A 105,004-nucleotide genomic window follows, 5' to 3' on the forward strand; every position below is an offset into this window, starting at 1 on the left:
AGACTGGTGTTAATAATCCCATGGATTGTTTCAAATGATCAGTTTGGCTTTTTCACTATGAGAAAAAAAATGCCACTACACCCTTAATATGATGACTGTCTTTTATTTAAAAAAGAAAGAAAGAATTGCATTAGTATAAAATAACTGTATTTGAAGTTATATTAGACGTTCAGAGACTGTGAGGGTTTACTCTGTTCATTTATGAATATTTGTCCATAATGGCAAAGTGGCAATAACAGTGAAAATCCTTTTCGATACTTCAGGGGTCGGCAACTCTAGGCATGCGTGCCACAGTTTGCACGCGAAGGGTTAACTGATGGCACGACCATAGCTGGACTGGCCATCCTGGGCATTTGCTCGGTGGCCCGGTGACTTTTTTTTTCTTTGTAACGGTATAAACAATGAAAGGTGGTGGATTGGCCAGATGTTGGTCGGTGTGTAAAAATAACTCAGTTGTTTGGTGGTGGCTAGATTCAGTAAAATTAGCAAGTGGTGGAGGACAGCAGGTGGATGAGAGAAAGGGGAGGCAGGAGGAGGAGAGCCCTGAGGCCGGTCCGAGTGTCAGGTGAACTGCTCTTCAGGTAAGACGTTATGACCTGCAGTCTATCTGGGTCAGATATAAACCAAGTTTAGGTCCTGCGGTCAAGTGTTTAACTGCAGTTTATTTTCGTTGTGCTGACTTTTTACAGTCAGTTACAATAACTGGTACTGCGTGCTAGCTAGCATGATGGAGTTTCTATACAGCTGGGTGGGTGCTGTGATGTTACTGATGTTGAACTTTATTTAATTCACAAGGTTAGTTAGTAGAGTTGCCAACCATCCCGTAAAAAGACGGAATCGTCCCGCATTCAGAGAAAATATTAGGCGTTTGGTGTTGAAAAGGGACAGTTTGTCCCGGACTTCAGCTAGAATAGAAAAAGACACAAAGCTGGAGTTATTCTGTCTTTAAGCTGCACAGCTGCCTCTTCTTCTCTCATTCTCCCCCCTCTCTCTCCTGTTTCTTCTTCAATCATGAACCTGATCAATGATCAGCTGATCGGCTTTTCTCTCTTGTTTGTTTATCGCCCACTTTGCGCCAGAAAGAGGAAACCAGCACATGTCACGTTAAACAACAGCTGCACGTTTAAGCTTGATCAGCTGTTGTTAGAATGTATTTAATATTACTTTGTAGTATCAGCTGATGTTTGCTGGAGCCACAGCTGTAAAAGCTGCTGTCATGATATCGGTTTGGTTATCTGGTGAGAGGGAAACATGAAGATGAAACCAGGAGATGTCCTTACTGAATCATCAGAGCTGAACAGGTGATGGAGAAACAGGTTTACCTTTAAGGTGACATGAATGAGTTGAAGGGAAGTTCTGAACTGTTTCTGAGAGACAAATAACACCAGGATCCTTTTCTAAGTAGCTGACAGCTGGTAACTGTGCAGGGGCAGATCTAGCAAAGTTTTCCCAGGGGCCCAGGTAGGGCATTAACAGGGAGAGGTGGGCACAAAGAAATACTTTCTTATTCTCATTTAAAATGTCTAGCTGTTATTAAATAATTATCTGAAGCTTACAACCAAAGTTTTTATCTGACGTAAAATGTATAGAAATCATACATATAACATTGAAGCAGCTGGAATCCATAGCTGCGCGTGTTCATGGAGCTTGCATTGTCACCTGCTGGACATCACTACCTGACAAGTTTAACTGTCTTCAGAACATTGCAGAGGCCTTATTGACAGTATTTGGCTCTACATATCTGTGTGAGCAGGTTTTCTCTCACATGAGTGTCCTCAGGTAGCCGTCTGAATGCTGGACACTTGGAGATCTGTGTCTCTGAGTGGGAGACCAGAGATCAGAGTGTATTAACAAACATGCCATATTGGCCCAGTTTATTTTTCTTATCATTGTTGTGAGGAGACCATAAATAGCATTTGCATTTTCTGTTGTACAGTTCATTTGCTGATATGGAGTTCTTGTTATGGATAAAAAGTGTCTTTTTTTTGTTTCAAAATAGCTGATAACTATTCGCTGATAGCTGCCGACATCTGCGAACAAATATAATTCTATAAAGTGGTTCTATGTAGTGTGTAACCGTTGATACAGAGTGTTATTAAATTTATTGCTAATGCAATCATATGGCACACTGACTTCTGAGGAAATTTTAAATGGCACTGCTCATCAGAAAGGTTGCCTACCCCCTGTTCTAGTATCTACGGGACTACAGTTGTTTAGAGTTTAGTAATTATAAAATACAAATAAGCATAAAATTAACTGAATGGGAAGTGCTGCACTCACAGCATAAGAATTTCCCTTTTTCAGCTGTTCACAGATAAAAATGAGACCTCAGGTTTGCCCACAACAGTTTAAGAACCACTCCAGTGAGTCTGAGACAGCAAAAGAAGCTCTTGATTATGAGGATGCGGGCCATGAATTTGTTCAGGTATAGATGCCACAGACTTTACAGTGTAATTTTAAGCAAATCACCAAAACAGAGACTGAAATTGAATGAGCAGGGTTATTGGGTTTCTTTCAGCAGGTAGTAAGAAGCAAAACGTTTAAGACAGCAGTATTATACTACCATCTGCAGGGGAAAGTACAATATTACATCTGCATAATGATGTAGTAGGTGAGAGGAGCAAGGAAGACTAATCAGAATTTCCCCAAAATAACTAAAACCTAATTTCTGTTTTCTCGGTAATTACATTAAAGGCGTATGCCTTGATGTGTACCATGATTTGGTAATCAGGGTGGAATAAATAACAACAAAAAGAAGACAAATGTCACATTGTTCAGCATTCTTCCTGTTTGAAATTATTCATTTCCAGGGAAACTGTTTTGATACAAGTGCAATTTAATGATTAAAACTTTCTTGCAGATGCAATCTTTTCTCTTTGTTTTCTTTTTGGTGGGTGCGGTTAGCTGTTTGACCAACACAGACAGTGTTCACGGGCAGAGCTGATAAACAAAAGAGCTGTGACTGGGCATTATTCTTCAGTACAAATGTATTCAGCTGAGCTAACTGAGAACAGAAAGCACATAATGTAATAAGAAATGTAGCACAAAATATGAATTTGGTTTCCACCCCTGACCTTGCTTTGTGTGTCCTGTGAGGAACTTCTCTATAAATTATTGCAGTTTTGTTAATGTGATCATTCTTTCTTTAAAAGCCACCTCATCATGAAACACTAGAATTGTTTTTTATAGTTCAACATATGAGGGTTGATAAGTAATCATCATTTAATCATCATCACTCATCATCATTCAAATTAAAGTTTGAAGCGGGAAAGGAACCAAATCACTTTTGGACTCATTTTATGCTGTGCGCACACATTTTCTCTTCCTTTAGTAGTTGGTTTAATTATAGAAACCAAGACTATAGAACAAATACCAAGTAGGTCTATGCATTCTTCTTTTTCTTAATTTGAAGAACAGTTTTAACAAACCGATGACTGTATAAAAAGTTTTTCTACATTTATTGTAACAAACGCAGATCGCTTGAATGCACCGTGGCGATTTGACAGATTTTACAAAGAGTACGTGAAAGCAACACGACTCTAGACACCGCACTGTTGAATTGTATCGCTCCGCCTCCTTTAAAGCGTTGACTCGTAAGAAATAGAAAAACTCAGAGACAACATTTTTCTGTTCAAGCGAATGAACGAATTATCAAATGAGGGAAGTTTAAGACGGGGCTCACTCTACTTTCTGTAGTACCAAGCTTTATTTTGATAGAAACGTGAGAGTGAAAGTGAGCTCACTCGGTCCTACGACTGTTGTTTCTGTTAACACGTGGATTCATTCCCACCCAGGAAACGGCCTTTTTAAATTTTTTTTTTACAAAGCTGCTGAAGTTAACGACAAAACGAGGGGAAAAAATAAGAAGGTAGGTAAATGACTATCATATTTTGTGCAATCTTTTGTTGTCAACTACATGAACAAACTGAACTGGCTGCGAGAGGTAGTCCGCCGCATCCACGCATGCGCTCTATCTACAGTCGCTGAATAGGTGGCGAGGGAAGTTTAAGAGTTTGTCACAACATTGAAGTAGCGTCTGTTTGTTGTGTTTATTTGGCGTTGTTTCACTACAGTGTTGCTGTCTGCCAGGTCTATGCACGACCCTGCCAAAAAGTGACTGCAAGTGTTTGTATATGTTATTTTTAATGTCTAATAAACTTGTTTACATTAGTAAATAGGCTGTAGTAAACAGGATTTATGAAGGTGTAATATATAAAATTAAAAAAAACAACAACTATTTTTCAGGTATCGTTTTGACTCTGATTTGTGTTCTGCATTATAATCAGTCCCGTTTTTTCCGAGTTAAAATATTTTTCAAAATATGTAATTCATGAGATTTTGACAGATTACAGGTCAACAAATCAGTCACAACAGTTTGAATACAAGTGTTGTGCCAAAAAGCGATTTCCTGTATTTGCCAAATGATTGTGGGAATTTAAACTTTTGTAAATTACTTGTTTGCCTATAATGTGTCAAAAAAAATATGTCAAACTCAAAAAGTAATGAAATAATTAAAGAAAAAACCTCCAGTAGCTTTTTTTTCTCTCATAAAGATGAGTCACAGTAAAAACAAATCAATTTATTTTACAGTAACCTGGGCAGTCTTAACATTTTGTATTATTTTATGTATTTTATTAGCTGATTAATTTCGCAGCCAATCATTTGGTCTGTAAATTGACAGAAAAAAACCCATGACAATGCTGAAACCACAATGAAATGGAAAAAGCACAGTGAAATGCATCACTGCACTGTAGCAAAAACAGATTTAGCGACACACAAAAGAAGTCTCGTTATAGTCTGACACAGTGTTATGCTACATATTTTTGTCATGCTCCAGAGAATATGGACTACCTGCCAGAAAACAACTCCAGGTACAAAGACGTCGCCTACTGGGATGAAAGATACACGATGGAGCAGTGCTATGACTGGTTGGGGGGTTTCTCCAAATTCCAGCACATTCTGGAAAGATTTGTAAAGAAAGAGGACTCTATATTGATACTGGGTAGGTAGTTTTCTCTATTTTTTGTATTATTTTTTACTTTTAACGTGTCCATTTGTTCGTTATTACCTCAATATGGTGTACATAGAGAAAGAAAAATGCCACATGAAATTTTTTTGTGGGAAGCGGAGCGATCGTCCTGGAGAATTAGAGGTCGGAAATCCTGATCTGAATGGCAGATCTGTGTCACATGTCGGGCCTCATCTCTCGCCCCCGCTTCTTGTCACCTCTCCGCTGTGTGCTGTCACATAAAGGGACAAATCCCTGCCAGCGTTTCTCATCAGGACTGTCGCATATCACCCTCACGGTTGTCATTACTGCCATTATAATCACTGTTATTAATTAAATCCAGCCAGGCAGCCGTTTGCATAGAAATGGAAGTGGCCTGAGTACTCTGACATGAAAAGTATTAATGCAGTTAACATGTGGCTGCATGAGCGGAAGAGAGTTTTTAAATCGGGTCCTTTACTTGGAGCTCAGTATTAACTGAAAATGGCCAATTTTCTTTAAACATCAACAACCATGATAAAACCCAGTACATCAGAAAACTGGCAAATCGTGCGGCGTCTGGGACATTTATTTTAGACAAAAAAAAATCTCCAGTGTTTATAAAACGTTATATCATCACGCTGGTGTCTGTTACTGTGACTCATTTGTTATGTTGACAGAATCCTCGAAAACAATATAAACGAGCACAAACCTTCTTCTAATGGAGTAGATGATCTGATTTGATTTGCATACATTTGCATATTATTGTGCTGTGGTTCCTCACATTTACACCAAAATGTGAGAATCAAAAACGATCTAAATACACATGCTAAATGAGGATTTTCTTCCACCTGCCTTATGTATCGAACAATACAAAATAAATTTTTAATTTATTTTATCAACTTTCCTTCTGACGATGCGCTCGGTGGATCTGCGCTCGACAGTGCAGCCTGGGCGGAGTAGTCGAACGCAGATTCACTGAGCGCAGGGCAAGCTAGCGAGACAGAAGTTAAGCTCTCCTTGCAACATGAACCTCCCCCACCCTCATTCAGATCTGGCGTTTGGAACTATTTTGGTTTTCATGTGACGTATGACCCTGAAGGTAAGCGCGTCATGGACTAAAGTACTAAAGTAAAACAGTATGTTGGATGTGCCACGCAATGCTCAATTACATGGGTGGGAGCTAGTGTGTTAGCACAGTTAGCTCGTTAACGTGTTGGCCGTCCAGCCCCATGCATAGGCGATCTGCGGTAGCTCGTTAATGGAGATTTGCCGTGTTGTGGCGTTAACGTCATTTCAACGAGATTTACGCTGACAGCACTAGTGGGAACACAACAAATATGACTGCACATTTACACCGACATCATCCTAGTGCAAAGACAAGTGGAAGCAGACAAAAACAACAAGCAGGCATGCTACAAACTTTACCCGAGTCATTTAGACAGCCGTTAGCACATGATTATCCTTATGGGGACCTGATATGTTTAATATGCTGCTGAGAATATAGCCCAGAAGAAGCGTGTATTATAGCTTTTATTTTGGAAAGAGCCATTTCTCTGTAATAAACTCTCTTTTCCAAAGATGAGTGATTCCTCAATCAGATATAGGGCTTGCAAAATCACTAGCCTGACGTACCGTGGCTAGCGATTTTTCCAGTCGGGCTACCAAAATCTATCTCTGCCCTGCCCGTCGGCCTATCGTGGGAAGGAAAAATATATGTCAATGCTTTTGCATTCTTTCGGAAATGTAGCTGGGTAATTATGTCATTGGCATCGGTGAGTCACTGTCAATATGTGACATATTGAAATCGCGTTTGAATTTGCGCTTGTTTTTTGCTTTCACTTTGCAATCGCGCGAACTGTGTATAGAGAGCGACAACACTGATTGGTGAGTGATGATAATTTGCGCACCAATTCCTCGACATCATCTTATCAATCGTTAGCTTACTATGCAAACATGACAAGTGAAATCTCCCGCAGCAAGCTTAAACATGTGAGAGGTTGATCGCGCAGAGAATCGCTGAGCAAAAGTTATGTGAGTGCGTGTGTAAAAGCAGCAGGATATATATTGTAGCGGGTCAGGGCTGTTCGGGGTTCTGTTTGTACAGTTATGTTTTGTTTATGTTGCCATAGTGACGGGTGACGCCCTCTCGTTGCGACGGTGTGTCTTTCCGGGGTCAGAGGCGCCCTGTGTGTTGTTGTTGTTGTTGCTGTGCTGTTGGCGTTGAGCAGTTAGCTAGCGGCAGTGACAGGCAGTGTTCTTCTGCAGATGTCAATAAACGGCTGTGCTCCCTGGCTAGCTCACGGGAAGCAAGACCAAACGATACCTCCGTCTCCTCGTTGTCTGAGCTCGCCACATTGGTGTCAGAAGTGGGATGATGGTGGCACCCCATGTTCTGACCCGAGTGACTTTTCTCCCGCCGGTCGTGACCGGCCGGTGCGCCAAAAGAAGGCACCTGGACATTTGCAGGACTTTGTGTGGGATAATGGGGTCGTCGGGGACGACTGACCCCTTAGGTGGGGGCTATGTAGCGGGTCAGGGCTGTTCGGGGGTTCTGTTTGTACAGTTATGTTTTGTTTATGTTGCCATAGTGACGGCGCCCTCTCGCTGCGACGGTGTGTCCTTCCGAGGGCGCCCTGTGTGTTGTTGTTGTTGGGCGATCGTGGCTCAAGAGTTGGGAGTTCGCCTTGTAATCGGAAGGTTGCCGGTTCGAGCCCCGGCTTGGACAGTCTCGGTCGTTGTGTCCTTGGGCAAGACACTTCACCCGTTGCCTACTGGTGGTGGTCAGAGGGCCCGGTGGCGCCAGTGTCCGGCAGCCTCGCCTCTGTCAGTGCGCCCCAGGGCGGCTGTGGCTACAATGTAGCTTGCCATCACCAGTGTGTGAATGTGTGTGTGAATGGGTGGATGACTGGATATGTAAAGCGCTTTGGGGTCCTTAGGGACTAGTAAAGCGCTATATAAATACAGGCCTTTTACCATTTGTTGCTGTGCTGTTTCCGCGCTGAGCAGTTAGCTAGCGGCAGTGTTCTTCTGCAGTCAAAGTTTTGAGATGCTAGCCTGAAATTATGACTTGTGGATGAAAAAAAATGTTTTGTTTTTCTCAGTGGTGGAAGCAAGCTTCCATAATGAACTGAGTGCTAAATTTCAGTACTTGGACTCTTTGGTAAAAGGAAACAGGAGTAACCATCCTTCCTTTGTAAAGATATTTAGTATTTCGTATTATTTAGTGGCGAATAATCCTATCAGGTTGTGTTTAAAAACATTGCTGCAGGTCATACTAAATACTCATCTGAATAAGGTGGATTTTATGCTTTATTTTTAAGAGAAGCAATACTTGATTGTGTGGTTGGTGTGTTAAATGGATTTTGTTGGAGTAGCATTTTTGTAAGTGCCCACAAGATGTCACTGTTGTATCAAGATGAATCTACACCCCCACACCACCTGCAATACAGTTTTGTTTATGGTCCTGCTGCTCTGTCACATAAACATTTGAATAGCGAACACTGTGTTCTGGTTGTTCAGCATACACTTAAGTCAGCATAAAGAATGTGGCTGGAGAACCACTTAGCATCTGGCTATTAGAACAATTATGGTAGTGCTTTCTTGATGTTATGATATTTATTTGAAGCCAGAGAAATAATTTATGTTTGTATATATTATTTGCCCTTTTTACTGACTGAGAATACAGCTGTACGCTTTTAGTTGATGCACTAATGAATCTCTCTTACAAAGAAAGATTTTGGACAGTGTAAATACTGCAGATGAGTTTTGTTTGTTGTCTATCACCAGAATTAGTTTTAGTTAAAGTCCATCATGCTGAAATTGCACCTTTAAAGTTGTTTGTTATCATGCTGTTATTACTTCTGAGAGGCACAGAGGGCTGCTGTAAGCCTGGGTGATGCATGCACAGTGTGTTAGAGGGGTTTGTTGAATGTGTGTCAGGGAGAGACAGGAGCTTTCTGTTGTGTTTTCGGCGGAGCCAAACCTCCTAAAGTTGGGTACTCATTTCTCAGCAAAAGGCTTTGTAGTTTAATGGCCCCTTATTCAGATAAATTTGTTAGGCACGGAGGTTTTAGGTTGGATGCTGATGGCCTGTCGCCCTGCTAGTTAGACACTTCTTTTCTTTTTTTAAGCTATAAGTTAGAACTATAGTATTCAGCCTCATTTTGTTGGTGTGTGTCACAGCACCACCTACAGCAGAGGCGTGAGTGGGCTCTGAGGCTCTAGAGTCTGAGATATAAAATAGGTACTCTTTCCTCTTCTGCATTACACTGCACCAGGTAACACATTCTTCGTGCTGATTTAAACCCAAAGGAGAGCCATTATATCGCTTGGGAGCTCTCATGTCTCCGTGTCTGTTCTCTCGGTCTCATGCATTTTTATGACCCAGCATGTGTAGCGTCTTCTTCAACAGCACACGTGCACAGATGCTTAGCTATACAGGGAAGCCCTCATGTGTGGTAAAGATCTCTTAAATGCTCATACTGCACCGGCCACACTCATTTGTAAAGGCACTAAACCCATAGAGATTATCGGCTTCTGTAAAATGACACAAAAACCAGCGCATAACTTGATGTAGAGGAGGGCAGACTTAAAGAGAGATTCAAAATGCCGCTGTGGTTTTTGTGTGTTAATGAGTGAACAAAGGGAAATGGAAGGAAGGTAAATAACTAATCAGATTGGGGCCACTCATCTGTCTCAGATGGAGAGGTGATTTCCATTAAGATAGTCTGTACAGCACGGGGAGAGAAAGAGAAGAGGCATACAGAGGGAGATGCATGAGAGAGCTCTCGAACATTTTGCTGCATCCTGTTTGGCAGTTTTAATGTCTTTGTCCTTCAATTATCTTAAAAAAAAATGTATTTCACAGTATTTCATATTTATCTGTAGACTGTCTTATCACACCTTGTTGGAAATCTCTCTTTCTCTGTTTACCTGTTTGCTCCTTCTGTAGTTCTTTCACACGTCGCTTCGAAAGGCAGGCTTCCCAGCATCCTCTTTTCTTTTCCCACCTTCTTGGTAACCATAATTCTGCCTTTTGACATTAGTCGAGTTTGTAATAATCTCGTGTTCAGCAGTTCCTCTCATCTGAAAGTAAATGAATTAATATCAACCTGTGTAGTCAGACACTGGTGTGAGAATGCGGTCTACACTACATAAAAAGACATTTCGGGCCACGCCTCTTACTCTTTGAACTCTGATGTCTTGATGCCTGCGCAATCATCCAGGTAATAGCTGTGCAATCTGTGGTGTTTTACTTTTCTACTTAAAAATGTAAGTCTGGTAATATTGTGCATGATGCAGTAAAAAGACAAAAACCTTACCTTGCCGATAAACGTTGGTCAGGTGTGGTGGCATGAACCACAGTTAAGGATGTTTCTGCTTCATCTCATCCTCTTCTAGGCAACTGTCCCAACTCTGGATACCTAACAGTGAGCCGGCTAAACAATAACAACAACTCGTTATAAGCTAACATTAGCCAATGCTAGGGTAGAGTATCCTTAAAATCACACTTCTCTTCTGATAAACAGTTTGAATATATTCTCTTATCTTATGAGAGTTTCTGACTTAAGTTTCCAAGTCCGAAAAAAAGAAAGAAAACAGAATTGGATTGACTGCAATCTACTGACACCTAGTGGTGACATTTTACAAACTGTACCTTTATGAAAACGTTTTTCCTTTCTATCCTTCCGATCATATGCTTTTCTAACATTTTTCTTTCGAGGTGTCATGAACATTTATGTCCTCTAACAGTGTAGATACTGTTTTCCCGCTTTACATAAGAATACTCAAAATACAGTATTGATCCCGTAGTCCCTCATGATCAACAAGGCGGTAAGATCATTTACAATCACACATCCTGCTTGGATGCTGCATTGCCTACTTCAGACACCCACTTCAAGCACATTGACATTGTGTGTTGCTTCTGCTTTAAAATAATACAAGAGTTCAAAAACATCTCTATAAGGATGACCCCCAAGTAATAATGTACTTGCTGTGAAAGCACCGATATTGAAGCATGCTGGATTATGAATAGGGCTACAGTTATGAAATGCTCCTGCGGGGAAAAAACAGAAAAACTAAACTGAACCGCAGGTTCAGTAATTGTTATTTTTAAAGTCGTGTGTGGCCTCGTAATGTGTTATCGCTGCAGTCGACTGGCCTGGGGTGGTCTGTGTTACAGCGCTGCATCAAGCAGTCCCCGACCCCCCCGACTGACCAGTGTGTCACTTAGCAATAATACGAAGCAATGATCAGCTCACACACGCTCCACTTCACACACGGCTCCCTCTTTTACTGCCTGCTCCAGGCTGCTGCCAGTGATGTAATGACCCCACATCTCCTAGTGGTCAGTGTGCTCATGGCTCCTTCCCCAAGGCGAGAGATGATGATGTAATGGCTCTTTCATCCTCAGTGTGAGTGTGTGTGTGTGTATAGTTTAGATGTGTTTGTGGTAGTATCCCAAGAGTATCCATGCACCTACACAGAGGGCATGACATGCGATCTCCCCTCAGACTAAAAGCTGCCTCCGAGGGTCCGAAGGTGTACTTACATACTGAAGGCATGCATGTGTTTAAACATCAGAAGAATGTTAAAATGAAGTGTAGCAGGAGGAAAGCTTTGATGAAAACTTTACTTTTGTAGAATAACACACATACACACACACACACACAACAAAAGATCTGCAGATTTTTGCTTTTACTATAATAAATGATCAATTGTTTCAACCAATTCTTAAGCAGATATGCTTATCACACACACACTCAAGCTTCTTGGTAGTTAGCTATTGTTGTTCTCAGTTGTATTTCATAGTAAACTACATATCTTTGTGTATTGAAGTGATAATGAAACAGCAAAGTTCTTCAAGAGGTCATCTTTGGGTTTTTGACATGTATACCACAAAACTAATCAATAGAAGTTTTGATCATTTATTATTAAATTTTTTCTTGCAAAGGTTTTTTTAAACCTTCTGACTTACTCTTTGTTTATTATCTGCACCTTACCTCATGTTTCATCTCCTTATATGCTCAGTGTTGCACCCCTTTTTTTTAGCCCATCCACTGACATCACTGCTCTATCATTTTTGGGTGCTTTTAGTTCCCAGGGGTGATGTAAGGGGTGTTTACTGACAAAGGAAGTATTGTAAGATTACCCGTGTGACTGTACAGTCAGCTGTTGAGTGACTATCTCTGGCCCCCTGCTTTGACTACAGAGACGCTATGTCTTTATATACAGAACATTACTACACACAATGCAACCTCTTATAGTCTCCTTTCTCTTCTCATATTTTGTTCTACACCAGTGATTCTCAAAGTGTGGGCCCCATGGTGGGCCGCAAAGGTACTGCAGGTGGGCAGCAGTAATAACATACTAAAGTTACCCTCAAGTATGTACTGTTACATATTGATATACATTTATTTGTCTAGATAAAATGTACATCAAAACCGATGATAGGAGGTGGTGAGTTTGTGATGTTATGACTCTGACTTAAATTTACAGCTCATATTCACACTGCAAATATGACTGGGTACCATTAGCAAACACTATTACTTACACTATTTTGTCTTCATTGTCTCACATCACCTTTCTCTACCTACCGTCACCTCACTTGTACTTTCTCTTCCCACCGATGTGCCTGTTTTCCAGTGTTTGCTGTTAGGATGGTCACACATTTGTCAGTCCAGTTCTACATATGGGTGCATGATTTGACTTGCTCATTCCGTGATTTTACTGAGGTGGTGGAAATTAGTCCAAAACCTGTAACCCCTTTGTGCACTATGGATGGGAACATTGTCATCCTGACAGTCAGACACTACGATTAGGATAGACATGTTTCGTTATAGAATAAAGGTGATGTCTAAGATCAGGAGTGACCTACCTCAAAGTTAACAGATGGATGCAAACCATACACAACTGAGCAATGCCAACCTGATATCCTCAGTGTGTAACCCCTGCAGTCCTGTGAAACAATCAGTAAATCTGCTGTTGAAAATACATTCTTCTGTATGGTACCCACACATTCAGAGCTATAAAGTTATAGGTTTTCAGGATTAGATGTCAGTGATTGGAAGCTCCTTACAACGATACAGTTGGCACACGTGCATGCCAAGATTTAAAATGTTCTCTAAGGCCTGATGAAAAAAAGGTTTGTGGAGATTTCTGGCAAATGATCCAAAAAGAAGTTAAAATCATTTTAAAGAAATTTCAAACAACTGCCAATTTGTCCATTACTGAAGGAAAACCATCCTGTAAGGTGACCATCTGATGTAAAAAGAAATCCTGAGCCAACATTATTTTATCGCAGGATATGCAGGTAACTCTGTCTGTTGTTGAGCACATGCAACTAAATTAAGATGCTTGCATATTTGACCATCATAGAAAACATGGGAAAACGCCTTTTATGCCACGTTAGAGTTTTGTGTTTGAGCTATTGTAACAGTCTTCATATTTGGCTCAGATCAAAGATTCTGAAGAAGGTTTTCAGGAGAGTCTTTGATACTTCATTACCATGCTACCTCAGGAACTGGGCAGTCAGTCTTTCTTTGAATTCTGCATCCTGTCTGATCCCAACCCAATGTGATGCCATCTTCTAAGAGTTGAATATCAACTAGAAGTCGACATTTCATCATGTTATTGGTCAACTTAGGTCTAGCAGATGCACTATATTGCCAAAGGTATTTACTCACACATTCAAATCATTGAATTAAGGTGTTCCAATCACTTTCATGGTCACATGTGTATAAAATCAAGCACCTAGGCATGCGGACTGCTTCTACAAACATTTGTGGATGAATTCCAGCATGTTACTGTGCAGCAAATGCAGTCATGAAATTTTCATGAAATTTTCATGAAATTGAAGGCCACACTTCATGTGGCCTTCAGATTAGCTCAAAAACAGTGCACAGAGAGCTTCATATAACAGGTTTCTATGTCCGAGCAGCTGCATCCAAGCCTTACATCACCAAGCACATTGCAGAGTGTTTGATGCAGTGGTGAAAAGCACGCCACTGGACTCAAGAGCAGTGGTGTTCTCTGGAGTGACGTATCACGCTTCTCCTTCTGGCAGTCCAATGGATGTGTCTGTGTTTAGCGGTTGCCAGGACAACGGTTCTGGCAGTGTGAAGTTTGGTGCGGGGGGATTGTGGTGTGGGGTTGTTTTTCAGGGGTTGGGCCCAACTTAGTTCCAGTGAAAGGAACTCCAAATGTTTCAGCATATCAAGGCATTTTGGACAATTTCATGCTCTCAGCTTTGTGGTAACAGTTTGGGAATGGTCCCTTCCTGTTCCAACATGACTGCACCATGTCTGGTCCAAAAAGACACAGACGAGCAAGTTTGGTGTGAAAGAACTTGACCGGCCTGCACAGAGTCCTGACCTTAAACCTACTGAATACCTTTAGGATGAATTAAAGCGCAGCCTGGGAGTCTTCTCTTCCAACATCAGTGTCTTACCTCACAAACACACTTCTTGAAGAATGGTCAAAAAAGTCGATAAACACACTTCCGAAGCTTGTGGAAAAGCCTCCCCAGAAAAGTTGAAGATGTTGCAACTGCAAACGGTGCACCCACATAATAATAAACCATACGGATTTAGGACGTGACGTCACTCAAATATATATGTGGATGAAGGCAGACGAGCAAATATTTTTGGATATGTAGTGTAGGTAAAAGGAAAGGCATTTATTTCTATGGGTATCAACTTATTTTTTCAAATAACTTTATACAGAACCTGTGAGATGTAGGAGCATGTGGAGTAGGCAGCAGGATGTAATTTCAGCAGTAGCAGCGACGCCTTTAGTGAAGGTAATCATAATTTTTCTTCCTGTTGTATTAAAAACAGGCACACATTCAAATGAACAGACTGAAAATGCTGATGGGATGGAAAATCACTGGCATCACAGGGAGTGTGTGGTAGAGTAAGATCTGTGAAGTCAGGAGTTACTGTATGTCTTAGCAGCTGTCAGGAGATTCAGCTCATATCAGATACGCTTGTGCTCACAAGAGGTTCAACCCTCATTTCTCACTTCTTGCAGTTTTTGTATTGTTTGCCTGTTTTTTGGCAGCTGCTCACTTTTCCACTCGTCCTTCTTTCCTTTTTTTATTATTTCCTACCCTTTCTTTTCTCTTATCGCACCGTTTTTTAAAAAAAATGTTTATTTATAAGATTTTAAGTTCAAAGTTACATAACGTCACACCAGACAAAGGACATAATATTCAAAAACAATAACATTTAAGCACAGAAAAAAAAAGAAAAAACAGAAACCAAATAAAAAAAATAAAAAAATAAATAAATAAAAAAAGAAAATACATCAGTTAGCCAGTACAAATCAAAAGTTCAAAAGAAACACCATTGTCCAAAGAAGATGATCTTCTGTGTGAGTTTAGACAGGGCAACAGAGAGTTCACCAAGACCAGAAGATGTGGGAAACATGTCCAGGAAGGAATCAGGGTCCAGCAGAAGTGCAGTTTCACACAAACGCAAAGTGCAGTCAAACGGGTTAAAGTTTATGTTGAATTCCCATTAATATGATTGAGAAAAGTGCCCCAGATTTCGACAAACTTAAAATGTGTGTCAGCCAAATGATAACAAACCTCTTCATTATACAAACAAGCAATCATCTCACGTAGCCAAACCCTGAACAATGGAGGAGATGGTGATTTCCAGGCTCTAAGAATAAGTCTTCTAGCTACAATCATGCCAAACATTAAGGCTTTCTGAAGAGGACGTCTGAGTGCCAATGAGGTTAGGGAGCAGCCTAGCACTGCAAGTACACCACCCGGCTCTAATTTTAAGTCATAAATCCGGTTATATATATTAAATATCTCTGCCCAGAAACTCCGGAGTGTGGGGCAAGATCAGAAAAGGTGACCAAGGGTTCCAACCATTGCTTTGCATCTGTCACACAAAGACGGAATAGACAGAAAAATGCTGCATAGCTTTGTTTTAGAAAAATGCAAACGATGAAGGACCTTGAACTGTATAAGTTGTAGTCTGGCATTAACAGAGCATTCTTTAATCTTCTTCAACCCATTGGCCCACAAAGCATCCGATATTTCCACTTCCAAGTCCTTAACCCAAGCATCCTTGATGTGGTTAGTAGGTGGTATAAGTGTAAAAAGTGTAGTAAATTGGCTGATTAGGTGTTTGGAAGTGGGATTTTTAATCAAATAATCATAAAAGTCACTATGAGCAGGGGGCTTATCCAGATGGGTAAAAGAGTGTTTAACAAAATTCCTAATTTGTAAGTATCTAAATAAATGAGCAGAGGGGAGCATAAATTTTGATTGCAGCTGAGCAAATGAAGCAAAACAATTGTAGATGTAGATTGGACCGTTTTTACATAGACGAGCACATGCGTGTGTGCACACAGCTCCCCCCCACTGTTGGAATAACAACAGCCGCAGAACTGTGAGGAACAGCTAGCTTTCAGAGCAATAACAAAACCCAGAGACAAGCCTCGACCATTTCACGCCTGCCCGTCCTTTTTATTGTTTGCAACCCTTCCTTCCTGTGGCATCTGAAGGTGGCGCTTGCCTGAGACGATAGGCTTGTATCAGCTCAGTCCACCCTGTCCCTTCCTGTCCTTACCTTAGGTTGTATTATCTGCATTTCATGTAATTATTAGTGACCTGATTCTGTGTTGAATGTTTAGTCCCAGAGGCACAGACAAGCTCTGATAAGTTTCATGTTAGTTGGAGCTGCTGAGCAAAGGCAGCAAAGGTTATTTTGTCTGCAGCGTCCTCTGGCCTCGCGCACACAAACACCACTGCAATGTTTTTCTTTAGATCAGCTGAAACATCTTCAGCAGATACAAAAACTGCAGAAGTAGAAGAGCATTCTCTGTGAATGGAAGGTGGTTTAAATGAATGACTGAATGAAAGAACGAAGGGGGAACAGAGGAGGTGAAGGCGAGTGTAGCTTGAGGCGTATAGATTCTTACCCCATCCTCTCTGCTCTCCCACTATCTTCCTCTGCTACCGAACCCTCCCCTCCTCTCTGCTTCTGCATTGGCTGTTTTCAGTTTTCAGGGAGCCCTCGCCATGCAGCAGTCAGTAAGTCAGTAGGGGCAACCCTCCCTCCAATCCACCCTTTCCCCTCCCTTCTTTTTGCTGCTGTAAGGAGTGGTGCTGTTTATGAATGAGCCTCGGAGCCGCAGAGTGTGAATGAAAAATAAGAGAGTGAGCAAGCAGATAGCGGTGCATGTTGAATGAAATGCAGCAAAAGCAAGGGTTAGGAAAATGAAGGAAAGATGCTGAATGAGAATGAGAGGAGTGGGGAGCAGTGAGGAGGTGCTGCGTTGGTGGTAGTAGATGATAGAAATGAAAAGAAGTGAATAGATATCGGAGTGATAGTTGTGCTGTAATTTTGTGTTCCGAAGCTGTCATTGTCCAGCCTCACAGGTATGCAGATCAGGGATGGTGCTAGGATGGAAGACACCTGAAAAAGGGGCTCCTTTGCCTGCGAGCCAATGGGAATCCTCACTACCAAGCAAACACATACATACACACACAAACACACACACACACACATACGCCAGCCTCTCTGCAAGCTGGTTCTCTGTGCTTTGAATAATAACGGGGTTACCCGGGTAACCAGGCAAGGATGATCGATGTGCCTGTGCCTGATAAACAGAGCACAGAGGGAGTCGCTTGTGCGTCTGTCTTTGTGTGCTGCAGATTTTCTTATGTCGCAGCGGCAGTTTTTTGGTTCTGGGAGGATACGAAGATTTTTTTATTATGAAATCAACACCGCCCAATGATATTTTGTGTGTGTGTGTGTGTGTGTGTGTGTGGGAACAGCTCACAGGATGTATGTTTAAAGGTAGTGTGTTTACTGATGTTTAGCACTAAACATCCTTTGCGAGAAATGTGCGGTCACTCCCACAGACCATCCGTGGGGGTGATCACACACGGCGTCCATCCACTATCCTGACTCATTCGCTTACTGTAATAATATGGCTGCTTGAAGTGGAGAGATTTCAAGGCTGTTACTCATGCACATAGAGTGCAAATTATACAGCAAACTAATGAGTCTACTTGATTCAGTCAAATGTGAACTGCATGCAAATATGATTTTACGAGTGCTGCTGTTATGAGCCACGGTCAGCCGGTCTGTTGGGGACGGAGGGTGTAAAAGATGTAAATGTGGTGAAGGTATAAAAGGAAAAGAAAGTGATACGCTCTTTTGGGGTCATATAGCAGAGGTAGTAGTAGTGATGAGGTACTAAAAAGGAACAATTTTTTACTATTTTAGTGCTCTGTTTGTGGCACAAAACCATGTTAGCATTGGTGCCACAGCCACACAATTGAACCAGGAACCTTTTGCTTGCAAAGCGAATTAGTTAACCACTATATTATAGAAGGCACTAACATTTGCATGTGTCAATAATGGTAATACATTGTGATACATCACTAGTTACAAATACCTAAATAATGTTTAGGTAATAAGACAAACACAGATTGTATATTTAGAAAAAGTAGATGTGGTCAAAGTGATGTTGGTGAACATGTTTTGCAGTCGGGTTGGAGACACAAAGCGTATGATCATGACCGCACGGAAGCTGAGATTCCCAATTTTTACACTGGGAGATGCTCCAGCAGCTGGACAAGGTGAGACTTTCTGGAGAAAACAAACTCTGTGATCCCTTTTTCTTACTGCTTAGACTTTGAGCGAATACTGCAGGGAGTCTACAGCAACCATAATGAGCCCTCTTCACAGACACTTGATACTTGATTTTCACTCATCAGTCCTCTGGCCTTGATGTGTTTGAAGTTATGTGATCAACGGCACAAAAATTATATTACTGCTTAAAGTATAATAAATAATAAAGCTTCTAATGTGAACAACGCTTTGAAGCTGACGTTTAGTTGCTAGCGGACATTCCAAGCTCTTGTTGCCTAGGTAACCCTTAAATTTGTTTGCTGGTATTTTGTAATCACTCAAGTCACTTGCCTTAAAATTGACAAAAGTTGACAAAGGTGGGGACAGAGTCACTAAAAGTTGCTGATTGTCATTGACTTTCTGTGGCATCTGGTTGCCACATCACTGTGTAAATGCAGGTTAATACAGTTTAAGTGGGTGAGTTATTTGTAAAAAATCACCTGTATAGTTTAAGGTGGAAATATAGCAGTCAAACCATTTTTTTTGTTCCAGGTTTTAAACATTTCCACATTGAAGTCAAAGTAAAGATTTTTGCAGCCACCCTCAAGTGGCCATTCAGGGAACTGCAGTTGCAGCTGTTGGGAATTATAATATACAAACATGCTGTGTCTGTACTTTTTGCACGTTAAATAAGTAAAGATTTGGTGGCACAATACAATGAGTAATTCGGTCTCTACAGATGACAAACAGTCCTGTATTATTTACCTCTTTTTTTGCTGTCTAATCATGCAGGTAGATTTGCTTTACATGCACAAGCTTTGAGATGTATGTTTTAAGAAGTGCCACCACACAAAAACAATGACAGTGAATAGATTGTTTTTGTGGGGTTGCAGCATTGAAGGAATTGCATGATTTCAGCAGCACCTCTGCTATCTGGAAACAGTGTCCTCAATAAGCTGAGCAAACAGCAGGCTCCTGCAAACACACTCTCTATCTAATTGGTAGTTTTCCACTAAAAACCGTTCCCCACAAGGTCGATGGATTATCCAGAGTAATGGGCGTGCTTATTATAGATGGTTTGCTGTTACAGGAGATTGTTCAAAATGTTATTTTCGGTGCTGTTAAAGCAAAATTCTGTGTAATGCAGAGAGACACACATATGGCAGTTTTAATTCAGCTGCAGCCCTGTATGAGTGCCTGCAGATGTTCTTTGAAGCATTAGTGGATGGTGCTGCGTATTTCTAGGGGTGAATGTGTAAATTAAAGTGCAGGCTTTAATGTGAATTTAAAGAGATGGGCACATTTGCTGGTTTTATAACAAGCTCAAAACTGGAGAAGAATTTATATAAATACAGGTGACTGGGCTTCAAAAACACCTTACCTCTTTCTGCACTGCTCACTCCTGCATTGCTTAAGCCTTTTGTCCTTCCTCCCTCCCTCCCCTCTTGCTCATTTCTTCCTGTCCTCCCTGTCCCCACTCTGCCTCCCCCAACCTGAGCAGAGGAGGAGGAGGAGGTGGAAGGTAGAGTGACTGCTGAGAGGTGTATCTGCAGCTAGAGTCACCTCTCAAGAGCTGATGTGTCATGCCGGAGCTCGCTGTGCGTTGTGCACAAAGACATGATGACCTCACAGAAGGGTCATCTGAGTGCGTTCGTAGTCGTACTGCTCTTTTGTCATGAATACCACGAGGCAAACTTCCCTTGCTGTGACAATCGCTGTATGTTGCAGCACAAAGCGTCACTTCTCTGTGACCTTGTACGCTTACATCTGTGATTACAATGACGGCCTCTGTCTGGAGAACTCAGCACTGAATATTAAAGCAATGGCTTGGACTTGTAGGCACTGATGAAGACTTAGCAGTGCTCATTTTGGGCGTAACAAATGACAAAATGTACAATGCAGATGCGCAGGAGACATTAGAAATGGCACTCAGTGCTGTTCTTGTGGCTGAAAAGCATTAAAATGACTCACTTTAATGGTCACACACATTATTTTTCACTCAAGATAAGCTCTTTGGTGAAGTTAAATGAGGATGTGCTTGGATGTAATAACTCAGGCATATTCAGATGTGGTGATGCAGCACAAAGATCGCAGTTACAGCTGAGTACACTGTCTCCAGCAACCCAGGCTCGGTTTTGAAGTGTTATATCACACAGCCACTGCAGTGACAGCACTACTTACAATGTTACTGCAACAATATTATAAGGCACAAACTTACGTGTATATCCACTGCATGCTCTGAAACCACAAGCATGCATTTAATGGCACTGTTTCTTAGTACAAAAGCTGTACAGATGGAGGAGTAAAACTGATAAGGGTGTTTTGTCTCTGTCACCAAAGGAAGACAGAAAAAAAAGCATTTTGAGAATTTGATTTTGTTACTCGCTGAGAGATGCGCTCATCACTGTGTCTGTGTGAGTCTCGGTGTCACCATTATCCTATCATGACATAGCTCCGAGCAGGGAAAGCCCTATCTGCTAGGTAATAGCACTGCTTTTGCGTCACTGCTGTCCCTCTGGCTGTCACTGGTGACGCACTGCCACTGTGAGCCTGCTGCCGTAATGTTACCGAATTCAATCACCTGTGAGTGGGTGTGCTTTTGGCTACGTGTCTCTGAATTAAAGGACACTTCACAGAGATATTGGCAATGAACTTTATGTTGTTGGGTAATGTGCTCTTAAAGAAACATAAATGTTAAAGAATAATTGATGTGCTTTACAGCACTGTGAGGCCATAAAGCAACCTGATGTCTGTTAAATAGCATTTAGTAGAGCCAGCTAGACCATAGACGTAAGCATTAGTAATAACATACTCCAAGTCTATCTAATGATTTATTGGAATAAAACTAACAAAAAGCGTTACAACTGAGAGATTCTTACAAGTGTGGTGTGCAACACAGAAAATCAGTTAAAGATTTAAAATAATCATGTCATATTTGACCTCTGACCTCTCCTTCAAGGCCAGTAAATTGATCTGAAGGTCAATGTGATAATATTATACAGAGCTATTACTGCCGTTGTTTACATTGACAACATATAAATATATAGGGAATGATATATGGGACGTTACTTTGGACATCTGACCTCTTCTTCAAGGTCAAATAAGTTCAAACATTCATAAAGTCTCTTTTGTCTTTAAAGCTATGCTTAATTTGTGCTGCCGTTGTTTGTATTGGTACTATTTAGGAAATAATACAAGTATATGCGGATTCTAAGGGTGGTTTCACACCTGCTGTGTTTACTCCGTTTAAATTGAACTCAGGTTCCTTTTCCCCCTATGTGCAGTGTGTTTGTGCAGGTGTGTGAACCGCACCTAAACGACCATACCAAGACCCTTTGGAGGAGGTGGTCTCAGTGTGGTTCCACACGAACTACAGAGCGTTTTTTAAAGTTGTGAACATGATCTGACCCCGATTCAAACCCGACTACTGGATCTGCGTTACATCTTTGACCTAAAAAAATTGTTCTGTAGCCACGTATGCTCTGTATTCTCAGTGTGGGACAGTACTATATATGTGCAAAGATCTATACGGGCTAGCAGCTAGCTGCAAAGTTTACAAACTCATCAACTGATTCAGACCAGAGTAAAAGAACTATAGGTGTGAAAACGCCCTAAATGTCACATTATAGTTTTCATCCAAATATCGTGTCATATTTGACCTCTGACCTCAGTTTTACCTTTCACATCTGCCTTATTTTTAAGTTGAACAAAGCAAACAAAATTAATATATACAAAAAAAACCAATGCTACTAGTACAACAGGCACTGGGAAAAAAGTGGACACTTTTCAATGTTTTTAACATTTGTTTTCACTTCAGCTCTTTTTATGCTATAGCTTCTCCTCTTCTGCTGGCTGATGGACCAACAACAGCACAAGCGAGAGCAGTTTTACCACATATAGTTAAGACTGTCCCCATCTGACAACAGATAGTCTCTGCAGGTAAATGGGCAGTCCGTAGCTGCTACCATTGCAGGACCAACATTTCCACATTAACCTCTCACTCCTTCCCTCTAGCATGTCAGCCTATAAGACCAGAACCGGTGCTATATTTTCCACATATGTCTCCAAATCCCCTCGTCATCCTTGTCCGTAAGACCATTAGTGCAACTAAGTCTGTAAATACAGCATTTTTGTTCTCATGTGCTTGTGTGTGTGTCGAACAGGATTTTTAGGAGACTGCTGGCGTTCTGCGATGCAGTCCTCAGCAATCTTACATAATGCTGCTTGTAATGCTGCAAGCACAGACTTAACAGACCTGCACCTCCACCTCTGCATCCTCATGTCAGCCTACATGTCTGTCTGTCTCTCTCTGCCCCTCTGTCCTCCTAGTTTGTGTGATGTGCTTGAATATCCATCAGTATATCTTTTTGTCTGCTAACATTTTTGCCTCTCTGTCATCGTGCGTCCACGAGTCTGTTTGTCATTTGCTAATTCTCAGTCTGCCTTGTTCGTAGACTCGGTGCCAGTCTTCTATCTGTGCTTTTCTTTTCTTTTTTCTCTAAATCTCTCCTCTCCATCTCTTACTTCTGACATACCATGCATAACGGAGTTACTTTAGCTTGGTCGTGATGTTCTTATGTAACTCTCCGTTCGCCTTTGCGGTCTCACTCGTCTCAGATGCACACATAACCGTGCTCTCTCTCACACACACACAAAAGATGGATGATTCTAGATAAAAAAGAAAATTGCCGGTTTTATTCACTTAAAATTGAGATTGCAGTTTCCTCTTAGTGTTTAGTGAAAGTTTTTCTGGGTAATTTCTCATGGCCCTTATAACTCGACCAATTGTTTTTAAGTCTTCAAATTGTTGTTTACGGGGGGGAACTACAGTTTCTCATCAACAGCAGAGTTTTCTTGATTGTTCTGTCTCTTTCTAACACATGCTAGTTCTGTTTCTGTTGCCTCTGACTGTGCACAGGTTATCACACTGTGTAATGAAGGATCGTCAGGGAGCAGATCTAACCTTCTCCTTCAGATGCTGCAGGATGAGGTTACATTGAGGTGTGAAGCATAATTGGCATTTGGATACTTAACTTTTAGCTCTGAAATGCTGTATAAATACATTATAAACCCTATGACCGCTCTTTCTGCTGTCACCATAGTGACACACTATGGAGAGTCTGAGAGAAATGTGAGACCTGCTTTATTAAAAACAGCCGCTCCTTATTTGTCTATGTTTATCTGGGTATGACTTCAGTGTGGTGGGTCTGGAAGTATCGAATAAGTTGTCACAGCCTGGTGAACAAATTCACCTTCACAATGAATTCTTATCACAAGTAACGTCTGTGACCACGCCTACACTTATGTAACTCGATTTCTGATTTTCAGTGAATGTCTTGTTCTCACAGTCGACTGCGTCATGTGTAGGATCTACTTGGTTCTTTTTTTTCTGTTAATGAAATTGTTAGAATGAATCTGAAGTTCACATACAGGTCAGATACGTGATGATAATAATAATAATAATACTAATAGTAATAATGATAATTTTCAGCTCCTCTGAAACGATCCAGTTAATAATTTTACATGAGATATTATGTAGTCGTGGAGATCTGATTATTCCACGCAATAATGTGACCTGTGACCTGCACCATGCTGAATTCCTCTCAAGGACGCGTGCTCTCGGTACCTTTTCTCTGCACTGGCTGTATATATTACTGTGGCTCTCAGTGTTTCGATGAACTGACCAGAAAGTAAATGCGGCTGTTTGTTGAGACAAGTTAAAGAGCAGAGGGAGAGCGAAATGAGATATGTGTGGCGAGAGACTGAATTGATTAATGGTGCAAGCCACTCAGTGTGTGGACTCTGGCCACCTGCACCCTCTGGTCAATCAATGCACATGACTGACTTCAACGAGCCTGAATCTGAGGCGCTCTTTGTGCTGCTCGGCTTGAAGCTTGATGTTTCTGGCATACAAATTGCTTTTAAACCCTTTTCGTTAGAAATGTTCATGCTACTCTTTCTGTCTGAATACTTCAATATCATATTCAGGGATTGAGCTCTTTGCATATTGACATGAGTACTAATTCGGATCATCTTACATATCAGCAGTTTGCTAATGAAATGTTTGGTAACATTACAATATATCTACAGGCTGTGCTATAAAACAATGGCTGAAAACAAATAGCTTTGATGACGTTTATTACACTAATTTCTGTTCCCCCTCTGCTTTATGGAGCTTTGAATTTCAGTTCACTGTTCAGCTGTACAGGCTGTATGTTTGTTGCTTTAGTGCACTCTTACCACTCAAATGACATAATTTTAATCTACAGAATTAAAAAAGCTACCATCAAACTGCAGATAAATATAGTAAGCAGCTAGAACATGAGGAAAAAACCCACAGCTCCATATGAAAGCAACTAAAGTTTCATAACATCAGCCTGTCTGGTTATATGTCACTCTTGTTTTCCTCTTGTTTTCGTAGCCACCTCATGGAAAAATGAGTTCCTTTCAAAGGGAAAACATGTTTCCTACCCTAGCTTAAATTAATAATGAAGATAATAATTACTTGCAGTCCGGTATAATGCATAAAGATTGAAGACTTGGACTCATGGCTCATCTCTATAATTGGATGCCAGAGAGAGACAAATGACACCTAAACAAAAGAATAAATAATTAAACACAAACTGAGCTAGAAATATTGACATTTCCATGTTAGAGTGGAACATAATAATCAAAGGGGTGAGGGTAAAGTGTCACACTGCTTGCTATGTTCAAATTACAATGTACCCTCTCTTATTGTGTTCCATAGCGTTAACTAGAAATAGAAATGCTCAGAGGAATCTCGCACATCGTTAAAGCTTGGCGTCTGTGCTGCGTCTGTAAGTCACGTGGTTTACTTTGGCTCGGTCTAAGTGCTAAAAACTGTAGTGATGAGTGAGCATGTGTTTTAATAGTGCGGCAGATAACTGGAGCAATCGTTCAAATTAGATACAACACGAATGTGTGTGTTTGTTCTACTGAAAACAATGAATTTAAAAGTATCATTAGCCATTTGAAGTCTGAAGTGAACACTGTTTTCAAAGATGGTTTAAACACAAAACATCGGATAGATGCAATGAGCTATTTATTATGATGATGTATGAATACTTAAGAAACTTTAAAGGTCTTTACCTGTTTTATGGACATGAAATTGATAAGTATGTTCATCTACATTAAACATGTCAACTGCCGCATTACACAAATATGGTCATTGGGGTGGCTGTAGCTCAGGAGGTAGGTAGCAGGTCATCTACTGATCAGAAGGTTAGTGGTTTGATCCCTGGCTCCTCCAGTCTGCATGCCAAGTATCCTTGAACAAGATACTAACCCCAAATTGCTCTCCGATACATTCATCAGAGTATGAATGTGTATGAATGGTAGTTAGAAAGCACTAAGAAACTTAGAAGACAGTGCTTGTGTGAATGGGTGTGATTGGGTGAATGTGGCATGTTGTATAGAGCGCTTTGAGTACTCCGGGAGTGTAGAAAAGCGCTATATAAGAATCAGTCCATTTACCATTTTCATCCAGTGAAACTCCTATACAGATTGAGGGATCATCCTGTTATCACCCATGAAATGCACAAGTAAATTTGGACATTAAAGAGAAATTTCTCCTGTCAAATCTGTGGAGGACCTTCTCCTCTTGCTTCAGCTCTTTCATGCTAGCACATTCAGGGTCGCCTGTCTGTGGAAGAAAGAGCTTGTGTTTCTACTCCTACTCTTAGATGGGGCATTTTGGGATTAAGTAAATGGAGGAGAATCGAATCAACCACCTTTATATGTAAGTTGAGCAACAGCTGTCGAGGCTGTGTGGCTGGCAAAGATGGACCCAAAAGCAAGACTCAGAAACAGGAGGGGTAAACTGAAAGGTACAAAGTACAAAATAACGTGAGCCAAAAACAAGGAAAACTGAACTTTGAATCAAAAGGGAAAACACACAGCAAGGGAGGACACAACAATGAGGGAGGACATGGCAATGAGTAAGGGGAAGACTGAGAGAACAGATGCACAGGGGATAATGGGGGAACAGCCGACAGGTGGGAGGACAGCTGACATTTTTATCAGATAACTAGACAGAGGAAGTAGAACTACATACAAAACACAAGAGACAGGATGCCACCAAAATAAAATGGCACACACTGACCTGGACAAAGATACATGAACATTACACATAAAAAAAGTCAAAATACGGGGACAAGATGGGCTAAACACCGAAACAGGACTAGGACACATAAGGGAACTAACATAATAAAATGAGAAACCTTGAACTCGAAATATAGATAATGAAACTCAGAAGCACCAGGTATTACTGAACTCAGAACATGATAGTATAGAGCATGTACTTAGTCATCACTGAAATCCAACAGATAGCACCAATAGTCCACAACAAATGAAACACCAGGTCGAAGACCCAAGAGCATGACAGGCCCTTAAACAGATGGGGTGTACTGTGGACAGGCAGCTGCTGGAAGATATAAGTGATGGGTAAGCAGTGGGAAATGCCAGGAGTCCATCCTGAAGATATGGCGTGACAAAAGTGCTACCTCTGAAGTGCCACCACGTTGGCAAAGTAGTATGAAATGTATATAAATCTGAGGAATTTCACTCCTAAAGTGGATCAAGTATAACTGACTTTATCTTAAAAAATAAAAATAATCTCTTGCTAGCAGTGGTGGCAATCATGAATATGGCTAATGCAGTCTGTCGTGAGAGTGTACTTTTTACTTTGTGCTGCACTATAACGGGTCCCCCATTTGGGGAGATTAACTAGCCCTATTAGCTGTGTGTATATATTGTCCACATTAGCTTATATAGGCAATCAGAGAGCAAATAGTCTGCAGACATAGATTGCAATTCCCTTTTTTTTCATACCCGAGTCTTGAAATACCATTTGCTTTTGCTCACACAATACAAAGAAAGAGACACTTCTGATTAGTGAAGTGAGACTGAGAGCAACAAACCCATGAGATTTGAGTCCACTTATCTTTTTAATGCAACATTGTTTGTCAAGACAATCCTTACCATCCCCACAGTGTTAAATCATGTTGGAGTCAGCGAGAGTACCAAGAGACAAACCCAAATCACCACTGCAGAGTCAATTGCTCTGCCTGTTGCCATGGCTACCTACTCCCCAAGATAATATTTATTTAAAAACACATTGTTACGCATTAATTTGACTGTTCGGCTGTAATTAAAAAAGGTGCTGTTTCTGTGTGTGAGCCTGATGAGTTGGACAACCAACAAGGACCATATCTGTGTCACATACATGTTGGTATTTCTGTGTAGAATGTGACTGAGAAAATAATTACGTGCAGTAGCAACCTCTCACTCGCAAAGTAACACACTTTAAAGCATGACCTGTTGAATAGTTATGACCAGGGGTCTGCAACCTTTAAGAGCCAAAGAGCCATTTGGACCCAGTGTCCATGCAAAAGAAAACACTGGGAGCCGCAAATACTTTTTGACATCTAAAATGAAGATAACACTGTATATATTGTTTTTTACCTTTATGCTTTGTGTGAACAACTAAAGAGTGTTGCTTATGAAATCCATGAGGTGCTACAGAGAAAATTACATTTTATTTATGTAATGAACACATTTTGAAATATAACAAAAAGGAAAGACACCCAGCTGAAAAAAAATGATCCATGTAGCAAAGAAAAACTGTTGTGTACTGCCACCCTTATATTGCCTTTGGGCTTTTGGAGCGTAGCAGAGCCTTGACCTGAATTTTAAGAAATAATTGGAAAAAAGCACTATGCTACTAAAAAACTGCAAAATAAATATTTGCAAAATTCTGCATAAATATTTATATATTTTATCATATATATTTATTTTACATGGTAAATGTATGCGGCGGGGCGTGGTCTGCAGTGCCGCTGCACGGGAGGCGTACACACCTGAGCGGCACCCGCAATCACGCCTCACTGCCCTAAAGTCTGTGCTCTCTTTGCTGTTGTGTTGTCGGGCTGTGAGCTGAAAAGCCGGCTGTATGCGTACAGCAACCGTGTGTGAAAAGTGGTCAATAAAGAGATGCCGAAAAGCATGCTCATGAAAACATCATCAGGTCTGCCGTGATATGTTTACAATGGGACTTCTGCTCCTGAACTTCTGCGCACAGTGAAGTCACTTTCATCTTTACGCAGGACTGTAAGCAGTCATCTGTGCGGCGTGAGCGGTGTTTGTTTTTAACATAGTTCGCGGTGGAGCTGCTGACATAATGTGGATCCGAAGATCCATAATTGGCCTACCTTGGGTTCAAAGTCTCAGTAAATGCACAGCGTTTCAGTGGGTACACCGGCTTCCGCGAGTGTGACTCTTATTTTGAGCGACGAAAATAATAATTTTATTTTTATATTTCAATATCACAATAATCTTCCAATTTAGAACTACAAGTTTAAAAAGAACTTAAAACAGAAAAAATACACTTCAGCTAAATACTTGTAATTTATTTTCCCAAACCACACGGAGCCGCAGTATAAGGACTAAAGAGCCGCATGCGGCTCCGGAGCCGCAGGTTGCCGACCCCTGGTTATGACCATACATATTAAATCAATATTCATTCTCTTAAACGAGACCTGAAACTAGCAAACTATCATCCTGTTGGAACACCCAATTGTGTTTTAACCTTTTGTTGTTCATTTGAGGTGAAGTTGATGAATTTGGAGTTAGTCCTCTTTTTTCAGTATTTCATCCAGTTTGTACAGTGTACCAGTACCACTGAGAGCAAAACAACAGTGCTCTTAGGTTTGAAAATCTCATCTTTACTCCTCCAAACATGTGTCATAGCTCAAACTTTGTCTCAACTCATCATTTGAAGGCATTTGGCTTGTCCATGTGGGTGACTGTAAATGTAAAATTGGACAGTGACACTGGTTTTCCAGCAGTTTCATGACAGGCCTGGCCCTTAGTGGTTCCTGGGCTGTTCCTGAACATGCTAACCAACTTCATCTCATCTGAGGCATACAGTTTGGGTCTTATTCCAGACCTGAGTAAAGTGGTGACACATTCGAATAACTTGTACTTATGAAAAACAGTTTGAAGTGATGATCTTGGAATCTGTGATTGCTTAGAAATGGCTTCAAGAGTCCTTAAGCCTGTAATTTTCTTTGATCTTCGCTGATCTTCCCTTGGGCTTTCTTGTTGTTCTGAGCATTGGACAATCCAGTGTGTGTTGTCAAACAATCATTTCATACTGGCAAAGAGAAACTAACACTTGCAGTCAAGTGTGCTCACTAATGAGGATTTAATAGAACCCGGAGGTGTCAAGTTAAAAGACATTGTAGAACCTTCAGCAGATTTCTGTGAGTATATGCATATACATGCATGCATTTTAACCTGTATGAAGACTTCTGACCCTGTGTGACCCAATTCTTTTTTTCTAAAGTCAGTAAACATGTATGTTGTTCAATCATTCACAGAAAGCATTAAAAGCCTAAAATTACCATCATATTCAGGTTCATGGTGAGTGTATGTAAACTGTAGACACTCTTAGACTTGGAGGAATGGTTTAATGCACTTCCACACTGACTTTACTTTTCACATATGGAGGCTAGGTCCATTTTTATATGCAGTCTGTGTAAAGGTTATACTAATAACATAGTGTCACTTATATGTTTAGTTAGTAGTTAGCTGGGCGTGTTATATCATTATCATTAGAGGTCTAATTGCTTGCAAATAAACACTCTGTTTAACGCATCCTTTGAACATTTGTACATCTGCTTTTAATGCAACTACATATACACTTCTCCAACATATGAAGAAATGCAAAGGTTAGCAGGCCTGTTTTGGCTAATTAAAATGCTATGCTAAGATTGCATGGCCACTAGTAAGAGGGAGGAGCTTTGCATCAGTTATTGGGTTCATGAAAAAAGGTTAAAAATGCAGGATGGAAAGAAGGAAAGGGATGAAGGAAGAAAGATTGGGAGAAAGGAGAGTTGAACTGCAGATTTTCATAAATCCCCTTGTTGGGAGTCTTTCCAGACCGCATGTTCCCATGCAGATTAAATCCAACACACACACGCAGACTACACATATTCAAACTGTGCCACCTCAACCAGGCCAACGGTGCTGTGTTATGCCATAGGCTGTCTCAGTGTGTCTCTCATGGTGGTTTGTCCAGATCTGACTCCGAGGTTTCCTCAGTCCCAGGAACAGGACAGAGCTCTTGGCTTAAAGAGCCCACGTCCCATTTGCCTGTGATGCTTTACACTTGGAGGATAAATGTGTTTCCTGTCACAGTTGCTGCCTGTGAAGCTGATTAGTGCTCAGCCCTTGACTATTTCCTGACGGGAGAATCTGAGAGTTTTGTACCACACACATTTACATTTTTAAAACATTGTCACATCCACTGCAGCATCTCTTTTCCCTCCCGTCTACTTGTCTGGAGTCATTTGCTTTAAATCTTTTCCTTACTTTCACTAAAGCTATTAGTAAAATGTCTTCTGTCTCACAATCTCCCTTATTCCTTACTCTTTAAACAGCCTTTTGACTCTTGTCTCTACCTCTGTCTTTCTCCTTTTCAGTCTGTCCTTCTTAGCTCCTTTATTTCTTTTAAACATCTCATCACGACTCATGGCAACTGCTCTTGAGCGTGACACCTCTGTTTCTTTCTTTCTCCTGTGCATGCTGTGTGTTCTGGTCTGTGTCTATGCCTGTCTGCATGTATCTGTCTCTCTGCCTTTACCTTTGGCACACCGTCTTTTTCCTTTTTATCCCCTGCACCCTCCTCTCCTCAAGAGTCGGTAGCCCAGGTTACATAATACATATTAGATAGAGGTGGAGAGAGGACTGGTGGAAGTATAAAAGTGGAGGGGATGGAGGAGGGGAGGAAGATACTGTGCTTCTCTACTGCTGAGCCTGATGTGGTCATTTGTCTGAGCAATTGATGCGACACAGTCTGGGTCTTAATTTTTCTGGCCAGTGATCAGCTGGTGTTCGGTTTTTGTTTGACCGTGGGCTTTGTGGGTGTACGGACTTTATTCGCTTTTGTTTAGATTTCTCATTTCGCTTTTCAAATTAACCCTGCCCCACCCCCACACCCCTGCTTTACATGGCATGTATTTGTAAATCAGCCTTTGCTGCCGGTCCAGCTCATTTTCATCTTCAGGAGCTGACATCTGGTCTGCCTGTCCTCTCCTCCCCCTTTCCTCCTCCCTCTCTCTCTGTCTCTCATCCCCTCTTCATCTCATCTCTATCGTGATTACTCTTTGCCTCGCTGACCTGCAATGATGTAACTACATTTTGGAAGCAGACTTTTACCCTTGCCAAGCATTATATTGCGCCATCTTTCTGAGTACTCACCCCTCTCAGTCTCTAACCACCAACTCTTTCCACTCGGGCCATTTTTTCAGGTTTTAATCTCGTTCCCAGAGCATTTCCCAGCAGTGATTTGATATGAATGAGGAAAATGAGGTTGAAGGGGGAAGAGAATTTAGAAAAGTTCCCAGATGATTTAGTGTTTCAACTGTATGACAGCAAGAAACACTCCAGTTTAGTCATGAGTAAAGGGATGGTTAATTGCACCCAGCAGTTTCCTGCACCAGCCTTTAGGCATGGAACACCATCTCCACTGCTGTCACATATTGTGAAATTATTTAGGAGCCACTTTCCCAAATATGAATTCTCCAAATCTTAAACTCTAAGCTTTAGAATTAGTGTTAGGCTGTGCTGGCTTCCACTTTTCCATCAGGTGGTGATAGTTAGCTTGTTTAGCATGCATGCCTGCTATTTTTTGCTTCTATCCAACCAACAGACGTCAATAAGCAGAACACCTTTATCAAGAGGCTGCTTTAGACAGAGCGACCTGGCTATATTGGGCACTACCACACAAACATGTCAGCTGTCTATTACTGATATTTTAATAAGAGAAAAGAAGGACTCCAACAAGGCTTGTTGGCTTACAGATCTGCCCCATCTTGCATAAAGCTATTCAAATCAGATGAAGTAGGAGTATAGCTTTACACTATTTAGCAAGGAGCAAGGACAGTTGTCCAACAAGATGAAATATTGTAACCTGCTTTCAGTTTCTATATGGATGATCTCTCTAAAACATCAAACAAGACTACTGGATGTATGATGGGGAAAGACTTATTATTATCTGATGCATGCTGACAATTTAGTTGTTATGTCTCCTTATTGAGGGTTTGTAGACAGATGACAACTAACCACTTGATGTTAACTTGATGTTAATTTTCGATGCATAAAAACCCTACATTGGTGACAATGTGGAGTTAATAAGGCCTCAGTCACACAGGCTAGAGACCGGTCAGCCGTTGGTCATGTGGGGAAAAAAGTGACCGGTTGGGAGATGCCTCGCAAACTAGCATGGAAGAGCCTAACTTGTCTCCAAACACTGGCCAAATAGTTTCTGTTATGAAAATGTGAAAAGCACGATGCAAACTTGGCTTCAGACTAAAAGTTTGACCTTTGTGATGTACTGGCTACAATCTTGAGGCTTAACTTTTAATTTAATGGAAAAGCTTCTCCTTCTCCAGTTTGTGTTGCACTTTATTCAATGTTAAGATAAGATAAGATAAGATAAGATAACCTTTATTAGTCCCACACGTGGGAAATTTGTTTTGTCACAGCAGGAAGTGGACAGTGCAAAAGTTATGAGGCAAAAATTAGAATACAATAAGAATAAATACAGTACACAAATGTTCACAATCGCCTGGCTTAGTGAGTATTAACTCTTTGCGACCAATTTTACCAACTGTTTAGCAAAGTGTGCATGAAGAAGCCTCATTGATTTCCACTTGCAGCAACTGCCCAGTTATGGTTAAGTCATGGTTTGCAGTATGATACTAAATTTATCTTGCTATGTGACGGTGATCACTTCCACAAGGGAGGAATGGAAGCCAAATTTTCCTTCATTATGTTTAGGAGACCAAGTCTCTTTATCAGGAATTGTCTCTGTGATGATTCATAAATGTAGTGCCATGCAAAATCTATGCAAAAGCAAGTATGCTAGCTACAAATACTTTTTTTTAGGTTGCTTGAAAAAATGAAATGATCTATGATTTTTGCCACCTTTGTCCCCATGGTCATTGTTGTGTATTCAAATTAACATCACAAATGAATTTAGAGTTGTATTGGTGACGACATCAATAAATCCATAATGTTTGGGGTTGTCTTTACTTTACCTCTTTTAGGTCACACTCATTCACAGTTTTGCTGAACTTTTCATTAACTCACTCAGAGGTGCTTACATTTCCCAGCTACCCATATCCCATATTCCCAGGTTGATCTGATATCCTCGTGTTGGTGTTGTTCCCAGATCATCATACTAAATGTTGTTCCAGGATCAACATTGCAAGTGACCAATCAGAATGTTGTGACGTCATACTTTTGCGACTTTGGGAAAAACCGGCGTAAAACAAAAAACTGTACTAAAGCTGCGTGAAACCGCCTCTGTCTGCCGATCAACGGACCCTGACCCTAAACCTAACCCTAACCGTAACCCTTTAATAAACAGTAAGCAGAATTGATATTGTCCTTGCAACATTGGAATTTCATAAATGCACGAATGGCTTGGCGCGCAAAAGAATAACGTCACAACAATGTGATTGGTCACTTGCAATGTTGAACCTGGAACAACATTTTCATGATGGTCTGGGAACAACACCAACACGAGGATATCAGATCATCCATATTCCCATATCCCCCTGAGAGGCGATAGCTTCACCGTAGATCATCCTCCTGGGCTAGAAATAAGGACAGCTCAGTCAGAGGACTCCAGTGTGGTAACCTCCAGTAGCATGACATCACCATCTGATACCAACATGCTGGCTCAGACTCCTACGAAGCTTTGAATGTGATTGTCACTGACTCCCTGACAAAAAAAAGTTATGTCCAGGCTGATCCGCTGTTCATCCACAAATACCGATTTTAATCTGCATTCAGCATTATTGTTTCTTTTTTTATGGGTTTTCTCATGGGCATTTTGTGTATTTTGTGTGCATCTTGTGTAATATTAGTATTACTGCTTATTGAGGACGGGAGGGGCTGCTTAGATGCTCTGCTTTTAGGAGGACAGGTTATTATAAAGTAAAGCTTTTTAATCTTTTTAATCTCTAAGACACATGCTTCTCTCTCTCTCTCTCTCTCTCTCTCAGAATACCTTTAATTTAATCTGTTTTATGAAAAAATCCTCCTCTGTTTTTTAATATTAGCAAGACATTCTAATTTATTATGAAGTGAAAATATTTATGTAATGATGAGCAAACAGTGGCAAACAAACTCGAAACGAGGCAAAGCCTTCGAGGCAGTCAGCTCGAGTTTCACTGCATCACGCTCACATAACATGACTCCTGCTCCTCCTGTCTTATACTAAACTCACAATTTGTAATTTGCTGCCGAAAGCAGTGCAGTGCCAGCAATGTACAGACTCTAATCTAACTTTTGTTTTAATTCATTACACTCAGGGCTTTTTAAATGCAAAGCAACAGACAGACAGTGATACCAAGGTGTATTCAGTGTGTATACTTGTGTGCATGTCCATAATAATGTTGCTGCTATATTATTACTACATCCTAAACATCTCCATCACAACAATACAAGATTGTAATAAATCAGTCCAGGCAGTATACATTGACCCTAGGGAGAGGAAATGGGACACAATTTCACCTGGTGTTTGTTTGTTGCATGGCTTCCTGCCACTCCAGCCTCCTCCCCCAGTGACAAACATGCTTGTGAGGTTAATGGGTCACCATAAAATTCACCATAGGTGTAGCTGTGAGCGTGAATTGCTGTGCATCTCTCTGCATCTCGTCCAGCTCAGTTTATCCCTGATAGGCAAATATAAGAAGATGAACAGAGAGATACTGCATGCATTGGTTTTGTATTGTGTTACCCTTGCTTGATTAGTGAGCCAGTCGCTAGCTTCTACAACTGTCATTTGTTCTCTCTCATAACAACAACAGGAGCTGTCTAAGAAGATCGCTGACACAAACACTATCTGTAAGCAGATAGTATATATACTAAGCACACTGACCACTTGCAGCATAAAATGAAATTAGGTATCTTAATGTTAATGCTGATAACTTTTTAAATTCTTTTCCCTTTGGACGCCTGCTAGACAAATAATTCATACAAACTATAGATTACCGTGACAGTCTGCTAGCTACCAAAGCACAATGCACAATCGCAATCGTCTTTGTGACCAATTTCACGCTACAGACTGCCAGCAACCACTCACAACCAGTTGGAGATGACTGGTGTTTTCCACATGGCTGCCAACAACTCTTTAGGCCTGCGTTACTGGTGTCTTAGTTTCATTGGTGATTCCTGATTGGCTGTAGGCGTAGGCCTCTGTTTCTCAGTGTTAGCCCTGCAACAGGTTGGCAACCTGTCCAGCATGTACCACACTTTTTACTCTATGACAGCCAGGATAGGATTAAGCCCCCACAATGAATTGGATAAGTGGAAGATGGATGGATATATTTATTTATGTGCTGTTTAACATTTTTTTTACTGTATTTCTTGTACTTCATGATTTCATATCAGTTATTTTTTGTAGTTTTGGCGTCAGCCCATCCGTCAGCACAGCATCAGTGTTGAAAACATTGAAACTTTCTTGTAACCTACTCTCTGCTGTGTGTTTGTGTGTGGCAGACAGAGTGTGTGTGTGTCATTGGTAGCAGTTCAAGACTGGTGCCAGATTCAGCGCTTAGTCTGGCACTGCCTTGTCAAACAGAGCATGTGTGTGTTGAGACTTGGGACCTGTGCTGGCTTTCTCATCAAGTATGCAGTTGGAGTCAACGCTGCAGCAGAGATGCCTAATAGAGAAAACCAGGGGGGAGAAGAGAGAGTTGGAGAAAGACTCCAGAATACGTCATACCACCCTCTCGCTTCCATCCCCTGCTCTCTCCTCTTTTTATCCTTGCACTTGTCAATTACGCCTTTTCACACTTTTCTATCTAAGCCTGCTCCTCTTCTACATCTCTTCCCTTTCAATCTCTACCCCACCCACTAAATTCCTCCGCTCTTATCCTCATTCATACCCCCAGCCATTCATATCCCTCACTCTCTCATTTCCACTAAAATGAATGTCATTCATAACTATCTCTCGATCCACTGCAGCCTGGAAAGAGCTGTTCAGCAGCCGTCCAGCTATCTGTGACACTCACAGCTCCTCTTGGAGTTCCTGTTCCCCATGCCCATATAAGTACTTCCTCAAGGCTAAGTTAGTGACATCACAACGTTGGCCTGTCATGAGCAGTTTTAGTAAAAGGTCACAGATATTTCTTCAGGGAGATTTTCTGTCATTTGTCCTGTGCGCTATGTATCGTAATGCGCTCTCCAGTCGGGAGATACCAGTGAAATTGATATTGTTTCAACCAAAGTCGGACTTCTCATCGTGTCCTCGTTCTCACCTCCTCCACTTCAAGTTCTTACTTTTCTCATGGACGAAGAACACTCAGTATCTGCCAAACAGGAAGTGGTCATGATTCAGTGAGAACAGATTATCCTGTGTGTTGTGTTGTTTTTGTACGCGTTTGTGTGTGTATCATGTTGTACAGTCCAATTCATGTTTATCGTAGCCACTTGTAGCACTGTCTTGTTTCACCCATCTTCTAATATTCAGAGCTTGAGTTAAATAAATATGGACAGATCTGAATCGCAAAATGATAAATAACAGTTTCCTCATGAAGTATCAGCCAAGCAGCTGGAAGATTTGATGAATCGGTGTGTGTGCGCGTGTGTCTGTCAGAGAGTGATGGAGAGTAGCAATGACGCATTGGCATATTGCATGTAGCAGCAGACCAGAGGAGGGGACGAAGCATCCAGTATTAATTACCATCTTCATCCACCAACCTGTCTCAGAGGCTGACTCATTCTTCATTAGCAACTTCATTGCTGTCAGCTGCTCATTGGTGTCTGCGAACCACACTATCATACCAGAACACACTGCAGTAACCATTCTGGGTAATGCTAAATGCAGCCTAGAGATTTGAAAGGATGGAACTGATGCTAAACAAAGACATTCTTTACGAACCAAAAAGTGTTTTTAATGCCGTGTCATGTTTTTTCTTTACGGCGTCACCACTGTAATACCAAGGCTGAGAATAAGGCTGAGAATACTGGTTTGAATTTGCCTTTTTAAGTAGACATCCAGTGTTCCTGATACACTTAGGACCAGTTGGGTGTAACACACTGTCGTAACACATTACGGTTCTAATTTCAGTAATCAGTGAAGTTTTCTTTGGGTTTGTTTTCAGCTTTGCATTAATAATCCACCCAGTCTAGGCACGTAGCTGCCCCGCCCTGATCCCGGTTCTGCTGAAGGTTTCATTCTTTTAAGAGGTTTTTCTTTCCCATCGACACCTAGTGCTTCCTCATATGGGATCATCTGATCATTGGGAATTTCTCTTACACTGTAGGGTCTTCACCTTACAGTATAAAGTGCCGTTATATAACTGTTGTAGTTATTTGGTGTATAAATAAAACTGAGTTGAAAGTATTATTCAGAATTTCATTAAACTTGCACACAGTGGTCACCTAATAAGTCTTCACCGGTATTGTGCAGACGGTCCGGGTCACACTTGTCTTTGCACGTACTATAACCTGTGAATTGCACCCTGTGATGGATCATAAGCTGGAAGAGTTACGTTACTAGCTACGTTACTTTTCTGGAGCCTCATCTTGAGCTCAGCTGCTTAGGAGGCTCCCTGGAAGCCCAACTCTGCAGATATGTCAACCATATATCAGTGCAATCATCAACTTAGAGCCGAATGATTTAGAGATTTCTAGAAGGGCCTTTGACTTAAATCTCATATTCAGATCAGGCTGTGACACTGTGACACTACAGGGAGACATGCTATTTCCTCCTGCAGCAATCAATATGCTTGGTCAGCCATAAAGCTCCCACGGTGGACTGAAACCTGATCCATACTGCATAATCGCACCAAGGTCAAGCAAGAGAGCCATTTACATATAGACGCAGGCACCTTGAACTGACAAACTTGCGTGCCAACCGGGCAGATAATTAACCAGTCAAGTCAAGTTTCGGCCAGTATGAGTATGTGTAAGTGCAGTTTTGTGTGACAATGGTTTTTGCAGTGGTGTGCGTGTGTGCATACATGCCTGTGTGTTTAAACCTGTGAATACCTGTGCTTTTTTGCCGTTTCATTTTCTCACAGACGCGGCCTTGGTAGGTGGCTAATTGAAAAAGCCTACACTGCTGTTACCTTTTCTTTCCCCTCACACATAATGTCTGCGCGCATGTCTGTGTGTGTATTTGTTATCTTTGTGTTTCCTGTTCACAGCATGTGCCAGACTATTTACCAACTTCACTGGTTTTGGCCTCATTTAAATAAGATTTTTTTTTTTCAAAATGTCATTGAAACGTTTATCTTGTGTCTGTGTTCTCTCTGCTGTACTTCCCTATTTTATAAGTGTGTGCTGTAGGTCACAGTACAGGTGAGCTGGACTAATCTCAGATTAAAGAGGATGAAAAAATTGAGTCCTGCAAACTTGATCCCACACACACACATGCACACCCTCAATTTCTTGCTGAATCACGACCTTCCAGTCTGCTGCAACGCCACTGACTGACAGATTAAAACACTGCCACTCAAGCAGCACAGCTGGGGACACACACAGGCTGAGGCTCTAGTGTAGCCTGATGGAAAAATAAATATTGATATATGTGCAACTGCAATTTAGGTGCACATAAAACCGTCTTGCTTGAATACTTAGTAAAAACAAACCAGATAGTCACCTGTGTTTAAAAAAAAAAAAAAAAAAAAAGTCTAGTATTTGGTTGTATGATTTAGAAAAAATCTATACAAAATATACAAAAATGGTAATGAAATTATATTTGTTAATTAGGTAATTCAATTCATCCATCCATTCTCCTCTTTTCATCCAATTCACAGTCACAAGGGGGTTGGAGCCTATCCCAGCTGGCATAAGGCAAGAGGCGGGGGTACACCCTGGACAGGTTACCAGCCTGTCACAGGGCTAGTAGTATTTTATATTCACAATTAACCTAATCCCACCAAGTGCATTATCTTTGGACAGTAGGATGAAGCTGGATTACCCAGAGAACAGCAATGCAAACTCACATCAGTCTTTATCATTGCTAGTACCTGATTGGACCCTGGTTTGCCTCCAGAATGGCCTGAATTATTTATCCTCAGAGATTTTTGTCCATATTGACATGACAGCTACAGCAGCTCCTTATTACAGTTCTGTTGGCTCGAATGTCTTTGTTTGTAGCTACTATCTAGCTGATTGAGTCACTGCGGAAATCTTATTTCTCTCTCCTTCTTGTTCCTCTCATATTTCCTCCGACAGACTTTTCAGTGCTGTTGTTTTATACCTGCTTCAATTCTGTTGCAAAGACATTGGGAGTTGCTATGATTCCCCATGGCAGCAAAACAGTTCTCTTGAACCAGGCTAACTCAGTGCTTAAGGTGGCAATAACCCTGAAAGACTTAAAACGGACAGGAAATGTGGCCACATTAAGGTTACTTTTCTACCACTCATATCAAAATCACTGCAGTGTCTTTTCTCCCCAGAGCAATAGAAAACCCACAGCGTGGGTCCGCAAAAAATATTGGGTGCTGCATCGATGCCATCCATGGTAGGAAAGACCCGGATCTATTGGAGATGTGATGAGACACGTCCTTTCCCTTCAGAGGACATCCAGAGATCTGAATTTGTCACGCAGCTGTGTTTGTGACAGAGGATGCCATGATGTGATGAAGAGCGTGCTGTGATATGCTGCAGTATGTGGGCTGTTGATGGATCTTATGAAAGTTTCTTTTTTCATTACTTTATTTTGCAGCCACTTCAGTGGGATGAAAACTGGTAGTCAGAGAGAAGTGGACACAATAGACCCGCCGCATGAATAGTAAATTGTCATCGTAGTTATTGATCTACTCGCTTAATTGTGCCATCGTTTATTATGTTGAGGAAGGATCGGCTGTAGTTGTTGTCATTGTTGTCAGCTGATCTGCAGTGATACACCTGACTCATCCTGTGTGTTTGCCCCCCCCACCCCCCCGCTGGCTCTTGAGTTACACAGCGAGGGGAGATCACATTGCATGATTTGGGCTCACATCGTCTCTCTGTCTCACTCTTTTACTCCCACTTTTAGTCTCCCCTAGTGCCGTCTTCTCGCCCACTTTGTCTGACAGCTGCCCACCCTTTACTGTTAGTGCTCTCTCCATTGTTCTTGATCTCCAAACTTTCACCAGCACAGTTGGTTTTTTGGCTCTTATGTGACCCCGTTAAGCACGGAGAGGATTTTTAAATGTAGCCAGTAGAGCTGCAGCTTCCACCAATGAGTGTTTTTCTTGCGCAGGGTTTGGAGTGTAAAGCACTCGCACCTCCAGTTTAAAAAAATAATAATTTAAAAGTGCTTGTTGAAAATGCTTGACTCTTGGTATTGTATGAATTCTGGCAATAAGGCATAAATAGTAATATAAAGATGGAGGTGGGCGGCTATCGATAACTGTTAGTTCTGGCGAAATGAAGCGAGAAAAGATGGCTCTCCCTCCTCTTGTTGCCATTTACTAAGCTCCCCTTTCTGGTGCCTGTTGGTGGTTTTGGATCAGATAGAAGCTTTAGGCGACATGCCACAACAGAGAGGCAGATTCATACAGTGGAGTCCTTCCAAAAGTCCTCCATCACTCATACACACAGGCACATAGACACATGCAGCCATGCACACACGCGCACTCACACTCCATCAAACAGTCACACTATCACGGGCACACACTTAATTATTCAGTCGCTAATTATCTTGTATGCCCGGTTACATAACTGAAGTTGCTTTTGTGAGTGGAGCGAAGAAGACACTCGTGAGGAGAACTTGCCGGAAGAGCCGAGCTTTTGAGAGAATTTTATCTGGCTGCTGATGCAACTTTTCTGAAGCATCTGAAACTGCTTGGAAAAAAAGTAATTTCAGTGAAGAATATCTAAATCTGGGGTTGCTGCAGAGATGGTGTCAGAGATGCCAAATGCAACACACACACGCTGAACCACACAACTGTTTTCAGATTTCCACCTGATGACTTATTTGGCTGTGTGATCGTAAGAACACTGGGTTTGTACTTAGTTTGACATACTGAGACGAGCCTGGTTAGTTCACCCAGTTGTTGTTTTCTCTCCTTTGCTCATCCTCCCGCCTTCATCTCACACTTTCTTTAACATCTTGCTTTATCCATTTTCTCAACCCCCTCTTCTTCCCTTTTTCCTGCCACGTTTCTGTTCTGTTGCTCTTTCATGTTTTCCTTTTTATTGTGACCTGTTTTTCAGACGTCTCTTTTATCGCTGCCTATCCTTTAATTTTATTACTCCACATGTCCCCAGTGTCCTCATCTATTGTTGGCTGAAATTCTGTCCACCTTTATTTCACCTGTTTCCGCTGTTAATCTTCTCCAGTCTCATACTGTCTCGAATTGCAGCTGAACATGCTTTAACAATCTGATGCTGTTGGCAACTGTCCTCTTACCTGTCAGTAAAATATAAATGGACCGGTGCTCAGTGAGGCCGCTTTTGTGCTCTAACTGAGGCAAGGCAAGTTTATTTTTGTATAGCACAATTCAACAACAAGGTGATTCAAAGTGCTTTACAGAGACATTAGAAACAAGAACAAATAAAAAGCATGATTTAAAATTGATTAAAACAAGCAAATAAACTAACTAACTAATTAACTAACAAACAAACAAACAACAGTATATAAAATCAAAACAGATAAAATCAGAACAGTAGATAAAATCAGTAGTTAAATGTAAGTTTTGAAATTTAAGCTTAAAGTGTGGATTTGGTGCTTTATTCAAATGCAGCTGAGAACAGGTGAGTCTTCAACCTGGATTTAAATAAACTGAGTGTTTCAGCTGATCTGAGGCTTTCTGGGAGTTTGTTCCAGATATAAGGAGCATAAAAGCTGAATGCAGCTTCTCCGTGTCTGGTTCTGACTCTGGGAACTGATAAAAGACCGGATCCAGATGACCTGAGGGATCTGGATGGTTCATACTGGGTCAGGAGGTCATTGATGTATTTTGGTCCTAAACCATTCAGAGCTTTATAGGCCAGCATCAGAACTTTAAAGTCTATCCTCTGACGGACAGGCAGCCAGTGTAAAGACCTCAGAGCTGGACTGATGTGGTCCACTTTTTTGGTCTTAGTGAGGACTCGAGCAGCAGAGTTCTGAATGAGCTGTAGTTGTCTGACTGATTTTTTAGGTAGACCTGTAAAGATGCTGTTACAGTAATCAAGCCTACTAAAGATGAATGCATGGACTAGTTTTTCCAGGTCCTGTTGAGACATCAGATCTTTTATCCTTGATATATTCTTGAGGTGATAGTAAGCTGACTTTGTTATTGTCTTAATGTGTTTTTCTAAGTTTAGGTCTGCATCCATCACTACACCCAAATTTCTCGCCTGGTTTGTGGTTTTTAGATGTATAGATTGAAGTTCTCTGGTGACCTGTAATCGTTTTTCTTTGGCGCCAAAGACTATTACCTCAGTTTTGTTTTTGTTTAGCTGGAGAAAATTGTGGCACAACCAGTCATTGATTTCCTCAATGCATTTACCAAGAGCCTGTACAGGGCCTCGGTCTCCTGGTGACATTGTGATATATATTTGTGTGTCATCTGCATAGCTGTGATAGTTTATTTTGTTGTTGTTTATAATCTGTGCCAGTGGGAGCATGTAGATGTTAAACAGAAGGGGTCCCAAGATGGAACCTTGGGGAACTCCACATGTGATACTTGTCTGCTCAGATGTGAAGTTACCTATTGATACAAAGTATTTCCTGTTTTCTACGTATGTTTTGAACCAGTTTAGTACAGTTCCTGAAAGACCTGTCCAGTTCTCCAGTCGTTTGAGTAATATGTTGTGGTCAACTGTATCAAATGCTGCACTGAGATCCTGAGCACACAAAGCACATTTTAACTGCAGGGCACATTCACCCATTCACACATACAGCACTTTATTCTATGCCTTTAAGCGCTTTCCAACTATCACACACACTCAAACTCAAACTGATCGACAGAGCTGGAGAAATTTGTGTTTCAGCATCTTGCCCATGGAATCAAGCCACCAACCTTCATGGTTAGTAGATGGACGACTTTACAGCCACATCCATCATGACATCACCTATTTTGTGGGCTACATTTTTGTGCCTTGATTTTGACATTTGGACTGGTACCATCTTGGTGTTTTGAAGCCTGAAGTGATCGTATCTAAATAAGAAGGTAGAGTACCAAGTTATAAGCTAGCTAGATTGGTAAGGAAGGTGCGTATAATAACTGTAGTCCTGGACAGATATTATGAAAGAAGAAATTGGCTAAAGAGACCATAACTGTGTTTTTATGTGTTTCATTTCTTCTGTAAAAATAGATATATTCATTCAGTTCAGTTCAATTCAGTATTATTTGTACAGCCAATAATCAACAATGGACGATATGTGCGTGCATGCGCAGACTTTTTGATGGGCAGAGCAATGTAATCATGCACAGACTGATTTGCACGTTTACAACACAGAAGAAGTCCAAACATGAACGAACTACTCCCCCCCCCCCCCCCCCCCCCCCCCCCAAAAAAAAAAAAATTAGGGCTGTCAGCGTTAACGCGGTCATCACAATTAATGCGATTACAATTTTTACCACGCTCAATCCATCTGGAGCGCAGAATGAACAAACTTGGTACAAACTGCCCGAAATGCATTGACCGAGCCATTTCAGGGATTTTGAGTCAGTCTGCGCTTCAGATGGGTTAATTGTTAATCGCGTTAGTCGTGATGACGGCGCATTAACGCTGACAGCACTAAAAAAAAACAATGAAGTCGCCAATTTGGGATTTCTTTGGCTTTAAACTAGATGAAAGAGGTAAACCAAAGGATGTAACCAAAGTGGTGTGCCGCTTGTGTAGACGTATAGTGCGAGCAAAGTACTCAAACACGACTAACTTGCATGAGCACGTACGTGTCCACCATCTGGCTGAGTATGCTAGGCTATCACCAGCTTCTGCAGCTCCATCAACAAGCATTTGGGCGCACTCTGAGGAGGGTGCCTTTGCTCGCAGATGAAAGAGGGTGCTGTTAAAACAGCGCTATTATTATTATTATTTTCTGTTGAGTGTTTCTATTAGCACCATCGTTATTAGCAATCTTACTCATGAGCAAATAAATAAATAAATCGCCCTTGCAAAAACGATCGCCCATGGGCTTAGCCTTTCGGCGATAGTCGATATATTCGTCTAATTGCCCAACCCTAATAGAGAGCCTTTAGGGTAGTTTCACAAAAACATTTAGGTGCTGTATAAATCTGTCAGGTGGCAGGGAAATCCCTGATCTATTGGAGATTTGAGGAAAGAGGTGTTTTTCACTCGAGAGGATGCAGAGATTTGACCACAGATCTCACTACTTACCCACAAATAATACCAGTCACTCCCAGGGTTGTGGTTAGCACAGAAGATAACTGAAATACAACCCAAGTCTTTCTGGGCACCACCTCTCTTTGCACTCCTCTGTCAGGAACTGTAGATTTAAGGGAGCCCCCACACTGGATCTTTGCACCAAGCACACTACAGTACACAGGACAGACCAGCCTCTATAAAACTTTATGCACTTCACACTTTTATCTTTAATACTACTACTCCTAGAATATATACTTTTAACTTTTTGAAGGACTTGTAGACATTATATTTTAGAAAGCTGTTGAAGCTGTCTTAAGGGCACTAAAAAATCTTTGGTCTTGTGTCATCTGCAGCTACCTAAAAACTCTATAAAAGCTACAGAAATAAAAGATTAATCTCTCCACATATTTGTGTTTGAGTTTGTGTAAAAATGCTTCATCATATTGGCCTAAGCAGTCATGCATCAGTGAAGAGATAAGAGTAGGTGCTAACTTGGGCTATAGGGAAGATAACAAGAGATAATTGGTTAAAACAAGGTCCCATGTGACTGTCCAAGTTCATTAGTGTTTCAGTGCACACAGAAACCCACACACACGTGCCGGCTTCTCGTGACCCGATGCGACCGCTCAGTGAAAGTTAATCACCAATTATGCGCACAATTGTTAAATTTACAGTTGACTACCTAAGGGAAAGTTCTTCTCTGCTTCCATTTCTCGAGTTTCATTAAACTAGGCTAACGTATAACATGTTGCTTTTGAGTTGCAGCTGAGCTTTGTGAAGTGTCACCGTGGTTTCAGTTTACCTCAGGCTAGCCCACAGCCTGGGCGTGCGGGGGCGGCGGAGCTCGGTGTTGTTGCTCGAGTGAACATCACCTTCTATCAGCACTGGCCACGGTCGCCTTAATGTGTCCAAACCAATCTGGGATATGAATGAATAGTATGCATGCCTCTGACATCATGGAGTTTCCACTGCTGTGCTCGGCTCACCTCAGAGATAGCAGCTTTGATATTTCACACCACTGGCTCGCTTGCAGGGGTTCCCCACCCACCACCCCTCCTTACCATAGATGGACTCTGGAGAGATGCTGTTTTTGTGGATGGCAGTAATCTTAAAGCTCAAAGGTCAAATACCCAACTGCCTGTAAACAAGTTACATATACATTACATATATATATTATAAAAGAGCCATATATTTTTGTTTTAAAACAGGCTCTAAATTTGAGTCTGAATCCATGTTGTTGCAGCATTTGCATTGGGAAAAAATTCTTTTGAGACTTTTTGTAATCAACAAGGTTTAGATTTACCAGTGCACGTTCTGCTGTAACAGCATTATGTGCAGGTTTGCGATAAATGAGGTGCACACCTGTGTAGAAACCTGTGGAAAATAACAGAACTGTTGCCAGGTGTTAATCATGCTTGTAGTCTGGTTCAGAAATGTTATTCCTGGCACTTTTTTCATTTTTGGAAAGCCAACTGTGTACAAGCAGAGGAATTCAGTGTTATTCCAGTGGATTACCTCTGAGGTTTCCTTTCCTGTGGTGTATCTCCACAGCTGTCCAAGTCGCGTGTTATGTTGTTTATTGAATATCAAAGGCTTTGTGAAGTCAAACAGGTGACCTGATACCATTGTTGTCTGATAGAAGGAACCACCTCCATGTTTGGGCAACATTTCTCTCAGTGCTGGCAGCTCGTTTACTTCCTGTCTTATTTAAAAAAAAAAACCACACACACAAACTTGTTTGTGTTGGATTACAGTTTATAAATGGATGCAGAAAAGCAAACAGTGGATGCACTTGAAGCAACAAACTGTTTATATATGTTGCAAACAGATGACTGTTGTACGCCACTGTTTGTTTTTGTATTTTGGATGGAATGGCATGAAACATTTTAAGTGCGGGAGGACTCAGATTTTCCATCACACACATGCACACACAGGAGGAGGTGAAATGACACCTCTAACTTTAGTCTCCCAGCCCGCCACTCTGAATAATCCAGTTAGGATGTACTCTCTGGCTATCAGGAGGTTTTAGCTGCCTCGCTTCCAGCCAGAGGAAAAACAGACTTCAGGCTGCAGACTGACCTAAACTGGCCTGATGTCCTAAATGAACCTTTGTCACATAAACACACATAGTACATGCACTCGCTAACCCCACCAACATCCTAATCTACTATTTCTTAACATTTTCAGGCTTGCCACCCACATCAAGAGAGCCATCATACTTTTTTTTTTTAATGAATGATTCTGCAGTAAGAAGGATTTGAGATGTTTTGTGAAATAAAGTTCTGCAATGTGTTCTTTTAATATTTGCATTTATTAATATGAGAACCAACAGCCTGAACTCTAGTTCAAGCCCGTAACTTTAAATGGTTTATTTACAGCCTCCCTACACACGGAATATAATAAAGTGGCAGTAATCCAGTCAGATTTCTCTTCTTTGGCTGTGTGTCTGCAGGCAGATTGAAGAGTCTGTGTGTTTGTGTAAAGGTCGGAGGTTGCAGGGGGTACCGGCTGATGTCACGGACCCAAAAAGAAAGTAGTGTCTTTGATGACAGCCTGGTAACTATAAATGTCGTGACAACCCGTAGGAATGAGCCGTCATGTGACACCCCATCTTTGGAGCCAAGTGCATGGAAAAAGAAAACATGCACACACGGCTTTGCCTTTGGGGAGACCCCTTTGGAAACAATGTCTGGCTTGCTTGAGGATTTGAGAGGGTGAGCAGAAGTGATTTGATCTACTCAGTAAAACACCAAATGCGGGCATGAAGCGAGGCTTTGTTTTTACTGCATAGTTATTGTGAAATTAGCCGTAATGTTTCCCAAATGTTGAAGCCACTTTTGTTTGTGCCTTCTCCGGCTATGTTTTTTTTATCAGGTTGCTTTTCTTCATGTAGTCTGTTTTCCAAAGTTGTTGCCTGTTGCTCTTGGCAGAGGCAAAGGGAGATTAAACTTATCTAAAATAACCTGTTGAGGCTGCGTAATTCAACTCTGGCACCTCCTCTCTTATTCCAGTCATCCATAAAGAAAGTGTTCAACTATTTGACTCTGACCAGCGGTGTTGACATATTTTCCTCCCTCGTCCTGAAGCCAACTTCTCGGGGAGAGCCATCAGGGACTACATGGTTCCAGCTCTCTGATATCTGGAACACACACTCTCACGTCTTTCCCTGTGAATGCACACTGATCACAGGTCAGGTCTTTGGCAGTAGTTTCCAATCAGGGGTGCAAGTACTTCAGGGCTACTAAGGCAATAGTCAGGCAGCAAGAATAGCTCAACTGGTAGAATGAATTTATTATTAGTACTGAGAAAACTGACTAAAACAGAACAAGCCTTGCAAGAACAAGCTTCTGGACTTTCACTGGGCCATTATATTGACAACACTGATTATTTTCTTTTTTTGCCATTCTGTTGTAGATTTGCTCCTGTTGCATGACCCAGTTTTGACTGAGCTGTCCCAGCTGTCAGACAGACAGCGTCACATTAGACTCTAGAATACTTTGGTATACAGAGGTCTTTATGGGCAACAACTCAATGATTTCAAGGTGCAGTGGCTGCAAATTGTCACCCCTCCACCACTTGGTTTTAGGCGTTTGTGCTGAAATGCTTGTGCTCCACTTTGGTCCAAAGGTCATTGTTCCAGAAATCTTGTGGTTTTGTTCAGACCCAACTTTGTAAACCTGTCTTGTTCTTTTTAGACAGAAGAGGCTTTCTATCCGGGACCCTTCCAAACAAGCCATATTTGTTCAGTCTTTTTCTAATTGTGTTGTTACAAACGTTAACATGCTAACTGAGAGCTCCACGGAGTGAGATGTAGCTTTTGTTTTCTCAGTTTCTCTGAACATTTCACGATCTGACCTTGGGACGAATTTGGTGGGACGTCCTCTCCTGGGAACACTCGCAGCTGTCTTGAATGTTTCCCACTTGCGAATAGTGTTTCTCACTTTATAACCCTTCCCATATTGATGGGCAGCAACAGTTGCTACTCCAAGTTTATTGCTGACGTCTTTCATCCTTGGCATTGTGTTAACACTTACCTGAGTGCAGCCGGTGCTTTCACAGGCTGATGGACAATTAACCAAGTACCCACTTAATTCCTGTGGAAGCAGTACTGATGTAGTTATTTTTTCACCCATTGCTTCGGCGTTAAACAAATAATGCCATGATGTAATATGTCATGTGATTTTGTAGTGTTGAAATTTTATTTGCCTAATTTTAGGGCCTACTTATATCCTGATATTCAAAACCTAAATTGAAAGAGCGTGGACTTTATTACTAAGCAGCAGGACAAGTCTTCTGTTAAAACTTTTAACTAATCACAACTGAATCCTAGTAAGCTGAAAGTTGTCCAAACCCAAACATTTGATCATTTTTTAGTCCATCTTACAGCGCTGAGGGGGACATGAGATGAAAAAGTTTGGGTACTGCTGATTTATATGAGTTTAGCACTTTATTTGGTGCAGGAATTTTCTTTCATTCCTGGGATTTAATGTAATTCAGTATAATATTCTTGCTATTTCAATTCTGACTTTATTGCCTTGGGTTTCACATCTTCTGTCTTCATGTTGTTTGTGGCTGTCAGTGTGTGAAAATGAATTCCAGCTACAAATATACAACATCTGCACATGTACTGCACACATACACACCGAAATAAATGGCAAATGTGTTTTTAGTGTGAGGCTGCAGACACTTGCACACACACTCAGACACACATGGGGTTTTTTCAGGCTGGTAATTAGTAGAAGCAGTAAGGTGATAACAAGCGCCAGCCACACGTTTGCAACCGAGGTGTCGATGCCAACATGCTGCTGGATATCACAGCCCCGCACTTTATCACACTTTCCTCCCTCCCCAGACGGATAACTCTTAAATACAGATGCATGCTCATGCGTGCTTTAAAAAGTGCAAGAAAATATGATCATGCTTGACACATCTTCAGCTTTACAGCAAACAGAACATGTGCATCAACATGGTGTATGTCCCCCACAAGTCCTCCTCCTACTCTTTTCTTTCCCTCCTTTCCTATCATCTCCACCCACTGCTCCTCCTCCGACTGCATGATTTGAGTCATATGATTCAAAAAGGTGAGAATCTACATTCAGCAGATTATTTTCATCTTGTTACCCTTACATTTCTTTTGTCCTCTTTCTTTGGATGCTCTGGTTTCGTGCACGTGGTGCTTGGTGACAAAGTTGAAACCTTGTAGCTGGCGATGATCTCATGAGTCTGACATCACTTCAGCATAAGCTGCACCCTCTGAACGCACATTTACATGACCGCCCTGAAGTGTGAGGTTTCATACTAAATAAGTTTGATGAAACAGAGACTTTGTGTGTGTCTCTTGTGCGGTGCCCTGGAAGGCTTTATGTAATTACATCATGCTATAGTGATCATGTGATTGTATAACTGCAACTTGAAAAATATATGGGTCATTTGAAACATCGGATTCAGACTTATCCTTTTATGTTCCCTTCTCCCCCGTGCCATCATCTCTCCCCTCCTGACCTTTCATCTCTTGTATGTGTCTTGCACTTTTCACTTGGCACTGGCTCACTTTGTTTTATTGCTCTTCCACAGGTTGCGGAAACAGCAGTATGAGTGGTGACATGTACAGCGCTGGCTATCATACTATTGCCAACATAGATTATTCATCTGTGTGCATCAGGACAATGAGCGCCAGGTACAGTCACTGCCCAGGTATGACATGGCATCAGATGGACGTGCGTCAGCTCTCCTTCCCGGATTCCTCCTTTGATGTCATACTAGAGAAGGCCACCCTGGATGCCATCATGGTGAATGAGAAAACGCCTTGGGAGGTTTCATCTCAAACTGCTTGTTCCATTCACCAAGCACTCACAGAGGTATTTTTGAAAAACTTTTCCTTCCAGAGGTTCGATATTTTGTGGGTTGAGGTTCTCTTGTTACGTCGGATTACTCACCAAAAATGTTTCTGCTTTCTGTTTGTGGGAACCTGAGAGTTTTTGTGAAAGCACATTTGTTTTCCCACCTGGTGCCTACTGAGAACTAGGGCTGCCACGATTTGTCGACTAGTCACGATTACGTCGACTATCAAAATCGTCGACGACTGATTTAATAATCGACGCGTCGTTTGAAGCTTTGTAAGATCACAAAAGACGCAGGAATAAGTGGCAGGATTTAAGAGTGTAATAACGGACTGAAACAGAAGATGGCAGCATTGCATGTACAAGGATGTCAGCTACCGTTAAACCCCGAAGAAGAAGAAGAAGCAGCTGTGTCCCAGAATTCATAGCGCGGCCCAGCGCAGTTTCCAACAATGGCGGCAGCTGGTTAGTTTTAATGTTACTCTTATTATTCTTTCTGGGTCACAAAATAAACGTTTAACATATTTTCAGGCGAGAATGTAGCTGTGTAAACCTCAAATATCTGCTCAGTTTATCAGGACACCACATATTTTCAAAAGCGCTCCGACGTTTTCGGAGACGTCTGTTACCCACTAGCTCGTTAGCGAGCCGGGGGCTAGGCTCACTAGCGCCGTGAGAACACCCGACTCCCCGCAAATCGTTTTCAAACCCACCGCCGTCTTTCGCTACTCAGGTTAAATATATATGAGTCACTTAGATAACTTAAAATGTTATTGTTTGGCTTTTTTTTAGTATTTTATTTGTTCCTGAGTAAATCAGTTTGTCTGAGATTAAAGTTATAGTTTTTACACAGCTGAATAAACATCAAGCAGACAGCTGATTATCAGAAGTGTGAGATGCTCCAGAATTTACTCCGGTGTCCTGTTATATTTTAGATAGCAAGGAGTTTATTAAACTTCACCGAAACAATCCACAAATTTCATTAAAATTTAATAAACTATCATCTTGTCTTTATTTTTAGTTAGCACAGACCTTAAACACTTAAAGCTGTAAGCTAATGATAGTTATATAAGAGCAGATGCTGCTGGTGCAATAAGCTGTAGTTTTGCGTCCAATGGATCTGATTAGTCGACTAATCGCAAAAATAATCGGTGACTAGTCGACTATCAAAATAATCGTTTGTGGCAGCCCTACTGAGAACTCACTACCACTCACCACTGCAGCACTAGTTTATGGTACAGTCCAACCATCACGTGGTAATTTGCTTTCAGTTACAGCAGGTTTTTTTCAAACTTTAGAAAACATGATAACAGGAACAAAACAAGGATCTGTAAATGAAAACCATCAACATACTCAGATTTTTCAGATAATTTACAGATTTATTTACAGTTGTAAACAATAACCCATCAGCCTTTTACTGCTGATGGGTTATTGATGGGTGCAATTCAAACCAGAGACGCAAATCCCTTTTGAGGTTAAGTCAGGAAGGGCATCCTGGTTTAAAACTGCCAAATCAGACACATGGAGCTACCCACAGTGGTAATCAATTGTGACAAGGAAGCAGCATTCATTCATTCATTCATTCATTCATTCATTCGAAATATCATGGTTTCAGAAAAATCATCAATTTGAAACAATGTATGTTTTCTCTAAGTTAATTAAGGTCAAAATATTATCATTAGTAGTATTAATGTTGACATTTGTAGCTGATGCATGGCAAAGTTAAAAAATCAAATGTAAATACGTCTAAACTGTATATTTGTCCGTTTTTACAGAGCTGTCCTTTGCCTGTTTTGCAGGCCACTAGTGTCGCTACACACCTATGATGGTTTGAGAGCTGTTTTACGGCGAGCAGCAGTACGGTTTATTTGTAAATGACTTTCTGACAGTGAAATTAGTGGCACTTTACATTTCCACTCCACAGCCCATCAGCGTAGTGGCAAGAAGCTGAGTGCCCTTCAGCTGCTCGCCTAAGCACTAACTGCCACTGTGTCAATGTGACAATGACAATGTTTTGGTCATTTGCTGTGCTTGACCTTCGCATATTAAGACAAGAGAGCTCCACTATTAACTGAAGTAGGAAACTTGTGATTTCTGAATGGGGAAGAATTACTCATGATGTACTTACTGAGCATTTGAAGAACGGCTAAGTAAGGTATAATTCATTATTTATGTTAAAATGACAGGTGTATAGAGTCTTACGTCTAACACACAGCCTATAATTACAGTAAATGTTACAGTGGAAAAGGTCACAGAGTGTGACTCATTTTAATGGAAGCAGCTTGAGAGCACTAAGTAAAAGTGATGTTAATGCAGATTTGAAACATTTGCATTTTCTTGTGCAAAACCTTAAAATTACACACAAATCAACAATTTATAAATGAAAGTAGTATGAAGCTTTTCCGGTGACTATTACCATTAATATTTGCAGTTAATATCAGGGTCATACGTAGGCTGCTGATTTGAATTAAGCAACAATAAACGATAACTATTTTGACCGACATTAAAGTCATGTAGATTTACGTTTTGTAAACTATGATTATTTTACTGGACATAAATCAAATATCTAAGATTAAATGTAAACTCAAGAGTGACTCAGAATGAACTATATTACTGTCTGTAGGTGTGAATATTAAAAAACCAAGTGAGACAACATGGACGCAGGTGACCTCATCACACAGCCACAACCCTTCATGCTCGCTGTTATACCTCCTGAACGATAGCTGCAGCTGCTCAGACAATGCCTCCACATTGCACTGGTACAAAAGGTGAAAGCGTCAAAACCAGAAGCAAAGAAATTGCTTTTTCCCCTGACATATCATTAAAATAGCTGTAGAAACCAACACAGTTGAACAATCGTGTCTTCCACTCTGTTCCAACGGCGCGGCACACCGGGTTTACAAAACCCGAGAGGTGCACAGCATCCAGTAATGGCGGCTTGTAAAAGCGGCTGTGATGTCAGTTTCATCTCAGCTTTGTCGTACAGTGCCGTTTGCATCAGTGATGCTCTACTGTAAAACAATTCAACAACTCCAAAAGTAGCCAAACATTCGAGAGCTTTGCCATGTTGTGTTATGTGATTACTTGCAGCCCGAGTTACAATATGTGCTTAAATGAATTCATTTGAACTTGAAGTTTTTCTCCTAATCATCCATCCTAATAGTTACAGCAACAAGTGAGTGAAGTGCTTTAAATGATACACCAAGAAGAAATGTTATTAGATTAGAAGTATTTAAATGTCAGTTTTTTCAAGTTATCCCAATTTTTAATGCTTAAAGCTTAACCGAGGACAACCCTGACTTGTGAAGTAAACAAGGATATAGACAGTGCTGTCTGTGGGCCCAGTTTGTAGGGACGGTGACTTGGGTGTTTTCCTCTAACAGAAGGAAGTATTAAAGAAGGATCAGTGAGTGTGATTGGTGGACAGATGGGAGGATTTGAATTCCCTTCTAGAGGAGTGAAGCTGAACTCATGAAGACGCCTGTTTAAAAGCCATTTCAATAAGAAGCTCAAGTTCCCAAGCACCCTTTCTCCTTTAATTTTTCTCAGCTGCCTCATGCTCGTGGCTATCCCTCTGCTTCATGTTGGTTTACATGTATCTTTATGAACTTCTCTGTGATCACAAGTACACAGCAGTGTTTTTGTCTTCAGCACTAGTGTACGTTTGCCGTCTCACTCTGGCTTTTATGGGCACAGACAGTCACGATTCTTGTTTATGTGTGAGCGTGTGTTTAGCAGGAATGTGGGTGGCGGCTTCAGAGCCTACTTTCAATTCTTACAGAAAGCATTTTCACAAAGCGGAAAAAGGGGACAGACGGAGGGAGACGCGAGCGAGAAAGAAAGGTGAGAAAGAAAAGAGGGAAGGTGAGAAAATGGTGAGCATAGGAGAGAGTGATGAAAATGAAGGAGATCCCTGAAGAAACTTTTGTTGAAATCACAGAAGAAAAGAAGAATTGGTGGTGGGGAGGGTGGGGGGAGTGGATGACAGCAGAGGAGAAAGGAATTGAGAGAGGGAGAAAAAGAGAAGGAGTGGGAGACAGAAACCAAGACTGACAGAAAGCTAATGAGCAGTGCGCCAGTGTGAGACGGATGAGAAGAAGGTAGCAAAGGAGAGGGAGAAGCTGAGGGGAGGGGAGGAAGAACAGTGCAGAACACTTTAATCTAAAGCCTGCTTTGAAAGAGATTCCCAAAGATTAATCGTGTTGAGTTAAAAAATAAAGAAATATACCAGAGAAAATTGGTGAATCATGTCACTTTACACCAGCGGACTGTTATTTCTCATCAGTATGAGAACAGATCGTATAAACACAAGGCTGAGTGTACAAAAGTTGAGGCAAAGTGCATATTTTGTTAATTATTTCAATAGTTTCTGTGTAACATCCAGAAAACTGGTCATGGACAGCCATCAGCCTCGTCGTGTGTGTGCTTGCACTTTGCGTGAGACCTAGCCCTGGCCAAACATTGATAAGCCAGACACAAGACTGTGCGACACGGAGTTATTAAATTCAGTTTTATTTACATTTTATCTACGAAATCACAGCAAAAGTTGCCTCATTGTGCTTTATATTGTAATTTAAAGACCCTACAGTAATACAAATAAAAATGGGACCTCCTTCGGGCAAGAGCTTTGGCGACAGTAGGAAGGAAAAACTCCTTTTTAACAGGAAGAAAACTCAGTGAGAAGGAGGCTCAGGGAGGAGTGGCCATCTGCCGTGACCAGTCAGGGGTGAGAGGAGTAAGTTTGGCGCTGTTAGCTCACTGGCCAGCTTAGATAAATTTTTAGCTACTCATCGTAGTAAATAGCTGGTTAGCCAATTCTGCTTCTTACTCAGTGTTGACACTGAGAAAGTCCTGTTTAAAGCATGTGCATGACTTCATATTTTTAGTAATTAATGCACTCAATTTCTAAGCAGTGCTATTTAGTTCTGCTTAGAGGTCCATTACACTCGCTGTATTGGTTGTTTCATGCAAACAGTGGCATCTCAACAGCTCTGTACTGTTCATACCAGGGATGAGTACTCGCTATTCTCGTAAATAAAAGATGTCGCCACTTAGATAAAACTTCCACATCACCAGAAGCAAAACTATCATATATTTCTTTCGAAGTTCTTTCCAGAAAGCCTCGTCTTTTCAGTCTATATGATCTCTGAATCTCTGAACTTCTCTGCAGTTATCATTAAAATGGCAGTAAAAACTGACATGATCGTACGCTCATGTAATTGACTTGGCTGTGGGGGCAGCAACAGCACCCTGTGTGACGTTATAAGCCAAAAACATGAAAGCGTACTGTAGCTTGCACCAGGGGATTTGATGTCAGTTTTGAAGTGCAGTGTGAGTATAGTGGGCCCATTGTTGTTGGCGTTAAAGGAAAACAAAGAAGAGGTTTAGCTGCAAGTGCATGTTGGTGAGCATGAAGATCACATCCTTTGGATTTTCATGGAAAATTTGTCCCAAATAGTTTTTATGTTTTGTTTTTGTGTTTTTAAGTCAGTGCATATCCTGTTAGAAGATTAGTGGAGGTTACATTAAAATGGTTTCAAAAAGCTTTATGCAACAAAAAGAATCCCTGAAGGTCAAAAAATACCTGAAAGCCTTGCAGAGAGATTAAATACATTAATATTCTGTAATTGAATGTCCAGTTACATTTTAACATTAAAATATATAACTCTTCTACTGGTACATGTAGAATTTGACTCTTTTACCAAAATCAGAGATCAACTCTTCACGTTAGAAATTGGCCATCCATCCATTAATGTTCCTAACGACTCATCCAGCCAGAGTAACGTGTTATAGGCAGTTTATCTTAGCTGACAGGCTGCCCGTGTGTCATGAGGCTAAGGTGGAGACTCCGTCAACCTTTCATGGTCACATAAGTACCTAATGTCAAGTTAATCTCACACACTTGTCTGTGGACTATGGGAGGAAACCCCAACGAAAAGGTCCAAGCTAAGAACTGTATTGCTCACCACTGTATCACCATGCTGCCCATTTGGGATTGTCAGCTGATCACAATTAAAGATAATCTTGGAGTTTAACACTGTTTGAGATACCTCAGGTAAAGGGAACATTAAAAGCCAAGGTTTAGTTTGGATGTTAAAAAAAGAACCTATCAAAAATAACTGCCCATTATCCAAAGGCCGTAACAAAAAACAGCACAAACACTACATTACTGCAAATGACATGCAAAAATATTTAGTTGACATGAGAATCACTCTTTCTCTGTGCAGCTGAATAGTCAAAGGTGACAGAAGAAACACTGCATGTCAAAAGAAATGAGTTTAAAATGCATATTAGTATATTAATAAACAATTTCTCAAATCAAAGCTGAAACCTGCCCTTTTCATGCAATATTAATTATTTTATGTGAAATTGAAAATAACGATGCATAAGAAGCCTTAAGCCTTGGAGAAATCTGTGAAATCAGTTCCACCAGAAATCCCAGTCAGCAACACTTTCCCACACAGTTATCCGATGTAGGACACACGTACTGTATATAAAGCCATGACACAATACACGTAATAACAATAGAGTTTTATTTTTATTGCCATCATGGTGACACACAAACACAGTAGAAGCTGCAGTTCACTGAAGTGTGAAATTTATTTCACAAGCTGACACGCTCTGTGAATCACTCTAGCTGTTGCTATGGAGACTCTTTCATTAGATATCATCTCAGACTAACACTTTTAATTGCTAACCTTTAGTCCTGTTTAAAGAGGTAAAGACTAGTCCTTGGTTTCAATCAGTGAGGCAAGTTTACTTTAAGACATCTGTTTTGTAGCTGTCTTAAATGCAGTTTGTTTGCTCAAGGCACTGAAGCGGAGATTATGCAATGTCCAGAAGTTTACTCAAGTGCAGCTGAAAATTTGGTAATTCATGAGTTTGTTAATTCTGCACAGAATTGCACACAATAGTGCAAGAGATTTAACCAAAGTGTTTTAGCTTGTGGTTGATTTCAGTTTACAGGTTTAACCAGTCATCTTAAGTATGGATAGGTTTGTATTTGATGTCTAATTATATATGTTCAAAATGAATCATTTACACTTAACCCTTTATAGCCGGTTGGAGCGGGCACGCTCCGTTTTGCATAACTATTTTTAAATCCCGGTAGCACTGCAACCACATAAGCTAGCGCAATAATTGTTTTTGCATATGAAACCGGAGGAGTTGTACTTATCTTATGCCATCAGCTTGTCCTAAGTCACAGTTTCCTGCAAAAGCACTTGCAGCAACAAAAACATAATATTCCAGAAACATGCTTTGCCGATCCGATCAGCTGTTAGTAACACTTCCTACGTCCATCAGCGCGAACTATCGCATGTCCGCCATGTCCTGCCCAAACCAGAAGTGACGTCATTTTACCATCAGGGCCTTATGAGCCTATACTGGAGTTTTTAAAAGTTATGTTTGACTTTATGACTTTCTGTGTCGTTTCTGGGATGCTTAGGACTCAAATTGCACTGCTGGAAATAGTTTATTTTGATGTATATGCTGCTGTTTTTTTTGCAAATTTGCATTATAATATTTATTTTCGTTTTTCCTGCAGTATATAAAAATTGGTGTATTTCAAAAATAAAACTATGAAGACACTTAAAATAAATTTCCTTTGGTGGGAAATTATTTTGTGCAACTTTTTTGTATTTACAGTTTGAGGGATAAGCCTCTTAAATTTCTCTAACTAGAAATATATGTTAAAAAAACAAAAAAAATTTCTAATTTTTTGTAGTTTATTGCACTTTTTTGCAATTTATGTAATTACTATGCATTTAATGCAGACATTAAAATTTGGGCTATACTGGTTGTATTGATGTATATCAACTTGAAATGCTGCCAAAAATGGCACTACAGCATGTAAAAATATAATATAAGCTCTGGCGGACTTGGTTCTATGGTAGGTCTTAAAGGGTTAATGGTATCATAAGTAATTTTTTAGGTAATTTAATGGAAAAAGAAGGTTGTCCTCATAAGTATACATTGATTAATGTGTAAAAAGTGATGTATTTTCATAAACGTAAGAATATGCAGGAGCAGGCACCGGTTTGTGGAAGGCGCCATGTTCACTCGCCATCTTTAAAGTGGCCAACATGGACGTTGCTGTTCCGCCACAAACTTTGAAATTTTGACTTTATTCTCAAAATGAACAATAATATATTTTATTCTTAATGCTGCCCTAATACACCTTCATAGTGAGTACTTTATACTTTCATTTTAAAAAAAATTACAACATTTGCACAATAAAAACGAATGCTAAATGTTTCAAATGGATATATTTTGGACAACGATTCTAACGATTCTACATGTTTCGATGTATACTGTGCATGTGTTGCATGCTCAGTCTGCCTGGTATTGAAGCTGTCACAGATGTAAGTTAACAGTTATAACAGAAATGTGTCCTTCAAAGACTAGTGTGGGCCCTCGCTTATGACAGTAAGTGTTATGGAAAATTCCAGTCATTTCAGAAATGTAGTATCCAGTATGGTGGTTTACTGTGTTATAATTACCTAGACCGCAACACAAGTCTTAACTGAGCATTTGTTGTTAGCTCTTTCTGGCCTCGGCATCTTCACAGTCTCTTCCATCAGTCAAAGAAGTGTGAGTGATATGGTCAGAGCTTTTTCATTGTTGTGCTGCATTATGCGGTGCGTAGGTGTATGGCAAGAGTTAATGACAACTTTATTCAGCTCATCTCACACAGTCGGATGTGGTGTATCTCACATCTGTAGACCCAATTGTTTTAGTATGCAATTAATAATTTTATAAATACGTGTAGCACTTCTCATCTGCTTTTTTTCAGCTTGTTTCTAATCCTCCTTAGTCCGTCTACAAGTCTCTCTCTTAAACTGACAGGAGACGCCTCCTTTTCTTCTTGGTAATCTTACATAATCTAGTAGATTCCTGCATTTTTCATTGCACTTAGCCAGTGTGACAGCACTGATGGTTCACACTGTACACTGGGAAGGAGAGTTCTAAGAAACATGAACCTACATGGGAAACAACTAAATGACCTGTTAAATAGTAATCAAATTACAGTTACTAAGCAAACAATTGCCATTAGCCTCATTACATAAATTGATTTACAGGAAATGTTTGATCTTAAAAAAAAAAAATCAAACATCTGCAATCTGATTTTTACTGCACTACAAACTTCATAAAGTAAGTTTAAAAAGAACAAAGAACAAAAATTAATGATTACAATATCCACTAATATTCAGTTAAAAGGAAATAATGCACAGAGAGTGAGCTGCTATGTGGGAGGTTTGTGATCTTCAGAGTGCTTTTTGTTAGGTCAATGTATAGGACTGTAGGCCAAAGTTCATTTTTATTACATGATATTTAGTTTAAACTTTACTTAGGCGGCTCCAGAAAGTAGTTAAGTAACCTAATGTGTCATTTACAAAACAATGTAGTAAGTCATGCAAATTTGCTTTTTTTAGAATACGCATATACTTATCCTCATGGACTGTATGTATGGTAGAGCTACCATTGGTTTTGTGATCAAACCAATGGTAGCTCGAGGATTAGTACTGTGCCCATCTCAATCCTTTGTTCCAGATTAAAGTGACAACATTTAGATGAAAAATTGGAGTGCTAAGCTATCAGCTACTGCGAGCACGCTTGCTTAGCAAGTCACATGGAGTGTAGAAAGCTTGTTAAAATTAACTTTAAAATCTTCTCTGGCTGCTCCCTTTAGGTGTCGCCACAGCTAATAACACAGTAGTCCTCTGTGTTTCTTCTGTCACTAAATCCATGAACCTCTGAGGTCTTCCTGTTTTCCTCCTGTTTGGTAGCTCCATCGTCAACATCCTGAGTCAACTGTCCCTGCTCCTCCCATGTCCAAACTCAACCTTCCTTTCTAACCACTCAACCTGAGCTGTCCCTCTCATTTCTAATCTTGTCCATTCTTGTCACCCTCAGTGAAAATCTTAGCGTCTTCAGCTTTGTCCCCTCCAGCTCAGCCTCCCGTCTTTGTGTCAGTGCTGCCGTCTCCAAACCATACATCATAGCAGGTCTCGCTACCATCTTGTAAACCTTTCCTTTCAATGATGTGTGTTCATTTCTGCTCTGAACCTCACCAGTTTGTAGGAACTGATGTTTGAGGAGTTTGAGGAGGACCCTAAGGTTGCTTCTTTCATACCTTCCTTTCTAAAATCTGCATATTTTAGCCAAATAGACAATTTTCTTCTACTGGTTTAATGTGGTGGAAAACCTTGCTGTGTGCTCATTATGGCAGACAGGCTGCTGTCATGACATCATCATAAGCTGGCTTAATGCAGAGAGAGAGAGAGAGAGAGAGAGAGAGAGAGAGAGAGAGAGAGAGAGAGAGAGAGAGAGAGAGAGAGAGAGAGAGAGAGAGAGAGAGAGAGAGAGAGAGAGAGAGAGAGAGAGAGAGAGAGAGAGAGAGAGAGAGAGAGAGATGTTCATTGACATTGATTGGTTGTTTCTGGCTCCCGCTGTGGACAGTTCTCCCCAGCTCCATTACCAGGAAGCTTGGACGGCTGCCGGGAAAACAACCCCAAAGGAACATTCGTGTTAGAGCGCACATACAACACACACAGACACACAGGAGCTTTATTCCTCAGTTTTATGTGCATAAATAATGCTGAATGCTCATTGTGTGCGTGCGTCTTTCAGTGCATGTGTTTCGATGTCGACATGTTTTCATTTCAGTTTGAACCTTTTGTGCCAGAGTAAAGTGGATTACACCAATCCACTTTACTCTTTGTCTCTTTCACACTTTGTGTATACCCTCCTGTATTTGTGTGAAAGGCAAAGCTTTAAAACAGACCAGAATGAAGTGCATGAACTGACTTTGGAAACTCAGATTTTAGCATAAATGTAAATATCAGTCCTACAAAGTCATTTTTATATGTGATTTCTGTTGTGCTTGTATCTTGAGTGTTTATTCACAACAAATAAGAAATTACAGTGAATCTAAACTTAGGTTTATCGTTCCTGTGTGTTCACCTTTAAATAAGTTATGACTACAGAGGGGGTTAATGAATTTTGAGCTTGGCTTCTAAGAATTTTTAACTGCTTTTCACTTCATGCAGCATCTTCACCTCACATAATATCGCTCTCTTCTGTCCTTTCAGCTCTCACTCTCACCTGATGCTAATTATTTTGGACTCTGCAGGTCTGTAAAGGTTTGGGAAGTAAAATTCAAAGCTGTGGTGATCAACGACTCACCATGACTCAGTATATTTTAAAAAATGGATTAATGTTGATAGTTAAAGTATATATTAAGTAAGTCACTGCTTGTATGTCTGTGTTTGTCTCACAACCCTCATGAGTCCCTTTCTCCGCCATCTTTTTTACACGTGTGCACACATGCGTGGTGTTTGTATATGCATTTCAGAAGTGCCCGTGCATCCCAAGCTGCAGCTTTGTGCATGTGCATGCTTGCCTGCTTGTGTGTTTTTGCGTCACTGAAAGTGGACGCTGTGTTCTTTGCATGACTGTGTGTTACTGTGTGTTCATTTTTGTCCAAGTTCTTGATGCACACCTATAACGTTTGCCCCTCCTCCATGTGTGATCAAGTCTTTTGGCCCAATGAGCCCTCTGTTCTCCAGTTCTAACAGACTGAAAGTAGAGCAGTGGAGCACACGTGAGGGAGTGGGAGCGTGGGTGATTGCAATTCTGTTTGCGCATGTGTAGAGATTTGAGCACAGGATCAAAGACAGGGAATGCATATGGATGTGCTTTTTATTTATTTATTTATTTATTTATTTATTTATTTATTTATTTATTTATTTATTTATTTATTTATTTATTATGTTAAGTTGCATTCTGTGTGTGCTTGAGCCACTCTAAAGATTAACAGAATATCTGTGTGCATGTATTTTCATACATATGCATGCACATGTGTGTGTCAGTGTGTGTGTGTGTGGGTATGTGTGAAGGGATGGACCGCTGAGCCGGGGCCTCCTGGCTCTCTAGAGATTTTCACCAGCTCTTGATGATTTGTTGCACGTGTTCGGTCAACATACACTGGCCACTCACAATAGCAGATGGCCTGCCATGCACACAGAAATTCACCAAGAATATCACATAAACGCAGTATAGAATACATCGGTTCTTTGCCATAATCAGTGTATGTCATTTACATTTATTAGATGTGTGTGTGTATGTTGGTGTTTTTTTAAAATAAGATCTGGGATTTCAAGTCATTATAATACCAGTCTGCTTAATTTAGGAGCATATATATATATACATATACATATTTACTCATTACGTCCTTTTTTTTCTGTCCTGATTTCACCTCAAATCGTGTCCCCATTGTGCGGTTTGTACTCGCTCTTTCTATCTGCAGATGCTCTTGTTAATCCAGCGTTATGGTTTTTACCAGCTGTGACTTGGGAAACCCCCGGAGCCAGGTGCAATCCCTGTGCTCCCTTTTGCACATATAGTCTTTCTTCTCTTTTACTTGGCTAAACTCATGAGACTGTTTCAGGTTTAGGTTTTCCATGCCTGTCCATGTGGAGCCTGTTTAATGGTGTGCTGACATGGTATGAACAAAAGGTTGTAAAAATACTTGTAAAATACTTGGCTTAAAGCGTGATGAGCCGTTAATTTGCTTTTTACAGTTGAAGAAGCTGTTGTATTGTATTGTAGCGATTGTATGGCTAACACTAGAGATTATAAGCTAACTAGTACAGTAAAATCATCAATATTAATATTCTTAAAATATAGTAGCTAACTAAACTTGAATACAATCTTGACAGTTATTTTCTGAAAGAACGATTAGCAGTTAAACTGTCAGCTGACAAAGCTGTCACCTAAAAGCAATAAACAGGGTAACTAACTGATAAGTTAGCATAATCAAAAGAAGAGCTATGAGTACCTGCTATGACTAATGACAGAGGCATAAAAAACAACTATAACTGAGACACGATGAGCTGAAAGTATAGAAACAATATTGCTAAGGCCTCGGACACACAGGCCTAGAGGCTGGTCGGTGACCCCCTGGCAACCTCCAATCACTAGGGAAATATGTAGAGTGGTTGCTCGCTGTCACAAGGTGAAATTAGTCACAAAATAGGTGCTGCACCAAAAATCCTTGTGATTGCTTTTATGACAGATTCTTTTGGATGCAGATTGCCCCAGTTGCTCGCAGGTTGCATGCAAGATGCCATCGTGTCTGCAAATATTTGCCAACTACTTGATGAGCGATAGTTAAGCTGAAAAACACAAACCGGAAAAGAAGAATTTTCACCTTTAGATTAAAAGTTGTATCGCTGCAGTCAACATGTTTCAATATGAAGGCAAAGGTGCATTACACTTTCACATCTTCCCTTCCATTCAGGGGGCAGTTGGCAGGTGTTTGCAAATAGGGCTGCCATGATTAGTCGACTAGTCACGATTACGTCAACTATCAAAATCGTCGACAACTAATTTAATAGTCGACGCGTCGTTTGAAGCTTTGTAAGATCCCAAAAGATGCAGGAATAAGTAGTAGGATTTAAGAGTGTAATAATGGACTGAAACAGAAGATGGCAGCACTGCATGTACAAGGATGCCAGCTGCCGTTAAACCCCGAAGAAGAAGAGGCTGTGTCCCAGAATTCATAGTGCGACCCATCGCGGCCCAGCTCAGTTTCCAACAATGGCGGCAGCTAGTTAGTTTTAATGTTACTCTTATTATTCTTTCTGGGTCACAAAATAAACGTTTAACATATTTAAACCATATGTAAACCTCAAATATCTGCTCAGTTTATCAAGACATCACATATTTTCAAAAGTGCGCCGACGTTTTCTGAGACGTCTGTTACCCACCAGCTCGATAGCTAGCCGGGGGCTAGGTCACTAGAGCCCGTGAGAACATCGGACTCCCGGCAAATCGTTTTCAAACCCACCGCTGTCTTTCGCTACTCAGGTTAAACATGATATATAAGTTGTATTAGATAACTTAAAAATGTTATTGTTTGGCGTTTTTCAGTATTTTATTTGTTCCTGAGTAAATCGGTTTGGCTGAGATTAAAGTTATAGTTTTTGTGTGTGAGATATTCGAGAATATACTCCTGTGTCCCGTTATATTTTAGATAGCAAGGAGCAGATGGCTGCGTTTATTAAACTCCACCGAAACAATCTGCAAATTTCATTTAAATTTGATAAACTATCATCTTGTCTTTATTTTTAGTTAGCACATGCCTTAAACACTTAAAGCTGTAAGCTAATGATAGTTATATAAGAGCAGATGCTGCTGGTGCAATAAGCTGTACGTTTTACGTTCAATAGATGCATGATCTGATTAGTCGACTAATCGCAAAAATAATCGGTGACTAGTCGACTATCAAAATAATCGTTTGTGGCAGCCCTATCTACCACGCAAACTACCGGTGACTACAGCAATTACAATGCTAGCAACCAAAACAACTGCAAGGATTTTTTGTTTTGCAGCACCATAAACCTCTTTGTCACCAATTAACTATCAACTATCAAGCACAAACAATCAGCTAGTGTTAGTGCTAGAGGGTTGGCCTGCATAACCGGAGCTTTACGAAGGTTTATAGTCAAGCTGACCAAGAATTGTACAACATCAAACGGAAAAGGTGATGAGCACTATTTTAATGCTAACATGTCATACATTAATGCACCATACATACAAACACTGCATATACAATTGACTCTGTTTGGTAGATATTCTAATCTTTAGAAGTGTGTGTCTCTGTGTAAGAAGAGAGATCTTGTAATATGAAGGTATTTTACGTAATATGTGAACAGTTTTGAGGGCGTTAAAATTTAAAGAGTATTGAACAACAACATGTTGTGACAGAACTAAAGCTCAGCGTCCGTGAAATGGCTGTGACAGTTTGGTCAAACATCTCATTAATGGCAGCAAATATATTGAGGATGTGTAATCAAAAATGTTTTAAACACTCTAATAAAGTCAGTAAAACCTGATAGAAAATGCTAAACACAAAACATCTGAACCGCAGTGAGGAACAAGCCCAAATCACGTAAACATGCAACATGTGCAGCTGCTGTTACACACACACACACACACACACACACACACACACACACACACACACACACACACACACACACACACACACACACAGAATGTCCTGCCCAGCTCACTGTTGCCTAGACAACCAGTATCGACTACAGAGCATGTTTCTATGGAAACAACGGATGCCTAAAGGATGAAGATCATTAATTGGAATAAGCGAATATAGGAGAGAGCGAAGAGGAAGACTGGGGACAAGGGACAGGAAAGAGTCAGAGCAGGATAATGAGAAAGTGAGGCTTGGTAGATGTGTGGTCAGAAACCCGAAAGACAATCACATGCACTTGGAAAAAAAACATTTTAGTTACTGTTTTTAACTCTGCTTTCATTTGGTCTTTTTTCATCTTTCTGCTAGGACTGTGCATTTGTTTGCTTATCTGTGATAAGCATAACCAAGTAGTGAGTAAAAAGGCGAGGGAGGTGGGATCCATATTTAAAATGGATGAGTGAAAAATCAATGTAGGCCACAGTAAAGTGGAGTGGAGAACAGCCCATGAAGGTTAGTAGAGTACAATAATCTCCCAGTGTGAGAGTTGTTTTTCATTCCTGAGCCTGTTATACTGTACTTTACTGTTCACGTACACCACATGTGAGTTTATGTCCACCCCTGTCAGCACTACTTCACTACATTCCTGCGTCCTGTAAACTCTTCAGGCTCCTCAAGTCAGTGTCTGGAAGATTCTTCAGTAAGGGTGGGCTCTTCCTCTTATTCCAACTGCCTCTTTTATTCTTCCAGCACAGTGTGTTAGAAGGCAGTGCAGTCAGTACAGACGCTTTTATCACATTAAAGACTCAGAGAAACAGAGAAAAGTAAATAAATCAACAAAATGCTTTGTTTATACAGTTTTATTCAAACTTATTGCAGAAATTTGGGAGATCAAAAGTGTCTCGTGTCCAAAATGATAACAAAACATTTTTCTGACCTAAGAGGGCTGACAACCGATGTGGATTTTGTTTTCTTGAAAAAACAAATGTGTGTGTGGATCTGGGCTATTTGATATGCGAGAGATGTGAGAGAAGGCGTGTGTTTGCATGTGTTGGCATGTGTTCATTTACGTGTTTGCAGAAGCATGCATCTGTGTATGTGTATCTGACTTGTTTCTGGATTGATCGAACCGAGCCAACTGTGAACCCCTCCTCCCCACCCCACTTCCACACAGCAGATCAATCCTGCCATCGGTTGTGTCGCTTTCTCTCGTCTCCTTTTTTTCCCGTGTCTGCTGCTCGAACCTTTTACTGACCACTGAAAGCCAGTTTGGGTTGATGGCTCAGCCTTGTGATCTGTTTGTTTTCGCATTCCAGTCCCATAGCGGACACACAGATCACAGCTTCTCTCTGCTCAGAGTCCAAACAACATTAAGCTGGTTCCATTTCGAGTGGCCAAAACGACCACCTCACTCTCTAGCTGATGCACCAAAGCAGACAGCGAAGGCAACAGCCTGTTGCTGCTTAAAAGACTAGATGAAAGAGGGGGAGGGCATCGATTTGAACACTTGATGTTCGACCATTTTGCCAGAAATACACACGTTTCCTGAGGTGGAGATATAAAACTCCATCAAAGTCCAGCCTTATCTATGCAGCACTTTTAGCTTGGCTTTTGCTAATCGTCTAGTTCCTACTGCTTCTAATATAAAATGTTGTCAGATATCCAGGTGTCCTATTTCTGCAGTAAAAAATAATTTCCTGTAGGACTTTGCGTGGTGGTGGTGGAGGAGGTGGAGTTAATTTTAATTCAGATGTTGCTCGAGGGTTGAAGGATCAGTTTCAGTAGGTGTTAAACATTTACTGAGAGAAAAAAACAACATAAAGAAAGTTTCAGAAGTTTAAGTATTGAAGGAAACTAAAGAAGCAGAAACCTTTTAATCCTGACCAAACAGCTGAGTATGTGATATGATGCTCTGCCTCCCTGCCCAGATTCTGTAACACAGACTTTGTGATTAACTCGTACTGTCGAGAATAAATGTTCTTCAAAGAGTTTATCTATAACCACACGAGGCACTGCTGCTTTCACAGGTTGACGAGTAAACTAATGCTGGTAAAAGTGTCCAAACTAAAATGTCCCATTGATTTGACAAAAAAATCCAGGGGACAAGACACACTTCTTAATAGGACATATGCAAAATTTTATGCAAAGCTTTCAAAAAAAAAGTCCAGAGGTCAGTGTGTTTGTAGGCATTGCTTGAGGGGCAAGCAAATTTCACTCTCTAGAAAACGACTTGATGGCAGTTCAGGGTAAGAAATGTGGCGATGTGAATATGGACTCGCAGGTGTGTAGCACAGATTAATGTGAGCGATGGATGCTTGAAGTCCCTGAAATATTTGAATGGCCAGTCTCTCTGCAGTGAGCGAACTGCTTCTCATACACAAGGGAGATGATGTTCTCTAAAACAGTCTGGATCAGGTGAAGAGTTTCAAAGATATTGAAGCTTAAATATGGAGAAAAAATAATAATGTCATCCCATGTCAGTGTGATATTCCACAGCTATGACAATCTGTTTAAAAAAAAAACAAGTTTCTGTTAATACTACATCCAAAATGTGATGGCCTTCTCTCTCTCTTTTTTTCCTAATATGAACTTTTGAAATGCTTTTCTGCTGCAAATCCAGCTCAAATCCAAATCTGTGCCTCTCAGGAACCCAGAGCAACTCATAGTGCTGCTGTTTTCTCCCCCAAGCTTACTATTAATTTTTACAATCTATCTTGCTGTTATGCAATTGAATTTATTCATGATTATTTGTTGACGGGCCTCATATCGCTTCAAAGAATCCAACAGTTTTAAGTTGAGGAGGACTTTGAGTTAGGCACACAGATATGATTTAAAATGACTTGTGTGGCTCGAGCTGAGAAACAACAAATATAAGATGCATGATAACCTTATTAACCTATTGACCAATCGCAGTCCTGTTTTATTTGTTTTTTTACTTCATTCTGTCATTAAGTTTCTAGCTGGCAGCTGAGAGTTTTCCAGCTGCAGTGGGTTTTAATGTATCAACTTTATGTTAGACCTCCATCAAAAGACTGTTTCTGTTTTCCATCAAGTGCATAATCTTGTATGGGTGATAAACTAACAACCCAGAGGTCAACAAATTCCCTCTGAAACCAATCAACGCTAAGCATCTGTTAGCTCATGTTGACAGTAATTCCTTTAATGTCTACAGTGTCAGCTATGCCCGTGTCACCAGCTTATGATGAGCATGGAAGGGTTTTTTTTCTATATCTTTGCATGCGACTACAGTGACTGTGCATCAAAGGAATATAAGCAGTAATAGAAAACCTTATAGAAGACCTTAAATTGTCTTAGAAATGAACTTTTAAAGCAAGATCGGAATATTGTGTATGAACAAACAGAAGTTAATAAAGCTTACGAAGGATTTTTAAGAACATTTAACACATTACTTGATAAAAACTGCCCAGTAATTGAAATCAATAGGAAACACAATTATGCAGGAAGACCATGGATGACAAAAGGACTACAAAATGCCAGCAAAAAAAAGAATACCCTATATCGAGAATTCATAAAAAAGAGAACAATAGAAACTGAAATGAAGTATAAAACTTACAAAAATAAATTAACTAATATAATGAGATCCTGTAAAAGAGAGTATTACATTAAAAGGTTAGAACACAATCAAGATAACACAAGAGATATATGGAATGTATTAAACAGAATAATCAAAAATGAATCAAGGAATAATGATTATCCTGGGTACTTTATAGAAGGGACAAGAAGTATTAATAACATGGAGGAGATAGTAAATGGCTTTAATGAATTCTTCGTAAACATAGGGCCAAAACTGGCAGAAGAAATAAAGGTTGATGGAATAGAAAGGGACACTGGTGAAAATATTGAAAGGAATAGTAGCTCAATGTTTTTAAGAGCAGTGGAAGAGAAAGAGATTTATGACATAGTTAGAGGACTTAAGAACAAAACCAGTACAGACTGGAATGATATTGATATGGTAACGGTAAAGACAGTTATTGATGGTATCGTAAAACCATTAAAATATATATTCAACTTGTCGTTTCAAAAAGGAGTTTTTCCACAAAAAATGAAAGTTGCTAAAGTTATTCCCATTTACAAAACCGGTGAAAGACATCATTTTACAAACTATAGACCAGTGTCAATACTCTCCCAGTTCTCTAAGATACTGGAAAAACTCTTCATAAAAAGATTTGACAGTTTTGTGGAAAAATATGAATTAATGACAGATAGTCAGTATGGGTTCAGAAGCAACAGATCAACAGCTTTGGCACTGATAGATTTAATGGAAAAGATAACGGAATGTATGGATAATAAGAGGTATGCGCTCGGAGTTTTCTTAGATCTAAAGAAGGCGTTTGATACTGTTAATCATGAAATTCTATTAAAAAAACTGGAAAAGTACGGGTTTAGGGGAGTGGTTTTGGAATGGTTAAAAAGCTATGTAGGGAATAGGCAACAATATGTACAAATAAATGAATATAAATCTAATTTGATGGATATAGCTTGTGGAGTACCTCAAGGTTCAGTACTGGGTCCAAAAATGTTTATTATGTACTTAAATGATATCTGCAGAGTATCGGAGATTTTAAAGTTTGTAATATTTGCAGATGACACAAATATACTGTGTTCAGGTGTGGAGTTGCCACAGGTTTTGGAAATGATCACACAGGAATTAACGATATTAAAGAAGTGGTTTGATATAAATAAATTATCATTGAATCTAGATAAAACCAAATTTATGTTGTTTGGAAACCAAAAGAAAAACATCGAAGTAGAAATATGTGTTGACAATGTATATTTAGAAAGAGTAAATGAAATAAAATTTCTTGGGGTGATCATTGACCACAAGCTCTGTTGGAAGCCACACATTACTTATGTTCGGGGGAAATTGGCACGGGGCATTGCCGTCCTGGGGAAAGCAAAGCATATGTTGGATCAGAAAGCACTGCACATTTTATACTGTGCTTTACTACTGCCATATATGAGCTACTGTGTAGAGGTCTGGGGAAACACATACAAAAGTAACACACAAACAATAACTATAATACAGAAAAGGGCCATTAGATTAATAAATAATGTAGGGTACAGGGACCATACAAATGCACTCTTTGTCAAAATGCAAGCTATCAAATTCCAAGACTTGGTGAAGCTTAAAACAGCGCAAATAATGTATAAAGTAAGAAATAAACTGCTTCCCAAAGAAATCTGTAAATTGTTCATAGAAAGAGAAGGTGGGTATAACTTAAGAGGGAGATGGAATTTAAAAATACAAAGTGCTAGAACAACTTTAAGAACTATGTCTATCTCAATTGCAGGAGTTAAATTATGGAACAGTCTAACAGAAGAAATAAAAGACAGTCAAAACATAAAACAGTTTAAAGTAAAATATAAAAACCTAATTTTAAATAAGTATAAGAATGAAGAAAACGGGGTTAACCCAGGACGGTAATGTTGCTGGAAATGGTGTTGCGGTTCTTTTTTGTTTTTTTTGTTTTGTTTTGGTTTGTTGTTTTTCCATAACTTGTGTATCTGCAAATATACACATTCTGTATTTTTCATATGAAAGAAACTATACTGTGGTGGGGCTTGCTAATTTCTTGTTTTGATTTATGTATGTTATGTTTTGTTTTACTTCATATGTTTCATATGTTTCATATGTTGTTTGTTTAATTTAAGACAAAAAAAATTTAATGAATGAGAGGTAAAACTTGAGGGGGTAGGGACAAATAAGTAAATACTTCAGCCTACTCCTTTTCAAACAAATAATGGAATGATATTTTGTAATGATTGTGAAGGCACATGTTTGAAATGTTTGAAATAAAAATGAACTGAACTGAACTGAAAACTATGTGTTTTTTAAGGACGTGTTTTTGTGTGTGTAGACAGAACTCCTCGTGAGTACGTCGCTGATTTCTCATCTCCTGGCCCTGCTAATCTCGCTTTAAGTTGACCTTCTGCAGGAGTTTAAGCTAACGGCGGCTCAGCTCCTTTACAGATACTACGTAGTTCACATCACCACATCCATAAGCACTCTCCCCCCCCCCCCTTTTTTTTTCTTTCTTTTAAAGGTGCAGAGGAGCCTGAATTTATATAACCCCTCTCCTTTTCTATCTTACAGCTCATCCAAGTATATGACTGTAAATCATATTTTCATTTCACCTTATGAAGATAAACCCATCAGCTTTTGTCCTCGGCTCTCTTTAATCTCATCTGTCTTCTTCTCGTCTGTCCTTTCCCCCCATCCCCCTCGTCTTTGCTGCATGGCAGATGCCCTCTGCAAGCTGCCAGATGTGCAGGGATCCCTCTGCTGAACAGCTGGTCACTACTATGAAGGACAGACACACGCACACACAAGTAAACCTGTTTTGACACACACAGATGTAACTCTGTGCCCTTCAGAATCACAGCTCCAGATGAGCTGACCAACTTCTTGGCCGTATGTGCTCACATGTCTTTTGCACGGAGAGGAAGCTCAGATCCGAGCGGATTATCTTTCCTCCTCTTTGCCGTGCTGCACTAAACCGCTTCACGGCAGTCTCCAGAAAATTATACGTTTATTTAACTGACACCTCCCATGCTAGCAGAAGTGTGACCTGTGACAGTGACTTCTACATCGGCAGCACGGTAGCTTCCAACAGCTTGTCAGCCACCTCTTGACAGACGCTGAATTTCACACATACAGTATACGTGAAAAAGATGTCACGGTTTTTGGTGCGTGTCAGTGAAGTGAAGAAAAAAAATTAAATCAAAGTGCAGGAAGTGTTCTGATGTCTGCCATTACTCTTTGATAAAAAGGATGTGGTTGAGGAAATGTTGGGCAGCCGAAAAGTGTTTGCAATTAAATGTAGTGGTCTATTTATGCTCTAAATGTTTTAAATGATGATGTGTTACTTCATCTTTTACTAATCTTACAAAAGCCTGGTTTACACTTGCACCTCATAAGATTACATCACATTTATTGTGTTATCAAAAGTTGATAAAGAGATTCTTTTTATTCAGAATAATTTGCAACTAACTGAAAATGTAGATCCCAAATAGATCATAAACATAAACTTGTACAGATATTAGGCCTATATCTAGATCGATAAATGGCCGAATATGGCAGTTTTCTGTAAACGGGTAACAGATGCGTTCAGTCCTACTCAAGTTCTTGGGTGCTGCCTCATGGGGGAGTTTGTGGCGTTGGGCTTCTCATTGGACAGATGAGAAGTTGTGTAATACTCCCAATCAGTTAATTAAATCACCTCCTTCAGTACCACCACACTGAAATTATTTTAAACCTTTTATCCAGTCTTCTACAGAAAAAACTGCATTGCCTCAGGCAATTGTGACGATGCATAAAGCACAGTTTGCCTCATCTTTTTTTCCTCTGGGTTTGGTTATCAGATATTCTTTCTGCTCGCGTCGTGTGGCCTTGTCTCCTTTTTTTTCATACCTGCTCAAAACCTTGTTCTTTTCTGCCTTGCAGGAATCGTCAGTTATGGCTGAGTCATACTGAGGTGATTATATAATATAAGATCAAAGGTGAATCTGTGGACCTCACTGGCCACTTTGTTAGGTGCACCTTGGTAGTAAGGAGTTATGCCCTCTTTAGAGCCTACAAGGTGCTGGAAACATTACTTGGGGATTTTGGTCCATGTTGATATGATAGCATCACACAGTTACTGCAGATTCGCCAGCTTTACATACATGATGTATGTGTTCAATCTCATCCCAAAGGTGCTGCATTGGATTGGGATCTGTTGATTTTGGAGGCCATCTGAGTGCAGTGAACTCTTTATCTTGTTCAAGAAGCCAGTTTATATTTGCTGGAGAAGCTCAATAATCAGGTAGTCTATGGTGTTTAAACGATCCTCATTTGGTGTCCAAAGTGTGCCAGGAAAATATCCCCCACACCATTACATCACCAGCAGCAGCTCAAATTGTTGATGCAAGGCAGGATGGATCCGTGCTTTCATGTTGTTTATTCCACATTCAGACCCTACCATCTGAATGTGGCAGCAGCAACTGAGACTCATCAGATTGGGCAGTGTTTTTCCAACCTTCTGTTGTCCAGTTTTGTTTTTTTTGTCTTTGTTTCCTGTTCATAGCTGACAGGAATGGCAACTGGTGTGGTCTTCTGCTGCTACTGTAGCCCCTCTGCTTCAAGGATCAGTGTTGTGCATTCATAGATGCCCTTTTTTTTGCCCCTGTCTAAATCACGGACTAACAGTATCCCACAGTTGTTTATGTTTTTAAACCCATTTTGCACAGAGAGGCATTTTTAAAAAAAATGGCCCACTGGTTCAACAGAAGAGAGATCTGAGAGCTGAACGCTCTACCTCCCATTTTACTTTTAAATATCTTAGGAACCACAAGGAAGCCAGCAGTGTAAGAGTGAAGAGCTCTATTGCGATGATACGGTACTTAAAGATCTGATCAGGCCTGATTATTCAAGACCTTGTATGTGAGGAGAAGGATTTTGAATTCAGTTCAACTAATAAGCTGTGCCTCATTTCGCTTTATCTGTACAAAATGACAAATCAGGTGACTCTTTGAGCACTTGTTGCATCCCAACTTGTTTGGAAGTGAAACATCACACAAAAGAAAGAATCCAGAATCCAAAATGTGAAATTTGCCAATTTTTCAGGTTCTGCATATAATTAATAATGTAACTATAGTTTCAGAAGCCATGTGCTTTATTATTAGGTTAAAAAAATCAAATTAGTTTCATCGTTGTCTTCGTGTTTCCAGTTTCAAATGGTGATGCTTTCACTGGACAAACACAGAAACCCTGAAGCACAGTTATTGGATCCTAACATTTGTATGTCTCACTTAAAACATGAATGTTATAAATCTTCAGCAATTTAAAAAAAAACAAACCCATCACGCACGCTTTTACGGTCTCTCCATGCTGCAGCTGTGTGTGTATAAAGTTAATTATTCATTTTCTGTTTGCATATCTTTGCTATCAGCTTTGTTGATATTCCAGGCACTTTGTGTGTGTTTGTGTAACAGCCGTATTGTCGAAAGTCTGACTGAAGTTTTTGGTGCAGTTTGTCAAAGCGATTCACTGAATAAGCCTCAGACTTCATGAATAAGAGGCAATCTGCATGTGTGAGTGCGCATGAATCCATCTGTCCTATAGTGCTGCCTGCCAGTTGCTGCCCATATTGTCTGTCACTGACTGTAGTACACAACACGCTCCAAGGCTCTTTATGTGACAGTGAAATAAACTAACCCGGCGGGATGTGGTCCAGCTTCAGCTGTGGGAAAGATTAGAGAGCTAGATGGAGATGAGGGGTGGATGGTGCGTGCGTGAGGAGATGTTACGGGAAATCAAATGTAGTTCAACGGTAGTATGGTGTGTAATTTCTGGGAAACAGGCTTCCGCGTGGACATCTGCAAATTAGTGCATTAGGCTTGGATTTACCTGGCGGCAGCTTGTTCTGTCTCTTTGTTTTTTCTCAGTAGCAAACAAATTATGCTGTTTGCATCTCTCCTGTATTACTCTTCTTGCTCGTCAGGCTATGTCAAACGGCCTTCAGCATGATTTATGCAAGCCCCTGTTGTGATTTGACACCTCATCCTCGCTTAAAAACAAGCATGTAAGCAAACAAACTCACTGTGTTGACCTTGAAGCATCAGAAGTACAAGACCGACGCTTTCGGTAAGCTAATTGTGATTCTCACCTGAACCCAACGCAACGCTCGGATGTCGTCATAGACAAATGAGTCGAGGTCAAAATGTTCTTAACTCTTGTGTTTGGTTGTAGTCACAGCCATCTCAGTCGTTATGTAATGTTTGCTGTGCACGGCCGTCAGTGAGATGAATGCCAATGAAGCTTCTCTCTTCTTCTCCACAGTAGCATCGTGTTTATTAAACCAACTTCACTTTATAAGCTAAGCAGAGGACAAGGTTTTGAATTATGGGGTGAAGCTCAGCTCACAGTCGGGTTGTGCCAGAGCTCAGGAAGCTCTTCAGATGTAAGATTGTGCCGAATTCGATGCTCTTCACTTTATTTTCTTCCCTTTTCCTCTCTCTCCCGGTTTCTGCCTCCTTCCTTTCCATCCTCACCTCCCTCACTCTGCCCCTTGTTCACCCGACTCCTGATTCTGTTCCAGGGCCTGTTTCCATAGCAACAGGTTACCATGGAAACTAGGTGACAGTGCTGCGCATCCCATCCTGCTATCGCCAGGCGAGAGGTGTTCGAAGTTCTTTTTCCTTTCTCCTTTTCTTGTCAAGATGAAAAGACGAAACTTTTCTCTGATGCTTTTTTCTTTAAATGAACTCGTGCATCTTTTCTCCTGCCGTGACCCGGAAGTTGTCTCCCTCTTTTTTGCTACGGTGAAGGATCTTCCAATTCCTTAATTGCGTCTCAAGTAGTCGAGGAGAGGGAAGGCTTTTGGAGGTGGTTAGAAATAATGAAACACGGGTGTGTTCTACACAAAAATCTTTAGTTTCTGTAGAGAATTTCTAAACTACCTTTTGTAGGTTCATCTACTGTTTAAATTTCTTGTATAGGTTTATATAAAGAGGAATTTTATATATATTAAGAGCTCTTGTTCAGCTGCTCATTAATGCAAATATCTAATCAGTTGATCAGACAGCAGAAGCTCAGTGCAGTTAAAATTCGATTTTTACAATTAAATTACACTTGAACCTTCCTCTTATCTCTTCCTGGCATCCCCTCTCCACTCCACACTGAGACAAGGGGGGAAACATATGAGTGAAGGAAGCAAGGAGACATGTTAGCTCACTGAAAATCATCCTCGGTTTGGTTTTAACTTGATGAGGAAACTGTAACCGTTAATACAAGTATGTCCTGTGTCCATTCACCACACACATCCATGCGCTTTAAATCAGCGTTCACAGTGTATTGCCGTGTATCGTTTTAAACACTCATATTAACTTTCTCAGTATGTTAACGTGTTAAAGATTGGACTTCAAATCAGAAGGATTGCCATGACTACTGCAACATGACTAGTTTTACTTTTAAAGGATCGAAGCTGTGTCCATCAGGCTTGCCTGACCTGTGAAGCGTCTATAGAGCCATGCTTACATTTTACAGATGCACTTGTTCTGTGATATTTTCATTCACTCCCCCCTCCTCTGACTCTCCACGCCATCTGAAGAAATGTTGACTTTTATGTTCCTCGGGATTGTGTACAGAGAGATATCCAAGGGCTTGAAATAACTGTACCACTTGACAAATGATGCAATTATACAGAAACAGCAAAAAAGTGGACTTGGCTTTTATGTTGTTTCAAATTTAGAAATAGACGAGAAGAAAGAGATAACAGCAGAGTGCTCAGGAGCTGCTCACGTGTAAAGGAGGGGAGGGGGGTGGTGGTGGTGGTGGGGCATGTTTTGCTGTCTTATATTTTCAGAGCAGACCCGTTGGGACTAGTGTATGTGTTCTTACTCGTACTGTATGGATGTGAAAATGTAGGTTTTGTTTTGGACACAGCTCGGCAGTGTAAGCAGTGTCCTTTTCTATTGTGGCTTTTGTTTGCTGCCAGATTGTCGCTCCAGTTCTTAATTATGAAAAACAACACCCTGGAGCCACGTTAAATTTTCACAAAACAATCAGAGCTCAATCAGATGGAGGGAGATGGAAAGACAGAGAGAGGGACTGAAAGAGGACTGACGGATAAGGAGAGAGCAAACAAACAGAAGGCACGACAGAGTGACGGAGCGACCCTGTTAAGCCTGCTGCTGAGGTGATATCAGACCCTGCCACTACCAGTAAATGCAATTTTATGCTGCTGCATTTAGATGTAGTACACGCTGCCATGCACAAATGAGTCAGTGGCTGAGAATATTTAAGCCACACACAAAAAAAACCTTGCATACTGAATAGTACCATAGCTGTGTGGCATAAAAGGGAAGCTTTTTGTCCCCTCTCTAATGCTGTAGCTGACCTGGTTTGCAGCACGTGACTAGAGGCTGCTGTAGCAGTCTACAAACTGCCTGCAGGATTGAATGATGGCACAAAAATAGCACCCGAATAATAGCAACAGTTCACCAGTACATGTGCAAGTCAGTACACTATTGAGTATCTGTTGAATTGGATGTGACATTTTAAGGTTGGGTGAAACAGCTCACAGCACTGAGCGTTTGGTTGCTTGCTGTGTGTGTGTGGGGTCTTTTTTTTTAACTGGGTGGGCTAAAAACAGCAAAAGGGAACGAGGTGTATTTTATTTTTCAAGGTTTTTTTTTGTTTTTGTTTTTTTAGCACACATATAAAATATATATCTTTGTAGGCTTTGATGTGTAGTGCTACTCGCTACAGCTTTGATGCCAGTGGCAAGATGCAAAGGGATTTGTTAAGTCCCCTTTGGGATTAGCTCTGGGAATGGCACTCTGATGTTGTTTGTCATCACAATCCATAGAAATCAAGTTAACATGCAACTGTGAAATTATGCAGTCAATGAAACTCGAGGCACATTTCACGATGTCCTGCTCCTGTCAGCTGATTTTCACTTAGTTTTGATACATATCTTGTTAATGCTGATGTATGTGTATATATTAGACTGCAGTTGCTCATTAGGCAAACGAAGCCATGCCATTTATTTACCTTCTTGAACAGCATACATTTACTGGTGAGTTATTCTCTGGATTTTAGTTTTAAGCCACATACTGATATTATCAACACTAACTTGAGACTAAAGAACAAAAGGTAAAGTGGTAAAGTAAAAGGAATTTAGGGATTAACAAAAAACAGTGCACAGTGTGCCATCAAAACCCAGTGACCTAACAAAATCCAAAGGTCTACAAAAGAAAATCCAAACAATGAAAATCAGCAGGTGAAACCCAAGGGAAGACACAGGAACAAGGGGGCAGGTGAGGCAATGACCCAACAAAGACTGAGGGAAAACATGCAGCCTGTATAGGAACTAGGAAAGGGCTAATAAGGCAAACAGCACAGGCCAGACTGCATTAGTTAAAAGTAGATTATTTCCATCTGCGGTCATTACTGATGATTGGTGGCCCTGTTATGACGTCTCTGGCCTCAGCTCTTTGAGGTTGGTGGGCCTCTGATGGTGCTTTGTCTCATCTTATCTTTTATTACTGTTCTTTACAGTCTATTGCTGTTTCACATCACAGCTGGTTGAACCTAAACATCTTCAGGTCCTCCTTGCAAAGTCTTTCCAGTGCTTTTTGGGGTGCTCTCGTGACCTCGTTCCCTGTGCCAGATCTCGGACTAGCAGCTGGTTTGGGAATCTGTCATAATCCATCCAACAGACATGACCCAGCCGGCGTAATCGGTTGGTCCTAGCCACGGTGTCAATGTTGGCGAACCCATCTGCAGTAATTTATATTTATCAACTGTTCTGGGACCTTCCTGCCCTTTCACATTCATACAGTGAAAGCCAGAGACTGGGAGAGCAAAAGCAAAACATCCAGACAGAGCAGAGAAGACGTGACAACAATAACAAAGTCAAGCAGAGCATGGACTGGGGTGTATGTGGATTGCAAAGCGGCTTGCAGCAATATGTACAGGTTAAGGCAGCCTCAGTGCTGTGCCATATATGAGATTTACCCGTTGTGCATACAGAAGGCCATCAGCTTACCCATCAGCTGTAGTCAGCTGGCACTGATTTGATCAGTTTCTCTGCTGGGATTGCAATATGGGTTGACCTCTTCTTGAACTAATGCTGTGCTTGATTATCAGGTATAGTACAACAACAGCCAGGAACATATGGACAAAGTAAAAATTAAGGATCATGTCAGAAATGATTGTACAACAACAACTTTGGTGCAAAGTTGTATCCATGCTGCCTGAATTTTAGCCTACATCCAAACATCTGTCTTGAGATCTCAGATGCAGCTTCAGTGTCAAATGCCTCTCAGGCAAAGGCTCATCAGTGGAGTGCAGCATTTCACCACAAAACTGCAATATTTCATAATGAGCTGCAGTTAAAGCTGTGACTCCCGTCCTATTTTAACTTTATTGAAACTCGAGGTAAAATAAGTATAGTGAACACAGCCGTAATAAGCCGTCAGCTGCGCTGCACAGAAAGGCTTTTTAGCAGAATAGAAATTCAGGTCACATCTCAGCAGTTTGCTTTGACTTTCCAACAGCACACACCCGCTTTCCAGTTGAAGGGTATGAAATATGAGTCATTGCGCTATGTGCATGATTAGATAATGATTATTGCCTCAAGTTTCTGTTTTATGTCATTTTACTCGCTCTCTTCAAACCTGAACACCGGGAGGTGTTAACGACTGAATGTTTTGAAATGTATCGCACACAAATTGATTTACACCTTGTGTTCATGATTCAGTTTGGTTTTTAATGCAATATTATGTCTGTATATGATTATGGCTGAAATATGGGTCATCACTGTCTTTCAGTAACTATTTCTAATTCTATTGCAGGCATTTGATAGTCACCTAAATGCCAAGGCAGGGCTGTTCAAGCTTTCAAAACGAATCATTTTTGGCATTTTGCACTTACCTGGCAACCACAGTGAGACAGTAATGTCTGGAGAGTTTGGCTCCATATGGGTTAGAAATGAGTCAGGATTTGAGCCACGCTTTGTCAGGTAAAAGCACCAAACCATCACTTCAAATTCTCCAGTCACAGTTGAGTTGCCTCCAAGACCACATTAATTGCTATATGTTGAAAGGTTATCATGTCGTTGCTCACCCCAGCTTTAAGGTTTACCAAAGTGACTGTCTATACTTCTATATAAACTAGTTTGTTTACATGTCTGAGGCTGTAATGTGCTGACAGATAGCATGTGGGTATCTGTCAGAGAATTTCCCAGCACTTCAGTATCTGAAAACTAATAATTAAAAATCTGGTGACTGCTAGTCGTTATTTTTCACCATACGCTGTCATATCTGATGCTGCTGTACAACAGTTGGGGAATTCCTCTGGCTGTTACACTTGGATTAAAGCCTCATTGTCAGTGACTCAGTCCCACTCCACTCACTTCAACATCAGCTCCTACAGCGACTGCCACTCTACTCACTGTGGGAGTCCAGTCCAACGACATGGAAGGAGAAAACACAAGCAACAGCCAGCAGTCAGTCAATCATCACGGGTTTGCCACTCCACCCTGCTAAGTGCTTCACCTATACTTCACACATCGCTCAACTGCTCTTGGCAGGATGCGGTATTAATAACAATCCCATGTGTCTTTACTGACACCAAAGGTTGTGTTTTGAAAGCAGCTGCCCAGACTGCTGTGCTATATGCTTTGGCATTGCCAACAGTGCCATCAGTCTGAGTTGTCACAATGATGCCAACTCTCCTTTGGAGCCATTTACCCTCCAGTAAATGTTGTTTGCCTCAGGGCAGGCTGTTCCCAGACTCCCTCATTGGCCACTTGCCGGGTACATTATATCTCACTTCAGCAGTGTTGTTTTAGGGATAGGACCTTTTACTTGTTACATCTATTACGTGGTGCTGTTTGTATTGTAAAGACTCTTTAGCTCCCAACATATTATTTTTCAGTGTTTTGGTCAGATTCAGGAAAATCCGAGCAAGGACATCATCAAGAGCATACAGCCTTTCCAGTATATCCAGTGTTTTTTACTTTCTGAGGGACTCGGGAGTACAGCCACTACAACTCCAAAACAGCAAAGTTGAGGTAGTTCGGGCATCTGACGAGGATGCTTCATAGACACCTTCTGTGTGTCTGGGAGCTATTTCTGGCATGTCCTATTAAGAGGAGGCCTCTGGGCCGACCCAGGACTCTCTGCTGAGATTATGTCTCTCAGCTGGTTTAGGACCGACTCTGTGTTCCCCCTGGAAGAGCTGGAACGGGTGGCCGGGGTGAGGGAAGTCCAGGCTTCTCTGCTCAGACTTCTGCCCCCATGACAATAGAAAACGGATGGATGTTACTTTTACTTCACTGTCTCCAAATATCAATAAGAAAATAACAGTTTCTGATTCATAAACTACAAATAAACATCATCCCAAATCCTCCAGTAAAAACTGGACTACGAGAGGAAAAAACAGCCTCACATGCCCAGGGGTGTGGCCTGGTGAAATTTACCCCCTTAGCGATGCTGGCGACTTCTCCTTTTTTGGCCTGTGGCAGTAATGCTTTGAGCATCAATCACCAGTTTCTTATAAACCTAATGCAGTTCTTATCAGAGGTTTAATCCTTTACGAATGTGCTACATGTGTGTATTTATCTTTTTGCATCGCTAATAAACCACAATAATTTAAAGAACAGATGAAGTTTGATATCATCAAGTTAAAAATTCATAGAAAATACACAAAGGCAAGATAAAGAAATTCAGTTTTTTTTTTAAATCTTGCATGTTAATGTAGAAGTTTTGAAGTTGTAAGAAACATAAAAGGGTAAGAAGAAGGAGAAGAGTTTGGACTTTAGCCTGGTTTTGCATGCTGAGTCACACAGCAACAGCAAAATCTATGACAGAAACTAGAACAGAAAGAAATTCTCTGGACTCCTTATACCAGTAAAACAATAAGAGGTTATGTTATCTGGTCCCAACACAACTGAACTAATGAAAAAAGTGAAGGAGATTTTGGTCACTACTACAGTGTGGACACGGTTCAGTGAATAAGCCTAATCAGGAAATGAGAAAATGCATGTGTTATGGGATTATAGGGGCATTATTGTCAGACTCTTCTACGGTACACTTAAAAAGAGGCAGTTACAGTTACACATACAGTACGCAGCTATTAATTCTGCAGCAGGATCACGTATTTGATACTCGAATGTCAGACTACGTAAAAAGACAGGAGGATCGCTACCTACACTTCAGCACTTAAATCTCATCCTCTTTCCCTTTGTGGTCTACAATCCCAGCCACCACTTTTTGCTTCTCCCTCTCTGTAGTCATCACTGCATTAATGCGTTTGCAGTTACTCCTCTCCATCCTCACATACCGAACATTCACACAACACTGAGCTCGAACCTGTCGCCAGTTCCTCCCTGCAGCTATGACTGCCTGGCTGTGAAGGCTCTAACGCTTGGCCTGTGTTCTTGCTGTATAATGAGACAGTCAGGGAATAGTTAAAGAACAGTTTTATGCTTTAGAACTTAATGAGGCTCCGCCTGGTTTTGTATGAACAGCTGATACGTCACAAAAGAAATAAAAGCAGTTATTTTTTATGGTGGGTCCAGGGAGATCTGGAAGGTAATTGCAATGTTTTCTAGATCTTTATCCAAGAATTTAGATGGAGAATATTCTCTCATAGTGTCCGTAGTGCTGAGTGTGAACCATTCGTTGAATGAGAACCACACTGAGACTAGGGTTCGTAAGGGTTTGGGTCTATTTCCTTGCTTTCCAGTCTTTTTGTGCTGTTTGGAATTCCTCTAAATGTCAATTTCTGAAAGATAGTAGATTTGCCTGATGGTAATGCTTCCAGTGAAAATTTCAGGGCCGAGCTTGCCATCAGTGAGCCCTGAGTAACATTTGAACAGGATTAGTTCACAAAATATTGTTGTGTATCACTCTCTCCATCCTGTTAACCCAGATTGACTTCATGCTGACCAATAAAAAGGTTGCAGTCTGCAGATGTTGACACTAATTGGCTCCTTCTGTCTTCTGACGTCAACAGAGACAGAGCTCCCAGCCTTGATGCGTTAATTGGTTAGCAGCATTTGGAGCTCAAAACCTTTTGAAGCTCGAGGCCCAGAAAAATGTTTAAATGACATCACAGACCCAGAAAACCCAACACAAATTTTAAAGTGGTTAAGACCTCAATCTCTCTGCTCCTAATTTTCAATTTATATTCCAAATATAATAAATAATATGCAGTCTGGACCTTTATTTAGACAGTTCAACTGTGCTTCAAGGAGTTACATGTTTTGATCAAATAAAAAGTTCCAGCTTTAATGCTTTTATTTGATGTTTACATCAATACAGACAAAACTTTGAGGAAGATTAAGTCCTTCTGTTACACTGTGCCCAAAGTTTAGGGGTTGAAAGTAATTGGGATGATACAATTTTGGAATGTTTTGTGGAAAATCCCTTGCAGTTCCTGAAGTCATGTCTGAAAATGAGTCAGTATTGACCTTTCACTCGACACACAATTTTAACCTCTGTCTCAGGCCCCAGTCACACAGGCCTAAAGACTGGTTGGTGGTCCCTTGACAACCACTGGTTGTTAAGGAAAAATAAGTATTCCCTGAGTGCTTACTTGCAGTGAAATTGGTCATAAAAAAAATTTCCTTGCAAATGCTTTGGTTGCCAGCAAATTGCCACAGCCGCCCATAGTTTGGATGGAAGATGCCAGCTTACCTGCAAACACTCACCAATGTCACTCTGAGCAGTAGTGAAAAAAGCGAGTGCTTCAAAGTTTCACCCTTAAAAATGGGTTGGTTGGTGCAACTTTTACTTTGAAGGCAACCATTCTCCATTTCCAGTTTGCACTTTTTGAAGTTTTACACACTTAGGCAGACTGTTTGTCTTTGCACCTTTCCTGCAAAGTACTGGTGACAAGTAGCAATTTGCCAGCAAGCCAAAGCAATCCCAATATCCCAACTGGTGTAGCCAACAACCTTTAGCAACCACTTGCCAACCAGTCAGGGAATAAATGTTTTGTTTTTTTTAGCAAAAACGACTGAGGGCTGAGGTGAAAGTCCTCTGCTTAACCACATCTTACTTCTGGCTTGGATTTCTTTTGTGTAGTTCATACTACTCACCAATCTTATGCGAAAAATTAGTGATCGTCGTGGTATCCCATCGTACTACACCCCCTACACCCCTGAGAACCAAGCATAGAGGAGGTGCGGGATATGCTGAAGGATTATTATAGATTTATTTATTTATTTTTGTCCAGTAATGCCAAAAGCATGCTGCATGCCTGTGGTTTAAAAATGGCTTTTTCTCCCACACACTAATTTCTATGTCCATGCAAACCTAGTCAAATTAAAGCTGAGGGATTTTGATGTAGTATCTATTATCATGCCTACATGCTGGTGACAGCATTATGTTTTTTGTCTCATCTTTCAAAGTCTTCACTACATACAGATCTGGATAGATATAGATGCGATGAAGAACAACTAATGTGTATTTACCCAAAATACCCAAAGTGTGGACATCCAAGTACCGTTGATCATTACTCAGGATTAATATTTTAATGCAAAAATATTATACATTTTTATAGATAGCTGGGAGATGACCATAAACTGCATCTTTGACAGATGATGTTACATTGTTTCTGTCACCAGTCTCTTTCCTCTAAGCACAACTGCTGTAGCTGGAAGAAACTTAAGTACAGGAGCTGTGAGGAGGTGGTGGTGACAAAAATTTGCATCGATTTTTTGCTTAAGTAACTCTGAGCATAAGCTGCAGTTGTTATGTTATGATCTATTTGTTATGTAATTGAAGGTAATGAGGTAAGCAGACTGGCTTTCTTGCACCTAAACTTTAAGAATAAATTGGCTGCAGTTGTTTAGATTATATATTTTTTTCACGTTGTTATGGAAACTGCCTGCCTACGCCTGCTATAGTCCTGTGCTGTAAAGGAGTTTCTGCCTCTACTTCTCTCTACCAGAGCGGTATCTGTCCAGCACATGCATACATCAAATGGGCCATCACTGCAAGAGAGATGCTCTGCAGGATGCAGCATCTCTGTTGCAGTTTCATGTTCTGCTTTCTGCTTTTGTGGCACTCAAAGAAAAACCAGTCCTGTAACAGTAAATGGTCTAGTTTGCTCTAATTGACCAGTTACTCTGATTTCTCTGTTACTTTGATTTCTCTAACAGACAGCAGTATAATCGAATGAAAGAGGGTTGAACCTTTGCAGACATTCTGAGAGCAGAGTTTACAAAATGAACCTGTAAATGGCTATATTCAGAAAATAAAATTAAGAAGCAGAAACGTGATCCTTAATGGGATACAGCAATCCAAAATACAGCCAGTTGGTTGTTGTGCTGGCCAAACAGTCTGTGCAAATATAGCAGACGTATATAAAGTTGAAGAAGATGGATGGATGGATGGATGGATGTTATTTGGTTGTAAAAAATAAACCCTCCATATTTTACTGAGGAACATGCTACGATTCCTGCTGTTCACAAATTTTACCCCATTTTACGTCAAGTTCAATTAGTTTAAAGGAGGAGGGATACAGTTCTGATGTTCAACTATCTACAGACATTATAAAAGAGAAAATTCTGTTGTGCAAAATAAAAGCAGCAGAGGAGGAGAGGCATTTCTTGGATGCACTAGCTGTGTAGTAAAGTCACCAAGACATTATACTTGCTAGCTGGACCGTACATGTTGATTTGTTCTTCATGAGTGAAGCGCACAACCAAAGTGTTTTTTCCTCATGATGCCTTCACTGTGGGCAGTCTTGATTCGCAACATCATTTGTCTGTGCAAATACTGTTCTGTCTGGTGCTGCTGACCTGGAGCAGAAGCAGCTTTGTTATTTGTTTTAATAAAGCTACAGTCACGGTCAGTTGTCCCAAAGACAAGGACCAGACCTATGACCACACACAGTTAGCTGCTGTCTTCAAAACCACTGCGATCTATCAAGACGGTGATGACACGGCAATAAGATGGAGAGTCTGCTATCAGCCAAGCTGGCAGTTACATATAATCTGTCACTGATAACACAGCAGTCAGCTGTCCTAAATCACTGAATATCACAAATGCTGCCAACTGCTAGAAATAAATGATCATGTTATGTATTATAGTAATTGATTTGTATTAATATTTATTTAATACAAATTAAATGAATAGTAAACAGACTCCAGCCAGCATCTCATGGATTTCTTCAAGAAATAGTGATCGCAGTAGTTCCAGACTTACAGGCGCTTACATAGCAATCTTGCATTTATACAGTGTAGGGATATAGCCACAGTGCAACCAGTTGGCAACCACCTGAGTTGAACCCCCCATTGCAAACAGATGTGTTGTAGGTGTGCGGTGCTCATCAGTGCAGATTAACTTTGATCAAATCAATAAGATGGTGTGACTGACCCATAAAGAACACTCAGGCGCTGTGCTTCTTAACGCTGTATCTTATGTTTATTGGGGTTAGGATAGCTAAACGAAGCAAAAGAGAGTCTAAATGTAGGGAACAGAGGAGCCTTTCCCGAGCTACATCATCAGACACGATCATGTGTTTAGGAACTGACTCAGTCCAAATGGGTTCTGCACATCACTGATGGTCCTCTGTTAGACTTTGTGTGTCCCAACAGAGAAGCATTTGGGTTAAAGTTCAACTCTTCTTTTCTAGCTGTCATCGTAGCTGAACTAGAGCTGGGCGATATGAGATTTTTTCATATCACAATATGTTTTTTTCATTTCAGGCGATAACGATATCTATCACGATATAAGCCAAATAACTATATTTGTAAGATTTAAATGTGCCGTTGCTCACAAGTAAAATGTGAAATAATCAGCAGCTTGTTTTTATTTATTTATTATATTATTTATTTCCCATAATAAGTTCAACAGGGTAGATGTACTTAAGGAACATGAGACTTTTTCAGATAAATAAAGGCAAATATTGCAAACTACACAAAAGGCAGCCGCTAAAGCGTTTAAGTTTCAAAATAGAACAAACAAAACAGACTAAATTGTCAATTCCACTTAGAAACAAAATATTAATTCTAAAAATAAATCTTAGTTTGTTTTACAGAAGAACAGACAAAACTGACTAACTTTTGTCAATATCAAATAAACTGAGAACTAAAAGGAAATTCTCAATCTCTCCTTGTTGTATAGCTGAGCTTTTCAAACAGTTTTAACGGTTACTTTAGTCTGACAAAAGCCGAATGATGAATTAGCGCTTCCAGTCAGAGACTGAGGCTACGTCCACACGTACACGGGTATTTTTGAAAACGGAGATTTTCCGTTTCCGTTTTAAAAAATAATCCCGTCCACACATAAAGGCAGAAATGAAGGAAAACGCTGCTATGAACATGCCAAAGCAGCAGGTGGCGCTAGATTCCTAACCGTGCAGAAATGTTGGCCAATCAGAAGTCTAGAAGCCTCGGTGGGAAAAAGTAAACAAAGCTGGGGCATAGAAGCAGAACCGAGTCGTAAGTGTGGAGGGACAGTAACTGTGTGTATATGTAAGCATTTAAACACTGCAGAGAGTAGAATTAACAGTAACAGTATTGTAGAAATTCATTTCACCGAAACAATAACGTGGCGCACAGTGTGACGCATGCACCAGTTTATTGTATTTCCAGACTTGCTTTCGGCACAATTTACAGTGCACGCTACTCTGTTTTTTGTCAGACTTGAAATAGCCGAAATACCTTCACACTACGGAGCTTCTATGGCTCTTCCGTTCGACAATCTCTCCGGCATTGGAACCATCATCTGTTTTCTCTTCGGTCACGCTCGGTTGATTTTTCTAGTCGGCACACTCATTTCCTCCATTACCCGCTGGCTGCTTCCCAAACAAACACACATGCGGCTTGGCACTTGTGCTGTACGTTACAAGTCACGCGACGTGACGCTGCGGCTGTGATTGGTTCGGCTCTGCGCTACTTAATTTGGATTGGCTGATCTTTTTTTTTTTTTAGAGGACAAGAGCGGCGAGGTCTATCGCGATAGCTTAATTTCTCTATCGAGTAAAAGTTATATCGCGATACATATCGTTATCGTTCTATCGCCCAGCTCTAAGCTGAACAAACCTTTCTAAAAAGAACAAATGCAGCTGTTGTTAAGAAATGCCACCTCATGTGTTGAAAACGGCCCTAATCATACACCAACTTCTTAAACTGTCACTCAGTCATCTGATCTAAGTTCCTCAGTTGCTATTATTGTGTCTTGTAATATTTAGCAGCTTTCCTGTGCTACTGGCCCACTGAATGGACTGGACTGTGTTAGTGTGCTACGGGGACCTCCACCGGGCTGTCCTGTCCGCCTTCCAAGTCCCACGAGAGACCCCTTCAGCAGCCAGACACACTGGCCCATTTTACTTCCTTTTCAGCCTCCTTCCTTCTCTGCCTCACTTGCGGTTTCTGCTTTCTTCTTCAGCTACTGCCAGGTGCCTTATCCCTGGCTTGCCATTAAAAGGGAGAGGAAGAACTATTGATGGAGCTGTTTCTGTTTTGGCTCTTGGTTATTCAGAATATATGTCAGCGTGCATTGACGTTTACATTTCCTTCTGGCAACGTAAGGCTTAAAAGGAACGGTTAAAGCAGCAAAAACGTTAGCTGCCGTGCAAATGGCATTAAAATTAAAATGTGTTGTGAGATTTAGCGAATAAGAAAACAGAGATGTAGAGGGTGTGAAAAGGAGTGAACCACAAAAACGAGGGGAACACCCTCCCTCCTCTTGTTCTGCCGTCTTCTAAACGTGTCACTGTACCAGGCGCTCACGTTTTGCTCCAGTTTCTCTGCAGTTCTTATTTCCCCGAAGCTTTACAATTTTTTTTCCAACTGTTCTGAAAGGCAGATGAGTTTATTAATCACACATTCGCTGACTCTGTGCCTTCCTATCCAAGTTTTTCTCAAAGTCTGCATCATTTATTTCATCATACCGAGCCAAGAATAGCAAACATCGCTTAATTAATTTAGCATTTTTGACCGCAGCAATGTTCTGCTGTGTATCTGCTATAAGCAGCGACCTCGCATGAGGCGTTTTTTGAGGAAGCTTTATGAAAATGAAACACAAAGCAAACGTTAATGCAGGCACACAAACGCAAGGGGAAAAGTGCATGAAAGGCAGCGCAGGGATGCTGGGAGCATAACAGTGGGCGGGTGTGGTTGTCTGATGAGTGTCTCCGTCTTTTTCCACCGGTGTGAAAAGTAGTTCAGTAATTAAAGCAAACCTCTGTCTGGTCCCCAGTGGAGAAGGGAAGGCAGGAAGGGTGAGGAGGCAGCAAGAGCTAAAGAAGAAATGGGAGATAAAAGCCCGAGATGGTTGTAGTGGATGAAAAGGAGAAGACACAGATGTTTTAATTTTAGCTCAGTGTGCCACGAGGAGAGAACGTGGCGTCCGAATTTGCTGATTAATTAGACACGGGTCCACGCATTCACGGACACACACACACACACACACTAATGCTAATATCACGTCTCACAGCACGGATGTAAATGCATCAGCAGTGACCCAGTTCAGAGCTGCAGTTAGTATCAGATAATAGTGACTCCTTGTCTTTTATTGAACTCCTGCATACACCTAAAGTCAGTGCACTAATAAGGCTGTCGAGAAAACCTTCTGACACACAAGTGTGCTCGCCAGAGTGATTAAAAAAAAAATGAAAGCCTTACATCTCAGATAAGTTTTTCTGTTTATTTCCACAGTAAATATTCAGTGTGCTTTTGCGTCGTTGGAGCTGTTTTCTCATATCAGGGCTGCTCGTTATCTGGACTTTTTTCACTTTCTCTCCTTGCCTAATGAAGGCGTGAGTTTCCCGTCGCCACCGCCTGGTGTTTTTGTTTTGAGAGGTGTCCCGCTTTGACCTACATATGTTACTGTGACCAGCACAAAACTTTCATCTCCATGGCAACACAAGGTATGAGAGGGAGAGATGCGCCTATTTGAAAGGCGTGCTCTTGTTGTTGTTGTCGTCGTCTTGCCACTGTAGCTCGAGCCTCCGCGAGCCCGCCGCACAACCTGCACTCAGGTTTGTGAAAGGTGTTGAGTCATTTTGGAATCGGCGCAGCTCTTTGGCAGCGCATCATGAGCTGGAAGTACACACGCACATGTAGTCGAGCACAAACAAGCAGTTTTGTCCCAGCAAGCTAAAGGGGGTGTGTGGATGTGGAGGGAGAGAGCGGAAAAGAGGAGAAGGTTTCTGATGTATAATTTATCTGTGTAGTCAACGGGTGGAGGAGGCGATGCGGGGTGAGGAGGAGAGGAAAATTCAGGGGAGGATGGGTGGGTGGGTGAAAAGGAGGAAGGCGGAGATGAGGATGGGGAGAGGGAATCCAACATTGTCACGTTTTCCTCTGTTATCTATTGTTGCTCCAAGTACTGTAAGTTTCCCGGTGGGAATAAGGGGCTGTGCAAACGTTAAAGGCGTAATCAAATTTCTGCTTGTTTATTGTGTCGTTTTTGTTCTTGTCATGTGCGCCAGTTCAACTCAGATAGAGCTGGACCTTCAGTCGCTGATATTTTCTGTTGTAGACAGAGTTTAAAGTTGCGCGTGCACATAAAACGAAGCTTCTTCGGGGCAGATGGTTCCTCATAGCAGCTGCACATTTGGCTCTTTAGAAGCAGGAGAGAAAGGGATGGATAAAACAGTGGATGGAGGGATGGAGGAAACAAAGCAGGCTGTTGCACCCCTGAAGGGAAGAGCAGATTTGCTTTGTTAGGAGACCCACATTGAGTAAGCCCCCCCCCCCACACACACACACTTATTTTCTCTCCTGTCCTTCTTTTCCTCCACGCTTCTCTCACCCACGCCCTCTTCGTTTCTTCAAGACGTTTACACGTTTTTGCCATCCACATGCTTGGCTGCAGGCTTCGGGTGAGGTGAAATGGAAAGGAAGAGAGGCGGTAGATTTCAAATGCACATTCCTTAAGGGAGGGGGCTGCAGAGCTACATGATCCCAGTAAACAAGATGGGAGGGAAATTATGAAATATGATGTGAAAATATGACCTAAATAAAAACTGCACCTCCTCCCTGCTTTTTTTAAAATATGTTCGCCCCACTTCAAGTGTGTTTGTGTGTGTGTGTGTGTGTGTGTGTGTGTGGTTGGCGTGCAAGTGAATGTGCGGGTGTGTGTATGTGTTAACGGTACGTCTAAGGGAGACAGTAGGCTGTGGTCCATCCAGGTCTGTTGTCCAGAGATAGCGCTCTGTTGTTGTCTCTACCCACTGATCAGCTCTGCCTCACCCACAGTGAAGTGGGTGCACACACACTCAGGCACGCACAAAGCGCCACCTCCACCTCTGCCTGCCCCTCACAGTCCCACCCCCTTACTTCAGCTTCTACCCTCAGCTTGGAACAGATGGCGGCTTTTTTTAACTTAACAAGCATTTTGAGATGAACACGTTAATTGACACTCAGTTTCTTTATTCAGCACGCTCTCCTTCATTTTCAAAATCTGGCCTCCTACTTTATCCACGGTGCAACAAAGTATAACTTTTTTGTTGTTGGTGAATTTAAAGGTTGAAAGAAGAAAAAAGATAGGAATATAATACAGGTGTTATCAAATGACAGAAGTATAAGTTGTACATATTCCTGTTTGCATGGTGTTAAATGAAAGTTCACTTGTAGATTCCTTACTTTCACATCAACCCTTAAACATTCTAAATTTCATCTCTCACATTTTATAGCTTCCATATTGAGTCCACAGTTTTAATTTCTAATAGCAAGGAAAAACCTGAGAAATGGAGGTAGCATAGGATGAACTCCTCCCCCTTTCAGCTTCTTTTTATGTATGTAAACTCCTATGAAAGCAATCAGTATATTTCTAACGACGTATGAAAATGATCACAGCAGTATCTTATAGAGATGGCACGATACCACTTTTTTATGTCCGATACCGATACCGATATCATAAATTTGGATATCTGCCGATACCGATATGAATCCGATATAGTGTTTTTTAATCAACAAAACTGTTTTTTAAAATATCTTGCTGCATTTTGCAAGTCTGCAAGTTCATACTCAAGTTTAAAACAACAACTACACTAAAGCTATTCTGTTATACCTGTATACAAAAAAAATATTTCATAGTTCAGCAATACTGATCAATCTAATAAACTTAGACCTACACCATCCTCCCTATTCTGGTATTTTAAAGAGTACTTAGCGTAAATATTAAGCAACCTAACTAATAGGGTTCCAACTCCGAGCAACAACAAAATTAAATAAATAAAAAATAGGGAACCACCCCTCACGCGCCACCTCATGATGCTTAATCGACGTAATCAACCTTAATTTGATGCAGTGTGAAAAAAAATGCACAGAAATCAATTATTTTTCAAGAAATATTAAATAGATTCAACATCTTTCTTCAACAAAATTGCAGACTGCACAGATGGTACCTTCCCAAAGTAAAAAGTACTATAGCTTACTAGGGTATATATATTAGACTTAATAGTCACTATGTACAGTAATTGACTTCTATTCATTTTACATCAAATTAAAACTTTGGGTGTCAGATAATTATTTATTAAAAGCTAGACATTTTAAATGAGAATAAGAAAGAAAAGTATGTCTTTGTGCCCCCTTTTCCCAGTTAATGCCCTATCGGCCCCCCTGGCTAAACTTTGCTAGATCCGTCCCTGCACAGTTACCAGCGTCAGCTACGTAGAAAAAGATCCTGGTGTAGAAATTAATATTAAATAAATTCTAACAACAGCTTATCAAGCTTAAACGTGCTGCTGTTGTTCAGCCGCTGGTTTGCTCTTTCTGGCGCAAAGTGGACCAAAAACAAACGAGAGACAGACTCGCGACAGAAAAGCCGATCAGCTGATTTAAGCAGTTTCATGATTGAAGTAGCAGCCGGAGAGCGAGAGGCAGTCGCTTGTTAAGCTTAACGTGGGAATGCTTTACAAACATTCAGAGATGGACTTACACACTTGCTTTACTTCTCTCGGGGATAACTTTGTCGGAGATGAAATGCCAGGTTGCTAGCGAAGCTCCACATGCTATCCAGACCACCGACAGGTCCTGCATGCCACAGCTGCTCTATCACGTGATGCATACTGCTCCGACGTGCTAACGTTCTGAGGTGAGTTACGGCATGTTGCAAGTTTTGTGAGGTGCTTTCGTGATATTTAATGGATCGGATTACATTTTTTATTTTTCTCCGATATCCGATCCAGTAATTTAGGTCAGTATCGGACCGATACCGATACGTAATATCGGATCGGTCCATCTCTAGTATCTTATATGCACTGTTGTTTCAGTCATTTTTAGTTGTTTTTTCCCTCACAGACATACAGTTGTATACATTAATAAAGTTCATCAGCTTTAAATTATTTGGATGCCATGTCAATCCTACAGTCACCAGAACCATCTAAGCCCCCCTTTTTCTGCCGAAATCCATCATGGCATTGATTAAATAAGGTGCTGGAAAAATTCCTCAGAGCTTTTGGTCCATGTTGGACATTTTCAATAAAATCTAGAGGTGGGAAAATCCCACTTGATCAGCAGTTTCTGAAACACTCAGACCAGCCTGTCCGGCACTAACAACCAGGCCATGTTCAAAGTCACTGGAATCACTTTTGTTCCCCATTCTCAGTTGGAATTTCAACAGATCTTCGTGACAGTGCATTGAGTTGCTGAGATGTCATTGGCTGATTAGATATTTGCATTAACAAGCAGTTGAACAGATGTACCGAACAATCTGTCTGGTGAGTGTACATTTAAATTGCAAATGTAACGCCAAAGACAGCAGGATAGCCTCACACCAAGAAAGTTCTGAGTTTGAATTCACCACCTGGCCGGGGCCTTTCTGTGTGGCATTTCTATGTTCTCGCTGTGCCTGCATGGGTTCTCTACAGGTACAGTCCAAAGACATGCACGTTAGTTATCTGGTTAATTTGGTTGTAGGTGTGAATGGTTTGTCTTTCGGTGTTAGCCCTGTAATGGCATTTCAACCTGTCCAGGGTGTACCCCACCTCTTGCCCTGTGACAGCCGAGCTAATGGATGGATGGAAGCCATCTACACTCACTAAATGATTTGGGAATTGCCAATTTCTGTGTTGGTTCGTAATTTTTAACAATTGTTTTTAATTGAAATGTTTACTAGAACTGATAAAATGAAAACATGAACAGCTATCAGAAAGAGATTGTTGTTGATGCACAAGAACAAGAAAGGATGAAGGTTGAAGTGTGTCTGGAAAACAAGGTCATTCTGTGAAGTCGTCCTCTCGCATGCAACCCACAGTAGCTTGTAATTTGTGGTATTTTGCATCAGCTGCATTATGCAAGGGTGCTGCCTGAGTATAGAGACAGGACACAGGACAATTGCTGGCTAGCTGTGACCCACTGTTATAGTACTGGCACAAATTAATATTATAATAAATCTTCATTTGTGCAGACGTTTGCTTCCTTGCCTGCACCTCCGTTGAGTAATATCTAGAGAAGTTCAGGGCTCATGAGCAACTTAACATTTCCATCTCAGATGAACCCAGATTATGCAACTTAAAGATCTTGCAGAGTGAAATCACAGTTATGACCACCTGTCACCCTGTCCTCATCTGACCACCAGAGACCATCAGTTATCTCATATACAGTATCTTTAGGCGAGTCTGAGCTTAGCGAGGAGAGACAATGGAGATAACCGAGGATATTGCAGCCCAGTGAGGACAGAAAGACAAAGCAGTGAATAGGAGAAATTCAGAGTACGCACCTGGAGAAAGAAAGACTGCTGAGTGAATAAAATGTCATTCTTCTTGGCTCCACAGCTTATCTTCTCTCTGACTAATGTGGAAAGGTCAGGCAGGGACTTAGACTGACATATACAAAGTTAATATTTCAAAGGTTTAAATAAGTTGATCTGTTTCTTCCAGTACCTAGATTCTTCAGGTTATATGTACCAGACTAATTCTTGTAGTTATCCAGAAAAAGGTTGACTGGTAGTTCTCATATATATTTATTATATTTGTTCTTTTTTATTAAGAACATCTTTGTTACGTGCCCTATTACTCTCATGCAAGATAATTATAAGACTTAATCTCATAAGCAAAATATAGTAGTATGCAGTTCTAATGCATACAATACATATAAAACAAATAGTTTTTCTATTTGTTGTCGGTTGTATTTGAGTGTACACACTGGCATGCATGATTTGCATAGCAAATCTTAAGAAAACAGTGATGCAATCAGCCAAAATGTTGACGTACAGAGGGAACTTTAGCAGTCTGCAGTGTTTCTTTCTGTTTCAACCACTCTGACTGACAATTTTTGAACAAGATATTTTATTTGGGGGAAGAAACTTAACTACTGTCTGGAGATACAGCTTACATGGCGGCTTGACAATCTGTTGAGATTTTAGCAGACAGGTAACACCGAATTATATTTTTCCTGCTCTAAAGCCCTCAGTGATGTCGTGGTCATAAGGCAGTTTTATTAGAGATGCCATGTTCAATCAAACCTTCTTCCACACTTATAAAATCTAAAATATGACCACTTTTTAGATTCAGTCCCCTTAAAATATTTAAGTTTCCAGAACTCTCTCACTGGCTCTTGACATTTTTTAATTGACTAAAACAAAACCTGCATTTTATTCTCAAATCTTAGATGTTAGTTTGGCTGCATGTCATTTAATTTCAGTTATTATTAAATAGCACCAATTCACAACAACAGCTTTATATTGGAAGGTAAAAACCCTACAAAATTTAAAGAAACAACAACAATTACACAACCACCTGTGAGCAAGCACTTGGTAGGAAAAACTCAATTTTAACAGGAAAACAGTCTCCAGTAGAACCAGACTCAGGGACAGGCAGCCATCTGCTGCTACTGGTTGGAGTGAAGGGGAAGAGAAGAGAGCATAGAGAGACAAGATAAAAGACACACTATGAGAGAAAGAGGATGAATTTAATATTTACTAATGATTAAATACAGTAGTTATGCATAACCAGACAGACAGGTAAAAGACCCGAGTGAAGAAGAAATGCTCATTGCATCATGGGAAACCCCAAAGTAAATACCTAATAAAATAGTTAAGTTACCATGTTTGTAAGATTTTTAGGACCAAGTAAAGACCTCAGTTTTATTTTAATTTAGACGTAGTAAATTAGATTTCATCCAGGCCTTTACATATTAGAATAGAGCTTTTCAAATAAAGAACCAAATGGGTCTTTGGTTGACTAATAGGCTAGGGTGAAAGATTGCAGTCACTCCTACCCCTCGACCTGTGCTTTGAGGATTCTGACAGTTTATAGCCCTTTTCCACTTGTACCTACTCGGGTCGGCTCGGCAAGGCTCTACTTGGTTTTTAGGGTTTTAGATGGTAGTACCTGGTACCAAGTACTTTTTTAGTACCTATTCAGCTGGGATCCCAAGTTGTCTGAGGCGATCCGAAAATGTGATGTAAACGGACTGCATACCACCAACTGGCTACTCAGTGGCGTTGCTCAATGAGTCATGAGAGCATCTCCTTCGCCAAAATCAAAACTGCCATTTTTGAAACCCGGCAACAAGGGAAATCACTATACAAAAAACAACAATGTGGTCCCTGAATATGACAAAAAAGCCATGAACCAAGCAGCCGGTGTACCATTGTCTCATTGTGGTTCTTTGTTGTGGCGTTTGTGTTGCATACAAATGATGTCACGGGACTTTTGGCTGCTAAACGTACGGTCGTGGCTATAATGACCTTACGCACATTAGGTGGTACTTGATTGTGATGGAAAACGGCCGTCGAGCCGAGTTGGTACTAGTGGAAATGGGCTATTAGTATGACTTTGAGGTGGCAATTCACTTAAACTAACATATTCATCCTGTACAGTTTCTGTATAGCAGAATAAATCAACATGTTAATCAATTATTAAATCATTTACTAACAGGGAATCAGAAGAGAGAGGCCTAATGTTAATAGAAGTCCTTTTTGAAGTTCATTGTACTTATAGGGTCAGTTTGGTTCATCAGTAAGCTTAACAAGACTACCTGGCCACAGTAAACTGTGCAAAATTGATCTTAATGGTGTTGCCAGAAATGTAAGCAGGTAATAGCTAACAAATTGTGTATGAATGTTGCAGGGATGCTAATTTTAGATTAGCACAATAAACTATGTGAATATGGAAAAGAGCTCCTTAAATATAAAATTTAGGTTAATCCCATTTTAGACAAAGCTGCAAAGACACTGGAGACAATGAAATGCATTTTAGCTCAAAACTTCCATCAGGACTGCCATAGCCAAAAGAAGATTATTTCCATCTGCTCTTATTTATATTTGGCACTGTGGCTCTGTCCTGATACCGCTCCACGCTTCAATGCCAATACGTGGAAAGCTTGCAGCGGGAAGAGCAAGAACAAGGAATCAGTTAAAAGCTGGTTTAAGTCAGGTTGAGCAGGGGTGCAGGTGGGTTACTCAGCAGCTTACAGATGACCAGATGTGAGTGGACTTAAGCAGCCTAAACATTGTTTTCTTCCTAGATTTATAAATTAGATGCATGGAAAGTATCAGCTGAGCCTTCAGCTGCATTGGGATCAACTGATATGCCAGGATTGTGGTGAAGTTTAACTTCATGGCCTGCGTGAACTGACGCTGTGCTCCATTTTCTTCTCTATGAACTCCCTCTAGGGAATGATAACAAAGAGATAAATTACCCAAAGGTGTCAGTGGGAGTACCTGGGAAATCTCATGGGAAACTTAACTCCGGATCTCATATTTCCTCTTTATACATTCAAGACACGTCAGGTGACTTGGACACAAGCTTCAACTGCCACGCTAAATAATTCAGAACAGGCTATGACCTGTTGGTGTGTGTGGGGGGGTAGGTGTGTGTGGGTCCATGCGTGTCATTGTGTGTTTGTGTATCTCAGCTGTGTTTTCAGGTGTGTTTGTGTATTTTGGGGCAGCACTTCAGTAGTGTGTGAAAATGAATACTACCACAGTGGTTTCCCCTGTCCTCTTGGAGGAACCCTGTGTCCTACTTGGGATCAGCTTACAGATGTTTGACAAAGAGTGGACGGACTGAAAAGAGCCTCCGTGTTTTTCTGACTGCATTGTCATATAAATCCCAGTTTATCCATCTGTTAATTCCAATATGTGACTCCTTGTGTTTGTTGCTTTTTTCTCCACTTGTCCTGAAGAAATGAGATTCTGTTTTTGTGTGTGTGATTAACATCATGTCAGAGCTGCTGCCATGCACGAGCTGATTTGCATATAGACTTTATATAAATATGACTCAATTCACTCAGAGCATCATCCTCCTCCTCATGAGGATTTTCAGTGTATGCATTCATACAGGCCCATGCTGAGTGTGAGAATCTGGGTTAGTAATGTATCTTGTAAACACAAAGGGTAATTTGATGTATGACTAATGTATTACATTGTGTAAAATGACCTGAAACATCAGATAATTTATTGCCATCCTCTAACTGCCAGCCTCACTGTCAAACAGTGGGTATTACAGTAGTTATAGCTGACTCGTTTGCTGTAGTTCAGTGTCTTCTTGGGCTGCAGTGACATCAGTCACCTGTGACATAAGATTCTGGAGTTACACTCCAAAGGCACAGAGTGCAGCCATACATCTCAATGTCATGAATAATGTCTGAAGTGATGAAGTCAGGAGGATGTTAACTCGCACTGCAGTTCAGTGAAATGCGAGTCGCACTTTGGCGTAAAGTTAAATGTGACAGCCAAGGGACTTTCTGAGAAAACTGTACAGTATTAAAGGAACATTTATATGATACACAGGAAGTTTCCTTTGGCAACAGTTACTTCCAAGCATCAGCTAGGTCAGTGCGGGTAGTTCTGTTTGAAAGAGCAGCAAAAGCTCGAGAGGTGGAGGTGGCAAAAATCACAAGTTGCTTCAATAAATGTCAATTGTTTTTGATAAGTTGTACTCCATGGATTCTACCCATTTCTACAATATATTACCAAAAGTATTCACTCACCCATTCAAACCATTGATTTCAGGGTTCCAATCACGCCTATGGACACAGGTCTGTAAAATCAAGCACCTAGGCATGCAGATTGCTTTCACAAACATTTGTGAATGAATGGGTCGCTCTCTCAGGAGCTCAGTGAATTCCAGTTATGAAAATTTCTTGCTACTAATTATTCCACAGTCAAATGTTAGTGGTAATGTAACAAAGAGGAATGACAGCGTCTCAACCATGAATTGGAAGGCCACATGAAATCACAGAGCAGGGTCAGTGGATGCTGAGGCTCACGGTGCGCATGTGTCATCAACTTTCTGCAGACGTCCAAACTCCGTGCGGACTCCAGATTAGCTCAAGAACAGTTCATAACGAGCTTCATGGAAGGGGTTTCCATGGTCGAGCAACTGCAACGGTACTTGTGTGACTGCATTGTGACAGGAGTAAAGTTTGGTGGAGGGGAGATTATGGTGTGGGGTTGTTTTGCAGGAGTTGGGCTCGGTCCCTTAGTTCTAGTAAAAGGAACTCTTAATACTTCAGCATACCAAGACACTTTGGACTATTTCACACTCTTAACTTTGTGGGAACAGTTTGGTAATGGCCCCTTCCTGTTCCAACATCTCTGTACACCAGTCCACAAAGCAATGTCCCAAAAGACATGGATGAGCGAGTTTGGAGTGGAAGAACTTGACTGGCCTGCACAGAGTCCTGACCTAAACCTGAAAGAACAGCTTTGGGATGAATTAGAGCGGAGACTGTGAGCCAAGCCTTCTCGTCCAACATCAGTCTGACATCACAAATGCCCTTCGGGAAGGATGGTCAGAAATTCCCATAAACACTCATAAACCTTGTTTATATCACAATAAACCACATGGATTAAAATGGGATATCACTCAGGTTCATAAGTGTGCGAAGGCAAACGAGCAAATACTTTTGGCAGCATAGCATATTTGAGGTGCTCTTTGGAAGGGATATATATAGGCTTGAATATCAAAAACTCCAAGATACTCTTTTCAAAATAAAATTAAAATGTCTTTATTTTCACAACAAGGTTATGTAAAAACTCCAACACAGTTTGGCACACAGGCCCACATCAGGGAATAAAATAGAGTCCATGAATCAACTAAATATTTTCTATTAATATTTCACCAAAAAGGGCCTTCCATGCGGTGTGTTCTACTAATAGCAAGCTTCCACCTAAGGGTGAAGCCAGTGAAGCCCCACCAACAGGAGATGTCTTCAAAGAGCCCAGATAGATAATAACATCAAGTCAAACATTCATCCAAATTCATTTCATGTCAAACTATAAGAACACGGTAAAACATTTACTGGGACCATTTGTGTTCTTGATAAATGTTTTGAAGAGAAACATGATTGAAACCAGTCATGTTTGTGTCCTAAGTGGAAACAGCTGTGAGCTAACATGTTCACCATTCCTACTGTGTAGACGGGGGGAAGGCAGCAGTGGTGTGTTTGCCATCTTGTTTTCATTTTTTATTTCTTGCTTCAGTTAACTCAGCTTTGAGAAACACTGAAGTCTGGATCCTGCGCTTCCCGACTGGCTGACAGTTATTTCAGCCTAGCTTAGTTTAGCTTTGTCAGGAAGACAACTAGTGCAGTTGCTTTTACCCAAAATGTTGTAAATCTGAACATAAAAAGGTTTCAGTTTTAAATACGTTTATCTTGTGTCCCTCATCTGGAACATCTTCTTCACTTTCTTGTTTCTTTGCCTTACATGACATATTTTATCCCATATCCAACATCCCCTCCACTCTTCCTCTCATTTTTCCTCTGCGTCACAGTGAAAAGTGAATAATTCATATATAGGCTGCATGCTGGTGGAGATGAATCATGTGAAAAGAGCAGGATACACGTGCTCCTCTGAGAGCAACTCTCAAAAGACCCCAGCAGTATATGAGGATTGGCTCCACACTCTGTCACAGTACTGTACAGACCTCAGCCACTCCATCCCAGCTTGCATGACAGTCACACGTGAGCTCAACACCAGCTTCTCTGCCCTCAGGACCCGGGCAAGAAGCCACCCAGAAAGACCACGAAGTAGCTTCTCTCTGCATTGTCTTTTCAGTAGATGTCTGTGTGTTCAGGCAGATATCATAACCTGTTTATCTAATAGTTGTTTTCATTCTCAAAATGAATTTAGGACAAACTCAGATCATTTTTAGGTCAAATTAAAAATCGGGACCAACAGGTTAGGTCCAAAGCTTTTTTTCTCCAATGGGCCGCATATTTCTGGGGATGCCCAGGCCTGTTTTGGAGCAATCTTTCTTGGGCTTATAGGAGAACACAGTTGACGCACACATGCACATGTACCATTAACACGAAGTCTCACAGCTAGATCTGTAAACACTGACAGTATTCAATCACACTTCACACCAGGGATGTCAACCTCATTTTACATTGTGGGCCACATTCAGACTACTTTAACCTTAAGTGTCCTGAACCAGCGACGCGTGATATTGTGTAAAATTACAGACTGTCAGACTGTCCCATCATTATAAAATATACAATTTATTTAATTAAACTTTTTATGCAAATCCCCTGTAAAAACAGCAAATAGTGAAAAATAGGAACTTTCTGTCACTTAATTGTTTCTTACTTAATTGAGGGGGGTTCTTTATCAATAGAAAAAGCTTTAAAGGTCATGAAAATATCCCCTCCTTCACATTTTCCAGAGCACCCCCCCACCCCCGGCTGAATCATCAGTAACAGTGTTGTTTTGAGTTTAAGAGACAAATTACTGAACTATCTTCTGATGTCATATCAGATAATAGATTTAAGAAAGCTGCTGCAGACTTGTAATATTTCTCCTGCAATCTGTTATTCACCCTGTTGACATGTTTGATTTATGGAACACAGAAAAAAAGCTCAGTTTGTGTCTACACAGAGTTCTGCGAGTTGTGTCTCTTTACTCCCACACACACTTATGTCTCTGGAGAAACTCTCTGCTAATGTCTAACTAAATGTGCGTGTGTGTCTTTATACTCCTGCTTGCCTGAGCTCTGCCTCTTGTGAAACTTGCCGTGTCCTGATGCACACGTGTATCCCTCGCAAAGGATAAACACGGTGGTATGGTGAGAGAATCAAAGTAGCAATTATTCATATGCAGGGACCCTCTAAGTTTTCATCCTGTCACACTGTGTTATCAGACCGCGTGACTAAGCTGCAGCCACTGTAGACTGAGAAGCTCAGTGCTTAAAGTCTGCTCTGTCAGTTTGAGATAATTTGGTATTTGACAGATGTAACAGATGGGTGACATGTTAGGGGAAAAGCTTAACCTTTCACTCCTACAGTGTGATCAGCTGGCTCTATAGTGTCCCTTCAGAGGTAATGGTCACTGCACATCAATACAAAGTTGTTCTGAATGGTCACTTTTATCCTGCGATGCAACACTTCTGTCCTGATCACAGTGGCCTCTGTCTAAATGACACTATCCTCCACCCACAGGGGTTGAGGTGGTTTGATGAGGATGAAAATGATGTAAATCGTGCACTTTGAACTTCACAGTCACTGATCGTTAACCTAGCCAAACACATATGGGAGGTTTTGGACTCCCAAGACTCACATCAGCCCAGTAGAGTCGAAAAGACTTGGAAAATCTCTAGCAGCGTGTGGTTGACAAACTTTACCGAGACACTTCTTTTTTTCTTTTGTGCCTGTCAGTGTAATTAAAATTCAAGGTGTATAACAAAGAAGCAGCAGCCACAGAGAGATGTTATGACTCAGATTTGAATTCACTTTAGAAGATTGCTTCTCCCACACCGTTACTTTGAGAAAAAAAAAAGATTATCTCAGGTTTTATTTTCCAAGCTCCAGCCTTCTTTTATAATAACATTGTACCCATCATAGTAATGATGATCACTCAGTCAGATGCATACTTTCTAAACAAAAAACGAGGGTTTGTTTAGAAAGTCTAGCTTTGCAGAAAATGCATGTAATTGTCTTAGCAAGCCTACGCAGAGATGGGCATTATGCAACCACCAAGTCGCTGAGAGGCTTACAGAGTAAAACACCTTGTGCGCATTAAAGCAACCTGATTGGCTGATCCATCCAATAGTTTTTCTTTAAATCACAGAGACATGAATCTTTGAGAAAGTTATTTTTTAAATTCACAGGAATATTTCACTAGAATGCACTCAAGACACCATCAAAGGTCTAGTACACTTAGTGCAGCCTAAAGCAGTGCTCTTAAAGCGTTCTCCTCAATAGCGTTCCTGCTGCAGAGTACCTTGTCTTATCAACCAACTAACTAGATATCGGTCCACATTATGCCACGCTGAGCCCAAAGCAGCTGACTTCCTGTGAGGACTATGATTGAATCCTTGGAAGCTGTTCCTTTGCCTTTGCCTAAAGGTTTAAAGCATGTACCAGATAATTGAAACGTCCACTTTAAATATTATCATTATCTTTGTTGCATATCACTGTCCTGTCCCTGCCTTCCCATTGCACCTGCCTCTTGGCTAAAAACTAAATAATCCCACAAAATAAAATAATTCCAAGTTTTTCTATTTACATAAATCATGAAGATTCATTGCCCAGCATCATCAAATACTTATTAGTCAGGTGGTAGTGACCGTGTTGAAAATTATGATTATGATGTGTGTCTTGGTGGTAATGTAGGATGTGCTTGTTTGTCCCAATAAGGTTCTCCTGCTTTTTCTTTGCCTTCTTAGATCAGCCGCTGCCTGAAGCCTGGAGGTCGGTTTGTCTCCGTTACCTTCGCCCAGCCTTTTTTCAGGAAACGGCTCTATGCCCGTACGGAATATAAATGGTCCATCAAACATCAAAGTTATGGAGAAGGCTTTGAATATTTTGTGTATGTCATGACCAAAGGGGAGAAGCTCAGCCCGGAAGATGCAGCTCTGGAGAAAAAGCTGCTGCGGGATACAGAATCTCCACCAACCAGGATTACTACAATAACAAATGATGATAAGGAAGACTTCCTGGCTAATATTGACCTGTAGGGTGACTCTGATATGTAGGATTGCCTTTATAAGTAATCTTTATATTGTGATTTTTTGCAACGGGAAACTGTTAACCAAATTTCTGGCCTTACTGTTTTTATGTATTTATTAAGAATTTGTAAGGAGTAACTATTTTATACTGTTTGATGTACTAGATATTAGTTTTAAAGTCAAATTTTATCAAGATAACGATATATATTTGGATAAATGTTCTGCAAATGTAATTAAGATGTTGTAAAGATAAGAGAACTGCTGTATAAATGGTAATTGAAATCCATATTTTATCTAAAAGTTTGAGACAAAATCCTGCGTCTGACCAGATGTATTCACAATAGATTAGATTAGATTAGATTAGATTAGATAGAACTTTATTAATCCCTCGGGTGGGTTCCTCTGGGAAATTCGATTTCCAAAAAAGCACAGCACCGACAGAAGTTACAGAGTTACAGAATATTATATATATATATATATATATATATATATATACACACACACACACACACACACACACACACACACACACACACACACACACACACACACACATATATATAAATACAGAGACAATATAAATAAAATATACGAAGGGGATAAATAGAATAAATAGGAATAAAAATAGGAATAAAAATAAAAATACAAGTGAATTGCACATTTCAAGTATTGTTTAATAGTTTAATAGTTTAATAGACAAACTTGTGCCTTTTGTCGTTTTGAAAACATGATTAACAAATGTTACTCTTAATAAATTTCTCATTTGCAAAGAAAAAAAATGGCTAACTGATCTGTTGTCTCAATTCTTCACGGCTCAGATTCAACAAGGTGCTGGAAACATTCGTCAAATCCCATCTC

The 105,004-nt window shown here is 40.7% G+C and overlaps 1 protein-coding gene across 1 annotated transcript; it reads left to right on the top strand.

Annotated features, from left to right (window-relative positions):
* The first annotated feature begins 3,571 nt into the window (after nt 1–3,571).
* Nucleotides 3,572–104,459, top strand: ece2a (endothelin converting enzyme 2a). Its single transcript, XM_026148927.2, has 4 exons — nt 3,572–3,868; nt 4,838–5,002; nt 50,515–50,798; nt 103,865–104,459. The coding sequence occupies exons 2-4, from the start codon at nt 4,843–4,845 to the stop codon at nt 104,153–104,155; spliced, it is 735 nt and encodes a 244-aa protein (XP_026004712.1). The 5' UTR covers nt 3,572–3,868; nt 4,838–4,842; the 3' UTR covers nt 104,156–104,459.
* Nucleotides 104,460–105,004: the final 545 nt, after the last annotated feature.

Source organism: Astatotilapia calliptera, chromosome 18, assembly GCF_964374335.1.
Source record: "Astatotilapia calliptera chromosome 18, fAstCal68.1, whole genome shotgun sequence".
NCBI classification, from domain to species: Eukaryota; Metazoa; Chordata; class Actinopteri; order Cichliformes; family Cichlidae; genus Astatotilapia; species Astatotilapia calliptera.

Bases quoted from the DNA above. Each gene is read 5' to 3' on its own strand.
- ece2a (XM_026148927.2), top strand. From the start codon at position 4,843: ATGGACTACCTGCCAGAAAACAACTCCAGGTACAAAGACGTCGCCTAC. The intron at 5,003-50,514 runs GTAGGTAGTTTT...GCTCTTCCACAG, and splicing joins GGACTCTATATTGATACTGG to GTTGCGGAAACAGCAGTATG. The intron at 50,799-103,864 runs GTATTTTTGAAA...TTGCCTTCTTAG, and splicing joins TTCACCAAGCACTCACAGAG to ATCAGCCGCTGCCTGAAGCC.